At 39.6% G+C, this 144179-nt stretch overlaps 2 protein-coding genes and 1 long non-coding RNA gene across 11 annotated transcripts; 2 read left to right on the forward strand and 1 right to left on the reverse strand.

Annotated features, from left to right (window-relative positions):
• The first annotated feature begins 723 nt into the window (after positions 1 to 723).
• snx14 (sorting nexin 14) lies at positions 724 to 36945 on the forward strand. Of its 6 annotated transcripts, none has more exons than XM_069196565.1 (30): positions 724 to 950; positions 1769 to 1913; positions 4375 to 4495; positions 4596 to 4669; positions 7278 to 7356; positions 7449 to 7492; positions 8529 to 8616; positions 10249 to 10333; positions 10734 to 10890; positions 11400 to 11475; positions 13064 to 13108; positions 14004 to 14084; positions 14190 to 14304; positions 15129 to 15284; positions 17078 to 17202; positions 18542 to 18600; positions 19409 to 19435; positions 24158 to 24290; positions 24752 to 24938; positions 26706 to 26789; positions 27057 to 27157; positions 28008 to 28119; positions 28240 to 28280; positions 30198 to 30317; positions 30942 to 31056; positions 31773 to 31937; positions 32198 to 32293; positions 34984 to 35075; positions 35618 to 35674; positions 36711 to 36945. In XM_069196565.1, exons 2-30 carry the CDS (start codon positions 1777 to 1779, stop codon positions 36750 to 36752), a joined length of 2814 nt encoding a protein of 937 aa, XP_069052666.1. In that variant the 5' UTR covers positions 724 to 950; positions 1769 to 1776; the 3' UTR covers positions 36753 to 36945. The 6 variants fall into 6 exon arrangements, with proteins under 6 accessions (XP_069052666.1, XP_069052669.1, XP_069052662.1 ...); XM_069196568.1 differs by having other exon boundaries at positions 36714 to 36945; XM_069196561.1 differs by lacking the exon at positions 19409 to 19435 and adding an exon at positions 20860 to 21015.
• Positions 36946 to 41025: 4080 nt separating this feature from the next.
• LOC138242003 (uncharacterized) lies at positions 41026 to 57663 on the forward strand. 4 transcript variants are annotated; one of them, XR_011191281.1, is made up of 5 exons: positions 41032 to 41321; positions 41412 to 41522; positions 41789 to 41876; positions 42182 to 42317; positions 57025 to 57663. It is a non-coding gene; the product is annotated as an uncharacterized lncRNA (long non-coding RNA). The 4 variants fall into 4 exon arrangements; XR_011191280.1 differs by having other exon boundaries at positions 41026 to 41321; positions 41412 to 41876; XR_011191283.1 differs by lacking the exon at positions 57025 to 57663 and adding an exon at positions 53833 to 54637 and having other exon boundaries at positions 41026 to 41321; positions 41412 to 41876.
• nt5e (5'-nucleotidase, ecto (CD73)) lies at positions 44553 to 77506 on the reverse strand. The gene is made up of 9 exons (XM_069196576.1): positions 76849 to 77506; positions 74754 to 74976; positions 73875 to 74063; positions 58492 to 58689; positions 56318 to 56472; positions 54904 to 55012; positions 54632 to 54781; positions 53279 to 53479; positions 44553 to 46048 (listed from the first exon to the last, which is right to left on the reverse strand). Exons 1-9 carry the CDS (start codon positions 77197 to 77199, stop codon positions 45885 to 45887), a joined length of 1740 nt encoding a protein of 579 aa, XP_069052677.1. The 5' UTR covers positions 77200 to 77506; the 3' UTR covers positions 44553 to 45884.
• Positions 77507 to 144179: the final 66673 nt, after the last annotated feature.

Genomic DNA, 144179 nt, shown 5'->3' on the forward strand with positions numbered 1-144179 from the left:
CTTAGTTGAAGCTACAGCTCGATGTCCTGGTCCCCCCAGAACTGGTGTGAAGCAGAATGTGGGAATATCCCCGGAATCATTTAGAAAGTCGCTTGATATCGGTTTTAACACTCGGCAACCGACATGCAGCTAATTATAACGTGATGTCTTTCTTGGGATTTTGCTGAAAAATAATTAAAACTGTAGAAAGCCTGTTCTCTATATGAGTGCAAGCATACAGTTAAGTATTGGCATTTAACAATAGAATTATAATGCTCGAGGACCCATTAAAATGAGAAATATCACCACTAGCCTTTTTAATGCTAGCATGTTTCAAGTTTTTTTTTTTAAGGCAAATGGATTTAAATGACATACGGGTATTAAATCCAGCAATGTTTCCGTTTTACACTGTATGAACACCATTGAGAAATCCCGTAATGTTGTGCAATGCAGATGTAGATATTATATTGCTGAAGGTGTTGAATACCGCTGTAGATAACGATTCAGAGCACACCATTAAACTAACTAGAACTAGGTGATAACGGGAAACCAATATTACCACTCCACACACCCCAATACAGCAGGCAGGCACGTGAGATCATTGGAGTTTATGACTGAACTTCATGAGAGTGAAGTTTTACTTTCTGGTAGAGGCATTAATACTGTACCTCCATTCCTGTAAAAACACTGGAGTCCAGAAGCCCGTGATGACTTTTGAAAGGACTACTTCCGGTGTGTGCGGAAATGACGTTAACGCTAGGATGACAGGCGAGGCGAAAGCGACTCTTCAAAACAGGAAAAGCAGTCCTTGTCCGAGGCAAAGTCAGAAATACTTCGGAGGTTTTTCCAAATAGATACATGTGTGTTATGTTGATATAAGCCCAATAGACGTAAGCGGTGGAGTTTCGCAAAAATGGCACGCCTAAAGTGACTGCAAAACGCTCTCTGTTTGAAGGATCCTGTCAGCTGAGGTAGGGTAGTCAGCGTTACCTTTCTTCAGGTGGTGACGGTGTAGCTCAACGAATTTCACTTGATTGTGTACTTTCTTTTTAACAAGAAGATACTGAGTGAACTGTTTTCCTAGCCTATTCAGACTGGCGAAAAGATGCACATTCTTATGTATCCGTAATAATCTATAGAATCGCATAGTCTTTCCGAACATTGTAAGCAGTAGTTCAGTATCTGCTGAAATATTTGTTCAAAATACGGCAGATTACAAATCATAATCAGAATGACAAATTATTAAATGTAATTCTTATTTGTAAACATTTTCATAGCTTTTAACAAGTCAGTCTTAAGGAAGTTTTGTTAGATTAACCCATTAATGTTGAATGGATACATAAATCAGATCATGTGGTAAACGTTAGAAATGTACCCATCGTTTAAAATATGTATAAACAGCACGTATCGTCAGGTTTGTTTTAGTGTACATTAAAAGGGTAGCATAAGTGAAAAAATGAAACTTTTAATGAAAACATCGTAGATTAGATCGTGCTGTAGTTAAGATATCGAGAACCATTTAATCAAAACGTTACATTGAAAATCCATTTTAAAGCGCCTTTGTGAATAGAAACTCAAGTTTACAAACTACGTGCAGAGTGTATTCGTACAGTATGCATTCTCAATTTAAGTCTTACTGAAGTATCTAATGAAGTACGCTACCAATTAACGAATATTGTCAGAAAACCAACACGATTATATTTAAATTATCAAATGTTTTAAGTTGGGGAGTGCTTACATTGACAAAAGTCTATGACAGAATATCTTCAAAACATTTTGTTTCAAACAGTATCCAGGATGTCCTATTTGAGAGCAAAGCTGGAAAACCTGAAACAGAAGTTGAAGGTTGATCTTTTCAGAGAAGTTGGTCGCCAGTATCCAGTCTTCTGTTTTATTTTGGTGTTCTTACTCATATCTACAGTTATTTTGAACAGGTAATTTCTACTAACTCGATGCACATCATTGGGATAGTTAATATGCAGTTTTTTAGCAGTCTTTTCATTTTTTTCAATTAAACATTTTTTCTTGATGCTGAACCAGCGTGTATGTAATACAAAGTATCATTTAACATTTGGATATAAACAGAAATAGTGTCAAATCTAATCCTGTCATGTATCCGTTTACAGAAAATGGAAAATGGATTATGCCTACATAATGTAAAGAAAAAATGAACACCTACAACGTGTTCACTTTTGAGTTGATGTGAACTGCCAGTTAACTATGGCTACAAATATGAACTGTGGGATTTGGAGATTCTTATTTGCCCGTGCAGTAGGTATTTTGTGTTAAACTCATGTCAGAAAATTGTAAATCAAAATTAAGCACTAAGCCACATACTGCATATTCATAAAGCTAGCATCGCAGGAGACTAATCGTAGTTCGAGTAGGGAGCTGCATCAGCATGCGGAGGCTGCAAAGGAGCAAGTAAAGGTTTATTCCCTGCTGAGAAGACAAGAATGTTTAGGCTGAGGAGCGACACCTGAAGAAGGCTACACAGCCGAAACATTGTTTCCTTTCTTCTCTTTTCAGCATGGAATAAACCTTTACTTGTTCCATGTCAGACTAATCTCTGAGTAGTACCATCCTGAAGGACAGCAGTATTGTAAATATGTGGGCACCAAGATTGATGAGATGTGGAAATTGTTTCTTTGGTAGCTTGGTTTGTTCTGTATGTGAACACCAATGCCTGTAGCTGAAAGTGCTGGAACATTGTGAATAGGTAATCTATTTTTTGTTACTTTAATAAAGCTCCATATGCTATTAATTTATCTATTAAAAAGGAATATCTGCATACATGTTCTAAATTGCAGCGATTTTTTTAGATGTTAGCTGTTGGTCATCTTCATACAATGGCCCCTTTAATGTAATTGTATCAGTATTTTAGTCTGATACGCAATATGATCTGGGATCAATAGTATCTCAGCAAGAAATATTTGTGAGTGGAAGACATCTTTGATCAATCTTTTGCAGATCACTGCACAATACTGTGTGGAATAAGTGGACATCTGTGTATACTGAAACACTTTAGTCATTTGGTAATTTCATTCGTGACCATTACCTTTTGACTATGCAGTAAAAAAACAAACAATGAAGAATCATGCATCTAGTTAATCAATACCATAGCTCTGTGGAAGAGAGCTGTTGCTAGCAGAAACATTGTTGCATGAATTTATTAGGTTCAAATACCTTCCATACCTGATTCTGAACCTCAGCAGGCTGCTAGCTGGCAAAAAGCACCCATTATCTGCCCGTATACAATGAACCCTGTATAATAACCCAATGATAACAGCTAGTCTGTTTTGCAAAGGAACATCTAGCCTGGTCATTTTCTACATTTCAACTAAATCAAGAGAGCAGCACAGGCTGCCACAATTCAAAGTGCTGACATTAATTAGGGCAATCGCTGGTTCTTCTGTCTCTCTGCAGCAAGGAGAAGTGAGCTTGTTAAATCTAAATTGTCATTGTTAAAATTCCCTGGGAGTGTGGCTCTCTTGCTCATGCAGCCTCAGGGTTTTCTTTTGTGTGCAGATTAAAGCATTTCTCTTTTATACGTTTGGAATTGGAATTCTGCTAGAAACTGAAGAAAGCTGGGTCCAATTCCAGTAATGAGCTAGCTTGAGCTGGAAGCTTTTTTTTGTTTGTTTTGTTCTGCAAAATGAGAGACTGTACAGTAATGCAAGTGTTATCAGGAGTACAGTTCAAGTTCCTACAGGGTTATTCCCAGTACTTAAGGCATCTGACCTTCTGCAGCATTTGCTTTGTAATGTACACTTTCTCCAATTCTGGTGATTCTTGTTTAGGCACTTCTGACCATAATAATCAATAAACTTTGATGCAAATAGGTGTCTTCCATGTTATCTCCTCAATGAAGCACTGTGAGTGGAGGATTGTATGACATGGGAAGCTTTATTTTAAAGCATTATGCTCACTCTGCCCTTTTTGGGTCATTGTGTCCCATTTATGTGTAGTTAGATGATACTGAAAAAAATGTACCAACAAATCCTTATATTACCAGACGTCAAGGCAAATATAACAGTTATTTTCAGTATTTGTCAAGTACTGTCTCTGTTAACAAATAGCAGGTCAACCCATACTTGTTATCCTGAATTCTTAGTAAATTAGCCTATGGCTTTTGTTAGGGACTGATTTTATATAAACGTGTTGCTCATAAGATCTGAAAATGTCTGCACTTTTGAAAAATAAATCAACTGAATAGTTCCTGTAATTTACTTTGTAAAAAATGGTTTTGAACATTTAAAACTATTTTATCTGCAAAAAAAAAGATCACATGGAGTTATACTTGCCTCAGTTCTGTAAGTTATGTCTACTGATTTAGATCCTGATTTTTTAAATGCTATTCCACCGAGTGCCTTTTTAATGAAACTGTCTTTGAAGGTACCTTCACATTTTGATGGTTTTCTGGTCGTTCCTGGCTGGAATTGTCACATTTTACTGTTCCCTGGGACCTGAGTCTCTTTTGCCCAACATCATTTTCAAACTAAAGCCAAAAAACAAGGTACTGAAGTAATCTCTGAAACCTTTGTTTTAGAAATTATTTTTAGCAAGTCGATGGTTACTAAGTAAGCCTTTCTGGGTGTGTTTCTTTATGTCAACAGCAGGAACAGCAGGAGCTGTTTCCTTTGGGACACAGCTGTGCCGTCTGTGGAAAAATCAAGTGCAAAAGACACAGGTATGTGAGATTTATTGATTGTAAAGTTTCAGACACAAGTAATGCTCATAAGCATGTTTTATCCTCATGTCCATAGAATTCAGTGTAACATTTGAGATCTTTCTCATTGTCTGCCAGTGAAGCTATTCCCTCAATGTTTTTTGTCATTAGTTAAATATAACGTTAAATATTTAGTTAGTTAAATATCTGTTATGCAATCATTTATAGCAAGTACTGTATACTCAAGACATTGCATTAGAATATATTCCTTTTAAGGAATGTAAACATTATTCTGTGTTAATGCCTTTCTGTCCTTAAATGTGTCAGACCCAAAAACAACATCCATCCTTAACGCTATTATGGTCTTCAGTGGTCAAGAATACATTTTCAGTGTAAAATTGCATTTGAAATGTATTCATGTTAGATGTCTTTGTTTACAAAATCAGCAGGCTCTCACTCTTACTTGGGAATATTACAATGATTTGACATAAAGCAAAAGGTTTGTTTTCTATAATGCTTTAAGGCATTTGAAAAGCTTGCTTTGTAACTGAGCCAGTGAGTAGATGAAGACGCACGGGGAAGCTTGGAGATGGGGCTCTTCACAGCTGCTGCAAGTGATTTGGGTTCGGATGTACCTGTTGGGCTGCCTCCTGTTTAGAAGTTCTGAAGAAATGATGATTGCTGATAACAGGACTGATCTTGTTAAATTCTATCCCAGTGAAAACGGATCAGTTCCCTTCAGGAGCAGGTTGAAAAATACTACTAATAACAATAACCTATACTATTAATAAACCGATTACTTGTTCCTTTGCAGCCTACTAATAACAAGCCTAGTATAGATTTGGGGAATATTCACTAAAGGCTGATGATTTTACTTGTGAACCAAGAAAGGCCTTTTTAACTAATGTCAGGTCAGAATTATAATAAATTTGGTTAAAATACAGCTTTGCATTGTGAAGCCCAAATGACAGAGCTCTTATTATTATTAAAAATGCTAAATTGTATGTGTATTGCTGTACATTATTTCTAAGGTATTTTGTATATTTAAAAAACTGGAGGTCATATCTCTTAAAGGATAATAGGGTTGAAGGGAAACAGTGTGTTCCAGTATGTTGTCTTTTATACTGTGGTTTTATGCACAGTTGTTGTGTACTATACAGTGATACAGTGTGCAGCATAGCAGACAAGAAGAACTCACATCCGTAACATGGAATCATCTTATAAATGTGGCTTTATGACCCTTTTTGTTGGTCCAGCTTTATTTTCTAGGTTGCTTGAATTTTGCTAAAACATTTATTTTCCCTGAGAAATGGGTAACATTATATTTTGTTTGTCATTTTGTCTTTGCGTCTTACTGCTCTGTCTGTGTTTTTATTCCCCCACCATTCACAGGAGGCTTTAATTCATTTCGGCTCTTTGCTGATCTGGGTGAAGGCTCACATGGCTTTATCAGTGGTCTTTGGACTATTGTAATAATTGGCTACAACATCCTTCTGGCATGTCTGTCATAGACATGTGAAAATAGTTCAGCATAGCTGAGGAAGAGGAGTTAATAGCATTGAGAATTACATATCAGTAGTCGCTTTTTTATATATTACGCATGATCTCAAGCCATCTCAAACCAAACTAAACAATTAATTTAATCCTGTAAATTAAACTGCCAGTTTATAGAAGTGTTTTTTAAGACTTGAGAAGATTTGAAAGTGCTGCCTGGTTTGCGAGATCTAATATGGGCTGTGTGATAGTTCCACAACTTAAGAGCAAAGGAACAGAAAGCACAGCTTCCCGTGGCAAACGAGATAGTTAAGACTTTCCATTTAAACCTACGTGTTATCTCTTTTCCCCCCTGACATTTCCAGTTAATATTTCTGTGTATTACCGAATCAGCAGTTTTTATCCTAATGTTGGCTGTATTTTGCTAGCGCAAGCAGAATTTCAGTCTAGAACTGCAGCAGCTCTGTAAGATGTAGTTTCAGTGTATATATACTTTAAAGTTTAGAAGCAATACAGTTCTCTTACAAATTAGTCATTTTTTTCCCCCTGTTCTCAATTTTGACCATAATTGTGATGAAAGCTTATCCATTGTGCTTAACTGTTTATGGTGCTGACCCAAAACTAAGTCAAATGTCATAAATAAATGTCAGCTTTTTTTTCCTTACCATATCACTTGCACCCTTGTTTGTGAACAATAGTTTTGATAGTTAGAAAAAATATAAGAACCGTTACAATTCAGATGAGATCGTTCTGCCTATCTAGTTCATTTGGTGATTAGTTGTTAATTTAATTAATTAAATGATCTTATTATGCTGTGTCTTGAAACAAGCCAGGGTATCAGCTTCAGCAGCTGGCTGGGTAGCTTGTTCCAAACTCCCACCACCCTTTGGGTAAAGAAGTGTCTCTTGTTTTTGGATCTAAATGCACTTCCACAGTTTCCATTTGTGCTCTCTGGTTCATGTTTCGCTGCTTTTTCTGAAGCAATATGCTAGGTTGTCAGTGTCTTTGGTGAATTTTAATGGCTGACTTTTTAAAATTATTATAGGTTATGGAAAGCAATTAATAGGTACATTTGATCTTTTGCACATATAATATGAAGCTTTAAGTATAACAATGTCTTTATTTTTTCCAACAGACCAACACTATTGCTTGAAAATTATCAGCCATGGTTAGACTTAAAGGTATACTCAAAAGTGGATGCATCTGTTTCAGAGGTATGATCTCTTGTTGCTTTTTGAACATGTACCTTAGAAATGCACTTCTCAGCACTTCACAGACTTTAAAAGCCTGTTTCATTTGTTCCTAGGTGCTGGAGTTAGTTCTGGAGAACTTTGTTTACCCTTGGTATAGGTATGTTATTCCCTGTTTGAAATACAGATGTACAGATATGAAGTCATGCTTATTGGCACCCTCCATCAACTCCATCAAGCCAGTGTTGTAACCCTATCTGTGGATGGTACTGTATTTGAACTTCAGTCTAAATTGAAAAACTTGTGGGTGATATTTGATTCAGGCTTGACTCATATGTGCAACATATTGTCAAAACATCTTTCTTTCACCTCAGAAATATCGCTAGACTACATCCGATGTTATAATGTCCTGTGTTAACTATTGCTGAAAAGCTTATCCACACAATAGTCTTCTCCCGAATCGATTACTGTAGCGCTCTACTCACTGGAGTTTCCATATTGAACAGACTCCAGTATGTCCAAAATTCAGCAGCCAGGATACTGACCAGGTCTAGTGCAAGTGATCATATTACTCCTATCCTGGAGACCCCGCACTGGCCTCCTGTCAGATTTCGTGTTGACTTAAAAATCTTCATGCTCACCTTAAAGGCTCTACATGGCTTGGCACCTCAGTACCTGCCTGACCTACTATCGTCCTTCTCCCCACCTTGCACCCTTCACTCTTTTGGTCTCCTATCTGTCCCCCAAGCCTGTCTACACTCTATGGGTGATAGGGCCTTCTCCTGTTATGCTCCAAAGCTTTGGAACTCTCTCGCCAAGGATATCAAAGAGTCCCCTTCCCTTAACTCCTTCAATCCAGACTCAAAACCTTCTGGAAAAGGGCCTTTATTTAACTGGTTCAGTTCTTTACCCCTCTGCTCCTATTATCTTCACTACCCCCATCTACTGTCTCCTCTCATTGTGCATATCTTGTGTAGTTTTTATTGTTGTCGTTCTGTAAAGTGCTTTGAGAAGCCACCTTTAAAGGTGTTATATAAATAAAGTTTATAATAATAATAATAATAATTATTATTATTATTATTATTATTATCATCATCATCATCATAGGCTGGAATGCCGTGGGAGAATGAAAGTACTATGGCGACATACAAATGTTGTGGGGAGAAGAACTCAGGTTTCATATATTCCCTTAACAGGGATGTTACAGATGATGAAGCGTTTGTGGATGAGTTGAGAGTCACGCTGCGCTTCTTTGCTGCAGTCTTGGTTCGCAGGGTGCAGAAGGTAAGAAAAGAACTTGTTTATACGTGATCGCGCCAGTGCGCCCACCACACACACCAGCTGTCGAGTGGGGAGGAGAACAGAGTGATGTTGCTGATTCATGGGTGGGGATTATTAGGAGGCCGTGATTTGTAAAGGCCACGGGGAAAATGTGGCCAGGACACCGGGGTGACACCCTTACTCTTTTTGAGAAATGCCCTGGGATTTTTAATGACCACAGAGAGTCAGGACCTCGGTGATTGATCGCATTTGAAGGACAGTGCCTTTTTTACAAAGTAGTGTCCCTATCAATATACTGGGGAATTAGGACTGACACAGACTGCCTGGTGAGCGCCCCCTACTGGCCCCACTAACACTTTTTCCAGCAGTAACCTTAGTTTTCCCCAGGAGGTCTCTCATCCAGGTACTGACCAGTCTCACACCTGCTGAGCTTCAGTGGGCTGACAGTGGTGAGCTGCAGGGTGATATAATGGCTGGTGTTCTAAAGACATAACTCAGTGAGATTTTTCGTAAATTTTGCATTGGTGCTGACTTCACAAGTAATTTGTGTATACAGCGGAAGTAATAAAAAACCCTTTACCTGTCTTCAGAGTATTCAAGAGTGTTATTTATTTGAATACTTTTTTTTTCACACTTTTATTTGTTGGGATCTACATTAACATGTTTGCAGTCTGTGGGTTGTTGGTGGTTTAATCTTATGTGACTTGGAAGAATTGTACTAACAGTTTATCTCTTTTTCTTTAAAGACAGTTGGTAAGATACCGTTGTGCCCTGGAGTTTTTTGTCTAGTTTTTTTATTACCCGTATAATTCCAAGTTAGAATTATCTAATATAAATAATGTTTTTTCTTGAACTTGATGCATGTTGTCAGTTTCTGTGTTAGCCAGAAATTGACAGTTGACAATCAAATGACGTTTGATACTCATAAAAGTTCATTCTTAATCTTTGTTTTTATACAATTTCTTACTTAAGTGCCCAAAGCAGGACCGTTTTACCTTAAAATGTCAGGTTTACCTTCAGATAATAATGACGTGCTCCTATGGCCAAGTTTTTTGAACTGTAGGGTTTCTGTAGAGTGGAATGGCGAGGCAGCAATGCTAAGCACAGCTTTCAGGTCTCGGGTGTGATTCTGGACAGAGGTATTTGGGATTCGGTGTGGGATTTGGCTGCTCTGTCATTTCCCTTGGGCTTTCACCTGGATCTCTAGTTTCCTTCCTCTTCTAAAGGCATGCGCTCTAGGGAGATCAGTGTCTCCAAATTCTCTCTGTGTGTGTGCGCCATTCAGTTGGCTGGTGTCCATTTGAGGGTATAGTCCCTCCTTGCACCTTATGCTTCCAGCAATAAGCAGCTGGTATTGTAATGATGAACCGATACATTCTGTTGTAGTTTCTGATTAAGACGGATAATTTTCAGACTTAATGTTAATAACTAAGACTAATGAAGAATTTTCATTCACTTGAAACCAAACACACCCTTGTAACACTTGAGGTGATTTACATCTTCAAATATTAGATAAGGACATTGCAAGTATTTTACAGCTAGAACATTACAAAAAAATCTACATTGTGCTCTTAAAGATATTTATATATTCAATCCATGGCACCATTTCTATCGTGCTTTTGTCATTGTTTCCAGGTTGACGTTCCATCTCTTATAACACGCAAATTGCTGAAAGTTGCAATGAAGCATATTGAAATAATTGCTAAAGCAAGGCAAAAAGGTATTTATAACTTCAGCTTTTTATAACATATAAGCAATGGGTGTGACATGCACAACATGGTATATCTATATATAATGTAACGAGACCAGGCCTGGGCTGTGGTCTGCATTTTATTTTTTAAGGGCAGCGATGACCGAATTTGATTCCGATGACAACTTGCTAGCTTGTTTTGAAAGCGCTTATTCAAATTTCGTATTCCTTATCATTTTTAAGTCTGTTTATTTCATTTTGTAAGTAACCAAAAGAGCAAAAATGTTTTTTTTAATGTGAAGGCTTGTTTTCTTGAATGTTTATGCAATCGCGAGTTCCGTTTTTTAAAAGCTCAGAATTCAGCGATTCACTCTTTTGTGCCTGTTAACTTGGGTGGGAATAAAATCCTTTTTTCTCCGTGCCATCCTAGTGAAGAATCCAGAACATGTGCAGCAGGCTGCACTAGAGGAGTATGGGCCAGACCTGCATGTAGCTCTGCGAACTCGAAGAGATGAGCTGGTGTACTTGAGGAAGTTAACAGAGATGCTCTTCCCCTACATTCTGCCTCCCAAAGCAACAGACTGCAGGTATGTTTAACAGCAAGATTAGTCTGTGTACAAAACTGGATTCCTAGCATTTGCCATATGAAAGTAATTTTGTCTGCAAAAGCCAATTGGCCCCTTTGAATAAGAACATTGACCGAGTGATCGTGATAATCGTGCATGTTTTATTTGCATGTGGGCCTTTACTAGTAGAGTCTTCAGAACATCCCGTTGGCCACAGATTAGAGGAGGACCAGTCCGCCCAGCTTGTTTTATTTCTCTGTAGTCCAAAAGCTGATACTGACTCTATTGGGACTACCTACCTTCCTCAGAAAGGGATAATTCTCCTAACCATTGTTTTCAGAGATGTGCTATGGCTACCATCTCAGGTTTTTTTTTCTTTCATTTCAAGCAGCATTGCTAAACCTTTTAAGCTACTGTATAGGAAATATCAAAGAGTACAGTTTTCTTTTAATGGCCTGTGCTCGCTTTAGGGTCAGGAAAAGGCTCTCGTTCACAAGGTAAAAAAATAAGTGTCATTTCTTTATTTTCAGGTCTCTCACTCTCCTGATCCGCGAAGTACTAGCCGGGTCTGTTTTTCTTCCTGCCATGGACTTCTTGGCTGATCCTGTAAGTAGAGCATTTTGTTTCAGCTGCAACAAGCCTGCCGATTTAGTGCGGAGCTGCGTGCCAAGTTGAGTCCTAGCTAGTCCAGTGCCGTCTCAGGATCGTTCCCAGCTGCACGCTCAGTTGCCATGAGAAACCCTGCAGAACAAATATGGAGACTTCCTGCTCTCATATCTCATATTCCGGTACTCAGCATTAAGCTGCTCTACCAAGTAGATATTGAAGATGGCTCTGATTCAGAATATTCAAATTATTTTTACCACAAAGTTAATCTGTCTAGAAGTTGTATTTCCTACTTTTTCATGTATGCACTGTATCTGAATGCTTGTGATGATTTAATGTTAATTTTCATAAATAAAAATAGAATAATGTATGTAAAAATACTCCCAACGAGGGCATGTCACTAGATATGCGACATTCTACCAATTTCAATCCACCACCAAAAGAATACAGTGGCTCTGCTTACGAATTTGATTGGAAATTCACAGTATCATAGTAATTTTAATTTTCATTGATAAATGTTAGAGATGTACTGAGACACTCCACTTAAGTGAACACATTGGTAATTAGTTTTTGTGATAGGCTTTGGCTTTATTAATGTGCACAGAATACTTTAAAAGGTAAACCTCATGCACAGCTGTGTACTACATTTGTTATACTTCATCTGAGAGTGTTTTCTCTTAACCATTTGTAGCAGTTGGGTCTGTACAGTTTTGATAACGACCCTGATTTTCAGAAGATTAAGCTACTGGAGTCTTAACTGCAATACAGGGGATCTTTTATACAGTATACTCTTGCATTTACTTACATAAAATAATGCATTGTACCCACCGTTCCCCTGTTTCTCAATATCCCTGCTGCCACCAGAGTCCACTCACCATAAATAACAGAACAAATACCTAAGCAACAGTCAGATGTGACTGACATACTGCAAGAGTCAGGTTCTGTTTGCTTATACGTGTTTGTCTAGATTTCATTTTTTTTCATTCCTCAGAATATTTATCTCCATATACATCTCAGAACTCACTATTTCACACCACAGGCTCTATGTGTATTAGTAGGTGTGATATTGATAAGACCTTGCTTCATGATTAGAACATGAGACATAGGTCTGTTGTATTGTGGTTGGAATGCAATTGTAGGTGACTATTACAATACATTTCACGGCAGTGGACACTTAAAAATATAACTTATTAATGATATTTCAGTAGTTCACTGCTACTACATTCAGAGCTTTCTCATGCGATCCAGTGTTCCTCTTACTTGTGTACTTAATTGCATAGTCTATAGGAAGAATTGTATTAACTTAGTCTTGTGCTTTAGTGTCCTCTAGAGGGCAGTAACTGTTGCTTTTGGCTTATTGCAAGTGAGAACATTTTTAGTGTGGAGCTGATAATTACATTCCAGCAACCAAATTTGTTGCAACAAATGTTAACCTACAATACTAATTTAGTTTAGAAGGGAGCTCCATACTAACCATGGGATCATCCTCAGTATTCTGCTTTCAGTTTGTTGCAATTGATTGATTTTGTAGGTTAGCAGCGTGGCATGCCAACTGTAAGTATTTGCTGGTGTTTTTGTTTTTTTGCAGGATACTGTGAACCATTTAATCCTTATATTCATTGACGACTCTCTTGTAAGTACATTGTACCCGCCTAAAGAAACATCAGTTAGGAAAGTCTGATTTGAAAAGCATTCTTTTTATAGTATTGTTATGGCTATGTTTATTCACTAATGGTTCTACACTAACGAATTGTTATAAATATTTTACTGTTAATATTGGAAGGTTTTTGAAATTTCACTAAACGTAGTATATTCTGAATGTTAAATGTGAATGTTTAAGTTTGTAAGATCATGTGAAAGAATGGGGGTTGTTAAATCTTTTTATCTACCATTAACTGCATTTGAACGGATTATGTACGATAATGTGTTGGTGTAGTTTCGTTAAGAAACTATTTATCATGGTCAAATTCAAGTGTTTCTTTATTTAGTTTGATGAAGTCTTTATAGTAGTGATGCAATAAAAATTGTTCAGTCCAATTGTTAACAAGTTGAATATGTTTTTTTAAACAGTCATTTGTGCAGTCAACATTTGTGTGTTCCTCTGTTTTATGTATTGATATTTGCATAACTTAATTTACATTCTATCCAACAGGTTGTATATGAATAATAATATATTTACAATCTAGCTTAAGATTTTTCTACTCTTATTGCTGTAAATAGATTGTCAGGATGGAAATGATGTAATGGATTATAACACTAAAGATGGGCAGACTGAGAAAGAAATGAGGAATTAATTCATATAAGTCCAAATAATGTTTCAAAGTTTTAGCTGTGGTCTCAAATGCAGAAAACCCCCTCTCACACTTTAAAGAATGGTACAATTTATCATCAACAGCTCATTTGCTAAAGCTCTACCTTGTTTGGGTGGAGTTCAGAGATCCATTTCTATGTTTGAGGTATCTGCATAGGTCAAGTTAATACTCTACAATAATTTGCATGAACAAAAAAATGATTCCTCTGTTTTTCAGCCTGAACCTGCAACTGAACCTACTTCAGCCCTGGTCCCTTTCCTGCAGAAGTATGCTGAATCACGGAACAAAAAGCCATCTGTAAGAGAAGGGCATTTATGTGCTTTTTTTCTGTTCTGTGTCTATCTGGTGTCGTTGAGGAGTTGCTTGGGTTTCCTGACCTGATTGCTCCGTGTTGTTGCCAAGGTGCTGAAACTGGAGCTGAGGGAGATCCGAGATCAGCAGGACCTGCTGTTCCGGTTCATGAACTTTCTGAAGCAGGAGGGTGCCGTCCACGTGTTGCAGTTTTGCCTCACTGTGGGTAAGGGTGCTCACTTCAGCAGGGTTTCCTGTTGCCTAGGCGCTGGATTTGGTCAGTTGCCATAGTAAAACTACCGGATTGGTGTTTGTTTCAGCTTTTTTTCCTCCGCCCTTATTGTCAGCACACATGTAGCAAGTATAAAAATGCCCTTTATCACGTAGGTCCAGAGGATCCGTCCCATGTTAAGTCTTGAATGTAACTAGAAGTTTTGTGATCACTTGTGTGTGACCTAGTCAGAATTCTAGCAGCTGCTAAACATGGTAATTTCTCAAATATACATTTAGAATGACTTGCAAGAAGGGTGTTATGATGATGGAATCGTAGAACCATGTTTTCCACTACAGATTGCATAGGATGTGCCCGGCAATGTTTATGAGAAGGAAAAAATGTTTTCATGATGTTATACACACAAGTCAGGCTACCGACTACCAGGACTGAAGATCACCCCTAGATTATTTGTTTGGGATCAATTCTGCGTTGCCCCCCTCTTGAGGAATTCTGCACAGTCCTCTTCCTTCTAGGCCGCTCTTGCCTTGGGCCAGCTCAAAAACATACTCATCACACTCGCCACGTTTTCACACCAACTCTTCACTCTCGGTCTTCATTAATCACCAGGCACCAAGTTTCAGAATGCATGGTACATTGGTTAAAGCAGTTTCAGAGCAGGAAACATTGCTCAATTACGCCTAAAGGTGTGCAAGAATCACTGCACCAGATCACATCATATTTAGCATATTTTAGGTTAGGAAGGAGTCGCACTGTAAAAAAAAAAGTTAAATAAATGGCAGAATTATTTTTCATAATCTGGCATTTTTTTCTGTCAGAGGAATTCAACGACAAGATTTTACGCCCAGAATTGACAGACTCGGAGATGCTCTCCCTTCATGAAGAAGTGAAAAAGATCCACAGTACTTACTGCTTGGATGAGAGCGTCGACAAAATCCAGTTTGACCCTTTCATTGTCGAGGAAATAAAAAACAGTAAGTTTCATTTTTCTTGCAATATTCCTAGAAGAACAAAGTGGTTATTGTTGGATCCAGCGTATTGCAAAAGTGTCAAGATCCTTCCTTTGGTGTTCTATTTTATGAAATGGCAAAATGCTGCTCACACATTGTTTGTAAACTTCATATTTAATTCAAATCCTGATTGCTCCTACTGAAGACTTGTAAGGGTAGATAAGGTACAGTAGATGTGATCACAAACTCGAGAAAAGGCTGAAATATGCTGATTGCATAAATATTCAGACCCAGAACTCAAATTTTGGTGGGAGTAGTACCTTTTCCAGCACTTACAGCTACAACTCATCTTGGGTAAGTCTCCACCAACTTTGCACACTGGCGTAATCCAGTTTTTGCCCATTCATAGCAGATTAACTATTAGCTCTGTCAAGAAGTTTGGGGATTGCAGCTGTCAAGTTTTTCCTTACATTCTTAGTAGATTTCAAATCAAGACTTTGAGACACTCCAGAACATTCACTTTCTTGTTCCTAAGCTTCTCCAGTGTACCCCCGGCCTTGTGTTTTAGATTATTTCCTTGCTTCACACACACATTTCAGCAGCTTTTCTTTTCAGCCTTTTTTTTTCTACGATTTTGCCAGTACTTTGCACCATCTCTGTTCCCCTCAGTCTTGAGAAGCTTCCTAGTCCCTGCTGGGAAGCAGAACTATAACATCATGCTGCCACCACCAGCAGCAAGTGGGATGGTGATGAGTCACTGAAGCACCATGTTGGATTGGCATCAGAATAAATGTTTTGCATTTAAATTCTAATCTTGTCTTGTTTGACCACAAAAACCTTTTGCCACATGTTTGCAGTATCACTTAGGTGTTTGGTTGCAAACTCCATGTGGGATTTGAGATGTGTTTTCAGTTCCATACAAGCTCTCTGTGCATTGCCAGGGATGTTGTTAATCCGTGAATGGAGTTTTCCATCTCAGGCTTTGAAGTCTATGACTCTGTTGCTGTTGATCTCAAGGTGGCATCCCTAACCACTTTTCTCCTCGCCTGATTGAATTGTTTGTAGGGACAGGGAGAGGTGTATTCTGAAATTATGAATCACAGTTATTTTAGACAAACAATTACCTTGTTCAGGTAATTTTGTCCACCTTGATTTAAATTTGCCACAGCAAAGGGCTTTAATATTAAATATCACTTTTTTTCTATTTTCGTGTTTTACTTTTTTATGTTAAATGTTGTGTGTGTATAACACATTTTAATTGCTGCTTCAAAGTGTCTTGACTACAAACTCTACAGCGATAACATTTGAAAACTCTGTAAGAGTTTGAATACTTTTGCAAGGCACTGAATGTCCTTTAGGTTTTCTTCTGGCATGGTGTTTCTTGATTTTCTTCACTGTGCTTTAACATTTCTTCTTTTTTGTCTAGCGGTTAAAACAACCGCTAAGGATAACTAGATAACAGCATAAGAAGTCAAGTGGTAGAGCTGGTCAGTGCGAATTCTGTTGCGTCAATCAGTTCAGTTCAAACATGTGAAGAGATGATTCCCATCGGCTGCAGGAGTTCCTTGGGTAGAGACCAGGTCTTCTTAACCTGTCATGAAGCAGGGAGTTCCAGTGGCAGCGAGACAGAGGCCTCTTCTCCATTCTTCTCATTCTTCCACAAGATTCAGTAGATTCTACAGCGAGTGAAAAGATGAATGGCTCTGGCAGGTTGGGTGTGTTGGAGGAGAGTGTCATCAAGCCCAAAATGAGTTGGGCACATAGACTACTTTAGAAACACGAGGTAATGTGAAGAATCCTTTCACTGTTTCTCACAGTTGCGGAAGGGTCCTACGTTGATGTCGTGAAGCTGCAGACCATGCGCTGTCTTTTCGAGGCCTATGAGCATGTTTTATCTCTGTTAGAAAATGTCTTCACACCCATGTTTTGCCACAGTGATGAGGTAAGTCTCCCTGTTCCGGTGTTGTGCTTTACGAGCTGCAGCATTACAGCATTTCCTTGTTTGTTGATGTTTTCAAATCCAGGCACTAAAGCACAATTAGACTTTTTTTATTGTGACCATATCCTAAACAAAAGCAAGTATTTTCTTAATAGGGCCATGTTAAGTCGCTGATGTTTTAGTAAAAATACCCTGGACCACTAAAATAATCTGGGGAAATCAACAGATGAATCAAATAAGTCATTTGTTCAGTTGCCATCTGTAACCAAAGGAACCTACATGTCTGCCGATGAATGCTTCAGTAAAATGTCCAACTATATCTCAGGGAAACTACCTTGCTTAGGGGTGTAACAGCTTTGTCCCACCCAGGATTTAAACCTAGAAAAAGCTGGACATATCCATGAGGTTTTAACAAAGGTGTAGTCTGTTTTTCTGCTTATAATATTTCATTGTAGAAGTAATCAAAAATTAAAATAAAAACATGGTACATTTGAATTTGATATGTCAATGGCTATTATTACAAATGTATTATAAATGTATTAAATATTTTTATTATACTTGATAATTGTATTCTTAAGGTCAGTTTATACTTAGAACCTTCTCTAGAGTCTTTAGAAACAGAAAATGTGCTAAAAGCATAAATGTGTATTTTTTGTAGCGGAGTTAAGATAGCACTCAGATAGGCAAGGCTGCGATTGTGAGATATAACATGTTAACACTGTTACACTAAATCTTTCAAATTGGGAATTATCATCAATTGTTGTATTAAGATGATTTGAAAAGCAGATTGTGTTTATCTTTGACGTTTAATGTGTGCCTGATCCTGGCTTTAATTAGGCCTAATAGTAACATTACACTGATTCCAAAACAAGTCAGGCTGTGCATTGTGAATGCTTGACTTGCCAGGCACACACAAACCTCTTCAATGTGTGCAGTCACAAATATATCTTCTCCTGCAGGCTTATTCAGCTTGTTGTTCATAACATTTAATCTTTTACAAAGCAGCAGGGTTGTATCTTTTCATGTGTCTGATCAAGTCTGCCAGTAGAGGGAGAGAAACTAAAATACAGTGGTGTTTTCACAAACACTTTATGTACAGTGGACTGCTTTTCCGAACAGCAGGTGAGGTAAAGAATTAGTGATATTATGGGGAGTGAAGGCAATTGATAAGGCATGCCCACAATCGATATGTTTCTAGGTATGAAATTACCTTGTGCACTGCATGATCCTCTGGTCAGTAACTAGGTAATTTATTATACAGCTGATTGATGAAAAAGAGTAACAGATAAGGTTTAAATTACATTGAAATTTAAGACATCAATAAAGTGTAATTTTGTTTCAGTATTTTAGGCATCTGTTAAGGGGAGCAGAGTCCCCAGCGCGGAATTCAAAACTAAGCAGGTACGTGTTTGACTGTCCTGTTTTACCGTTTGTTGTCCAATATTTAGAATAGAAGGCGACATGGTTGCATAGTGGGTTAGCATCTCTGCCTCACAGCACTGGGGCCCTGGGTTCGATTCCTGGGGTGCTATCTGCGGGGAGTTTGTATGTTCTTCCCCAGTTTGCGTGGGTTTCTTCCAGGTGCTCTGGTTTCCTCCTGCTCTCCAAAGACATATTTACAGGTGAATTGGATTCAGAGAAAATTGGCCCAGACGTGAGTGTGTGTCTGCTGTGTGATGGACTGGTGCCCTGTCCAGGGTGTGCCCTGTCTCGCGCCTGTTGCTTGCTGGGATGGGCTTCGGCTCCCCCGCAGCCCAGAATTGGAAGAAAGGTTTCGAAAATAGATGGATAAGAGTGGCTTGTTGCACGTCAAGCGATAAAGCATGGATTCTATGGACAAAATCACATGGTCTTCATTTTTTAAAATGGGACTGATCAACACAAACCCATCCCCGAACTTGTAAAAATACAGTATTGGGGTGTATCGTCCTGATACATTTCATTTCCTTTTCTCTGACAGCCTTTTTCAAAAGCGCTGTCGTCTGATCATTTAAAAGTTTGCAGATGATAGTGTTGTTATGATTTCAAGGTCTTAGCCTTACTTAAATACAGGTGCACAAGGCAGTAAGGCAGTTTTCAGAATGACAGAGCTCTGTACTCCTTTTCTCATTGAAATCGACGTGTTTGTCTTATGTGACTGTGTTTGTTTCTTGTCGTGGGGTTAGTATGTGTCCTGGCCTGTTGTAATGCCTTGTGCCTATTATTCCAGAAATAGCCTGAGTTTGGATGACATCCGGTAAGTATGTCACCAGCATGATGCGCGTTAATGTCACTCAGCTGCCTTTTTAACACTGCTCCCAAGATATGTAACTATACTTGCTGGAATGCAGTTTAAACAAACAAGTCTGCCTTTGTAACAAATATTAATGAGTTAAATGGGATTCTTATTTAAACGGATGATGGGAGGGTCGCGCTTGATCCCAAATCACTGTAGTGTGACATGCAATGAGTGTGGCGGGGTCGCTGAGGGGAGGGTGGGGATAGACTCTCTCGGCTCCTGGCAGCATCAGGAAGCTCGGAGGATTGAGGTGCTGTCCGCAAGGGGACACGCCTCCCCTCTAGCCACCTGTACGGTGCCTGTGACCTGCTCAGAAATGAGCAGCTCAAAGGCGGCGGGTCGGAGGAGTCTCCTCACACTTCCTCATTCTCCCCGTTTCTCAGAGTCCTGCGGAGAGACATGATCTGTGCATTTGGCTGTTCCCAATTAGACGAGCTGACCCAAAGATGTGTACAAAAATTATTTGTTAAAAAAAAAAGATCACACATGATTTGTAAGATAGGCCTAACTTTAACCGTGTGAGACAAGCACAGATTTTATTTTTCGACTGGCTCACACATACACTTTGATTTGTGTATGTGATGCAGTCTCTCCCCGGTTTTGAAGTCTTTTTGTCAGTTTTTGAACATTTTACTTGAAATTGAATCATTTTACACACAGCCATTTTTAAGTACAAATATTTAAACATTACATGAATTAATGTGTGTAATTGTTTGGTTGGGATTTCACACAGATTTACATGCATTCCTACAAGAAATCGAGAGCTATCCTTATGTATTTTTTGTTAGTAATAAAACCCTGTTAGACCTCAAAGTTTGCAGTATCTTGACGCTCGAAAAAGAAAACATCAAAAGTAATGAGTTTTTTTTCTTCAAATTTGATGTCTGTGTGTTTTCATGGATTTTGAGTTTTTAATTTAATTTTGTATTAAATTTTGAGACCACACATCTGTTGAGAGAGACTAGCATCTGTATAGTATAACCCAGGTGTTTTTGAGCATTGCACTCATTGACAAATGTATATTATGCTAAATTATCTGTATAAAATATATCGATGGAAAATTACAGCACAGCTGGATTCTATTTTGAAAGGGGAAGCTAAGTCTTAAGACACATTCTGTTTTGTATGATGGGGAACAAGATTGTAGTGAAGAGCACTACAATCAGAACGGGGAAATTGTGCTCTTTTTGTTGCAAAGGTAGTACTTAGGGCAGCATGAGCTTGGAAGCTGGTGAAAAAGGAGTCGAATGCAAGACTTTGAGTGGCTGTGTGGCATCATCCCTGTCTTTGAATGCAGGCCTTTGAGCTAATATATGTCTGTCTTTCTCTCACAAATGATTGCTGCCACTTGGACATATTTGTTTTATACAAAATGGCACTAGCTGTGAACAGGATTACATGCAGGGCTCCGCGCCTTCATCCATAGCACAAGCTGCGGCTGTGAGCCAAGGGCCTTCACCTGCATCCGTTTTCCCTCATGTCCAGTCAGCTCTCACACTCCCATCTGGCATTTTCCCTTCTCTCCCTGCTGCTTTAAAGTAAGTCAGGGTCCATTACAAACCACGTGCCCCCCCCTTCACAGCGCATGGGTCTTTGTAATACGTGCCATTTACAGACTTGTGTTTGTGTGTTTGCTCAAGCATGATTCCCTGCACTAACGAAGGGTGTCTTTTGGACATCTTACTGAATATGTACATTTCCTTACCCTTTGCAATTTTTTAAAATTTTCACCTTCCACGTGATTTGATTTGACAAAAAGGGTAACACATATACCATTTTTGTCATTTTTTATACTTTGTCATTGCTCCTATTTATATTTGAGAGATTATAGTGAATGGGGTTAGGTTTTACATTTCCCAGTGAAGGAATAACAGTGCACTAGATCTATGAATAGTGTACTAAAATTGTAAATCTTGTTCATTAACCACTGAAAAATATTGATCCCCTGTCCATTTAGTAAGTTGTATGTTTGTCTTTGTGTTATTTTGTCATTGGTGTCCTCTCCATTTTTGTACATATAAAGCTCAGATTCTTAGCATAAGTGAACTGTAAGATGTAAGTGGGTTGTATTATCTGTGAAGTAATATATGTCTGATATGAGAACAGATGACAGAGTCCAAGAGATGTATAGATAACTGTCTCAATCTGAATACTAGCTTTTGTTCTTAACCTGCCTTTTGTTGAGTTCTCACGTGTTGCACAAATTCTCACTTTGCAGCATAGTGACCTCTGCTGGGAGTGTTTCTAACAAACATAAAGTTAGATTAGTTACAGTACGTATGTGTGTTTTTTAATCATATAGTAAATGAATAGTAAATCCTGTGTATTTTCATGAAGACGAGATCTGTTGTGGAAACAATAGATGAAAAATCACTTCCCCATGCTGTTTTTCCTTGACGTCAATGGCTGACCTCAATTACACGAAGTTAGTGAGCGCTGGATTAAACAACTACAGTAAGCAAAGTCAGTATTCATGGAGTTTGAAACCAATTACCACGAGGGCCCTGTCAAATACTGTATGGATATAGGATACTATAGCAGTTACCTAACAGAAAACAGAATTGATCCTGTAGTACATAGCACAGACTTAAGTGTTATGGGAGTTCAAACCATCAATACGTCTGAGTGCTAAAAATCTCTGTGAGCTACCCACTAATGTTTATGCTCCAGAATAGTTTTCTAATATAAAAACCATTAAAACCATTATTTCCTAAACTGAGATGTTCAGGTGATGACAATTGCATCAGATTAACATTCTTATTTTTCCCATGAATAGAAATTTTGTACTTATGGTTGATGTTAATTATGTATTATTATTTCTAAATTATCCTTACAATTATAATTATATTATTTTCTTTGAAACATATGAAATTGTTTCCTTTGAACTTTTTAATAGCTCTAAATAGAACAAAAGAACAGTTTCAATTGAGAGGAGGCAAGTCTAGCCTTGCTTGTTTGGTAGTTAGTATAGTTGATTAAGGTATTGCCTTTAACAACATACCTGGGCAGCATGTCTGTACTTCCACAGCTCATTGAGCAGTTTATTGTCAAGAACAGAAGCATTGAGAACAGAATCATTCTAAAATATAAAATCTTTCGTAACTGTTACATATTATAGAAAAGTGTTTTAATTCAAATCAAGCATGAATAAAATATATTTTTCAAAGTATTTTTAATAAAAGTTCAATTTTATTTCAAATAGCTAGTCGTTACCGTTAACATAAGTTATGGTAATTTTCACGTCTATTGGAGAGTGGTTTTCTTATACAGTAGATATTTGTGAATTTGTGACCATTTGCAAATTTGGCTTATTCACAATTTGGTCTGGCCGACGGTTGAAGAAGAGTGGGAAAATATGAAGCCGAACTGAAAGTTGATTATCGTAACTTTCAATTTAGCAGTGCAACAGACTAGGATCCGTGACAAATCTAGCCAGTGAGTGAGCTTCTCCCAGCTACTTGCCCAAGTACACACTACCCAGCATTCGCATCTCAAAGTCGGCTTGTTTTTGTATTGCATCTAACACTCCAGGTTCAGTTACAGCAGAGTGGAGAATGACAGGCTGGAGACGACGCTACAGGCTCACTGACCGTTTCACTGCCCATTTCATTACAGTGGGGCATGCTAATCACGGAGGCAGAGAGCAGAGAGAGAGTGGGCAGGCATCCGCTAGACACAGAGGAGGGATTCATGTTTATTTTAGCTGATTATTAAACTTTTTGTAGTTACTGTTATTTTTTGTAGTTTATCAGTGTTAGTTTAAAGCAAATGCATTAGTTCTGTACTTATAATATCAAGTAAGTGGTACTTGTGTCATTTAACCACACGTGCCATATACTGTAGTTCATTATGCAACGGTATATGTGTGAACTTTGTTATATGTGAATTTGTCTATTTGCGATAGTTCTCTCCATCTAACTCTTGATCAAACTGTTCAGACTCAGCTGCACTTTAATATGTTGGTGGCATTTTATTTATTTCTTTATTGTTGTTGTTATTATTATTTGTTTGTCATTCATTACTGGAACTTGAAGTGTCTTAGCCCTTACTTTTGCTCTGCAGTTAAAGTTGTTCATTTAAGTTATTCAGATGGCTGAGTTGCAGCTTAAGTAACATGTATTGTAGAATGCTTTTTGTATTATATTTTTAATGTTTAGAGTATGTGTCTGGAGATCGTGTATTAAATACACCTTGTATAAAAAGTTTGGGCCAAGTTCTTTGGTTTTGAGCAGCGATAATCATTGCATTAAATTGATTGAATGATGATTAGATGCTATTTTAAGAATCAACATGTTCTCTCAGATTTAATTATTTGGATGTTCTGAAGGTACATCACTCAATATAAACGTTAGATCCTCTTTGAAGTATCGTTTCAATGCTAAGGTTCTTAGCATTCAAATGTTAGTTGTAAAAATGTTGTAAATCTTTTAGTAGTGTGATGGGTATATATTGCTTATAGTGTGCACTAAGAGTCTGCAACTGTCTTCAGAAGGTGGACGTCGAATTATATACTGTATAAAACAAGACCTTTAGGTTCCTGCCTGCTGCTTACAGATCGTCGCCTTCCTGTTGGCTGTGCTTTGCTCCCATTATGCATGTGTGATGTATTTGGCGTTTCTTGCTGAATGTGTCAAGTCTCGCCGACATGCTGACAGTGGTTGTGTTGTATTTAATGTTTAGAAATACCTCTAAACGTGGGGAGACCTTTGGAATCAGCCGCATTGGCAGTAAAATAAAGGGCGTCTTTAAAAGCACAACTATGGAAGGTGCTATGCTTCCATCCTCTGGGTTAGCAGAAGGGGAAGATGACATGGTAAGTTGGAGTCTTACTATGATCTTGCTGTTGTGATACCCCTAAATAATACACAAAAGGACTGTAACATTGTGCTGAATTTTGCATGAACACAAATCAGATACCTGTATTAAATTACAGGTAATTTGGAATTACACCAATGTTTTTTTTTTTTGTATTTTTGTATTTTTCTGACATTCTAATACTTTTGTCAGGTAACAATAATTTGTAGTTTTTATTACGTCCTGGTGTGTGCCTAAAACTCAGGTATAATTCAGGACAAACGATAGAGTTGATCTGAACGTTGGCTGGGGACCCATAGGCCTTAGTGTTGCCTGTGAATAACAAATCTTTGCAAAGACCTTTGTCATTCCACAGTGTCGCGGCTCACTGCAGTCCGAGGCGAGTTCGTATATTGGGAAGACAATAACCCTAACCCTCATGTGCAGACGTATTGTTTCATGGCTGCGATTTGCCTGCAGGTTGAAGAAGCCACCATGGTGATGGAGGATGACTCCCCGGTGGAGGCGATCAGCACTCCCAGCACGCCCCGCAATCTGTCTGCCTGGAAGATCACCATCCCCTATGTGGACCTGTTTGATGACGAACTCAAGAAAGAGAGATTTCCAGTGTTCTGTATCGATGTGGAGCGCAATGACAGGAAAGCAGGTAAGGGGAGAGACCCCAATGCATTTCAGTCTGAGAACGTGGAGTTTCTTGTGTTTACCAGAGATCTATGTGTTTCACGTTATTCTATGAATAATCATAGCGGGTTAATAGAAATAACAGCAAGTTAATCCTTCTTCAAATTGCATCCATTTTCTACCCACTTCTTCCAATTCAGGGTCATGGGGGAACTGCAGCCTGTCCCTGCACACATACATTGAACCCAGGACCCCAGTGCTGCAAGACAGCAATGACAACCACATTTGAATAAAACTGCATGATATTGAAATCGCATTGTAAAACACTGTGCCCTGTTCATGGACTCCTCATGTACAGACTCCACGTATTTGAGGTCCAGATATGTGTTTTATAAAATTTACAGTTCTTGTTACATATTTTGTGAATACCCTCTTGTATGCTGTTACATGTATAGCTTATAACTGCTGTGTATAAATGTGTAACCTTCATGTATCCAATCTGTCAGGTTATACTGAGTGCTGTCAATAGAGTGAAGTATAACAGGAGAGACACTTAGGCGTAGTAAACTGACACACTGGAAAGGAAACATGATGAGAGTGGGATTTATTTTAAAGTGAGTGGTGGTTCCCAGTCCTGGTTGTGGTGACCCACACACCTGTTGGTTTTTGTTCCAGTCAGTCCCTCAGCTGCACAATCAGAACATCATTAATTTAATAATAAGATTAACCTGCGCTGTTTGTTCCCAGTTCATTAACGTGTTGGAGCTGTAACCGTTGTGTTTTCTAGGTGAAATAAAATCCAATCCCTCTAGTCCAGAAACTCCAAATTTCACAAGCTTTTTTTTTTTTAAATCACCTCTTTCAGTGCAGATATTTTCATATTTTGTGCCTGGCATTTTTTTCCATCCTAACCATTTTGGGAGTAATTTTCGACAAATCAGTGCAAATGATCATCAGTGGTGTTGTGATAATTACCTCATCTTAAGTGCCTTTGTGATGGAAATTTAGGGAAAACATTATTAAATGTTCCAGATTAGCATAGAACATTGATAGTCAAGGAATATGTTTGTTAAGTAGTCCTTTGGCATTTTATTTATGAGAAATGATTGTAGGATTTATCAATATTTTTGCATTGAAAACAACTATTTCAACTATATGTTTTTTGCAGCCATTTGTGTGAAATGTATTTTATTTATACACTTATTATAAAGAATAATAAGTGTTTATGATGTGTTTTGCAACCCCTAAAATTGAGTGCTTTTAAATTTATAACAACAACAAATAATCAGATTAACTACTAAACACACTTTTGGTATTAAACTGCAAAATTAGTTTACAAAAACTGATTTTACACAGTCAACTGTGCAACAAGTAAACTTTAAGGATACAAGTAATAGGTTTATTCCAAGCTGAAAAGAGAAGAAAGAAAACACAACGTTTCGGCTGTGGAGCCTTCTTCAGGTGTGAGGCCTTTTTTATAACTTTAAAGTTATACCTGAAGTGTCTGTTATCCCCTAAAGGATATACAGCACTTTCTAACACTTTGTACCATGTTGCACGGAAAGACTGAATTGCATGTTAATTCTTTTTGCGTGCTGTTATTTCTATTAAAATTCCGTATTTGTTAATATCACCATTTTTTCCATGTCAAGTTTGTTAAAAAAACATGATACCTGAACAAAAGTGTTCTCTGAAGATGATAATCTCCAACAGTTGTCTGATTTAACAATATCTGAATTTTAGGAAATTTTGCTGTTATTAATGGTGTTCATTTTTCCCTCCTGCATTCTAGTTGGTCATGAAACTGAGCATTGGTCTGTGTACAGAAGATACCTTCAATTCTATGTTCTGGAATCAAAGCTGACAGAATTCCATGGTAAACACATTTTTTATTGTTTATGATTGCAGAGATTTCAGAAAACGTTAACAAATGTGGCTTCCCAGATGCTTAAATACATAATACAATTACTATATTACTTATATATCTATTGGTAACATACAAGTATTATACTGTAGGTGGGTTCAGTTGAGATGAAATGACTGAATTAGCAAAGGCAATGCTATATCCATTGTATATATCATTGTAACCTATTACAAAGCTATTATATTTTCAACTAGCTGTTCTTTATCTCCGACTATCAAGGTTCATTTCCAGATGCCCAGCTTCCCTCCAAAAGAATTATTGGCCCAAAGAACTATGAATTCTTAATGTCCAAGCGAGAAGAATTCCAGGAATACCTGCAGGTATTATTGCTCCGTGACCAGCAGTCCAGTCAGAGTAAACGAGGATGACCGCTGAACACCAGTAGAGCAAGTTATTGTCCGTTTTCAGAGGAGTCAAAGTACAGCCGAGTATTTTGTTGCATCAGTGCATTGCTTTTCATGAATAAAGTAATTTAATTTAGCTGGCGTTGCCCTAGGCGTGTTGTTCAGAGTGATTAGTGGATGAATTCCAACAGCTGGTGCTGCAGACTCACTTGCAGGAGGACACCGGTTCACCACTCATTTGGCAGATGGACCAGAAGGGGGTTAAGTGACCTGTTCAGAATAGTACATGCAGGTCTGGAGCTAATCTTTAGGGAAACCAGTGGGACACGTCATCACAGCTGCACAGATTTGTGGGGTGCATAACCGATATATGTTATCGATATAGCTCTTTTTCAAACCTATTTGTTTCACTACAAAGTTTTATAGCAGGCAGTGGGAAGGAGGGTATTAATTTCCCTTTATAAGTGTTTAGGTAATGATGCATTCGGAGTAATTAGAGTGCTTTGAGGCTTTAATGTACTTCAATACAAAGATATGCTTAGCTTCAATGCATTAAAATCTACATTAGGTTAAAATCCTGCATATGATTTTAGTAAGAATGAAAAATTGTTACAGAGGATACCAAAAGCTAATAGAGACATTTTAGCACATCATAGACCATAGATTGCGGCACAACAAAATTATTCTACTGCTTGATCTTTCTGAAGTTTATATTCTTTTTAAAGGGACAAGCAAAATTACAAGCAATTGAATGAAAATGCGTTATAGTTTAAACTTGGGGCATACTTATTCGAAATTTCTGAACCCTGTTTGTTTTACTCTTTAGAAACTTTTGCAGCATCCGGAGCTTAGCAACAGTCAGCTGTTGGCAGATTTCTTATCACCCCACAGCATGGAATCACAGTTTCATGATAAGATGCTGCCAGATGTTAATCTTGGTAAGTTAAGTTATTTCTATCCAAGCATTCAATAATGGTAAAGAAGTACAGAAAATGTTTTAGTTCATTGGTTACTTAGACTTCATAAATTGTGAAACAGTTTTCTTTTTTTTCTTGCAGGGAAGATTATTAAATCTGTTCCTGGAAAACTGATAAAAGAAGTAAGTCCTGTTTATCTGATATATTTATACCAAAATAAGCATATAAATATTTTGAGGTAACTGTAGGATGGTTTGATATCCATTTCTCGAACACGGACCAGATGATACTATTGCTAGTGAAACCTAGAAAGGAGGAAGATGGTTAAAATGGAGTGATGTCAGCTGAGGAGCTGCAGGACAGCAGTGACCATGTGGGCTGAGGAGCTGCAGGACAGTGGTGACCATGTCAGCTGAGGAGCTGCAGGACAGTGGTGACCATGTGGGCTGAGGAGCTGAAGCAGGACAGCGGTGACCATGTGGGCTGAGGAGCTGCAGGACAGCGGTGACCATGTGGGCTGAGGAGCTGAAGCAGGACAGCGGTGACTATGTGGGCTGAGGAGCTGCAGGACAGTGGTGACCATGTGGGCTGAGGAGCTGAAGCAGGACAGTGGTGACCATGTGGGCTGAGGAGCTGCAGGACAGTGGTGACCATGTGGGCTGAGGAGCTGCAGGACAGTGGTGACCATGTCAGCTGAGGAGCTGAAGCAGGACAGTGGTGACTATGTGGGCTGAGGAGCTGCAGGACAGCGGTGACCATGTCAGCTGAGGAGCTGAAGCAGGACAGCGGTGACCATGTGGGCTGAGGAGCTGCAGGACAGCGGTGACCATGTGGGCTGAGGAGCTGCAGGACAGTGGTGACCATGTCAGCTGAGGAGCTGAAGCAGGACAGTGGTGACCATTTCAGCTGAGGAGCTGCAGGACAGCGGTGACCATGTGGTCTGAGAAGCTGAAGCAGGACAGCGGTGACCATGTGGGCTGAGGAGCTGCAGGACAGCGGTGACCATGTGGGCTGTATAGGGCAAGCAGAAGCAGAAGGACCACTCAAGTTATCGGGAGAGTAGGGGTGGATAACCCTATTCAAGGGACAGTATGAATCATTTTCACAAACCACCTGAACCCAGGATTCCAGTTTTCCCCACCTTTCTCCCATCCTTTTGCCCGATATCTTGTTTACCGTCATCTCTTTGCCCTGCTTAGGCTGGAAATGTGCTGTCTTATTTCTTAATTTGGATCGAGTCGCCTTGTGTTTTTCAACTCTTTTAATGATGAGCTTTATCATGTTAGTTGCATAAATATCTTTGCTTCCTTGGCCTTGTTGATTCATTCTTCATACAGATAAATCCACAATGCAGAATGTGGTAGCAAGGTCTATGTGCCCTAGAGGACAGTCTAGCATGGGCCTAGTGTGCCAACTAGAGGCACTGTGCTCATGGCTTTTTCATCCTGCATCCTTAGCCATTGTGGTGATTGTATTCAAGTTTCTTTGTGGTTGAAAGTTCTAGGACCCAATTAAAAAAAAATCATTCTTTTTAAATCACTATTTCATGTTCCACCTTATTCCACAATTTATTTGAAGTCCTTGAGTGTCTTTACTTTACCGTCAAATAAAATCTGAGAACAGTTTGAGACGGTCAAGGCAGTAATGAATGGTTAAGTTTTTATTGGAATATTAAATAAGGTTTCTGTTTATATTTAGGTACATTACAGCTAAAATGCCCTCCAAAAGGTTTTAGTACAACAAAATCACCTGCTTTACAATTGGGCACGTTGGGTGTGTGTTCTCATGAAGCGATACTATGTACATTACCATATACAAAGATACAATACTAAAGACTGTACATTTCAGTTTTGTCTAATTCTGTCTACATTTGCATCCTATAGCAAAAGCACACTTTGTGTACCACCCAGAATTCCTGCCGCTGTTGCCATCTTTAGCCATTTAAGACAAAAATAAGAAGTTTAACTTTGCTGTCCCAATACTTGTGGAGGCCACTGTAAGTTAGTAGAGTGTAGTTAGTGCAGTGTGCAGCGTAATAAACCTTTTAGGATAAAGCCGCACGGAGCGCGAATGTATCTGAGGAAATCTTGGTTTTCCAGAAAGGCCAGCACCTGGAGCCTTTTATTCTGTCCTTCTTCAATTCGTGCGAATCTCCAAAACCCAAGCCGAGCCGCCCGGAGCTGACCATCCTGAGCCCCACTTCTGAAAACAACAAGAAGGTGGGCTAGTGCTGCTTGCACCGGACTCGTTTTGAGTGAAGCACTTACTTATAATTGAATTGGAAGTCAGGCAGGTATCTTCTTACGTGTTCTTTCTTTTTCGGAGTAAGTCATTAAGAAATTTTCCTGTACTTTGGTAACACCTCCAAATGTATGATTAGTGCTCTGTAATTATATTTTTTCGTGTAGTTTAAAATGAAAGCTTCAATTTAGACTTAGACAGGTGGTTTTAAAGGAAACTGCCTTTCCAAGCAAGGTATGTTTTTCCATAATATCAGGTTCCAGTTTCTTATTGGAAGAACAAGCTAACATCTTTTTTATAAGCGTCTTCTGAAAGATTATGGCTGAAGGTGTATACCAAAATCACAGGGAGTACTAATGTCAAAATTTAGATTGCTTTTGCAAGGATCCTTTAAAAAAATGATGATCTCTTTTGGTCACGTTTTTTTTCCATTTATGTGGTTACTGGTGGCAGATGGGGGGAAAAAACATTTTTCACAATTGTTGTAAGTTCTCGGTACCTTAGGGACTACAAGCATCCTCATTCTTATATAAATATTAGTTTTCATATAGTATACTGTGGTTACATTTAAAATGTGATATTTTTTTCTTCTACCTTTGCAGCTTTTCAATGATCTGTTCAAAAATAATGCCGGTCGCTCTGAGAAGAAATACAATCAGAACTGTTTCATGGAGAAGATCACAGTAGAGGGCGTGTATGACTACCTGATGTATATCGGTACGTCACAGTGTGTGTTGTCCTTAGGCCAGCGGGTCCACACAGAGCAGGATGTGTACTGTGATTGCTTTTAGCTCTATATCAAATTCTTAGTTCCTGGATTGCCCTCATTCAGGTGTGTTGCCTGAAATGTCACCAAGAGGACCACTGCAGAAGCAAAAAACGTATTGTGGGATTGTATGAAACAATCTCATTTCTACCTGTCTGTGCATCATCAATTGATCACCTACAGTAGTAAGATCTATTTAGTCAGGAATAGCAGCAAGCAAAGAGAAGTTTTGTGTGCTGAAGGAAATAGAAATAGTACTCTTGAAGTAGGGTATTTCTGACAATCGGGACCACCTGAAGAAACAATTAAACAAAGGTCTGAGCAAGCAAGATGATCAATTAAGTCATTGGTGAGCACTAGAGCGTTAGAGCCCAGCTGGAGCGAGAGCTAACAGATGCAGTGACACTCCAGTGCAAGGCCTGGGAACCACTGCCTTAGATCAACGAACTTCATGGTTTCATAGCTGATGGGAATAATTGTTCTGCATTTTCTTTCATTAATATACATGTCAGTGTATAGTTACGTTAGTAATAAACGTTGGTTATAACCTTTAGGTTTCTGTTAACCCATAAATGGTGTTTTTTATTTTCACGTCTAGATGGCGCTGTTGTGACATAAACTGGAGGTGTTTTGGCTGCTGGTTTTATGACTGTGTTTTGAACTGCAGGCCGAGTGGTGTTTCACATCCCCGACTGGCTGCACCATTTGCTGACTGGTGGCCGGATCCTGTTTAAGAACACACTTGAAGCCTACACTGACTACTACCTACAGTACAAGTTAGACCAAGTCCTTCAGGAGCACAGGGTTGTCTCTCTGATAACATTGCTAAGAGGTGGGTTATGTGAGATCTGTGGTAAAATGTGAAGATTTGTTTTTTCACCTTGATCAATAGTCCTAAGCTTGTGTTCTGTCCATGAACCACCACTACTTGCATACGTAAGATTTCGTTCTTTCTAAGCAAACTCTCTCCAGCCCTCTATTTCTTACACATTTCTGAAATGGTAGTTTTGAATGTCAAAGGCAGTTGATTGCCTGCTCATGCAGTGTCTTCTGTGTTACCTTTTACACTGACTCTTGTTATTCCCTTCCTAGACGCCGTATTTTGTGAAAACAGTGAGCCTCGCAGTTTTGAAGACAAACAAAAGAGAGCCAAGAAGACCTTTGAAGAAATGATGAACTACATTCCTGGTTAGTACCACTGTTATTGATACCCTGGCTGCTTTCAGGAAACGGTTGGATGAGCTCAATTAACTACTATCTACCACACAAGCTAGATGGGCTGAATGATCTCTCGTTTATAATTTTCGTTCTCGTGTTGTGGTCAGCCTTATGTCCAGTTTTAATAGTATGGCACAGTAATGTATGAACACCAAAACTCGCAGAGAATCTTTTGTAATTGGTTGCTTACCGCGTCTCATGTGCAGGTGCATGGCGCGTATGGAAATTTTTACGAGCCATCCCATTTTGGAGTCTGAAAAGCTTCAATGAACATGCTATATTAGTAAAGAAAATCTTTAAAATAACTTTTGTAACAGAAAGACAATAAGTTGATTACTGTTTTGATGATGCTAGTTTTAATTTACCAGCTTTAATACGTGACGCATAAATTCTCAATATTTTTCCACAGCACCTCAAAACAATACCTATTACTGTTTTCTTAATTAATCCTTTTTCTGTTCATTTTCTAAATAGGTTTACTTAAGACTTTCATTTGACATGACCTGTGCTATTGTTACGAAATGTCACCTGTCAACATATTTAACATCCCCTTTCCTACATAGTAACTGCTATTCATTTTGTTCCTTGTCCTTCAGCACACAAATAGTTTATAGACACTAAAGAGCCAACGGGGAAGACATGCTTGGATGTAAATGTACATTTCTGTTCTTGAAGCCTGGTATAGGATTTTTAAGAGGAAGGATATTCATTTTTGCGAGGGGACAAATAAAACTCAAGAAGTCTGAATTCAGTTGAAGTCCGAGGTCTATTGCCAAGCTGGCAATATTGTAAGTGTTAGCTGATGAATCCACATCTCTTTAGTCTATTAAGATGCTACTAGCTAACCTTTGGGACTTCACAAGTATACAGTATATGGCATCCATCGATTTTATAAGCAATTTGTTTAAATGATTGTACATTTACAAGGTTCAGCATTCTAAAAGCAATATGTGATGAAAGAGGTCTGTTTTACAATATGACCTACTGCATTGATTAAAGCCAAACACATTCACCAGAGTTCATCAATGCATAGGAGCCATTTAGAGAACAAATACTTTCTTCAGCATTGTTTTCATTTTTATAAGTCTTTTATAAGTATCATTGTTTTCAAATAAGCAGATAATGGTGTTATACAGTACATGAAGAAGGCTCTACAGTTGAAATGTTGCATTTTTCCTCTGTTTTTCAGCATGGAGTTAACCTTGACTTGCTCCTTTGCGGTCTAGGCTTGCTGACCCAGCTGCCCACTTGAACATTTTTTTCTTTAAATGCCAACAGCTTTGTCCTCCATTGCTGATCAGGGGCTGAGAGATTTTGTTCAGAAGCCCCTCTCTTGCATTTCACACGTATTCTGATGGTTCTAGCATATGCTCAGAATTTTATTACCTCAAGGGACATACTTTGTTCTTTCTGTGTTTTTTCAGTCTTCTAAAACTGAAGTTTTAGAAGAGCAGAAGTACTCTTGTTACGTAAGAAAAGCAGGTGGTTGCAAAGTCTCAGGGATCCTGGAGCATTGCTCCCACTGGGATCTTTTATTGTTTTTTTCCCACAATATCAACAGCTTATGGTACAGTTTGTGTCACCTCATTCTGGAAACCTCCGTGCTTTTTATTTAAAAAAAACAATACTGCCATTCTAATGTGTATGGCATGATTACGTCTGTTAAGGTACTCACATGATGAAAATACTCCATTAATCTGCAACATTGTTATGTTTTCAGGTAAAGCAAAATTGAGGAAAGTACCTCTCTAAACAGAATACTCTAATACTAATAATAATAATTGCTTACACTTATTTAGCGCTTTTTTGGACACTCCACTCAAAGCGCTTTACAGGTAATGGGGTCTCCACCACCACCAATGTGCAGCCCCACCTGGATGATGTGACAGCAGCCATAGTGCACCAGTACACTCACTACACATCAGCTCTCAGTGGGGAGGAGAACAGAGTAATGTAGCCAATTCATAGAGGAGGATTATTTGGAGGCCATGATTGGTAAGGGCCAATGGGAAATTTGGTCGGGACGCCGGGGTTACACCCCTACTCTTTTCGAGAAAAACGCCCTGGGATTTTTAATGACCACAGAGTCAGGACCTTGGTTTTACGTCTCATCCGAAGGACGGCGCCTGTTTAGAGTACAGTGTCCCTGTCACTATACTGGGGCATTAGGACCCACATGGGCCACAGGGTGAGCGTCCCCTGCTGGCCCCACTAACACCTCTGTTAGCATATTTATCTTTTGTTCTCATACCAGGTGAAATGTGAGTTGACTTTAAGGTTCCCTGCATGGAATAGTCTAGTTCCAAATTTGTTATAATTTGATGAGATTTATAACAAGTATTGTCCAACTCTATTGTCGAACTGTGAACCAGGCGTCACAAAATGGACAACAGAGCATTCACCTGTACAGCGGAACTTGTTGTCTGTAGGACTTATTGCCCAAATCCATAAGAGACTCTAAAGTCACTTGTTGTCACTTTTTAAAAACGGACATTTTTAAAACGTGTTTTTCATTGAATCTTAAAATGTATAATTGAGCTGGACTTTTACATCCACTAGACCTGTTTTCTGTACTTTTCTTTTTTTCTTCAGTCATATGTGATGTGTTTTGAATTTCTTGAAATACTTCTTAATGATTTTTTTTTTCTTATCCCACTCAGACTTCCTGGGGAAGTGCATCGGAGAAGAGGCCAAGTATGAGGGAATCAGGCTGCTCTTCGATGGGCTACAGCAGCCCATTCTCAATAAGCAGGTAAGAACGTGGTAGTGGGTGTAAATGTAGGTATGTCCCACTCCTTTTTTGGACCTTAAAATAGACTACTGATTCTGTTGTGTGAAGAGTGTTTGTATGGTAATCTGTGTTGCTTCTTGGAATTATGGAACATATCAGAGAGTGTTCAATTTAATATATTGTTTTTTTTTCTGGAAATAGTCATGGATGGAATTATCTGTGTTGATAGACTTCCTGGAAGGTGAACTGAAACCCATTAGTGTTCATGTCTAACTGATATAGTCATTGCCTAAAAAACACCAAATGCCTGTCTGTTTAGGGAGCGAATACGTCATTTAGACAGGGTTGAATTGGACACCGTTTTTCCTTGTATCCATGACTCATTTTGTGTAGCAGTAAAATATGGGGGAAAAGCATGTCAAAGCAGTATGAATCGGGTAAAAAAATCAAGTTGTAACTCGTGCAAAATCTGGAAATGGGCAACACTGTGCTCACTCTTTCCTCCTTTTGTCTTGTAAAAAAAAACAATTTTTAAGATGGTGTTCTTTGCTTTGTTTTTACAGCTGACCTATGTACTGCTGGATATTGCTGTACAAGAGCTTTTCCCTGAGCTAAATAAGGTACCCAATGCTTTTAAATCTTGCCAAAGTGTGTGAAAAAAAGACGCTCTTTGACACTCATGTATTAAGAGATTAATTGAATGAATGTAAATTTTATAATCATATGGTTTTCAAAGATATATGATTATATAAATTTGGCCAGGACGTCGGGGTTACACCCCTACTCTTTCAGAGAAACGCCCTGGGATTTATAATCACCACAGAGAGTCAGGACCTCGGTTTTACATCTCATCTGAAGGATGGCGCCTGTTTACAATATAGTGTCCCCCCCGTCACTATACTGGGGCATTAGGACCCACATGGACCAAAGGGTGAGCACCCCATGCTCTGCTGGCCCATCTAACACATCTTCCATCACCAACCTTAGTTTTTCCCTGGAGGTCTCCCAATCAGGTACTGACCAGGCTCACACCTGCTGAGCTTCAGTGGGCTGCCAGTTGTGAGTTGCAGGGTGACATGGCTGCTGGCTACTAAAACGGGGATTGATTAAGCCCGTTAAATGCAATGTTTCGTCAGCAAAATCTATATTTCCTTTTTTTCACACCGCAAACTACAAAGCAACATAGTGTGTCGCAGTAGAGCAGTGGCCAGCATTGCTGCCTCGTTGCGCCGGGGCCCTGGGCTCTGTTCCTGGGGTGCAGTCGGCGTGGAGTCTTCTCCCCGTGTCCCCGAGGTGCTCCCGTTTCCTCCCTCATCCCAAAGACACGCCTCTGGGAGACTGGCCCTGGTGTGAGTGTGCGCCCTGCGACGGATCGGCGCGCTGTGCGGGGGTCTCCCCTGCTCTGCGCCTGCTGCTCCCCTCCCTTGCGGCCCTGTGTTGGATGAAGTGGTAAAGAGACGTCTGTATGGATGGATACGAAGGTGCATGTTAGTGCCTGGCAACATGGACACCGTTCATTTCTTTGTAAAAAAAAAAATGAAAGGTCTCCCCTTTCCTGCATCCAAACTGTACTGTGACGACCCATTTATTGGACGTTTGCCTCGGAAGGTTTAAAAGTTTCAAGGTTGTTCTAATGAAAACACTTGCTGTCTCCAGCAGGTACAAAAGGAGGTCTCCACTATGGCACCTTGGATGTAGAAGGCGAGTAGCCGCAGCTTGATCCAAAGGATGTGCACTATACAGTGTTGTAAATAGTGCAAACACATCTTGAAGACCTGGACCTCCTGCACAGAGCTTTTAAATTTCAATGTGACGAGAGGAAAAAGACCTGTTGACTACATTAACAACCATCTATTATATTGCACTAATAAAGCATATTTATTGATTTGAAGAGGTGTCTTGAGTTCTTTGTATATATAAATTGGGTGGAAATTCATTTGATAAAACAGAACAAAGTGTATGACCAGCAGCATTTATGCCACAAACCAAACTGTTCCAGCTGTGGTTCGGTATTACACTGTATCCATACAGAGGCCCAAGCCTAATGAGAGCTTGGCTGAATGTGTTCTTATTTGCAGATGAAGATGGAAAGTTTTCCAGGGCAGAGCTGGAGGGAATCCAGTTGTTAAAATTGTTTTTTCATACCACAGATCGCTCACATTATTGTGTGCCGAGCCTTTAAGCAGATTCCTGTTCCTCTCTGAATTGTTAAATAAACAAAAGAAAATTTAAGTTCATTTCTAACAATCAGATATCTTGTAAAGAGTAATTTGTAGTTCCGCTCCACTGGATGTAACATTTTATTTCAGAAGCTGCTTAAATCTGAATATTTTTTAGAAGAAAATAAACCGTGAAGGAAACTTAATAGAATGTCATCATTTTATCAAGGAGGTAATCTTACTTTTTTAAAAGAGGGAAATGAGCACAAAAAAAACATTCTGAGGGGGGAAGGGTGGGGTGGCTTTCTGGTAAGATCTACAATTCATCTGACCCAGACTGCTATTTTAGACTCGTATGGCATGTTCTTACCATATAATTACAGTCCAAACCAGCACTGAACTAGGCACAGCGTTTGTTAGAAATACCAGAAAAGGGCAAGTGAGTGAAAAAGCAGACCAAATGATTTTGTAACTTTCCACTTTGAAACACACTTTCCACCTCTGTGAGGGTGGTCTGTAAGGTTCTGAGCGGAAAGTTGAAGGAAGAAGAGACCGCTGCTGTATAGTAATAAATCATTTTATACAGTTCATTTAAAAGCAATCATCTCACAACACCACACAGAAAAAGCACGCACTGGAAGTAAAAGAAACCTACACAACGCTGAACACAAAGCTTTCAAACAAGATTAAAGAGTCGGTTAACAAAACATGCTAAAAGCTTTCATGTTTTTTGGCTGAATTTTGAAAGCAACCGATGTGGCTCAGTGCTGTTTTCTTTGGCGATGTTGTTCCAGAGTTTGGAACACGGAGACAAAAGACTTTTAAGACGGGTTGTAGACAAACAGGGAAACGTGCAGTAAACCAGAATCAGCTGAGCGAAGCCTATGTACAGAAGACTAAAGGGACAACATAGCGCCTAGATACAGAGGAGCCGTAATGTGTAACTCCATGAGCATAAGTTAAAAAAAAATCTACCTACAGGTATCGCCGGACAGGATGCCAGTCTAGAGCATTCCTAAGACCCTTTCACAATGTGATAACATGAGCAGGACTTTGTGATGATTCCAGCTGCCTTCCTAAAATCCGCTCACACTGCCAGGTCACAAGATTCAAGCCTTCGTTTTAGTCTGATGTTTAAAAAGACGTTTTGTAATTGTTCTCTGTTCCTTAAAATGCTGTGAGGGCTGCATGCCCTATTCTAACACTGTTTTGTTATCACCTTCATGATTTTGCAAAACACACATTAAAAGCAATGAAGTGCTGATTGCACTGTATTTGAGCTTGAGGAGGGATGTTCTGCTAAAATTGTATAATGCACTGATAAGGCCTCCCTGAGAATATTGTGTACTTTTTGGTCATACCATTCTAAAATATTGCATCAGTTCAGAGAAGAGCAACCAGATATCATTCCAGGCCTAAAAGTATGTATTATACTGAATAAATTAAGGCATATTTGACTAGATGTGTGTGGTTTGACTGTGCCAATGAGCCCTACTCTTCTCTTTCTCCTTTTGCACTTGTTTTGTATTTTTCAATGTAATCGTTGAAGCTCCGTGAAGTTGGCCCCCCTACAGACAGCACAAAAGATGAAACCGACCTCATTCGTTAGTGCTACGTTTGTGCCGTTGGATGTAGCGTTTGTGCTGCTTTCGTTTCCGAGATATAGCGCCTTGGGTTTCCGGTGATCACGTGACCATGCACGGTGCCCTTTGACCAAGTTCAAGCGCTCTGTTACCAGCTGTTGTGTGAACAGGAAAATTAAATTTGTCTCCAATATCATACCCGAATCAGAAGAGTCACGAGTGTAGCCTTTAAAAGCGAACAGTAGCAAACAATTGTATGTTCTTACGAAGAGGCTTTAACGAACACGTCTTAATACCTCGTAGCGGTGTCCTTTTTTAAATATCTGAAGAAGAAATCAGTTCTGCATTGCCTCTTTCTTAAATAAACATAGGCATCGAGGGACAGATGAAGATTCTACCTGTCTGTCGAGCCACGTATTTAAAATGACTTGAATTTGCAACTTTCTGAACCATTGTTGCTCTTTTTTATGCAAAGCACATTCGCCAACGTGAAAAGGACTTCAGGGTGTTTTTTTAAAGGGGCACTATGTACAATGTTTACACAGTTCATAACACATCCGAGAAACAAGAGACCATCTCACACACGCAGACCGCGGGAATATTGGAAAACATGTATATTTTCACAGAACAGAAGTGAACATATATCTAGGTTCTTTGAAAAACTGGCATTTTCCACGTGTTTGGATTTACAGGGTGTCTTATGCGCAAACATGAAACAATTAGCTCACAGTCCTTTTATCTTTTTGTTTCTGGTCAGTCCTTGGTGTAGAATACAGCGTGGGGGCACACCTTGACCTCTGAAGACACAGATATGACTGCCTTTGTCAGATCGTCAAATCTGTGATACTGTGATACAGTGTGATACTGGTGCACTCTGGCTACAGTCTGGTGGAGGAGAGTCCCCATTACCTGTGAAGTGCTTTGAGTGTAATGTCCAGCAAAAGCGCAATATAAGTGTAAGGAATTATTATTATTAATTTTAAACAATTTGATGCTAAATTATTTTGAATCATATGACTCATAATCGTATGATTATGAGTCATATAGAAATGCTCAGTGGGGTTTTTGCCTATATGTATAACATCATAATGACTGTTGAAAGATCTTTTTTATTCTGTAGTATGTTGTTTTGAGGATGCAATAACGTTTTATTCTCTTCAGTATTTCTTTAGTACATGTACTTATAAAGTGTAGTTTTTGCAATTTAAAGAAGAGTATGCAACAGGTTGCAGGTGTTGTTACCAAACTCCATTCATTGAAAGATTTAAAATTCAGTAATGATTTGTTACTGATTCTAGAAAAAAAGCAGTTCTACATGCATTTCTGTTAGGTTGATGCACATACATTGCCAACAAGAGCATCCTTGCGTGTTAAAATGTTCAAAAATTTAAATTACAGTTGTGTTTTCTGGAAATATAGTAGCCTGGAAATATTTGTTTAGTCTTTTAGTGGTGTGATAGCTGTCTTTTTCCTCGCTAGGGAGCATGTTTTATTGCCAGCTGATCTCAACACAGGATGCATTTATTTCCAAATAATTTCACTACCAGTACAGACTTTGTTAGCTGTAGACATCTGTAATTGTGAGGAAATATGTGCACAGATAATGAGATACCCTCCAATGCTCAGTGAAGAAAGGCTGTTTTGTGCATCACTAATGTCGTTAGGACAGTATGGTCCTTTTTGTTTAAAAGTTCAGGAACAGAAAAAAAGTGTGGTCAGTTTAAGCTGCATGAATTGAGGTCATCATAAATTATAAATATAAACGGGAAATGCTGATCTGGATGTGGCTACTCCTGAAAAGGACTTGTGTGTTTACATTGACGCATCATTTCTGACTTCCAGACAATGAAGGGAAGCCATAAAAAGGCAAGCAAAATGTGAAGATAGCGAAATGTTTAGAATTTAAAATAAGTGATGATATGGTAATGTTGTACAAGGCCTCATTTATGATATTGTGAACAATATTGCTCAACACATGACAAAAAGATATTTCTGCTGTAGCGGCAAGGCTTATTAAAAATACAGGAATTAAGTTTGCTGCTCCCTTGCCAGTCTCTCTCCCTCATCTCAGTGGTGCTGGATACAAAGAGGCCATTCCATTTGGTTCACATTTAAGGTGTTTTTCTAGCTGATAGAGCTTCCTGATAAGGAACAACTCCCAATGCCTCATCAGACCACATCAGCCTTCCTAATAAGTGGTCATCTCTGGTGCCTTACTGTCTGGGAGATTCCAAGGGAGAGTTTCATCCTAAGTTGTTTACAACTCTAAGGTCAGAGTGCATTGTTACTCATCATCAGCCAATCAGGAACTAATAGGGCAGGGTAACCCCACGTGGGTCTCGGATGCCCACGGAACGACCATAGTTCCTCCAGGTAAAACAGGCAGCACAGGACTCCTCCTGGACATCCTCAGACTCAGCCCGGACAATCACGTAACGGCCAGTGTGTCCGAGTGCCAGGACTTTCCTTTGTTCTAAGAGTTGAGAACGGAGGTCGCCAGCGCGTAACCAAAGGATCCGCCCGAGGTTAGCCCAGCAGCAAGCCTCGTGAACCGCCGCGAACGCTCACTTGATCGCAGCAAGAATCTCTTCATCCTTCTCTCCACTTCTCTCCAGCCACAACACCACTGCCTGGCACCGAGCCAGAGAGTGCCGATTGGACACAGCAACAGCCTGCCAATGTTCCTTTGTGCCCGCGGGAGATCTGAATCCCCACCGATTGGATGAGTATTCAACCTTTTGCATTACAGCTCGAGAATTCAATTGTTACCTCAACACCAGTTGATATCAATTTAATTGCTATGAGTGATGTACTTGCTTTTGAGTATCTAGTGTAGAAGTTGTAATCCAAGTTCATTTACGAAACGGTCTAAATGAATGATATACTGAATGTATGTCCCTCTTGGTTTGTAACTCTTCATGATTGAATATATATCATTTGTATTCTGCTAACCCTCACGATAAGATCTGTTATGTTTATATGCACATTCCAGGTGGGGCTGCACATTGGTGGTGGTGGAGGGGATCCCCATTACCTGTAAAGCGCTTTGAGTGGAGTGTCCAGAAAAGCGCTATATAAGTGTAAGCAATTATTATTATTATTATTTTATGTATTAATCAATGTATTCTTGTGTATTAGTATCCGCGTGTGTGTGTGCTGAGTTATCCCGCAAGGTTGGTCTTTTAATAGCCATTAAAGAATCATTTTGTGACTTACTGCTACAATTAATAATTGTCCCAGTAAATGCACAATACCCCTACATTTACTGGTGCCTCGTGAGAGGATGCCTACACTGCTATGGAATCAATCCAGAGAATAGCAGCTATTTCTAGGGCTCAAGGGAGTGTCCCACACTGGCAGACTGAAATAACTCTTCCTTTTTCAGCTTGAACGGGACAGAATATGAGGGGACCTGATACAAGTACTCCCAACCCTCAAATACAACGACAAAAGCAGCCCTGAGGATTTCTGCAGGGAGGAAAGTGAAACAAAAGTGAATCAGAGGGCAGATGTATTTCCAGGTACTGCACTTTATCTGACATTTAGATATCTTCAGTCTGGTTTTGAATAAAATTAAATTTAAAAAAATGTAGGCATTATTTTGTAATTTCACAAAATGGGACATGATAGGCAGTATCTGAATACTTTTGCCAAATGCTCTACAGTTAAATGTAAATGTGAATTGTTAAATGTGCAGAACTGAAATCAAGAGATGTCACGTGACAACTGCGTGATGACCTGGGACTAGAATATTGATGTGCTTTTTCTTCAACAATGGCTTTGGCCCCGACAGTTTTTGAGGATGTTCTGTTCCACACAGATGTGCAGCTGTGCCACATTTTCTCCATTTTTATAACACAACATAACATCACTTTATTAGCAATATACAATTTCTTGCATTAAGAATTTGTCTTTTTCCATACCCCAGCTTGCTCTCCATGAGACACACAGGACACACAGACAGGGAGAGAGAACCCTGGGGTCAGAGCGCAGGGTTAGCTATTGTACACCGCACCTGGAGCGGTTGGGGTTAAGGGCCTTGCTTAGGGGCCCAATGGAGTAGGGTTCCTCTGTTCACTTTTGATTTTAGCTGCAATGAGAAATGAAACTTACTAAATGTGGTTAAAAAAGAATGTATACAGAACATGGCTTCTCTTTGATTAAGGTGATTATGACATATTGTAATTTAACAGCAGATCGTAAACTTTATTAATCACTGGTTTGTACATGCTGTATACAACCTTTGTGCTGGGTGTTTTTCTCTTCTCATGGAGAATGTTTCTATTGAAGTCTTTCAATAGGGTGTTTGTTGTATTTAGTACAATCCTGGTTTCCAATTGAATCTGACATTTCACTGCCATATAGGACAGTGGGTCGGATTACAGTTTCAAATGTTTGAGAATCATACACTTTCCTCAGTGGTGCTTCTTTATCTGAGATGTGGCTTTCTTCTGCAAAACCATGACTCTGATCAGTTGAACTGTCAGTGGCCCTGCAGCCCCTGGTCTGTGGGTGGCAGCAGGACCAGCCCAGGGCCGGAGCTTGATCTCTGTGTTGTGTAGTGTGAGGACAGAGGCTGCAGACTGTGCCAACACCTCTGCTAGCTCATTGATATAGAAATTAATAAACAATATTGGGTTAGGAGCTCAGGCTGTTCCCAGACTTCAGTTAGTAACAGTTATATCACCCTGCGACTCACAACTAGCCACTGAAGCTCAGCAGGTGTGAGCCCGGCCAGTACCTGGATGGGAGACCTCCTGGGAGAAACTAAGGTTACTGCTGGAAGAGGTGTTAGTGGGGTCTGTAGGGGGCGCTCACCCTGTGGGGTGGGTCTTAATGCCCCAGTATAATGACGGGGACACTATACTGTAAAGTTGTGCTGTCCTTTGGATGAGACGTAAAGTTTAGTTCCTGGCCTTCCAGATTCGTTGAAAATTTCAGGGCGATTCTCAAAAAGAGTAGGGGTGTTGTCTTGGTGTCCTGGCGAAATTTCCCCCTCACCTTTCCAGTCATGGCCTCCTAATAATCCCCATCTGTGAAGTGGCTTCATCATTCTTCACGAGACTGTTGTCAGTTGTGAGTTGCAGGGTGATAGGGCCGCTGGCTGGAAACATAGATGGAAACTGGAGCTCTGAGTTGGAAGGACGAGGATCTGCAACAAGAAAAGAAATAACTTTCCCATAGCATTTCCCAACCGGTCTGCTTCTTCAGTCTTCGCTGTGTGTCCTGTTTGTGGGATCTCCAGCTCTTTTCAATCTAACAATATACTGAGGTCCCAGCACACACCGTGATTGCCTTGCGTTCTTCACTTACTCCCACCTGGCTGATGCTAAAAAACACTGAATACGGACACACTCAATTTTCACTTGCATTCATGCTGAATAAATTGGTTTAAGTGGAATGCCATTTCCTGCTTGTTTCTCCAGCTCTTCTGAAGTGAGCAATGTACTGAGATAGCCGGTACAATGTATTAAATTTGTCACACATCTTCTAAGCCATGATGGCATAATGTACTGCAAGACTGATCAATGGTTATTTGACCATGTGAAAACTAATTTGGGTAACTAACGTGTGCACTGTTTTCGGGTATTTTTAAAGAGATGGTTTGGATATTTGAATGTTTATTTTCTACTTGAATAGTCATAGTCAAAAAGATTCACAATGGTGTTAGGGGATTCTACATCCCTGTAGAATTGTCAAGAACAATAAAGAACATCATCACGCCGAGGATAACAAACACTCAGGAAACACACATCTGTTATGAAGTAGATTTGATTTATTTTTAACCAAAAAAGCATACAAACAGTAAATACTGGTGATTTAAGTATAATAAAATACAATAAAATGTATATCAACAAAAGAAAAAAATAATTTCCTGTTTTTTCTGGCTTGTAGGCTCTTTGAATATTTAGAAAACTGTTAGAAAAATCTCAAACTTCTTCAAGTGTTCTGTAAACAAATACTGAAGCACCACATTTATAACACCACACAGAGACCTACTTTTGTAAGTTGATGCAACTGAAGCGTATAAAGACGTTTAAAGTTTAAAGACGTTTTGAGCTTCTAAAAATTGGCTAACAATCTGACTATTTAAACAGCTGTAGTTTAAAGTTTAGGTAGGTAAAATGCTATCAGATCTTTATTTTGTTCCTGGACTTAATGTTTGGACTTCATGAAACAGTATTTACAGAAGGCCACATTGTGTGAGCAAAAGCAGCTTGTAACCTGTCTCACTCCTCTTTGTGTGGAAAGACTCCTCTCTGTGATGCAGGACAAGCCAAAAAGAGTTGAACTGTAGTGACTAGCATCCTTGACATAAAAAAGCACTTAATTTACTTTGGCGAGCATGTGTATTGTGTCTTATCACTAATTCTAGTACAGGAATAAATACTCAAAACCAAGAACTTCTCTTATAGATACTACTTCTGGCTCTTGAAAACATATGACTGAGGTACAATTTGTAAACACAGAATATTTACGTTGACCAGATACTGTATTTTGAAGCCAGACCTGCATTTCTCTAAGTGGGACGGGAATAGAATCTGTATTTCTTTTTTGTATGCGATTTTTGAAAATCACTATTTGCAGCAAAATCATTGAGAAAGTATCCTAGAAGAAAAAGCATTCAAAGAGTTTGCTCCAAACATTAAAAACATAAAAACACAATCAATATAAATACCAAAATTAATTACTCTAAAACAATGTTTTGATGTAAAATCCATTGATCACTGATTACTGGGAGCAGACATCATTTTGTATTAAAAGTATATTTCCCAGATAAGTTGAAGATATCACTGATACACTCATGTCCACTTTTTTAAACACTGGTCTTTAGATGGGACTTTAGAAGTTATCCTATAAGTAGGTTAAGCTGAAGTTGTCATAATAAAGTAGTTTATCTTCTCTTACATAACAGTTCAGATTCACTTCAATTAAATGAATAAAGCAATTCAAAATGAAAGTAAATCCTGGACAAAATCCTGGCAAATTATGAAGTGGGAACTGTTGAAAACTGTATGAATACGGTTGTCTTCCTGATGAGTGCACTGAAGTGTGAACTGAGGAAGAGGGCTTCTGCCCTGGGAGTCTTAGAGAAAATAAACCAAGGCACAAGCCAGAGCAAGAAACAGCATGTTCAAACTCCCTTTGTTAGCATTTCCCAAGTTTACAATCTTAATACGTCCTTCCACTGTTGGATAGATCCTCTTCAGTTCAGCAATGTATCTCGAAACTACAGCTATGTCAAGATCACCTGAAAGACAATAAATGGAACACCCTTATTTTCTCCCTGAACCATTAGCAGTTACAGGAAAATGCATTTCACTCACACTCACATCTGTTTCCCTAGGGAAGCCTGTTGTGCCAGGGAGTAAAAAAAAACTTGCTATGGTATCTCACAATAGTGACATTGTATCTCAGATTTACAAATTTATTTCTCGCAATTGCGACTTAAAATCTCAGAATTACAACTTTATATCTCGCAGTTGTGACTTAAAATCTCAGAATTATGACAAGGTCCTTTAGTTCAACAGATTTTAACAGTGGTCAAAGATGACTTGTTTTCTGGAAATTGAAACACAAATCTCCCGGGCTTGATTCTGAACTGATGCATCATGCATGTGGAATTGGTTCTGGCTTCCTCCAATTTCTCCAAGAGGCACTGACCTGGTAAATTGCAGGACTAAAATGTGAGTTAAACTATGGGGTTAGTGGACAGCATCGCCTGTAAACTCTATAAAACTCACATTAAGCAGCTGTGATGGGAAAAGAAAAAATGTTTATGTTTTTGACTGGGAAACAGAATCTGTAAAGGGATTTTGCGAGTCAAAAATTAAAACACCAAAGTGCAGAAAACTAAAGGGCCAAGCAAATGTATGAATCCCTTTTCAATGATATCCCATTCAGTTCACAACCAATATACTGTACACATTTTTCTAAGTAAATATTTTTAGTCAAAACTCTAATGCAAAAACCTAAACATTTTGTACGTGAAAAAAATTAAATAGCAGCAAAAAACTACATAAAAACATCCCATTTATCCTTCAATACTTTGATTCCATAAGAATTCACCCTTCTCATTACTTGTTGGAAGCACTTTTTGGCATCAAAAATCAACCGTCATTTGGAAAGCATTGTGCTAAATAACGGATACAATTACAGATTATCTAGAAATATGACTTATTTACAAATATCAGGTACAACAAAATTGAAATAACAAGAGACATTCAGATATTTTAGAATTATACGTCCATTTACTTTAAATTGAAGAGATCACCTTCTTATTTCTACAATTTAGAAAAACCTGTGAGAAGGTCACACAGATATATATATATATCCAAAAGCTTCTTCACTGCTCTTTTTTTCTCTGCTCAGGTCCTGCTCAGCACTTTCACTTAGATATGTGACAGGAAATGCTTACTACCTTAAGCAAATAACCTAAAGGTTTCTAAAGTAATATCCTACTTCTCCATAACTGGTATTGAGAAGGAAGGTCATAATGAAAAGCCCCTGATAAGCGAACATGTTATGATGATAAAAGGCAATCCCTTACCTGGAAGTTGAAAAGCTGAATGTGCAGATAACAGGCAGATAAAACATTTGAATCACTTATTTTTAGAGTGGCCTTCTTTTGTTTTTTTAATGGGTACAATAATTTTATCCATTCTAGGTAATCATTCAAAGTTAACTATCAACACATAAGAAAAACAGACTGCCAGATTGTCCTTAAAAACAGTGAAGGAAGACCCGTCTTCACACACATAATGAAAAACTGAAACCAAATGGGAAAATGTGATGTACGAAGAAGATGCTACAGAGTAAAGCAGACGTACGAGACAGCTGTGTAGATGCTCAAGAACATACAGGTGGTAGTGCTTCTTTAATAGAAATGTGCAGATATGATTATATAACTATTTTTATATTATATTATTATTATAACAGATTGATCAAAAGCCAAAGAACATTCATTGAATCAAAGCTTAACATATTTGTGCTTCTGCATGGACTAAATAGTAACAAACGCGAGAAAAAGGCTGAAAAAACATTTTTGTTTGAATTTGGAAGGAAATACAGGGATATATTACGTTAGATATTGTTGTGTTCGGATAGGGTACCAAGAGTTCAACTACACCTCTCAGTATTTCTTATCTTTACAGCAAGAACATGAGCTTCATTGGAGTGTTGGAGGCAGGGCTGTTGCTTATCTTATCTTGAGGCAGTCACACTGACCAGAGGCCCATCCACTGTTGCCGGCTTAAAAAAACAACCAGAACCACAAACCAGAAAGTCAACCAGAAGAGTAAAAAGGCAGACCCTCAATACAGTGTAATTAAGAGCACAGGCACTCTTTCAAAGAAATGTGAAAGAAAGAGCTCTCTCCAATCTTCCACCCACAGAAACGGCACTGTGGGGGGACTTCCTAATTTGCAGGACAAAGTACAGAAAACTCGCAGTAATGTGAGCACCGAAGAGACGAATTTTAGATATAGGAAAGGCTATATTGTCTTATAGCTGTGGGAATATTTATTTGTCTTTTTTTAGGGTCCATCATGCACCATAAATCTCTTTTTGTATTTTGATTATGGTATAGGTAGAAAGGTTTGGTTTCCATCTATTTACAGAGTAACGTCATACTGAACAGGCTCTTTACTTAAATAAGAAAAGAGTTCCTGTAAAAAGGTATGCGTTACTCATTTGCAGAGTTGAGATCCATTTCTTTGTTCTGTAAAAGGCTGGACACAAATACCCACAGTCATTGTAAATAATACATGGGTTTCTGTTAATACTTGTAAATATTTGGTTTTCTTTTAAAAATTTGAACTATTTTTAAAAAAAAATCAAATTACTCTGCTATCTTGCTGGGAACAAAAACAGCTGAATTACTGGTTGGCATTTCCTTAGAATAGGCAGTGTGTAATTATACACCATTACCATTTACTTGGAAGGCCTGCTGGTATCCGGACCTGATTTTCTCATTCCATTCAATGTTTTGCTCCAAATTGGACTCACTGACCCTGATAGTAAAACCTGGTGTCAGATTGAGAGGCCCCAGCCTGTAACAATTAGATATGTGTTTCTTTTGACATTTAATGTAGAAATTGTGGTGCTGCGATGGTTAGCACTACCGTCTCGTAGCTCTTCAGCCCTGGCTTCGATTCTGAAAAGGGATGCTGGAATGCTGGAGTGGAGTTTGCCCATTTCCCTTGCATTCGTGTGGAGTTTACCTGGGTGTTTCCTTCCACCCCCACAAGGAGACACTGGTCAGGCTTGATTGGCTGTTCAAAGTTTCCCCTCTCGGTGGCTCTGTGGTGGACTGGTGTCTCATTCGGCGTGTGAGCAGTCATGTGCTCTTAGTCCTGCTTTGTGCTGAATGCTTCTGGGACAAATGGCTTTCTGATAATGGGCGGATGAGTCTGAAAGTGGAGATGAACAGTGCTGGCTGCCACATGCCTCTTGGCAAATCCACAACACAGATGTCTGCCCAGTGAACATTGCTGATGTGTAGTAAGCTGGGGAAATTTCAAACTCCACTAAACCCTGTGGTGCCTGGCCAGCCTTGTACCACCTTTAAAGAAAATCCTAAGCCTGGGATCAGTAACCTTTCAAAAGGGGAGTCCCACAAGACTTCGCTCCTGCACTTGGTGGATGCATCTGCCATGAATACTTTTTAATGCCAATAATATCTGTCCGTCCATTTTGATTAGTAAACCTTAATACTAAAATATAATAATCTCGGAAGTTCATAAATGAATATGCCCATCATATCATTTAGTGTGCTCCTTGGCCATGCTTTCCCCTGCTGAGATCTCCAGTCTCAGGCTCATAGTATTATGGGAGCCGGTCCTGACTCCCATGTAGGGCGTAGTTTAGGACCCTCTGCAGAGGATATAATCCGGAAGTGACTGGAAAAGGGCTACAGGGAATACACAGTTAGGAAAGGAAGGGATGGCGAACAGGGGGTGGTGCCGACGGTGACCGGGTGCAAGAGGGGAGTGCAGGCAAACAAGTCCAGAACAGTCCAAGGGGGAAATCGGGGCGCAGTCCAAAATTCAAAGTCGGGACAAGGTTAAAATCCGGAAAGGGATCCGGAATGGGATCTGGAACAGGAACAAGGAGCAAAAACAGAATGACGAGGCTAGGAGCTCCGAGGCGCTGCTGGTCATTCACTATTTTCACTACTGCTGTCAACACAGTTAAACTCTGAATTCAAAATCCTGGCACAAAGGTTCCCCTGATGAATAGCAAAATACAAACTTACTCTGGGGTGGCCAATGTGATCCACAATGAATGAATGAAGAATCTGCTTTATGAATTCCTTCTGCTTTCCCAAACACAGCAGGGTTGCCGTCAGTCGTCACAGAAATATTTTCTTGATGTCCATTCCTTTTCTCAAAATGATTAATACAAGTAGCTGTGTCTTCCCTTGTAGTTGTGCCAAGCATGGGTTTTAGGACACACACTTTGCATTCTATCTCAAATTCCGAGTCACAGTGTCTTGCAAGAATTGCTTATCGTGGTACAATATTTATTCCCATGCACTCAGAGCACAAACAGCATGGTCTTTATGTTGAACAAACTGGTATTCATCTCTCTAAAAGGGCTAAAATAAGTGAAGATCTACAGTAACTTTGCTTTCTTAGCAACTGCCATTTTGTCCAAAATGTTTGACTCTACATCAGTGGCATGGATTGCAAGCTTTCCTGTGAAAACAATAGGCCAGCTTCACTAAAAATAACATAGATTAGATTACTTAATTGGCCATATACAATTTCTTGTATTAGGAATTTGTCTTTTCGCATACCCCAACTTGCTCTCCATGAGACACACAGACAGGGAGAGAAGCTGGGGGTCAGAGTGCAGGGTCAGCCATTTATACGGCGCCCCTGGATCAGCTGGGGTTAAGGGCCTTGCTCAGGGGCCCAACAGAGTAGGATTCCTCTGCCAGCCGTGGGATACAAACCGGAAACCTTCCAGCAACAGGCGGAGATCCTTAGCCACAGAGCTAAAAGTGATTTGTTTTTTTTCTACACCAAAGAACTTTCATTGGATAGCAAATTGTAGAAAATTATAGAACAGTCAAGCATAGTTTTAATTGTTTTTTCAGCTTCATTTCTTTGTAGCTTTTTAGACTTTTCTTACATGTACCACTTTCATTGTCATTGGCCATTAAAAATCCCTTCGTGTGTGAGCGATGGCACACCTGCTGTAGGCTGCTGACCCCTGTCCTAATCCACCACATGCAGTATGTAGCTTCAGAGCAGCAATATGAGCATTGTAGAATCCACCCTGTGCTCTGCTGAGAGTTTTCACTTTTAAAAAATCTTCGTTGAAACACAATTTCCATAACATTATGACGCTTTTAACTGGGAAGTCAGTGTAATCTAATTAGTAAGGTGATTTTACAGCTGCAGTTTTCATCTGATGAGGACAATGCAGCTCACCAGGGATTAGTCCATATGAATTTACTGAAATACAGTTGAACTCTGAATCAGACAAGGGATGTGTATTTTGAAAAACTCAGTGTAAGATGAAATAGTGAAACTCAAGACAGAAAATCTATTGAAAATAGGGGAAGAGGGCCCTGCAACTAAGATTTGATCATCAATAAGCTTTTGATATTAAATAAGGTGGTCTTGTCACCAATGACCCTCTCAAACTCACAGCAGTTCTCATTTTACATAACTCTACTGTATGTAACTCTGAGCAGCTGCTCAGAAAAATTCTAATACCGATGAAACAAGCTTACGAATATAAAGGGACAGTGTACTCACTACATTCAATCTCCCAGCTTAGAAAATGACAGCACTGTCAGAAAAGAGCTGTGGGCATCAAGAAACCAATTCTACACAGAGGAGAGGAAGGGAGACACAAGAATTTGACATCTGTTGACCCCATTTTTTTTTTTGCTCAATCTTTTAATTCATTTCAATTGTTTTGGCAAGCGCTCAACACAGCCACCGTTTCCTTCTCATAACCTACTGAGGATTTTTATGGTGTGGGCCAGAGTAAAAGATGTACAAAACAACACCACCGCCTCTCTATATCATTTTCACAGGTCTTCGGTGGGATAAAATAACCTTATACGCCAGAACATTTGCAAAGCAATGAGAGGTGATGCTAAAGGTAGGGAGTCTGACATCTCACTGGGCAGCAAGTCAGCAACCACTCTCCACACACCATGTAGATGTGATGTAGGGGAGCGTGTCACTGAAATATTGGTCACATTATTTAAAGCTGTTTCAATGTTGGGAGGTCCACATGTTTTGGTTTTGGAAGAAAATGTCTTCCACTTTGTCCGGAGAAAGAAGTCCCCTGTTCACCATCGTCATTTTTATTGGATGATGAGTGGAGAAAAGAGAGCACTGCGCTGGCTGGCCTCTGCTGTCAATGGGCTTTTCTGGTTGTGGCCACTTCCCATAACCCAAATCCATGGTGCCGAGATACAGAAAATTAAGTCATGGCTGCAGTTGTGATAGTTTAATCAATGATTTCGTTTTTATTTTTTTCCATCTTTATCATTGCTGCAGCCGGCGGCTTATTGATTCAGTTGACTTTTTTTTTGTTGTGGTATGGCTTTGTGCGTGGGGACATGAGGGAGGGTGTGTTTTCTTCAGCATTTTGATTGCTTGATTGTTTACAGAAATAAACATATAAAAAAGCTCTTATATCTAAAACAGCATGTTTTGAACCTATAAACTGTATCTGGGGGCCTAGTTATCTTGCTATTTTATCTTACCTTTAGCTTACAAATGACAGAATATCAACTAAAAAGACAATGATCCATCCATTATTATCACTGGAGCCGTGGTAGTTCAAACAGCAAGGGCGTCTAGCTCCTGATCTGAAGGGCCTGGGTTAAATCCCAGGTAGGGGCAAGTGATTTAGCTTGCTCTAATTCCTTCCAGATGTCTCCCAGGTCCACTCAGCCTGCTTTCCAAGTGAGTACTGGAGGTTAAGCCTTCTGGAGGTAAGAGGCTGGCCAGAGCGTGATACTGTCCACATCACCTCCACCTCCAGTGTCGGATGGTTAAGAAAAATTGTGGCACTTTAAGGCCTGAAAAGGGACCTACCTACCTGTTTAATTATCATTTTATCCCTAGAGGGTCTCAGTGAGAAGGAGCCTAACCTGACACGCACAGAACTCAAAGAGGGCAACAGAGTGCACGGACGTACAGATTCTCTGGCAATTCAGAGACACCAGTTAACCTGGCCAGCATGTCTTTCGACTGTGGGAGGAAACTGAACTACGCAGGCAAGACCTATGCAAACACAGGGAGAGCATGCAGACTCCACACACACAGTCAGATCTGAGACCGGCGCTCTGCAGCCGGGAAACCACGGCGATGACCAAAAGACATTTAAATGAAAAAGCCTTAATCCTATTTACCAAAACATGTCATTGATATATGTTTCAAGTTTCAACAGCAATAAAAAAAGAAATAAAACACTTCTATGGGAAAAAGAAAGACATTGACAAACTTACCACTGTCGTGCTTAAGCTTTTCATCCCTTATCATTGTAAAACCATCTCCCCCTTCAACTAAGTAGGACGGGATAACAAGCTTGTAAGACTTGTCTGAATCAAGCGGCTCGTATTTTGGCACCCGGCAACTCGTGCAAAGAATCTGTATATCAGTCACACGATCCAAGGATTGTCTTGAAAGATCAAATTCAATGTGTATCCCTGGAACATAATAACATATAAAGATTAAATGTTATTTTGTAGGTAAAATGACAAAACCTTGAGCCTTCAGCCATAAGATATGAGCCTATGCACACTACCTAAAACCTGCTGTAAGTAGTTGGATGTTGTTTGTTTCTATGCATATTGGACCCTTTAAGCGCTACATAATGACTCGCTTTTTTTTAGTTTACTACAGTCAATAAAGTACGGTAAAAGCATTATAAATTTAAAGTGGACTTTAAGATTTCCGTTCTCATGAATAATGCACTGGAAGGGCCAGGTTATTTAAAAGTTACTTATAGTTGGACACTCAGCATCTGAGACCTGCTCATTCAGGCCTTCTATCTCAACAGATTACAAGGCTCCAATGAAGAAGCTTCACCCATGTGAAACTCATTACTCAAATCCACTGGAAACTGCAGAGATGCTTGAATCATACTTGTGCAAAGACAGATTTTTTTTTTAATTTAATACTTAGTGTTCATGGTTGTTGTCCTTCTGTGATTTACATGGGTGGTATTGTACAGTGTTTTTAGTTTTTACACAGCACATACAAATACAATTGTATTACTATCATTGTAATCATATAACAATTCAAGAGCAAAACACTGCAAGTTCCAACAATGGAACTGCCACGGGTTATTCTGTAAGCTGCATATAAGCCGTGCATTATCATGCCCTATAAAGCAAAGGCTGTGTACAGTCCTATGCTTAGCAATAGCGTACTGTATGTTCTTAGCAGCTGCCATTTTAATGTGTGTGTGACAGAGGTGAGCTGGGAACATGCTGACAATTAGGAAGTGCATGACATGACATGGTGCTGAAAGAACTTTGCAAACGGTTGTGACTCTGCTAAGCCATCCTAATGGGGAACATGAATGTGATTATGAGGCGTAAATGAATAGCTCTTCTTATGTTAACATCACAGTCTAGTGCACTGTCATGTATAGCAGAGAAACCCTCATCACCAGCAGGAAATGATCATGATTTCAGTACGGCAAAATGCAATGAATCAGGGCTGCAGACACTTTTGGTGTCACCCAGGTTGTGGTTTTTCTGTTTTAGGTGGCATTCAGTACTTAACACATTGACACAGGACTTTTTCAACATGACTCCACCTAAACTGAAATGTTATCAAAGTAAACCTCTTACCAGATACTTGCAGAAATTCTCCGGTGTTTCCTCCATATCTCCTGACTGCATGTTCAAATGCTTTTCTCAGTGTCGATCCTTTCAGTTCCACCAAGTCGAAAGTACTTCCAAATGGCAGGACAGATATAAGATCCTCCATGGTGATGGAACCTAGAATTGTCATTTTTCACAAAGATGACCATCTTCATGTCTTTCAAGGAAGTTTAAATTAAAAATGAAAATGAAAATGAAATATCTATCGGTTTCTTTTACTTTTTGGAAACTGTACGTACCATTTCTGGTGCGCTCATCGATAGGCGACCGTATTCCGCCTCCATTCAGAATGCAGGCACTGACATGGTTCCATTGTAGCTCGCTCGGATATCTGATATTATGATTAACCTACAAAAATGATAACACACAACAAAACAACGAAAGGATAGGTTTTAACTTATGTTACTTAACTTTAAGTTTACTGTAACTTGAGTTTTAACCAATGGCATACACAAAACAAATTTCCACTAAATCTCTCTGAAGAAGAGTGTCAAAGGTTTTGTACAATGTGGGTAAGATGTTAATATAAAATGTAATAGTTACAGTCAGGGAATGGTGAGAAAATATACTTTATTTTTGTCAACAGCCATTCATGTGGGACAGTGGACAAAAGTTAGTCTAAAGTTTCTTAGGTTGAACAGTTGAAAAAACAATGTATTTCCCTGATCTTAGATTCCAACAAAATTAATAAAAATGGGAGGATAATGAAAAGCAATGACAACAGTTGACAATCATAAAACAATGGAGCGGTGTTTCAGTTCTGAAGTTAAGATTTTCAATCTCTGAGAGGTATTTTAATTCACCGTTCTATATGGAAAGAAGACGTAAACATTAGACCACAATGTTAAAAACATTAAATGAGAGTTCAGCCCTCTTTGTTCCCATTATTTAAAACTGAACTTAGATTTCTGCAAAACAGAGCTGAAAAAAAGCATTAGCTGAACTTCTTAGCTTTTCAAAGCACAAGAAAGTTGTGAGGCTTTGAGTCCTTTAAAAATACTTTGGGTTTATTAAAAGTCAGTAGCGTGTTAAGCTCCAGGAATAGACAATTAAATCTAAGTCAAATATATTTAAGTTTTTATTCTACTATTTTAAATGTGTCCTTAAAAACAAACAAAAACCCATCTAAAGCTCAGGTCCAAGACTCTAGAAAGCATGTGAAATTCCTTTGTAATCTAGAATGCAAAAACCTGAATGCGTGCTCTGGAGAAGAGCTACTCCCATTTTATTTCAGGAATAAATTCAAATGACCCAACAGGTGACTGATGACACAATACTTTTCATGTGACTGTGCCTTTACAGGGGGAAAGCAAATTCAGTCAATTTGAGATGTGGATGGTAGAAATGTACAGAAATATACACAACAAGGTTTTAAGAGAAACAACAATCAAGGATAACTGTGTTACTACTATTCGAAGAATTCATGCTTGTATCATATAATTTACCCAGTAGCACCAGTAGTTTTCCTGTTGTTTCCACCGACCTTTAAGATTTAACTTTGTCAAAGCATTGAGAAGAAATACACAAACAAGTTCAGAAAAACATGTGGCTCTACCCTGCATATATGTAAGTCACAACTGTGGTAAATACCAAAGATTCTATGAGAATTGTTTTAGGTCGAAGCCTTGAACTGAAAACCAGGAACGTCCTCACCATTGCATCGCAAATGAAATTTCCGAGGTTACATTCCCGAAAGCGGCACTCTTCAAAGGTACCATTAAGATAAACCAGGGTCTCTCCGATAATTTGGGAGGAGTAATTAGCGAGTGCCTTTTTCCATCTATCAACCTCTGCGCGCACATTAGTATCTGAAACAAAAAAAACAATACACAATCGTAATATTAATAAAATATTGAGACTGCACTGAAATGTAATGGTAGAATTACAAGTTACAATTAAACAACTGTCAGACCTAGTGAAGGCTGTAAGGTAAAAAGCAACGCCCAGCCCTTAAAATCTGAAACACAAAAATACAGCTCTGTTGTCCTGAAAGATGTTTTTCCAGGTCAACCACACAGAATAACGAAGAACTCCAAGTATGGCGAAATTAACCATTTTCGGTTATAGGAAAAAAGCTGATACAAAATATAAGATTATCAAGTAAGGCAGTACATATAAAATCATTTTAATAACTGCATTCAGAATAAATTGTTTTTTTTTTCTTACATTTAAGCTACAGAACAGGCCAGGTACAATGCAGGCAATCTGAAATATTGGTTCTCTGATATCTACATATTAGGATTTTTTTGCCACTTTGCTATAATTATTAATCATTATCATTACATCACAGTTTTAAATTATTATTCATGTACATTTCACTATTATTACATTATTATTAATCTTTGTCCCTTCCCCTCCAGCGCCAGTAGCTACTGAGCCATGAGCAGAGGGAGAATTACACAACAGCTTTCGCCTCCCAACAGGCAGAGACTTTGACTGTTAAAAACAAATGACTGTTATAGCAACAGAGCACAACAGGAATGCAGCTCTGTCTGACAGACTGGAGTTTCTTCTTTATTTTTTTTCTTGTTTATTTTTTACAGCACACCAAGTCACCTGAAAATAATGCAGGGAAAGCGCAATTAATATAAAAGTTGCCCTACTTTTTTCTTAAAGCCTGCTCTTCAGCCTATGAGCATTGACTCAGTAAACTGTTACATATGTATTTTACAGCACAAAATTGAAGAAACTAAGTAAGATATTTTCTTTTTTTGCTTGTTTGATGTGCTTGTTTTATAATAAAAATAGTTTTAATCCTTGGATTTCATTACTTCTGTAGATGACAAAACCAGGAAGTATAAAATCAGTCAAAAATGTACCTATAAAGTATAACGTGAATCTACAGTATATAATATGACTTGAGTATTATTTGGTTGTTTTCAGTAACCAACTCTTTTCACAATATTTAATTTTGCAATGTGTCAGAATGGACATTAAAAATTAACAGTCACATGCTACTGTGTGTATCAAAAAGACTGGACATTCTCTAATAAATCGTATCCTATACAACTTGGTAGCAAGACTTGATTCCATCACTAAAACAAAAAACATTAAAGCACAACTACAGCCACATAAAAACAGTATGTTATAGAATTAAATACTCAAATAAATGATAGTCTGTCACCTGCTGTAGTCTTTAAAACCTCAAGGGTCTTCTACCTGAAGGTTATTTTCTTTAACGAAATATTTTAAATCATTGCTTTCAAGTGTACGTTTTGCATTTAGAATGTATATATAAGGGGTGGTGCAAATGTTAGCAGTGCTGCCTTGCAGAGCTGGGGCCCTGTGTTCAATTCCTGGGGTGCTGTCTGTGTGGAGTTCGAATGTTCTCCCTGTGTTTGCGTGGGTTTCCTCCAGGTGCTCCAGTTCCCTCCCGTGGTCCAAAGACATGCTGGTGGGTTAGTGGGCTTTTGGGAAAGCTGGCCCTGGTGTGAGTGTGTTTGTGTCTACTGTATGTGTGCCCTTTGATGGACAAGTGTCCCATCTACGGTGAGTTCTGCCTTGTGCCCGTTGTTTGCCCAGATAGGCTCCAGCGCCAACCCTGTGCTGCTGCACCCTAAACAGGATGCCAGTCCAGCACAGGGTACAGGGCAGGGCTACCCCCAGGAGCAGGGTGCAGTCCACTGCGGGGCAGACAAAAGCACACTGGCATAATACAGAGGCACCATTTTATGAAGCCTGTGTGAGAGGAGAGTGGAAACACGTCCCAGTCCCAGACTGATCCAGGACACAGGTGATGTAAGCAGTAGAGCTAACCCACCACCCCGTTGTGCCTTCCTTTCCCACTATTTTATCATTTCATAATATGCAAACATAAAAAAAAATACCTTCTGGTATGCTGCTGTTCAGCAGTATGGGGTTCCCATACGACTTCAAGACATTCCCCTTATCGTCAAAGGATACCTTCAGGTATCCCAGATATTTCCCAAAGGCGTAGGCCTGGACCACAGGCACTTTACGACCATCATCGGAATCTACCATGAAGGGGTACGAGCCAGCTGGGACTTCCTTTGATGGGGGTTGACCTTTAAAAACAAAAAAAGGGAAAACAATAAAAGTCATTTTATCCTTTTTTTATTATTAATCCTTACATAACATTACATAGGTTTCAGTGTAAAATGAATACAACCATTATCTAACCACACTTAGATATTGATTGACGTTTACGTCTTTTTATACTATTACGCAATTGTTAATGGCAGGTTTTAATTTTTAAAAGAAAAATTTTGAAACAGTAATCAAGGCTAGTAATCAGTTATGTAATCTTCAAAATGAAGGAGGACCGCATACCCGCCCACGACAAGCCCACTTCATGGATTTCCACCATCGGCAATGTCTTCCAATGTCCCTGAAAATGGGTTTCGCCGGGAGTTCCACAGCTTGTACAAGTCACTTTCCAGCCTACACTATGACTTCGTATATTTACAATTCCTTCCACTTATATAGCGCTTTTCTGGACACTCCACTCAAAGCGCTTTACAGGTAGTGGGGACTCCCCTCCACCACCACCAGTGTGCAGCCCCACCTGGATGATGTGACAGCAGCCATAGTGCACCAGTACACTCACCACACACCAGCTATCAGTGGGGAGGAGAACAGAGTCATGAAGCCAATTCACAGATGGGGATTATGATCAGTGGATGCTGCACATTGCACATCCAGGTGGAGCTGCACACTGGTGGTGGTGGAGGAGAGTCCCCATTACCTGTAAAGCGCTTTGAGTGGAGTGTCCAGAAAAGCGCTATATAAGTGAAAGCAATTATTCTTATCGGTAAGGGCCAATGGGAATTTTGGTCAGGATTACACCCCTACTCTCTTCAAGAAACACCCTGGGATGTTTAATGACCACAGAGAGTCAGGACCTCGGTTTTACATCTCATCCAAAGGACAGCGTCTTTTTACACTCATGTGTCTGCATTAGGACCCACACAGACCGTAGGGTGAGCGTCCCCTACTGGCCTGACTAACACCTCTTCCAGCAGCAGCCTTAGTTTTTCCTAGGAGGTCTCCCATCCAGGTACTGGCCAGGCTCACACCTGCTTAGCTTCATTGGGCTGACAGTAATGAGCTGCGGTGTGATATGGCTGCTGGCTAAATTAGTACAATCAAATACATTAGCTACAGTATAGAGGGATACAAATTATTATTTGAATTAGATCAGAATGCTTGGTGTCTTTGAAGAGATCCTGACTCAGCTCCAGAGAGGCTGCCAGGGGTATTGTGAGCTGGGATGTTCTGTTGTGTTTTACAGTGGATGTCTTAATCTCTTGGCTTTATATCCATTTATCATTTTATGGCATACATCAAGTACATATGCCACCTACAACCTATGATTTATCATGGAGAACCCTCTATTATACCAACTCCTCTCTGTATGAAACAGACACGGACAGACTTAATCTTTCTTACATTATTAATCTTATTTTATTCTAAGATGTTTATGTTTTAAAACACTTCACTTTCTAAAAAACATCTTCCTGTACCCTTCCTGTTCTCCTTTCTCTCGGTTTGAAATATGTTGAAAAAAAAATACAGCAACATTATCTCCTAGATTCTGAATATTAAAAATTAAAAAGCATGTACTATGGGTACAGTTTCGCTGAACTTTATTGTAAAATGTTATGCCAATATTTTTATGTATATTATGCTATGCCAATATTTTTGTCGGCTGGGTAGAAGAACGCTTCTTCGCTTCCTACACTGGCTATGTCCCTGACCTCTACAAATGATATATTGATGACTGCGTCGGTGCCGCCACATGCTCCAACGATCAGCTTGAGTTCTTCCTGCACCATTTCACCAACTTCCACCCTTCCCTCAAATATACGGTTACCATATCTTCCACTACTCTTCCATTTCTAGACATCAACTTCTCTATCAACTACCCCCGACTGTCCACTTCAGTTTATTACAAACCCATGGATTCACACAGCTACCTCCTCTACAGCTCATTTCACCCCTACCACACTAAAAACTCTCTTCCTTTTTCACAGTTCCTTAGGCTACGACGATTATGCAGCGATGACATTGACTTCGAGAACCAAGCCCTCGAAATGTACTCCTTTTTCATCAACAGAGGATACCCCAGCAGTGTGATTGACAGGGCTCTTGCCCGAGCCAAAAACACCCCCCGGACCATCAACCCGATCAGGAACTTGCGCAGTAACAACCGCATTTCTTTGGTGCTTCCTTACCACCCTAACACACTTCCTATCCCCAGGATAGGACCATTAACCACAACTTTTCCATCCTACAGGATGATCCCTCCATTGGGGCCCTCTTTTCTGATCGCCCTATCATCTCATATCGCCGACCACCTAATCTGCGTAACCTCCTTGTTCACAGCTCCCTTGACCACCCTCAACAACCATCCACACCAGGCACTTTCCCTTGCAACAGAGCTCGCTGTATCACCTGCAAGTACACATCCACACCACACTCATTCAAGGCCCCTCAGGACAATTCCGGATCACCCAGACAGCATCTTGTACCTCCAGCAACCTTATTAACTGTATCTCTTGCAGTAAATGGCCAGCCATCTACATTGGAGAAACAGGAAGGAGACTCGGAGAAAAACTATGTATCACAAGTAGGCCACTGCGTCAGCGTGTGCAGGCTGCAAAGGAACAAGTCAAGGTTTATTCCAGCTGAAAAGAGAAAAAAGGAAACACAACATTTCGGATATGGAGCCTTCTTTCTTTTCTGTAGAAGATGGTTAAGTTATTTATCCTTCTTTGCAATGAGGAACTCGTAACGTTTGGAGTTGAGGGATCTGATGAGGTTGGAAGAAGGCTCCACAGTCGAAACATTATTTTCTTTTATTTTCAGCATAGAATAAACCTTTACTTGTTCCTTTGCAACAAATTATCACTACCAGCTCGTCTAAACTGGACCAGATAAAAACAGACCACAGATGAGAGATTCACTGCTGTAATGCTGTTGAAATATGTGATAAGAATATTTGCTGTGAGGAAACTGACCAAATCTTTTTGCAGCAAGTGCATTGCCATTTGAGCTAGGAAATGCATCATTCGGATTACCATTTGTCATCAACAGGTCTGATCACAGGGCTAGTAGCATGTGTCGGCCCTGATGCGTAACGGTGCAAGCTGTACATCTGCAATTCATGCTCCGCACCAGGCTGCAGATGCTCTCCTGTGGGATTCTGTTTCATTCCTCTTGTGCAGCCTGAACAAAGATGTGCCTCTTCACTGGCCTCACCACATGTTGTCCCAGTTCATCCTCAAGATACCCAAAATGGCTCATGTCTGATGTGTAGACTATGCACATAAGCGTCACATTCTCGCCTCTCATGAAAGCTGATATTACACAAGCAGCAACAGGATACGCCTGCAGGAAATGCGGCCACCAGGACTTGATAAATGTGACACCACAGAGTCAGGCTGGCATCACTAAAGGTATAGTTCTGTAGTACCTCCACACTTCATAAGCTTCACTTTGATTGGTCTGTTCCACATAACAATTACTGTACTGTTGTGCAAGTCCAAACTACACTTGTTGACATCCATCAGGGTGGTCCGCACAAAACCTTGATTCATAACCAAATTCAACAGAAGTGATTCAGTCCAGCCTCCACCACAAAGGCACTATAGACAACCACATGCTGGTTCCATTCTGTGTTTGTTTCTTCATTTTTACCAGGTTTGGCATTGAATGGGCTAAACCACCCTCTCAAATCAATGTTCTTTCTACTGTTTGAACAATTGATCAAAACAAACAATATGTTCAGCTGTCTGTTATGTTATAGATTGAGGCTCTCTGGTGGTCTAGATCTAGTCTTTCCATTTTTTTGCTAGCTTAAAATATTGTTCTAAAGCATCCAGGATTGACTTGACATAATTTGTCTGGTCTTCAGTGAGGTTCAGGCTATGTTGTTAACATGGCAGCATTCACTGCCCATCAATTGCCTTAGAGGGTCTGTCTGCACTTCTTCCAGTCCGTCTTCAAACCTTGTCCCTAGAATGATATCTTCAAACTCAACTGGGGTCCCAGTGTACACTAAGGTTACCACTCTTGGGGTGGATGCTGATTTCAGCTGTGTCGCCGGTGACTGACATTGACTGTAGGGTGAGGGTTAGACCACTTCTGAAATAATGACAGACAATGTACTGTGTTTACTGAAACGGTGTTGAATACAACAACGAACATGACAACATCCAGGCGAAAGATACCAACCTGAGCCGGAAGAGAGCAGACAGTGTACTAGTAACCCTCACCACAGTGCCTTTGAAATTGTTGAAACCATCCATGGGTGGCCTTGAACACCAGCTGTTTTTCTGCCTCCTCTGACACCTTTTCCTTCTTATCCCTATAAAAGCTAATGGCCTGTACCTGCTTGACAGCACAGCTTACTGGTGTATGTTTTTGGAGAAGATCCTCAAGCTACACAGCCAAATACCTCTGCATGTTTCACATAATTTCACATTTGCTTCTCGTTATCTTGCATAAAAGCATGTTGAGCAGTTTTTATTATGCTGTCTTTTTTCTTGAAAATAGTCCTTCAAGGTTGAAGGTAGACACAATTTGTTTACGACATCAGGGGCACGTTCACCTTTTAAAATTTTCTTTAAAGGGACCTATTTTACTTCTAGCATAATGCTACTGCATTTTTTAAGTAAGCTGAGAGCTTGCGCTATTACTAGTGCTGCTTTTTCCCGTCATTGTTGAAAGGACGAGAGGAATATTTAAAGATTCTGACTGTTTTACAAAGCCAATTTGTAAGATGTTTAGCGAGAAATGCCCATTTGTCTTTTTAACTCTTACGCAAGACAGATTTTCCAGCAACTTGCATCCAGTTGACCTAATTAAGGGGAGAGTCAGTTTATGTTGATGATCATGAAAACTGTCAGATGTAAGTGTAGGGAGACATAAGGTGGGTGGATGTATAATGGAAACCCCCTGTATATATTGAAAAAAGTACCAATTCAGTTTTCAGGATTACATATTAGATGCTTGGACCTACTACCAATGACTGATACCCACAAGATGTTAGCAATCTAATTAACAGTCATCCGCATACCATTTGTCAGCAGGCCACAACAAAGACAAAAAATAAAATTTTTGAGATGACGTCAACCGCATCCAACCACTGCATCTGGAAATAAGACCGTCATTATGACAGAAATAACGGACATTCTAGCTTAAGTGAGAAAGATGTAGCAGTACAACAAGAGTCACCTTTTAAACATTTGACTCACAATATTTTGAGTCATCTGGAAAGGCTGACTGTTTTTTTAGATTAGCCACAGACCGGTATATGCAACCACTCGGCTAGCTGAAATAATGATAAGACATAAACCTCAATATCTTTCTCGTGTTTTGCTTCCTCCAAGCCAATGATGACCTTTTCATATTTGGAGAATACAATTATGCTGTCTACTGTACATAGATTTTGCATTTAACCACTTTAAAAGTCATTTGCCAAGTGTTCAGACTTGAACACTTAAAAGTTCTGTATCAGCGGTATGAGCAATACAAGAGGACTTTAGACAGCACTACCTGCTGCACCTTCGGAACACCTTGACAGGTTGACTAACCGTGCTGTACTTCCTCCCCTGTGTGCGACTGCAGGGTTTATATTGTAGCTGCAAGCTGCCATATAAAAAAAAACTCCACCGGCTCTTTCAGAATAGGTGGGTATAACAAACAGGACCAACAATTCCTAATTTAAAAGTATCCAACATATATTGTTTAAAATTTTGCATTTACTTGCTTAAAGACATTCATGACGTTAGATGAGATCGCCTTTAAATTTGGGCTGACTTTTTCTTAGAATGCACTTTTAATTTTGCATTGTTTTTCCCAAAAGGAAGCTGTAAAGGAAGACATGCTGTCTTGTGATTGTGTTGCTCAATATTGTCTGCTTTTTAACTACAGTAAGTCCAGACATATTTGAGACCAAAAGTGTTTTATCACGCAACAAGATTCGCTCCAGGAATACTGACATATGCTGTATTAGTATGGTAGATTGTGATGGTATTGTTTCAGTGCATGTGCTATCTTTATACTGGGGCGTTGTATAGGGTTTTAGAGGGATTCAAGTAAATTGAAGAAGCAGAGTACACAAAATACTATGTACAAAATAGAATATTTACTTAATTATACTGACACTAATACAAATGCAATTTATAGAACTGAAATGATTGTTGATTTGATCAAAATTGTTACATTCAACAAACAAGCTACAGTACAAACGAGTAGAAGGAAACATGGACATTTTCAGAATGACTGAACTCAGAAAATTCTCAAACTGAAAGCAGGAAACCAAGGTAACCTATGCAGATGAACTGAGATCTGGTGAACTGGTGGAAAACAGAGTAGCAGCAAGGGAAGAGGGCTGAAAAAGTGCAATGTATTACATACACACACTAAATCCAAAATGATACGCTCTTGAGACAGCAAGAACTTCTAATATCTCCTGTGTTGTTCTTCTAATATCTGCTGTGTTGTAAGTTCAAGTTCACGTTTATTTGTCAGTCCAGCCATATACAAGTATACAGTGGAACGAAATATCGTTCCTTCTGACCCACGGTGCAGATACAGACAGGACACTGACATAGACATTGTAGACAGGATACACACAGTGAAAAGTGCAGATAGTGCAAATTACAAGGTACAGTAAATACATAATACAATCTACACACCACACTGGGGGGATTTAAACCCTGTTTCTGGAACTGGAGTGGGTGCAAGTAGATTCCAGGGTGTTGAGGAGCCTGACAGCCTGAAGGTAGAAGCTGTTCCAGAGTCTGGTGGAGCTGGCCCACACCCTGCGGTATCTGTTCCCAGAGGGTAGGTGGGCAAAAAGTTTATGGGAGGGGGGGGAGGGGTCATCTACTATACTGGAGGCCCTGTGTATGCAGCGATCGTGATAGATGACAAAAATGGAAGGGACGGAGGCTCCAATGATCTTTTCAGCTGTTTCCACAGTTTGTTGCAGGGTCTTGTGGTCTGAAGCGCTGCAATTCCCCAACCAGACAGTGACACAGCTGGTCAAGGAGCTCTCAGCGGTAAAATTATTTCTGTTGTGTGGTGCTCTGAAATATCACAGATAAGATATATCACACCCTCTCATGATAACAGGGCTTCTAGGAAATATCCTACAGTAAACATTACCTATCAAAAACACAAGAACAGCCACATCTTATTTTCTGCAGCGCATTTTCATGGGCGACAGCTTGTCTGGTGGTCATGTCATCAGTGCTTAGAGTGTTAGTGCTGTAGATTGGAAGGGAACATGGTAACGTAATCTTTTTGTTTACCAAACATGTTTTTTCAGTGGTTTTAAAATACTGGATACAGCACACGTTTAATGATTTGCAATATTCTCAGAGAACAGAGAATGTTGCAAGCTTTGTTGCTTCACTAGGTTGTCTGTTTCTCCAGATTAGGGAGTTTCCCCCTTTGTTGTTTTAACCTAAAGTACTTAAACTAAAGTAATGACGAGAGCATGATGGAAACAGTTTTGTGGTTGAAGAAATAACCACAGACAGGAACAGGGTCAATTCTATATAGTTATGGGAATGATGTAAGACAGGGAAGAATGATCCCCACGCATGTTTTCATGGAAACGTGCATGGTGCAGCTTTTAAACAATTTCAGTCAAACCACGTCTGGTCATATGTCTTGCTGTATCAGGTGACACGTGGTTTATTGTGCTGGGCAGGGTAATTCGATTTTCTTGTCTTTACAGCAAAAACAACACAAGAACTGTATGCAAAGCTAATTGTTTCTTTAAGTCTGCTTGACATCAAAAACACGCAAGAAACAACACTCCTCCCTAACAGATGTGTCTCAAGTCAAGTTAAAACACTTGGAAGCCTTTCACATGTTGCAGGTAATCCTGCTTATTACGTTTCTCCTGGTCTTCTAGCATTTTGTTAGCGATCAATATCAACTGTTAAGCAAAACCTAAAAAAATACAGCACACTACACCAGGTATTAACTTCAATCTCCCCTTTCCCTTAGTATTACTAACATCCTCTGACATTTTTGCTTTACCACACTCTGAAGGTAGAACATAATAACCTGATAAGAATGGTCTTTATTCTCTACTCTTCAGATACACAAAGCATTTTTCATTCCTCACATAAACACCCACTATGCTATAGACAGTGTTAAAGAACTGTGTGATTTGCCTGCCTAGTTGAAAAATGCTATACTAGTAACAGCCAGTAACAGTTTTGACATAAGAACACACTTATGAACTAATATAGTTATAAATAAACTATTCATAAACTACTAAACACATTAAAAACTAGTAACAGTTTTAATATAAGAACACAAGAACAGTTATTAACAGGAGGAAGCCATTCAGTCTATGCGGCTCGTGCACTGGTTAGTATTTATTTGAGTCGAGGATCTTGTTCAGATGTCTCTCGAATGAAGCTGGGGTATCGGCTTCAATAACATGGATTGGTAGCTAGCTTCATACTCTCACAAATCTCTGGGTAAGGAAGAGCCTCCTTTTTCAATTTTATATGCAGTTCCACATAGGGGTGGGCGGTATAACCAGTATAGATAGTAAACTGTGCCACGATATGAATCAGATTTTGATGTTTACAGATTGCGCCGCCAGCATCGTCGCAAAACGGGGTTGGGAAATCTTTACTATTGACCCGTCACAGTTTCAAATTCTGCCCTTTTTTTAACTCCAATTATATAATTCTGAAAATGTTCATCTTGCTGATATTTGGAAATCTGATAGGTTCAGAATCATTGATCTTCGGTGGTTCAGACGTCCGGGTTATCTGAGGTCATTGCGGCCAATAAAAACAGGCGGGCGTCCTCTTCCATTTTGCGTGAAAACAAACGCACGTGTTCGGTACGGCCGTCTGCAAACACACATACGCGGAGAAATGGAGAGAGGCACCGTTAGCGAGACGGGAACAAGCGACTAAACTGTTGAAAAGGAGGGTGCTTCATCGGTTGTTGGGAAATGGTTTGAAATTAAAAAGTCGTACCACGAGGAGAAAACGGTTATCTGCTAACGAGGTCGGGCGACGATTTTAGCCAGAGGCATTAATACAAGCAACCTCTTCTAAGATCACTTTGTTGGCCATGTACAATTTCTTGCATTAGGAATTTAGTCTTTTTCACATACCCCAAGACACACAGACAGGAAGAGAAGCTTGGGGTCAGAGAGCAGGGTCAGCCATTTATATGGTGCTCCTGGAGCAGCTGGGGTTAAGGGCCTTGCTCAGGAGCCCAACAGACAATGATGAGAGGGCCTACAGGGAGGAGGTCAATCTCCTTACAACGTGGTGTGATGACAACAACCTCACCCTCAACGCCAGCAAAACCAAGGAGCTGATCGTTGATTTCAGGAAACTGCAAACCGGACATGCATCTCCTTACAATGTGGTGTGATGACAACAACCTCACCCTCAACGCCAGCAAAACCAAGGAGCTGATCGTTGATTTCAGGAAACTGCAAACCGGACATTCCTGGTTTCAATGTGTGTTTGGGTTTTTGGTAAGAAAGAAGGCACTGTGAGGTTCAGATCGTAGGTTAGACGTGAGGTGAGAGTGAGAGAGGCTGTGAGTTTAATAGTTTGATAGTGCGGGGGTAAAAACTGTCTCTGAGTCTGGTAGTCGGAGGTAAAAACATGCATACCATACATGTCAAAAGCTCACTCTCCATAATTTCTATCCCTTCATTTCATTCTGTTGATGCATGTTTTTGCACATAACCTGTTACCTTTTTGCTGTTTTGCACATTGCCTGTTGTTGTTTTTGCACATTGCCTGTTGTCTCTGTCTTTCTTTTGTTATACAATTGTGTTGTTGTTGTTGTTGTTGTTTTTTCTTTGTACTACTTATGTCTGAGAGCTAGCTAAATAGCATTTTGTTATACCATATACCTGTATATGAGTATAATAACAATAAACTTGAGCTTGGTTCCTCTGCCGGCTGTGGGATACAAACTGGCAACCTTCCTGGTGGAAGCACGGATCATTAGCCAGAGAGCCACCGCACCTAAGGGCTTAGAGATGAAACATGTACGCGAGAATGAGGAAAGTATGAGAATACGCCCCGAATCAAGATCTAGTGTTGGTGTGAAAAGAAAAGCCACAATGCAGACATTGCTGCCTGAGTCATTACCTAGTCGTTGTCCTTATGACAAGAAAAGCCAGTGGTGGAGGGACATTACACACGCCATAACGGTGTACCTGTTGTGATGGAAAGTTACTGAGAAAAAGTGCTTTATCCTAAAAATGTTGTTTACGGGCAGAGCTGTGTTGCAGAAGCAGCTGGATTCTCAGAACAAAGTGCGATAGCACCCAGCTCATCAAGGGCATGGGACGTTTTAATAATGTTTATCTCTGCTGCTTGAAAAAGGGAGTATGAGAAACTATTTGTATAACTGCTCTTCTTTGCGTAAAGCAAAAACCTATAAGGAATGGAAAATGACTGCTTCGCCTGTCCTTGAAGTGTTGCATCAGCTTAAAAAACATATAAAATAAGGGCTCTCCCTGCTTGGTTTGGAATCAACCTTCACTTCTCTGCACAGACAGGTGATTGCAATATGAATAAAGACCTTACTGAGTGAATGAGATCACCTCTCCTAGCTCTTCTTTGATATAATTCCACGACACTGTGTAAGGACATGGTGCCCATCCCAAACCACTGAGAGAGATGGCTGTAAGCCAAATCGCAAATTTTTCCATTAAGCAGCTGTTTGAATAGTTGAGGAGGTATTACTTTAATACTTGAATATTTTTAAAACTTATTTTATTTTGTTTTAAGAAGCATTACATATTTAAGTTTAAAATAATTTTATTTGAAGTATTACATATTTACTTAGTTAATTCATGTTCATAAGTTAATTGCATTGTTTCAGTTCTGCAAAAAAAATGTTATTTAAATGTTTGACTTCTACTTTAGTTCAATGTGAAATATCAAAAATACTAAAGGAACAACACGGTAGCTAACCAACAGTTAATAATAACCTACTAGTTAACTCTACCCAATACAAACTTACTATCCAAGTCTTGTACTCCTTTTAAAGCATGTTCTATTGAAATTATGAGAAAAAATCTATATCGTGATATATATCGTTACCGTTCAAAATTAAAATTATACCGTGATAAAAATTTTAAGCCATATCGCCCAGTCCTAGTTCCACATAGTTTTCACTTGCTCTCTTTGGTTCATTTTTCACTGCTCATTCTGAATCCACTACGTTAACTTTGCCTCTCGAGGATTTTGATACAGTATTTATTATTATTATTATTATTATTATTATTGGCAGACATTCTGTCCTGTTGTAAATGTCTCTAGCTCGCATTCCTGACGAACCAAACAGCTGGCTGGCAGATTCCCCGCTTGGTAGGTTGCAAACCTACTCTGCCCTCTATCAGTTTTTATTTATTTCTCTTCTCCTTTCTTCTGCTGTTGCAAACACTGATTGGGAGAACTCTTACTGTCATAAGAACAGAAGAGTTCAACAAAGATAACTCTACCCTGGTTAGTAGTTTGTAGTTCACTTACCCCAGGATCACATCCAGCTCTTTCTTAAACAAAGCCAGGATATCGGCTTCAAAAACTTGGTTGGGAGCTTGTTCAAGTCTCCTCCAGCCCTTTGGATAAATACGCATCTACTGCTATAGGTTTTAAATGCACTTCTACTGTAACTCATAAGAATCAATTCAAAGAAATGCTAGACAAAGGGTTCAAGGTGCAAGTCAGTATATTTGCAATAAAAAATGGCAAAGTTTGCGTCAGAGACTAATATTGAACCAAATGGTTGTAACATCAGAGAAAATTTCTTCTGTAAAATGTGCCTCTTGGCAAATGAAATATCTGGGTATACCATCATAGTGCGACAGAAAAACACTTTTCTAAAAAAAAAACACAATAGTCCTGAAACATACTGTAACGCTACAGGGTTCAGGCAGGCACCCTTGGCGTTGCCGCTTACAGTCGGCCCCACACCGTCAGGGACGCGAACCTGAGCCGCTGGTGTCACTCAACAGGGACTCAGCTTGTTGAGCTAAAGGGAGATCTCCCCCCAGCCCAGCGGCTGTGGTCCTGCTGTCACAGGGAAGGGCGGTGACGTCACCTGCTCTGGTAAGCCGGCTCTTACACAGTGCCTGTCCCCCGTAAGCGTTACGCTCTCCCCCGCTTAACTCGCCGTCCCTGCCGAAGGGCTATCCCATCCCGCTTCTGACACCAATGTAACGCCACGGGGTTCAGGTGGGCACCCTCACCTGCTGCCACATCAGGTCGGCCCTCCAGCGCCGGGGATCTCTCTTTAGCTCACCAAGCTGGGTCCCTGTTGAATGACGCCGGAGGCCCGGGTTCGCGTCCCCCACGGTGCGGGGCCGACCTGTGTAGGCAGCAGGCAAGGACGCCCACCTGAACCCCGTTGCGTTACAATACTAAATAAAATAAAACTGAACAGTTAGAGAAAATTAGTAGTGCCAATTGTTGTTAGAAGTTAACAGATGTTTGCTTTTGAAAAAAAAATGGTACTGCAAAAACTAAATCTCTAAATTTCCAGTGGTGACTATCTTACAACAGCTTTAAGATTATAAAATTAAACACAGCATTTAGAAGGCACGTCTTCAACCACAAAATCCTCAACATTTCCAGTGAACCATATGCCTGTGTTAGCCCATTTACGCCAGCCTATTTAATGCTGCTTCACACTCTCCGCTGTGCTCAGTATTAGGGTTTTTCCTGGCTAGAGCTACTCCGATTCTCGTTAATACTAACTACTTGGTTTTTGGTTTCCTTCTCCGTCTACGTCTCCTGGTTTCGGTTTTGCTACTTTAGTTCTTGTTCTGGTTTCGACTCTCGGCTTCCTCACAGCTTATGGCTGCGCCTTTGGTTTTTGTACTTTTGCGCCGGCTAGTTTATCTTCGGCTTTCGGACCTCCGATTGTTCTTTCAATTACGCCTTTGGAGATCGCCCTGGTTTTCTGCACAGGGTCCTCACCACTATTTCCTAACAGCCTGTCAGTTTCAAAATTAGTGTCTTCTCAAAACGCATAATTGAAAAAATTGTCCCATTTTAAGATGACATTCTTTAAGAACAAAAGATATTGGTGGTAATGCAAACATTGAAACAATCTTAGATCAACTCTCAGTCATCCCAGTACACTCTTATCCCAGCTGTTTAACTTGCCATTCATATGCTATTTTTCAAGACATTTTACAATAGTTCTCCTCTATAAATACGTGATTAGCTATAGTTCTGTACAAGCTTTATATATAAAGGCAATTCCAAGTCTTTACTTCAAAGCTAATACTGTCACACATTCAGACTGATATACAATCCGATATGCTGCACACAATGGGATGTGTTTAAGGACACATCGAAGGATACTGCAGTGTCGCAGTATATTTCTTGGTGAGTGGACTCAATAATTCCTACCAAAAGTGGTATTGGTAACTGGGATATTTCCCAATAAACTTGGAGTAACCAGGAGCCTCAATCGAGTACTCCTAGAAAAAGAAACTTGTTTCTTTCTCAAGGGGACACAGAGCTCAGGACAGTAGAACAGAAAAAGATGAAAGGGGAGATCAGTACAAGAATAAAATAGAGAATACCAGTGCTATGGGTGATACCAGGAAGGCAGGGCAGTGCATTAAATCATCGGTCAGTTTATCTCAGAAATGTAATGGCAATACCAAACCTGTGTTTAATGGCATGGATGAGCAACACCTGGGAAATGATATACATATATTTATTATCCATTTTGAATTGAAACCCACAATACTGTTTTCACAGTATCCAAAGAGTGTATTAAAACTACATTCCAGTTCTAATGTAGTTAACACACACCACTCCTGAAGTGCAAAGTGAAGTGAAGTGCACCTGGGTGAGGTACAGATGCCATGATGTGCCATCAGCCACACTGCTGTCAAGCCCCACACTCTCCCTCGCCAACGCCGTTACATTCCCAAACCCACTGTTTCACCATCTCATTCCCAACATCACATTCCCACAGGCACCAGATTCCACAGATTCTCACTCCTGGACCAATTGTCCAACCACGTCCCTCTCCCTTCGGTATTTAAAGTTCCCTCACGCACCAGCCCATGCTCACTATTGAGAAGCCTCCCGTAGTATTCTCTTGTGTGCGTTTCAACCCTTTTGACTGATCTCCTGGTTCCTAATCTTTGCTCCTGCCTTTTTCGACCACTCTCTTTTTCGGATTGTCTTTCTCGGATCTCCCTGGTTACCGGACTCATTGCTTCTCCGATCGACCAAGCCCCTGGATTATGTGTTTCAGATTATTGTCCCTGTGCTGCTCCACATTCTGCAGGATTCATGGTTACGCATAAGGATCCTTCTATTCTACCTATCGGTTCCCTGACAACTACATTTCACATCAGGTAGAGAAGAGAGAAATTACTTCGCCAGTTGAATTAAAGGGAAAAATGTAGATAGGACAGATTGTGCTAGCTCAGACTGGAGTTTACCCAGGGCTCCGAGCTTAAGACACTGGTACAAACATAGCCACTGAACATACTCAGGGTCACAACTTAAATGTCTCATCTGAAGAATGGCATCTTTGAAGAATGGCACATCTTTGAAGAAGTGGCACCTAATGCTACTATACATTGTTTGTAGAAATCCTGGACCAGAGGGAAGACTGGGACACATTAGTCCAACTACATTTGTTACATCAGCAGATTGAAAAACTCCCTTCCCTGTATTGACCACATGATTCTGGGATCCGACATGTTCGGGTGAGATCTTGCATTGAATGCTGTCAATGTGAGCATATGTATTTTCTATTCTATCCTTGGGAATGCTCTCTTTCATCAGTAATTATCAGTCAGTAATTAGTCTCAGTAGTCAGTAATTACATCAGAAATTATAAAAGGTAATCTTAAATCTGTCATTCTCATGACATTTGCAGAATTAGCTGTAGCTGCTTAACCACGGTGACAGAGTAGTTTAACTTGGATTTCAACCTAGAATGTGTGTGCATCAGGTCTGTTGCCCTGGTTAAAGGCCTTACCTAGATGAGTCATTACACAGTACTGTTAAACTCAGTGAGCCTGTCTGCATGTAAGAACTGGTCTCTAATTCATCACTTACTGTGTTACTGGTCTTTGTTTTTGCATCAGGAGAAATATCGACATTTATGTGAACCTGAACCTTTTGGTTTCTGTAAAAGAACTAGAAAATGCCAACCAAGAAAACCGAAACGAAAAGTGGAATGCGGACCATACCTGTGTACAGGAATGTGTTTGTGTGTCCCCCAACAACCACGTCGATCCCCTTCACTTTCTTGGCGATCATTTTGTCCGTCTCAAATCCAGAATGCCCCAGAGCGATGATTTTATTAATTCCCAGTGTTGTTAACTTGTCCACCTGTACTTGCAGGGCTTGAATTTCATCTTCAAAAACTAAATGGGGACCTTCGGGAACAGACACAAATATAAAACTTCACTTTTCCTGAACAGTTAGCTTTGTCATCTCTGAAGAAGCAGATAGCAATTAAAATAATATCTTTTTTTCATATCTTTTTGTAAAAAGAGATTCCTCTCACTGTTCTACTTAATGTTCGACATTGGTTTTTGTAACAAAGCCACCAAGGGCCAACTTTAGAAGTTTCTCAATTTAACATTAACAAATAACTTCAATACATACCTTAAAACTCCCACATGCAACACTTTTTTTATATGCAGGACTTTTCAGACTTAATGCAAACTTTAAGTATTTCTTTTTCTGAAGTTTGCCTTTTCCCTAACGACTCAATACCAAATGGGGTTACAAAATTTAGTGTAACGTATGCTACAGTACGTCACATATCTCATGGCTAATGTATTAGTCCTATGTTTGCTGTACCCCTTCACTACATGGCAGACTGATACCCTGTTCACTCCCCATTCTTCATTTTTAGAAAATAAAATGCACTAATTGCAGTAACAGCAACATCACATGTAGTAAGCACTGTACTGGAAGGCACAATGGCAATGATCTGTTCTGCTGGTGTAAACAAAACTGGATGGAACAACCCACAAAGGACTGTGTTTAGGTAAACATTCTGTCATTCTGTCTAATGGGCTCACAACAACTACAAAAGAAATGAATGAATTCATGTTTACCTGGTTGCGACAATGCTGGTGTTTCCTTTGAGGTATATCCCACAATTGCCACTTTTTCAGACTCAACATTAAGTATCACATAGGGCAAGTAATATCCACTTATTTTTGAAGCTAACGTTGCATCTGGCTGAATATTAGCACTCAATACTTTGCAGGTCACATTCTTCAGAAAAGGGTCGATTAATCCTTCTGGTCCATTGTCAAATTCATGGTTTCCCAAAGCCTAACAGTTAATTGGAAGAGCAAGAACAACAACAATAAAAACTTCATAACAATAATCTCATACCTCGGCTTTCTTAATATAGGATCTACAGGTTGAAAATAACAGATTATTTGAAATGTGCAATTTTAAACAAAGTTAATGAATTCTTAAATCAATGCATCAAACTTCACCCTCATTTGCACTTAATTCATATAGATTACAGGTGCTTAAATGCCCAATCCCCAGTTGTACAGTTTTGGAAATGGATTATACTCCAGGCCACGGCATTTTTATCACAGGACATTAAAAAGAAAGCACAGAAATTTGCTCCCAAAACTGCTGCCAAAAGTTAATTTACCAATATAAGAGAAAACTGGTAAACTGAAAAAAATCTTGGAGCAGGTTCTGGGAAAGTCAGCTCTCCAGTTAAAACTCAAACAGCACTGCCCTTTCCATGATTTCCCAGAGGGTCTTTCTCATTGCTCCCATCTGTAAACGCATTTGTATAAATCTACCCACGCTCTTTATACTGTATACACTGGAATAGAGTAGTAATCTCCTCCAGCACATGACCTGACTCATGTTTCCCACCTATGGGAGCCAGACCTCTCACCCCAAAAGCAGCACAGGCACCAGTGGAAACTCACACTGGAGAAGGCTCAGATGTAAACACAGAGCGGTCGACTTGCAGATGTAACCATTTCTAACCAGTTCCGATCCCGCAAATCCCCGAGTTCTGATCGGCTCAGAAATTCACAGGCGTCCCAGCATCTCGTGTAAGGGCACGTGCTCACCGTCCACAGTGTGGGACGGAGCGCGAGCCGGACCCCTGCAGCTCCCGCACAGTCAGTGTCTGTGTCTCACAGAGACCACAGCGCGACTCTCATTATGGGTTTTTTCTATGCACAAATTAGATATTACAATACAGGGTATATTCACACTTACTTATGGAAGCCTGTAAAGCAACAAGGGAATAAACATAAACAAAAATAACTGCCTAAAAGATAGTTATTTTACTGCAATACCTTTTGACCTTTTACATGTAACAATATTTTTCATTCGGCAACCACAGTTCTATTTCACTTGAGCAGCGCGTCACTCAGAATCATCTTCAGCACCGGTACAGGAGTCCTCATAAAATGTCCTGTCGTGATTATCTACAGCAGTTCAAAGCTCAGCTGTTTTTTTTTAATGATAATCTTCTGCTGTTGTCTAGACATCTTCTTTTGTTGTGTTTAGAGGTAGATTTCGCAAAACCATACATTTTGCATAATTAGCTTTCGGCAGCGTAGCTGTGTTCTAACATCTTGTTATTTTTTCAGTTTTAAGACTGATTTAAGAGCAGAAAACAGACCGAAGCGTCTCGTCGCTAAAGGTATATTGACTTTATAAGAGTTTGTGTTTAGATGTTTCTCTCTTTCTCGGGCTCTTTCTTTAGCTGCAATCCGCTAACTTAGTTTTGTACAAGTCCACATTTGTGTCCTTTAAATACATCAAAATAAAACAGTATATTAATTTTGATCAGCTTCTGTTCTTAGTATTCAGGTCTGTAAAATCGTTCACAGCAGAAAAAGCACATACAGCACATTAAAATGCCCTAAAACCCAGTAAGACGCATGGAAAAGTCTGATTTAAAATGCAGTACAATTAAATTTTATTCATTCCACTATCAGTCTCAGAGAGACTAGTATTCACTACACTGCCTTCCTGGTTGTCATTTTTACTTTCTATGATTCAACTAATTTGACTACTGATACTATAAATGCTGAAAACTGGTGATGATGCAAACAGCTTTGTGGTATCCTTACGCATTAAAATAGTCATAATATACTCAGTATTTTATTTTTCTCACAAAAAAAGCGTTATGAAATGTGGAAGGCTTAACTTTCTCACCATCGCATCGTATTTCAGCAAGTTCATAAAATGAGCCGCTTCTGCTCCTTTGTAGAAGTTGAACCACACGGTGCCCTGATACTGGTCGCCTGCATCCAGCAGCAGCACGTTCTGCCCCGTGTTCCTGATCTCGGCGATTTTGGTAAAGCGTCGGGCCACCCCAGCATAGCACTTTCGCCGGTCGCCGGTACAAGCCCCCGAGTCCACGCTCGTCTCCTCCACCCTGGCGTGCACGTCGTTGGTGTGAAGCAGGGTGAGCTCGAACCCAGCCACGGCGCGCAGGCAGCCGGCTGCGGCCAGGAAAACGCAAACTAAAGGGGCAAACCGCCGCTGTCCTGCCGACTTTCCCATCCCAGTGCTAGTAATCGGGCATTTCGCGCAGAATGGACGCACTATGAGTCGTCGACTTTAAAAACCAAACCGGCTGCGCAAAAAGTAGGCGTCGGCAGAGAAAAAGGGGCCGCGGGACGCGCGGGTTTACCGGGTGCTCTCTCTTAAGCGCTGTGAATGACAAGTCGAAATAGCTGCGTCGAGCCTGTAAAAGCAGTACGAAGGTCGTTGCTTTTAAATACCACAGGGACATAGAAATGTGGTCAAGTGTTAAAACACTCGTGTGCATCACTCGGAACACGCGCGCGCGTGACACTATAAATGCAGGCGTCTGCACAGCGCACGCGACTTCCTAGTGTTTTTAAAGTTAATGCGTCATGTGTCAGGACTCCCCTGTCGGACCGTGTAACTCCCCAAAATTACATCTGGGGCAAACATTATAAATCATTGTAATTGCTTAGGTATATGTAAACAACGCCAGTAGAGAATTCCTTCTCCCACACATAGTTCTAAAGTAATAATAATAATTAATAATAATTGCTTACACTTATATAGCGCTTTTCTGGACACTCCACTCAAAGCGCTTTACAGGTAATGGGGACTCCCCTCCACCACCACCAATGTGCAGCATCCACCTGGATGATGCGACGGCAGCCATAGTGCGCCAGAACGCTCACCACACATCAGCTATCAGTGGGGAGGAGAGCAGAGTAATGTAGCCAATTCATAGAGGGGGATTATTAGGAGGCCATGATGGGGTAAAGGCCAGGGGGGAAATTTGGCCAGGACACCGGGGTTACACCCCTACTCTTTTCGAGAAGCGCCCTGGGATTTTTACGTCTCATCCGAAGGACGGCGCCTGTTTACAGTATAGTGTCCCCGTCACTATACTGGGGCATTAGGACCCACATGGACCGCAGGGTGAGCGCCCCCTGCTGGCCCCACTAACACCTCTTCCAGCAGCAACCTTAGTTTTTCCCAGGAGGTCTCCCATCCAGGTACTGACCAGGCTCACACCTGCTTAGCTTCAGTGGGTTGCCAGTTGTGAGTTGCAAGGTGATATGGCTGCTGGCTAGTAGCCATAGTAGTGTTCCAGAGGGTTTGACGGACGTGAGTTAATATTCAGTATATCATAGCGTCCTCGAAATATGTTTAGATAATAAGGCTTTTAATTATTTAGGACTTGTAGAACTTTGATAACGAGTAGGACCAAAAAAGATGCGTAATCTTTGATTTTTCTCATTTCAATTTTATCCTGAGAAAGTACTTTATGAAATTTACGACAGAATATTTTTTTCCTCACAGTTTTCTACCAAAAATCACTCAAGAAAGAGGTTGTAACCATTGACTGGAAAATTGCTAAAGTAGCACCCATCCAAAAACAGGAAGACAGAACTGAATGTAGCAATTATAGACCAAGTCTTACTTCTGTCACATCTAAAGTTACAGAAGCAAGAAGAAGTAAGATGAATTCGAAAAGATTTAGAAGAAATTCAGGAATGGGCAGATTCTTTTTAACGTTGACAAGTGCAGCCTTTTCATGCAAATATGAGAAACATAGTGTCACAGTGAGGTGACCCCTCAAACAAGAATTATTACCTGCCTCCTATACCACTACGCCACCTAGCAGTAATAATAACAACATCACTTTATTAACCCTTTACAATTTTTCACATTAGGAATTATCTTTTCACATACCCCAGCTTGCTCTCCATGAGACAAACAGGGAGAGAAGCTGGGGGTCAGACATTGTACAGCACCCCTGGAGCAGCTGGGGTGAAGGGCCTTGCTCAGGAGCCCAACAGACTAGGACTCCTCTGCCAGCTGCAGGATTTGAACCAGTAACCTACAGCCACAGGGGTAGATCCTTAGCCACAGAGCCACCGCTCCACACACACAGCCCAGCAACAATACAAACAGGGTGCTAGGCCCCCCTCTACTTAACCATAGCTTCTGTTCATCCCAGAATCCCAAATGCGCACACAGACCAGCAACAAGCAAGTATCATACAAGTGCCCTGTTTATTTTCTAAGTACATCAACATTTGCTATCACCCCACAACATAAAGAAAACAGCATTTGCAGCAATGAAAGGGGCTTCCAAGGGTTATATTAAATTCCTGAGGGTCATCTGTCCTTTTAGGTGATGAGGAGAGGGCGTTAGAAAGTCTTGGTGTTACAGAGAAGGACAACTACGCACAGAAAGAGTCCAATTTCCCCAGTCTCCATTTGGGCTATATCAGGAGTCCTCCTTGAAGCTGCACTATGTTCCCCTTGATTCAGATTAACTCACCTGGCCAGTTGCTTTGCTCCTTTCCTCCAAGTATCAAACATCTCTGCGCAGTGCCTCCATTCCTCTGCCAATGACTCCCTTAGTCTGCAGGTCCTGGGCCAGTCTCCCCTCGCAGTCCCGCCTGTCTCCTGTCGTGGGGCTCAGGAGGAGAGAGCGCTCCCTCTGTTCGGGCTCAGATCTTTTGATCCCTTCTGGAAGCCACCCCCCCGAGGGGCTTTCCCATTGTCTCTGTCAGTGGTGAGTGTGCCCAGGACGTTACCAGGAGGGAGCTTGGTCTGATCACATTTACACCCTACACACACCGATAGACAAACACGTCCACCAAAAACACAAAGGAAAAATTTTTGCCTGCTTTGTCGATTTCAAAAAAGCATTTGACTCGATTTGGCATGAGAGATTGTTTTATAAACTACTCCAAAGTGGCATAGGGGGCAAAGTGTACGACATAATTAAATCAATGTATTCAGAGAGCAAATGTGCAGTGAAAATTGGAAACAAAAGGACTAAATTCTTCACCCAAGGCCGCGGGGTGAGACAGGGCTGCAGCCTGAGCCCAACACTGTTCAATATCTATATCAATGAATTAGCAGGAATGTTGGAGCAGTCTGCAGCTCCTGGTCTTACACTACACGACACAGAAATCAAGTTCCTGCTCTACGCAGATGACCTGGTCCTGCTGTCGCCCACAGAACAGGGGCTGCAGCAGAACCTGGCACTGCTGGAGCAGTACTGTCAGACCTGGGCACTGACAGTCAATCTGGACAAGACCAGAGTCATGGTTTTCCAGAAGAAAGCCAGACCTCAGGGAAACAGGTACAAATTCACACTGAACAACAACACATTGGAGCACACATCCAGCTACACATATCTCGGTCTCACCATCAGCTCTTCCGGGAGTTTTGACCTGGCAGTGAAGGCACTGAGGGAGAAGGCACTCAGGGCTTTCTACGCAATAAGAAGGAGGCTCTTCAACATCAACCCACCAACAAGAATCTGGCTCCAAATATTTGAAAGTGTAATCCAACCCATTGCCCTATACGGCAGTGAAGTTTGGGGTCCACTCACAGACCAGGATTACACCCAATGGGACAAACACCCCACAGAAACTCTGCACATGGAGATCTGTAGAATCATCCTCCGTGTGCAGAGAAAAACTCCTAACAACGGGTGCAGGGCCGAATTAGGCCAGTACCCACTATTGATAAACATACAGAAAAGAATATTAAAGTATTGGCTACACCTAAAAAACAGTGACCAAAATTCCTACCACCACAAAGCCCTGCTGAGCCAAGAGCTGAGCCCAAAACAGAGCCCCCTGAGCCAGCTGGTCCTGAGGCTCACCGACCTGAGCCACACCAACACTAACCAGCCTCAGGACAGCACTGCTAGAGCACCACAACCCAGACTCAACCACATCACAGCACAGATCAAACAGCAATATCTCACACACTGGGACACACACACACAAACACAACATAAACTGGAATGCTACAGAACCTTAAACAGACAATACACACTAGCTGAATATTTGACCAAAATAAAAAATAACAAACAGAAACAGACCCTGACGAAGTACAGGCTCAGTGACCACAACCTGGCCATAGAAACTGGGTGACACAGGCAGACCTGGCTGCCCAGAGAGGACAGGCTGTGCTCCCACTGCCAGCAGGGAGAAATAGAGACAGAGGTGCACTTCCTACTGCACTGTGACAGATACTCTGGGATTAGAGAAACATTCTTCCCGAAATTCAGAAATCTAATCCCAGAGTTCCCACACCTGCCAAAACCACAACAGGTCCCAATCCTACTGGGAGAGGGAGGAGGGAACTCAGTTGATCTGGCAGCCCAGTATGTGATCTCCTGTCACAGCCTGAGGAACAGTGAGTCCGTCTCCCAATAATGCTCCAGCCGCCTACAGTATATGTCGATATTATATAATATGTCTTTGTTGTAAATGTCTGTAACATGTCTGTAGATTTTATTTTACTTCTATTTTTTGTTTTGTTCTATGTTAATTTTATTATTTTTATTTGCTTTGGCAACACTGATTGTACCCATCGGTCATGCTAATAAAGCACCTTGAATTGAATTGAATTGCTTGGGCTGTCTGAGAACTGGGAGTCCTTAGGTGTGATGGGCACTTATCTTCCCTTGCTTTACTGTTCCCACCTTCCGCCCCTGGTCTGCTTCAAACTGGCTCAGCAACCCCTCACATCTCCGTGATTACGAATTACTAATGAACTAAATACGCACCTAATTACTTCCTGTCTGGCAACCTGGGTGTAAAAAAATGTTACTAATTGTTCCCCGACCCACTGTCTGCGTTAGAAAACCATTGATACCATCCTGGCCATCGACACAACTGAATTAATCACAGCCTGTTACTGCTTCAACGGCCCACATCCTGCGACAGTAGCACAGACAATAAACACACAGAAGAGTGGGAATGGAAGAGAATGGAGTCTTTTATTAAATACAACAGTGTAAATTCATTATTCAAGGCTTTTTTCCAAAATAATGTTTATTTCACAAAAAAAACATCTCACAATCAGTACACACTCTAATAAAACATTAAACTAACCAGCCAGCAGCTGTATCACCCTGCAGCTCACAACTGGAAATCCACTGAAGCTCAGCAAGTGTGAGCCTGGTCAGTACCTGGATGTGAGACCTCCTGGGAAAAACTAAGGTTGCTGCTGGAAGAGGTGTTAGTGGGGCCAACAGGGGGCACTCACCCTGTGGTCTGTGTGGGTCCTAATGCCCCAGTATAGTGATGGGGACACTATACTGTAAAAAACACACCATCCTTTGGATGAGACGTAAAACCGAGGTCCTGACTCTCTGTGGTCATTAAAAATCCCAGGGCGTCTCTCGAAAAGAGTAGGGGTGTAACCCCGGCATCCTGGCCGGATTTCCCATTGGCCCTTACCAATCATGGCCTCCTAATAATCCCCATCTTGAATTGGCTTCATGACTCTGTTCTCCTCCCCACTGAGAGCTGGTGTGTGGTGAGCGTACTGGTGCACTATGGCTGCTGTCACATCATCCAGGTGGGGCTGCACACTGGTGGTGGTGGAGCGGAGTCCCCATTACCTGTAAAGCGCTTTGAGTGGAGTGTCCAGAAAATCACTATATAAGTGTAAGGAATAATAATAAATAATAACCAATGAAAAACCTTCTCAGTCAGGTGATTGTCCTTTAATTATCAGAGCAAGTGGAGGCTTGGGCTGGATTTGCACAAGAAACATTTTGTTTTTTCTATCAAAATAAACTATTTCACAGAAAACATCTCACAATAAGTATATGTTCTAGTAATATATTACACTCTAAGCAATTAAAAAGTCTTAAATTGGGTGATTGTTCTCTGTCAATCAATCAGAGCAAGTGGATGATCAGCCCAAACTTGCACAATGAAAGAGTCCCTCCAAGCCCTACCCCTTGCTTTTGGCCATGCCATTTCCCTGTCCTGGCTCTGAAACTGCAGAGAAGGAGCTCAGTGAACAGGGATTTGCACTTTAGTCCTTGTACAGGGCCTGTAGTCTATTCCAGCACCCCCTCACAGTCCCTTTTTATTCAAGTTGCTCTCACCTGCCAGCAGCAAAAATGGGTGACAGAAGCCACGCAGGTCAGGGTGGGAACCTGAGTTCACAGACCTGGATGGGGAAACATGGGACAGTCCCAAGTGTACACTCACATACCATGTACACAAACCAGTGTCCTTTCCCTCCCCGAGTTCTTTGAGTTAGAAATTTCCCTGCTAGTTCCCCACTATCCCAGACAAGTTCCCATCCATCCCAGCTTGCTTTCCTGGAGCTGACATCACCAGCCCCACGACTTGTCTGCTTGGTGCCCCATCACTGCCTTGGTGAGGGTGCTACACTGCCTTCCCCAACAGTCAGGCGTCCCGGTGACTCTGAACAGCCCCTCGAGGATATAGTTGCAGTCCAAGAGCGTCTGAGGGGGTCAACAAGTGCGCTTGCTCCTCCTGAGGATGGGCAGTACCATGTTCTTCTCTCCCCTGCCTGGCTGCCCTGGCTTGCCACCGTCTTCGCAGACCACGGGTGGAGCCAGCTCTCTCCTGGGATGATAGGGATCATGTCTGTCCCTGTGGAGCATCACCACACGACCCCCTGGGTCTCCAACCAGACCTGGTAGCACACTTCACCCACTGAGTCCAACACCTCACAGGGGCCCTCCCACTGTTGGAGACAGTTTTGGGGTGAGCCCTTTCCACCGCCGGGGGCTGTACACCCAAAAAAGGTCCCCAGGACTGTACATGGGTCCCTGGCAGTGGGTGTCATAATGGCACTTCTGATGTGCGTCAGCCCGGATGAAAGTGTGCACACAGTCCATGCATTGCTGGAGCTGCCTGATGTACTCCGGGCCAGCTGGGGAGGAAAGGCTGTCTCCTGGTGGTGTCCCGAATGCCAGGTCCACTGGGGGGGGTGAATTTCTCTCTACAGCATCAAGGAGGTTGGTGCACACCTCGTGGACCTGTGGGTAGCTGTCCTGTGGGCCCATGGTACCGTGGCAGTCGTTGGTCCCAGTTCCGCTGGTTCTGAGACGCAAGAATAGCCAGCGGGGCAAAGAGAGTGCAGGGAGAAGAGTTTCAGCAGGTTTGTGGAGTTAATGCATGTTTTCTGAACTGGTGAATGTGTAGAAATCAAGAATACAGCCAATTGATATGCAAAAAAAAACCCCAACAGGTTTGACTTCTTATTCACTTCATCAGCTAAATGAAGTCATTAAAAGGTGTGGAAAGGAATAAAACCTAGAAGATAATGCACCTCTTGAAAATGGCCTACCTATGTTCTAGGCAATGTGAGGAAGCAGTAAACAACTTAAACAGCATGTTTTATCTGGTACAAGAGATGCTGGCTAGGTCACTTGGCCTCTTGTGAGTACTCTCTGTCAAAGACTGGCATATAATCTAGGCTACAGTCCAGGCTTTCTGGGACAGGCTCCAGGGTGCCATGACCCCTGCCTGGAATGTGGCTTTTGGATAATGGAAGGATGGAGGCCTGGATTGAGGATGCCTGGATATCACGCTGCCTCCGTATTGGAAATGAAAATACACCATTTTGGTTGCCGAGCCTTCTTTCCTTGCTCACTCTCTCGCCTCAATGTGCCCAATCCCACCTCCTCTGATCTCGATCCTGCTACACCATATCTTCTCTCCGGCTTGCACCGTCTCTCACACCTGAATAAGGCTCAGCAGCTGAATCGCCGAGCTCCTCCTTTCTATTTCTCAGTGTGGAATTCACCTCCACTTGTTCCTTCCCGGCCAGCACCCACCGAACATCTTGTTTTAATTTCCCATAAATAGTCTCAGCTGTCCGGATCCCAGTGTTAATAAAACCAGAAGGCTCTGAATAATGCACTACCCCTCCCATTTTAACAGAGATGATAAAGTAATAGTTCCAACTTGATGGGGCAGAAGCCAAATGTTGCAATGCTTAACGATGTCATGGAAGAAAGGTGTTAGCAATTATGAATGCTGAAAATAAGGACCCCGTGCAGGGCTCAGGGAGGCGTATTCCCCGAGTAGTAATAGGAAATCCAAATAGAAAAGGCTCCCCCCCCCCCAAAAAAAAAGATACACAAGTCCTCATATCCAAAATCCAAAGGGCAGGCGATAGTCAAGACCAGGTAGAGACAATACAGAAACGTGGTCAGAATCGAGCGAGAGTCAGGAAGTAAGGAAGAGGACAAGCTTGAGAAGGAGGATACGCGCACTAGGGAGTTCCAGAGAGAATCCGAAAGAGTGAACGATGGTGAGGGAAAAGAGGAGGGTCGGAGTAGTGACGGGAGTGACAGGCGATAGGAAGGTCAGTGGCGGCGTGAGCGTCTGTTGAAGTGGGTGCGCGTGGGAATGTGACGCGTCTGCGAGAGCGTGCGGAATGCGTGACAAAAGGAGCCTCAGCGGGGAATGTTATTCATGTAATAACTCTATTCATATAATTCTTTATGTTCATATCGGAATAAACATGAAGTGAAAGCAAAAGAGGGAAGCAATTGAATCCAATTTGACACTTGTCAAATTTAAAGATTTCAGATTTGGTTTGATTTAAAAATTCAGTTATGTCAGAGCCTATAATCAATACTGTATGTAACTTAAAGCTAATGACAGATACAAGTATAAGTTCTTAATAGGTTTTGTTTTTTTTTTACTATACTATATCCTTAAAATTAAATATTGACATAATCTTCTTCATTTTCGTATCAATTCTCCATTTTATTGCTTCATGATCTTCTGGAACACAGTTTTTAATAATTAAGGAAAAGAAAAGTGTTGGATGCCCGGAGAAGGTATTCATTAGGTTCTCAAAGTAAGAGGAAGAAGTTAATCTCCAATTAGATCAAGCATAGAGCTAGTCACATGTTGCAATGCACAGAAGGCATAAAGCCACAGTTTCATTTGAAACTGGCAGGCTTCAAAATTAACATTACATGAATGCATTTGGATGGTACAGATGTAAAGTTGACATGGTGCTTTAAGTAGACATAATAATTCATCATTTGTTTATTGTAACATGAATGCTAATTCTGTGAAATATGCAGTGCAATACAAGCACACGTTTGTTAGTTATGCAAGGCTATCAGAAAAGATGAAGCGCTGCCAACCTCAACTGATCAAGGCGCTCTGCTGAGAGCTGTGGAGTTAGGCCACATTTTGCAAATGCAAAAGCTTTTATGTTGTAACAGGATGTTTTTCACATTTTCCCAGTTAGCTAGTTTAAAGAAAAACTGGGGGTAAGGAGTAACTGTCATCGTGAAAGAAAACTGCATGATCCATGCCCATATACAGTACCCCACAGATGTGACTAGAAAAATGTGCAATTTAATGTAGAATTGTTAGACTTTATTGAATAAATCTCTCCCTCTCTCTCAATTTCTCTCTTGTTTTATCTGTGTCTGATCATTTTCCTCGAGGGGAAGTACAAGACGGGAGCTGATCTTGCACTAACAGGAAAAGAGATTTTTTCAGAACTGAAATTCAAAACTGACAAAAGTTCCCAAAAAACACTAGTGAAGCTCTTCACATTTCTGTTTGCCTTCTTCCCCTTTATGAAGTTTTCTGCAGTACTAAATTTGGCAAACCAAATCACCCACTAGTCTAGACTAGAGTCACCCACTATTACCATGTAAGGTCATTTTTCTAACTTAAGTCAATTCTTTTCCTTTGAGCAATCTACTGACTTTATCATTTGCTACTGGATAATTGCTATCATTGCTTTGGAGTAACGCCTTTGGAGAATCACAAAGCTGCAAGAGGTGTTTCTAAAGGACATGATAAAGTTATGGTAACAGCACTTAACAAGAGTCCAATGTCCTTCTAATGTAGGTAGTGTGAATCTTACAAAGCTATGCTTCATGCCTCAGCTGTTCTATGAAACAGTCTCTGCTGAATACTGTTGTTCGGAAGTAGTTAATAACAGTGGCTAACAACCAAAGGTGTTGCTTCACTGATCTTGCCTGTGAGAGAGGGAAGTTGATATGACCAATATGAGTCTACATCTGTCATACTCTTGAAAAAAAATACAACTGTTGTGTCTAATATGTCCTATTTAGATAATTTTGGTCCACCTGAATATTGTAACCTTTTTTTACCTGAATTTCTGTTTGTGTAAAACAGAAGAGGTGTTCATATTTTGGAGGACTACTTTCTTTGATAGAAATATAACTTAAAATCTGGAAAACTGGAGATTTATTGGAGAATAAATTTTAGAGGTACTGCAGTGGGACGTAGGAATCCCAACAGGTCACTCTATAACTATGTGAAATCTATCCAATTTGAACTACTGCAATATTTTCAAAATCTGTCATTTATATCAGAATGAGAAGCAAGCAGAGACCAAGGAATTAGCAAGAAACAAGACTCGCATTTGATTAATAATTCAGTTCTGATGTTATATAGTTGTCAAATTGCTGATACAGTATATAGAAGTTGTGTTGATTTATTAGATTCATACCGTACAATTATCATTTTCATACATTTTTCAGGAATGCAGAGTGAGATGCATTCATAGTATCATGTGGTAAAACTAAAAAATACGTTATTTTTCCCATTCATGCCAAGGAAAACCTTGCTCCTTGAATGTACACCAAGTATAATATTTTTAGTGGCACACAATTCACATTGTGCTCTTCGGGAGACCAGCGTCCACCTCGATTCTGGTGTTCATCTTCTGACTTGTCCCTCCAGGCAAGTAGCCCAGATACCACGACTGTTTCTGCAGTCTTGACAGCTCACAAAGGGATACATGTACAGCACTGCTGTGGATTCTATTAGATCCACACTTCAAATTCTGCATAATTCTTCATGAGTTGCTGGTTTGGACTACTGCCTTGACACCGCTTGAGGAGCAGGCCCTCCATTCAAGTAATACATGAGAAACCGAATCTGTCTTTCCTTTGCTGCACAGAAGAATCCACTTTTGTAACACAGTAGAAATCTGTTCAATAAACCTGGCATGAGCCAATCAACTGATTGGGGAGTATAGAATAATTACAGTGTACTCACAGCCTGGGTCTACAAGCTTAGATTTTGAAACCTTGCTGAACTGTACTGGTATATTATGTACAAGGTAAGTATAATACATACTTAGCCCCGGTGGTCACAGCTCAGAAATGTAGGAGACTGAGGAAGAGGAAGACATTTGGGTTTTATATATTAGAAACATAAATTTTAGTAAGTCTGGTTGACTACTTCATTTTTGCCTGGACAACTCATTGCACTAAATGCAAGGTAGTGACATGTCAAAAAATAAATAAACAATATGTACATATGTATGCACATGTACATATGGCAATACATTACTCTACTCTACTGCATACAGTATGAGCTCAAAAAGAAGTTATGATTCACAGTTTTATGCTTAGTAATGGATATTTGTCCTTTAATTTGTGGCAAAAGTAGATCTGCTTTTTCGTGCTCTAAGTCCTGGCATTTGATGTGCAGGAGACATTGATCTGCTTTGTCCTATTTATGCTATGTTTATGGGTGTTTGTCCTGTCTTTTGCTATGTAGCCTAAGTTGCTGGAGCTGCTTAAGCAACTCAGCTGTACTGTATCTTAGCATAACCTTTGGTGAAGGCTAAATTAACAGATCCCAGCAATACTGTCCACAATGTGGTTAAGTACTGTTGTAATATTGCAATGCTGGATACGTGGGTGGAGTGGTGGCTCTGTGCCTGTGGTCGGAAGGTTGCCGGTTCAAAGCCTGTGGCCAGCAGAGGAATCCTACTCTGTTGGGCCCCTGCACAAGGCCCTTAACCCAAACTACTCCAGGGGTGCCAGATAAATGGCTGACCCTAAACTTCTATTTCTTTGCCTGTGTCCCATGGAGGGCAAGATGGAGTATGTAAAAAAGACAAATTCCTAATGCAAGAAATTGTATATGGCTAATAAAAAGTGATCTTACCTTAATGTGCAATTTTTACATGACATGACCCACTTCAGCACACACACAGACACACACACTCACTCCAGAGCCAATTAACACCAGAGCCAAGTGTAGCGGCAATGCTTGTTAATAAGACAGAATTAAGTGTTGCTGTGCTTTCCCAAATGAGGCCCCATCTCTCTCTTCATCTCTGTGGTGCAGCCATAGAGAAACTATTCATGCAGGCTGATTAAAGAATGTTTTCTTTTGATAAGGGACAGCTCCCAAATGGGGATGCACTTAGCTAAGCCTGGCTATCATGATTAATGGTCATCCATTGGCGCCTATCTGTCTAGGGAGTGCCAGATGGACATCTGGACTGCATTCCTAGGTGTCAGGAGTAGGTGACTCATATCTCACCTTGATCAACCAATCAGGGACTGGTAGGGCTGAGTAACCCACGTGGGACTCTGATGCCCATAAAACTTTCAGCCAATGAACGAGCTGAAGTTCCTCCAGGTAAAAACAGGCAACACAGAGGGCCTGAGAGACTATTCTAAAGACTATTCTAAGGAGAATTCCACGGATGCGAGACAATTCCAGGGCAGGACGGCCCAGGAGCAGAAAGGCTCCCAAGGGCAGGACATTCTTGCAGCGCGCCTCCTGACCATCCTGAGACTCAGCCCGGACAACCACGGAACGGCCAGTGTGTCCAAGTGCCAGAACTTTCCTTTGTTCTAAGAGTCGAGAGCGGAAGTTGCCAGAGAGTAACCAGAGGATCCACCCGAGGTTAGCACCAGCAGCAGGCCTCGTGAACAGGTCGGAACTGTGGACAGCTGAATCACTATTCAGAACTAGCTCTTCATCAGGAACGAACCGGTCCTCTTCCTGACCTGCTGGGACCCACAGTCATCTTTTCTCCTGAACACAAACTGTGCTAGTTAAAGCCAACACTAACTAGCCGGTCAGTGAGCATCAGCAGCGCACCGTCGCAAGCCGCACAGCACAGCCTGGCACGGAGCCAGAGAGCCCACAGGAGATCTGAATCCCCAGAGATTGGATGAGTATTCAACTTCACTGCATTACAGCTCGAGAATTCAATTGTTATCCCAACCAGTTGATATCAATTTAATTCTTAAGAGTTATGTACTTGTTTTGAGTATCTAATGTAGAAGTTATAACCAAGTTCATTTACGAAACGGTCTAAATGAATGATATACTGAACGTATGTCCTCTTGATATATGTAACTCTTCGTAACTGAATGAATATATATCTTTTGTATTCTGATAACCCTCACGATAAGATCTGTTAGGTTTACATGCATATTCTATGTATTAATAAATGTATCCCCGTGTATTAGTACCTGTGTGTGTGCGTTGTTTGAGTTATATCACATGGTTGGATTCTAAGGCCATTAAAAGAATCAATTTCGTGATTTACGGCTACAATTAATAATTGTCCCCGTAAATGCCCAAACCCTACAGAACTGGTGCCTTCAGAGAGCACACTACACAAGCATACAAACTCCATGCAGACAGCACCTCAGGAATTGAGCCCAGAGTCCCAGTGCTGCGAGGCAGCAATGTGAGCCTCTATACCACCATGCTTCCCTTCCTCATGAATATACCAGGGTGATAATATAAATAATTGTATATTTTATCTGGATTTGCTTGGATTAAAATATCTACCAGGAGCTGTCCAGCTTCCGTCAATCATTATTGCTCCATATTTCATTTTTTAATTATTTTCTGTTTTACATTTAGTGGTACAGTATGGTATCAATAGTGGTACTAAAGTAGTGGTGTAGTATGAAATTCAGTACAAACAGATATGAAATGTTTACACTTTTAGCAATAATACTCTACTATCATTCTTTTGGAAGTGCCTCTAATTGCAAAATATTTTTATCATTTTATATTTCACACCATTTTATAGAGATATGCCTTTTCTCCAATGAAATCTCTGTCGGCTCTTTTTTGTAGCTGTTCATCAATGTCAGAGAAGCTTTTAGAAGCATAAATCTATGTCAGTCTGTAAAAAGTCTTGGTCTGTTGCAGTGTTATTTCCCCTTCATTTCTAACACATAACTGACTTGTTACTCCTTATAACTAACTAGTATAGCATGATACTGACTTCAGCTCAACAGGTTAATAAATGACATCTACATTTTCCATTGAATTCAAAAAGAATTAACAGTATATGTATTCCGTACAAATCTCAGATAAAAACTCTACAGTCCATCATTAATTCTAATTACACAGTTAAATATGGAGTTTTGATTGAATGAGATTTAAACATCAAAAAACCTTTAGTAGGATTTCACTGTGACTGGCATTGTTAGCTTCACGTGACCTTAGACATTGTGTCAGTAGAATGCATTGCACAGCCCTCCTACATCCAGAAAAATTGTGTAAGAAATAAATGTTCTGTAAGAAGTAAATGTGTGTTAAAACTTGTTGTTGCCTTGTTACCAAAGGAAGTTAAAAGTCCTTCTTTGAACACAGAAGTGGTAAAAATAAGGAAGTTGCAGATGAAGTGGCAAAAGTGAAAAAAGTTCACGTTTAACATCAAGAAGAGAAATGTAGGGGGTTTAGCTGCTTGATCTTCAGAGCTGGAGTCCTCAGACACTGACCTTCTGCACAAGGGAGCTGTTAAGGAGAGTGGATGAATGGAAGAATAATGTGTATATTGTATCTTTAATCCTTTAACATTCATACATGGAAACAGAATTTCTATAAAAAATGGCATATTTATTCAGATGATATATCACTGAGCTAAATCTGAGTAAAGAATTCACAATTGTCCCATACAGATCAGTAACACCTCACAATAAACATGTTTGCCCAACTAAGCTGATTGACAGGATGAGGTTTTGTTGGTGGAAAAATATTTTTTTTACATACAGTAATGTTCCCTTTGGCCTTGCATGTGTTGCCAGTTTATCGTAAGGACCAGTCATTTGTTGTTTCTCCTTATTTCAGTGAAATAGTAACCAGCCTTTCATACTGTACATATATACATTGCCTTGCAAAAGTATTCACTGACTTCCAATAATGTCCCAGTTAGTAGAATTCCAAATGAATGACACATATTTAACTGAATTTTTTTAATCATATCGTAGCGCCCTCGCCCGGTGGTGAGGAGCAAGTGCACTGAGGGTACCGCAAAGCAATCTTTATTTCTTGAGGTGCCTCAAGCGATGGGGGATGCCAATACACATGTTGGTGAACTTCTACCGCTGCACTATCGAGAGCGTCCTCACCAACGGGATCACCGTGTGGTATGGCAACACCTCTTCGCGAGAAAGAAAGGCACTGCAGAGAATGGTCAATATGGCCCAGAAGATCATCGGCTGCGGTCTCACCGAGATTAAACAGCTCTATGAGGACCGCTGCCGTGGTAGAATTCTGGCCATCACAGAGGACAGTCACCACCCCGGGCATGAGCTCTTCACCCCACTGCCCTCAGGCAAGAGATATAAGAGCATATGGACACTTACCACTAGATTCTTCAATAGCTTCTATCCATAAGCAGTGAGACTGGCGAACACATTTAGCCATCCCCCTCAGACCACACCTACACCATCACCATCTACCTCATTGTAATTTATTTATTGTATGTCTCCAGTCATTGTTTACACGTCTGTATTGTTTACATTCAAAATGTCTGCATGTTTACTTGCACATTGTCTATTGTTTGTTTGTACATTGTCTTGATGCACTGTTTGCACTTTGTTTTGTTTTTTACACTTGTTTTACAATCGAGAGACTTTCTGTAAGTAAGAATTCCATTGTACCAGTACCGGTTACATATGGCAATAAAGTTCAAGTTCAAGTTCAGTTCAATCTGGGAGTTGTAGCCGGGGGGAGTCCGAGGGTCCGTAAGATGACCAGCAGCTGACCCTGCTCATGTAAATAGACTTATGTTAGTTTAAGTGTTCTGTGAAGCTTAGTAAGTGCGTAGTCTCTTAATGAGTTACCACCCTAAACCTGTGTACGGGTTCCGTTGGTCCCCAAATGTGTGCGTAAACCCTGTGGTTGTTGTAAAGGAAAATAAAAGCTGGTGCTGGTTTCCCTACTTTTTTTCTGCTTGTCCTTTGTCTTGCATGAACCTGTAAACGCTACAACATGAATGCTCAATTTGAAAGCTTCCATTAGCAGAAAACTGCCAAAATAAAAATTAAAATTACGTAAATCAGTACTCACCTGAGTCTCTACTCAAAGGAATAGCTGTCAGAAAGTACAGCTGCAAGTCACATTGTTAAAGTTTCTACCAGCTTTGTGGACAGGGGTGGTACAATTGTTAACTATTCTTCCCGCAGTCTTGCTCAAGCTCTGTCATGTTGGTTGGGTAGTTGTCACGGGAGCCGGTCCTGACTCCCGTAAAGTGCATTGTTTAGGACCCTCTGCGGACGGTATAATCTGGAAGTGACTGGAGAAGGAAAACAGGGAAAACACAGCTGGAACGGGACGGGATGACAGACGGGGGCGGTGACGGCAGTGATCTGGGTGCTCGGGGGGCGTGGCGAAGGCGTACTTGTCCAAAACAGTCCAAAGGGGGAAATCAGGGCGCAGTCCAAAATCCAATAGCTGGGAGGTCCATCCGAGACAAAGACGAGGAACAGGGAACTTGAAACACAGAAGTTAAAATCATAGCAGACCCAGGCGCTCCAAGCCCTGGACTCAGACGGTCAGGATGCCGGGGTGAAGCCTACGCCATCGGGTCTCTCCTGGACTTGCTGGCAGGTGGGCTTCCAGACGTCCGTCTCCCAATGCTGAGCTCAGAGCTTCGAAAAAGGAAACAGACAGGAAAAAGGCCCGGGCTCATAGTGCAAAGAGTTCAGGAATGCCGTATAGAAACCTATGCCCTCAGGGAGCGGACATGGGGCGCCCTGGTGCTAGGCGGGTCTCAGGACATCCGAACGTCAATGCTGAGCAAGGACAGAGTGCAAGACCCGGAAATATATAGCCCAAGGGAAAGAGAGGGACAGGAAGGACAGCAGACCGGAAACTAGGGACAGGACAGAGAAGGAGTGCCCTCTGGCTGCAGAGGGCGTGACAACACGGGGAACAAGGGAAGGGGAACGTAATAATGAAACTAAAATGCAAAAGGGTCGGAGCGCTCTCTAGAGGAGGTGTGACGATCGTGACATTATGGCCATAGATTTTCTACCGGATCCAGGTCAGAACCTTGACTGGGCCACACAAGGACATTCACTTTCTCCTCTCCAGTGGTAGCTATGGCCTAGTGCTTTGTGTCTATGTTGATGTACTGTATATAAAATATAGATGGAAACTGACAGGCATTAAAAATGAAACAATGGAGTATCGTATCTAATAGCGTTTGTTGTATTTTAAAAGTATTTGAACTCTTTCCCTAATCTGTTGGTCCTCTTCACTCAGTCAACAAGACAAAAACCACCTTGAAGATGTTGTAAACCCCAGCACTAATATCACTGGTGAGCCTTTAAGACCCCTGGCACAGCTTTACAGTTTGTCCAGCTGATCCTGAGGAAGACTGGTGCTGTCATTAAAGACCCAGCTCATATCCTTCATCACTCTCTTGAACTTTGGCCTTCAGGAAGATGTTTTTGCTGTGTACTGTGCAAGACAGAACTAAAGAGGCCACCAGGCTTGAATACTTGAATACCTTCTTAAATACTATGCACTGCTACTTTCAATGACTTGTACGGTCAGTTTGCTGTTTTTATTTTTGTACTGTATATATCATTTTTCTTAGCAATCTTGTTTTTTTATTGTTACGTGTTGAGTGTTGCACCACTTGCTACTTTGAATTGAATTGAATTTTTATCAGTATATATTCTTGCATTAGGCTGCAGTCACTCAAAAGATACACAAGGTGGCAGACAGTTCTTGCCAACAGAACAATTCAATAAGCATTTATAGATACAATGTTCATCTTTATTAAAAAAACAAGATGCGATTAGATACCTATTGATATGACAGTAGGTTTCTGATTTCTCTTAAGGGCCCCTTGGTTCCACACTTGTAGGGGGATGCCACTGACACAGGGTGGTGGGGATGTTTTTGTATTTTATAGTTTTTTTTGCGAATGCGATGTTGTGGTTCTTATTTTCACACCATCATGACAAAACATTTAACCATTTATCAGGGAGCTTCAAGAGGGAAAAAAAGACAAACAAATGACATCTGTTAATGTCCCATGCAGGCACTGCAGTTACTGGTGTGTCTCATGCAAGACTCTAATGAAAATTAAGAATCAGTAATTGTTTAGTAAAATTATAATCTTTCACACTGCTGCAATGGCACAGAAATCTTGCGCCCTGCTGCAAAAGAAAAGAAAAGACACATAACATTTCGGCTGTGGAGACTCCTTCAGGAGTGTCAAACCTGACAAAAGGCTCTACAACCAAAACATTTTGTCTTTTCGTTTCCTTTCAGCGTATAATAAACCTTTACGTGTTCCTTTGCAACCTTTGCTTGCCTTCTGCAGCTACCCACTTGAACTTCTTCAGTCTTTCACAGTGGATTCCTAACCATGTTGTCACGAAGCGTTTTTTAGGACCTGTGCAGGCGGTAGAATCCGCAAGGGAGTGGAAAAAAACAAGGGGAAAGCAGACTAGGATCGGGGCTGGGAAAAGAGCAGGGGGCTGTGTCGACGGTGTGCTGGTGTTCGGGGGGGAGTGGCCAAGGCATACAAGTCCGAAGGGAGTCCGTAGGAAAATCCATGGGTGATCAAAAGTCCAGAGCCAGGTAATGCATCCACGACAGACAAGACAGGAGTTAAAAGCCGGAGCGGGATCCGGCGAAGGGCCGGGGGAATAAAAAGAGGTAACGAGGCCAGGCGCTCCCAGCCCCGGATGCAGATGGTCAGGATGCTGTTGTGAAGCCTATGCCCTTCCAGCCTCTCCTGGACTCGCTAGTAGGCGGGCTTCCAGGCGTCCATCTTCCAAAGCTGAGCCTGGAATGGTGGTATTGTCTGGCTTTTGTAGGGAGGGGCTGAACCTGCAGGCTGGTGCAAAAAATTGAGACAAACAAGAAAGAGCTGGAGCACCCTTAAGAGGAGGGGCTTACGATCGTGGCACATGTCCTCTGTTTTGTGTGCATCTTATCTAGTTTGTAAAAACCTGTGTGTTTTGTGCCCTTCTTCCCAGCAGCTGCGTGTCATCATCTATAGAGCGAGGACAGGGAGCCACAATCCACGTGTGTCTAATGTTGTTGTCTGGTACCATGTCTTGAGGGCAATCTTAGAACAGGATATAAGTCAAATTTGTAATTGGCAGTTTTTAAGGAATTTCTTGGTTTGATATACTGCATGTATATTATTTTTCTGTTCCTAGCTTCTAAAATGTACAGTCAAATTGTACAAAGAATTGTGCTTGCCTGAACTTAGTCCAGGCCGGTGGTTAGAGAAGACTCTACTGTATATCAGTTCAGGCTGCCCTAAGTTAGGGCAGATGCATAGTTTAGGACTTTGCTGGATAGAATGTTATAATATGAGCAATCTTGGCAGTTTCAGGCCTTTACCTATTTGGTTTTTTTAGGTGTCTCCAGGAGGTTTTCCTTTGGAGAAGCTACTCAGTGATTTACAGTTCTTGTTTTGGTGTCTTGTGATCTAAGACACATACACTGTAGGTATTTAAGCTTTTATGTAAAATAGCTATGGCATTCTTTTTCCTGGACTGCACTTTTTTACATCAGCCCTAACCACTGGGTTACCTTTTTTTTCACAGTGAACATCTCACCTTAATACAGGAAAGAAAAACTCCAGCTCCCCATCCACAAGCTCTCTCACCATCACTAGGGTGGCTGCAGAGGCTTTGTGATTTCTGTCCCAGACTCGCAGGAGTGAACAGGCCAGTGTCCAGTCCCACGCTTCTGGGGTTGCGGAAATCTCCAGATACTAAACATCCATGAAAGAAAGGGCCAATTGACATCAGGGTAGGCAGCCAAGAGATTGCCTGCACACAGCTATCCTCTTTCTGGATGCTGCAATTCAACTTCTTTTCTGTAAAAACAGGGGATGTCTCTCAAGTACCGTAGATAAATATTTCTCAAAATAAGTGAACGTCTAGACATTTTCACTCATATTTTAGGTTTTTGAAAATTCAAAACTAATAAGGACCCGCCAAATTCCTTTGCTCGGATCCCTTTTTTTTGGGATTTCAGAGCAACACCTTTAAACCCTATAAATTATTTAATAAACCGCTGGACGACTTCAACCCCAATTAACCCTGCTACAGTATGTGTTGCTGGATTCTGGACTTTTTGATGTGTTGCCAATAAACTGTCAAAGTGAATAACAGGACATCTTGTCCTCTGACGTTTAGTACAGCTGTCCTCTCTGTGCAGCGTTTCTCCCTTTTACAAACACCTTCAAAAACTGTATTGGATTGACTCAGTTAAGATTTTTAAATATGCAGATGATACTACTATTATTGGCCTCATCTCTGATAATGATGAGGCTCCTTACCGACAGGTGATTAACTGGGGAACAGCCTGGTGTTCTGATAATGACCTTCAACTCAATGCATGAAGAATTAGGGAAATCATTATTGATTTTAGACATGTCCAGAACATAAAATTCACCATCATCACTAATAATCATCCTGCACTGACCACAAATTCCTTCAACGTTTTTGGAACATATTGTACATAAGTAACAATTTTAAATGGAGCCCCAACACAGATCAAACAAATCATAGTGAAGGCGGCGCAGCAGAGGATGTACTTTCTCAGGCAACTTATGAAGCAGCAAATATTTCGGCAAATTCACAGCCATAATTCAAAATGTTTTGACAGCTTCCATCACTGTTTGGTATGGGAATTTGGACTGCTACACAAAAGGAAAATTGGAAAGGATATGAAGACAAAAGCCTGTGAACGACCTTCCATTGCATTCCTTTACACAAGCCATAATACAAAATATTATTTCAGACCCTCTCATCCAGCTCTTCTCTTTTGGAAAACGTTTCCTTTCAAGAACCACCTACTTCAACCTCAGCTTCTTTCTCACTGCCATATAAACTTTGAACCCTTCGCCCTTCAGCTGTTTAGCCTCCTGTGAGCAGTCCTTTTACAATTCTGTTTGGTACGTGTAAGGTTAATATTTACGTCCAGTACGCACAGTATGTGATTGCATTTTACTTGCCTCTTTTCAATTTGTATTCTTTTTTTTAATATAGTATGTGATGTATGCCTGCTTCATCAGTTTGTAGAATAAAGAATAAAGAATAAAGAATAAAGAATAAAGAATAAAGAATAAAGAATAAAGAATAAAGAATAAAGAAGTTCCCTAGAACCTGAAATAATGAGTTGTTATGAGACTGCGGGAATGCAAATATCTTTTACTATTATTTTGTCTATATTTGAAAGTCTTCATCTTTCCATCAGACTGGACACTAGTCTCTGTATACAAGGCATACAGGAGAGATGCACAAGGACTGCTCCTTACAAAGCTGGGAGTAATAAGGTAAGGCAACTCGTCCTGTTGACCTCTAAGAGCGCAACTTTTCCAAGAAAGCAAAACTCCTCTTTGCGCGGCTTAGAGAGCAATTAGCAACCAGGATATGAACCCCAAATTGTCCTTCTGCCTCCCCTTAATAGGCAGGGCAAGAATCCATTTCAAGAGTCAGAGTCTGAAACCCCAAACAGGACAAGACAATGACACAGAAAACAGACTAAATGACAAAAACAACACAAAAGAAACACAGGTTAGTATAAACACGAACAGTATGTCTGAAAAGGAGTGAGTACTGCATGTAAGTGTACAGTGTGTGTGTGTTGGTGAGTGTGTTATGGATAATTCTATTGAAAATAAGGTTTAACAGAGCTGTATTAAATCTAAAATATGATCTAAACATCTAGAATTGTAAGGTGTGTCTTAGAAACTCTAAGTGGTTAGTACCTTTGAGGGTGACAGAGTTTTAATGTGCATCCATCCCTGTGTTATATTAGCAATGCTGTGGAATACTAAAATAAGAAACAACATGCATAGATTTAAGCAATAAGGCACGAGAGGTCATACTATATCGTGGATATAGTCACAGTTAAAAGGTGTTGTTAGGCCCCCATATGAGGGTGGCCATTAAGGATCCACAGAGGTTATGTTGAAAAGATGCAGCATATACAAAATCCATCTCTGAATGCTGTATTCAGTTCTTCTCATCCCTAAAAGGACAAGTACAGCATGTTTGATGAATGATTTAAAGAGAGCTAGCTGGACAGATTCTTGGGATGAAAGGCACGGTTTATGGCCCAAAGGAGTTCACTGTCATTAAAAATGAGCTGAAGATTGACTTCACATCCCCAAAATCTAGAAAGAAGTGAACAAAGATGATTCAGGCTTTCGATATGATTTTTTCTTTATCTTTCAGGAAGTGGGGACACAGACATTGACATGGATCCAGTTTAAGAAAGGAAGTTTCAGAATTAACACAAAAATCTCTAAAAAGATGGGTTTACAAAATAGAAATGGTTACAATTTATCTCTAAACAAACTTTTTTTTGGTTGTAAAGGAAATAAGACACTCACCAATGTGAGTTTTATTTCTTGAAGAAATGCACCTCAAGGAGTAGAAGCCTAACAACTGTGTTTCCATTTACTGGAACATAGACATTTTATGTGAGTTTCAATATAAATGAAAGAACTTTAGGGTGATATTTAATCCAGGCTTGATGTTTGACCCACATGTGCAAAATATTATAAAAAATAATTCTTCCACCTCAGAAATATCACCAGACTAGGTCCTATATTGTTGCAAACTGTTGCTGAAAAGATGGTCAATTCTTCACTACTCATCTTCTCTCAAATTGATTATTGTAACGTCCTGCTTGCTGGGGTATGTCCAAAATTTGGCAACCAGAATGCTGTCCAGGTTTTGTGCAAGTGATCACATTACTCCTATCCTGGAGTCCTTGCATTGGCTTCCTGTCAGGTTTTGCGTTTGACTTCAAAACTCTTATGTTCACCTATAATGCTCTACATGGCTCGGCAACACAGTACCTCTCTTTTTATTGTCCTACTCACCACCTTGCACCTTGGGCGGAGCGGCGGCTCTGTGGCTAAGGCTCTGCACCTGTGGCTGGCAGAGGAATCCTACTCTGTTGGGCCCCTAAGCAAGGCCCTTAACCCCAACTGCTCCATGGGCGTTTTATAAATGGCTGACCCTGCGTTCTGACCCCAAGTTTCTCTCCCTGTCTGTGTGTCTCATGGAGAGCAAGTTGGGGCATGTGAAACTCCTAATGCAAGAAACTGTATATGGCTAATAAAGTGATCTTATCTTATCTTGCAACCTTCGCTCATCTAATTCTGGTCTCCTGTTAAGCTCCTAAGCTTTGGAATTTTATCCCTAAGGATATCAGAGAGTCACCTTGCCTGAGCACTTTCAAATCAGGAATCAAAACCTTCTTATTTTGAAGATCTACTTAACTGGTTCTGGGTCTACTCCTTTGTTTTCCTACTATATTCCAAACCCCCTGCTCACTGTGTGCTTTTCTTCCTTACTGTAAAGGGCTTTGAGAAGCCGCTTTTAAAAGTGCTATATAAATTCATTTTTTTACCATGAGACATTCTTATTTTACTATGTGCACAATGAAGATGTACTGTATACAGTCTGTTTTTGTATGCAAGTTTTAAACTATACTGTCTATTATAATGAACTTTTATGAAAAACAAATCAACATTTATCAGCAAACTGCTATTATTAATTTACATTTACTAATTTGTATGCCTTGCGTTAGTTTTCTTCACAGTCAAAATGCTGCTTGTATTTTTTGATTTTACAATATTGTTCCAAATGTCCTGAAGAGCGTTTAAGTTCATTACTCTTCCTGACACACTGTTCTTCTCTGAGTCCTGGTAATCACTTAGATTTAGATCCAAACTCTGGAGATTAAAGCAATAATTACAAATCCACTGAAGGTTCTTTTCAATTAAATAACTTTACTATTATGTCGGTATACTTCGAATTATTGTGATGCTGCAAAGCAAAGCTTATTCATATCCATTATCAATTCATATCTTTACACTTACACTGCACACCTGGCACTGTTCAAGAGTTTAGAAACACCACAGAATTTGCAGGAACTAAATAAATAGAGCTCAGATCTGTACCGCAAATAACTAATGAATCTTGGTGGAAAAACAAACAGGATTAAAGAATGTCCACCAATAATTTGGTTGTTTTTTTTCGCTTCTAGTTCTGAAGCATTCATTGAATTTGCTCAGCCACTGTATTGGCAGAATATTAATTACAGTCTAAACAGTGACTTGTTATGGCTGTCATCTCTTCCTTGTAACAGAAAATTTGCATAACAGGGAGCTAGATATTGGTATTATTGTGACATTTTTACCAATTATTATTATCTCTAGCACCAGATATAAAGTAATAAAAATGAATTAGCATTGTTTTTCTAATTTTAAAGCACATTTACATATTGTGCTCCTTATCTTTCAATCAAATTTAACTTTCTGGATAATGATTTTCTATGTATTCTTGAAAAATTAAGAATTGTTGAGTGCTAACATACTGTACATACATCTTGAAGAGTAGTTTTGTGGTTTCTAAACCATATGCATATTTCTTTTTTTCTTCTTATCCCTCAGCTGAAAGAGAGTATCAACTATTCTAGAAAAAAAAATCCCTTTGAGAAGCTTTGATAAGAAAAAAAAAACTCCTGAAATGAATTAAACAGATAAGTGTGATTTTAAGAGAAGTTCCTGGATATATTGTAAGTGATATATCATGTTTTCATGTATTTATTTTAAATCAGAAATTGAAGTTGAACACTGAAGGTTAAAGTATTACAATCACCAAAAGTTCCTACTTGACAAACACCGTTGGGCCCTGGACTGCTCAGAAAATCAATAAATACAAATAAGGTAGGTATTTTAAAGAACAAACATGAAACAAACCCCGTGAAAGAACTCAAGGGCAATCAATATTAGGGAGAGAACCATAAAGGTAATGGGGGAAAAGACAGGGGTAAGCGGTCCGGTACAGATAGGAATACAAATGCAGTTTCATTGCTGCCTGATTCTCGAAATTGGACAGAAATTAAAGAATTAATGAAGGTTATGGTGCAGGATGCCAGAAATGTATGATCGATGCACATGATGATGCCATTATGCAATTTACAAATAAAAGAATGTTAGCAATCTAAATATGTCGTGTGAGGTGACGTGCTGTAGAAAGGCACGCACAACATCAAGATGCTCCAGAATGGATTGCCGTAGCTAGCATCAGGCTTTTTTAGACCTTTGCTTGATCGGGTACTGTAGGTGAGTTGAGAACAAATTCTTATTCAAGATGATGACCTTGAAATTGGCACTTATATAGCAGGTCCTTTAGGAGCAAGTGGAGTGAAATACCTTCATCAGGGTGCAATAGCTGTTTTCTACCAGGGATTTAAGCCCAGGGGCTTCTGGTCCAAAGCTCTAACCACTAGTTCTGTGCAAGCACTGCCACCCTGTTTATCGAAACACCAGAGGGGAGTAAGCAGACATTAATGCCAAGGCTTTGAAACATATATCAGTCGTACCTAACACCACTTACTAATATATACCAAGGAGACTACAATGGTTAGTTATGTCCATATTTTTAAATGGCTGTTTGTGATTAAATAACCACATAGTACTTCCTAACAGAGTAACCCTAGCATGATACAGGACTCAAATCATCCAATCAAACTAGGCTGTGTTGTTTCATGTTTATTTTTAATCCCACAAATTCCAACAGAACTCAAGGTTGCAAAGAACCTCTAACATTTCTTCAGGATGACAAATGCTTTATTGTATGCTGGAGTTTTAGAAATGTTTGCTATATCACTGGCACAATAAATCTAAAAAAATACATTTTAGGTATGACAGCAAAAACACCTATGCATAGAACAGAAATAGTATTTATTCATTACTTTGGGATTCACAAGCAATGCATTGCTAGTGACTGGTTTTGCGATTAAGTGGCTCATAAACTAAAGTGCAGAGGTAATTGATCAAATATGGCAGCAATCAAAAGAACAACAACCTTTATGACCTTGACTTTTCCATGATTATTCAGCAACCGACTGCTCTAATTGTGACTCAAGGTCACGGTTTTAATACCCATTATATTTTAATTGGGTATATCTTATTTAGAACCAGAAAAACTCATTCCACGACAGGATTCAAAATAAATCTTTAACCACAAAATGAAGAGCCCCCTCCCATCCATCCAGAACATTTATGAGAGACGGTGCTTGAGGAATGTCATCATCAAAGACCCCAAACACCCCAGCGGCAAACTGTATGACCCTCTACCACCTGGAAAACGGTACCGGAGCATTCGGGCCCGGACTAACAGACTCAGAGACAGCTTTTACCCCAGCACTATCAAACTCCCAGCCTCTCTCACCCTCGATCTGAACCCTTACAGTACCTTCTCTCTCAAAACTCAAACACACATCTACCTGTACCTCACATGTCAAGAAATTCACCCCCCATCATTTTATATCCTTTACTTCATTCTGTTGATGTATGATTTTGCACAACTGATGTTGTTTTGCACATTACTTGTTACCTGTTGTTGTTTTGCACATTGCCTGCTGTTGTTTTGCCTGTTGTCTCTGTCTTTCTTTTCTTATACAATTGTATTGTTGTTGTTTTTTTGTACTACTTACCATCTGAGAGCCATATACCTGTGTATGAGTATGATGACAATACACTTGAACTTGAACTTGAAGATAACCACAAAGGTTAAACATTCAGTTATCACTCTCTATATAATGCTATTCTCTAGAATTATCTTGATGGACCAGGACGGCCAGGGAAAGTCATGGCTTTATCAACATGGGCTACTCCTGTGTCAATATATGAGGTACCCATGACAATGGTGGAAGGAGTGAAGAGAAAGATCATCAAGCACCTCTGAAAGTGCCTGGGAATCACATCAGTGAGGCTTTATATAAGGTGGAAAAATGCAAGGTGGAGAAGTCCTTCAGAAACACCAGAGACAGACTGATCGGACTCATTACCTGATCAGGAAGGAAGTGGACTGCTGTGGACTCTGTGAACCAAGCAGATAGTGCATTAAAGCTTCAGGACATCATTGGGAACCCATGTATGGACAGGCAAGGTCTGGGAACCACACACTTCCAAGAGTGGGGAAAAAGGCCAGCTTAAAAGAGAGGAGAGTTATGGTACAGGAAGAAGTGAGGAATTGGGAGGAGGAGAGCCGAAGATCCAGAGCAGTGGAGTTGGGAGTGCAGGCAGCATGGACAAAGTGGAAATCTTCCTGCACGAAGATGAACTTGTGGAGGTTTGAGCCCCTTCACATCTCTTTCCTGCTGCAGACAGTCTATGACACCCTCCCATCCCCAACACATCTGTACATGTGGGGTAAGAGGGAATATCCACTGTGCAGGTTCTATGGAGAGAGGGGTACCACAGCTCATATCCTCTCTGAGTGCAGAGGAGCACTTTCCCAAGGGAGGTGCCATGACTACTGTAGGTCTTGATGACACTGGCTGACATCATGGAGAAAGAGAGAAGGAAGGAACAGCAAACTCACGGAGGATCTACAAACACAGTTGTATCTATCAGGTAGGGTGAGAAGTGGACAATGTCAAGGAAAATCAAGGATTCTATCCTGCATTAAACTCCATGGTGGGACATGAGACTGGACCTTGGAGGAAAGTTTACTTGAAGTTGTACAGACATCCCTAAGGCCAGATGTGGTGACGCAGTCCCCCAGACAATCAGGATGAAAAGCTTAGGATATGTGGAGCTCAAATGGTAAACACAATACTGAGCGTGGAAGAACAGGTAAGTGGTATTTAAATACATTGGGAAGAGAGGGTGTGTCGGAAAAAAGAGCAAAGCGTTAGGGTGGGTGATTATCGAAGCCTCTGCCTACGTCTTGATTGGGACACCTTGGTCGTAACAGGGGAGTTATGTTCTGGACACGACTAAAGTCAGGAATGATGTCCGAAGTTTTTCACACTGGTTGTTCCCCACTCAATCTCCTTTTGGCACGACGGCTCATCATTATCAATGATTAGGCCGACATATTAGTATTATCTGCATATTTAAAAATCCCAACTCATTCAACTAATATGTGAAGCTGTTTCCAAAAAGGGAGAAAAGCCACAAAGATAGAACGCAGCCTATATTAAGACTCAGAGGGCAAGATGGCCTGTTATTCACTTCGCCAGTTTGTTGGGTTAAGGTTGACAGTTTGTTTTGTTAGGTTAAAATGTGTGTTTGTTCCTTAAAGGTTGAACTGTTGTTGCTGGCAGGGTGTCAGAGGTTAGGGCACTGTGGTGGGGTTTGAGAGTAACGTTATACTCTGCTGTACGTGGCCGTAAATTAACCCGTATAAACTGATAATGCAATGCTATCATCCCTGCTTTACTTTATCTTCATGGGATAGAGTATGCAGTCGAAAGACAAAATGAAGGAGGATTCTGTTAAAGAAAATTTTGCATTTTGAGACTGAATATTTGATGTTCAAACGAAACAGAATGATCAGAAAAACAGCACAGGAACTGCATATACCTAAATCAACATGAGACATGAGGATTACAGAGGCACTGCAAATATGCCAGATTCGAATTTGATTGGAAGTACAAGGATGAACAAGGTTTTATGGGTAGGTTAACGTATGGAGAAAGAAAGGAACTGTAGAAGCTCTCCATGAGTGCCTTGCTCATTTTTATTGACACATTTCACATTTAAATCCAATGAAGTCTGCTTTTTATATAAAGGAGCAACATAACCTATCAAAATGTGCCAATAACATGAAAGAACTCAAAGTGGCTACAGTAAAGTCTTGATAAAGCATCTCAAACGAGGTGGTGAGCTGAATGGGTCACAAACATCATTAAGTATTTGCAAAATAACATCCCAGAAAATAGTGTCAAAATGTTGAAGACACACTGCTATTGCTGTAAATTTACAATAAAAACCAAAAACAAAAATATTTCAATGTATAACGATGTGTCATTGGAAAGCCTTTTTTAACACATTTATGCTTTTTTAGAAAAAAACAAACCACTTTGGAGAAGTCCTGGATAATAAAAATCTTTCCAAACAGGGCTGGGTGAAACTAATGGATGTGTTGTGAAAAACTGACTCATCTGCAGTTGAATTCTATGACATTTGTCTAGCCCTGACTAAGATGAAAAAATCTTAAATCCTGTACATGCAGTGAATTAAAGGGAATTCTTTTTATGAATAAGTTGTGATAATCATAACTTCCAACAAACAAGTGAACACCTGCAAAATCAATGGTTTAATTAACTAAATAGGAGATGTGTTTTTCAGAACTATGGAACAAAAGCCAATATAAGTCAGAGCTCACTTGGAAAAAGGACAAAGGATATTGCTTTAAAGTGGCATTCAGCTACATATTGTGTGTGGTGAACATTTCGTAATAAATCAAGCTCCATTTTTCATAATCTTGCAGGTGACTGATTCTCTCCCTTTAGGGAACATATCTAACTTTCACAAGTTTAATAATTGAATCTTTTAGGAGTTTTAAGGACATTCCACAGGATTTCTGTTTGGACTGCATTTTTGATCTCACACTTATTTACAGTGCACAGTCACGAACAGTGCTATATTTCTTGCGGGGTTACTGAAATTATGCCATCCAATGTTAGAGCTGTGCATGCTGCCATGCAAGAGGGGTTGAATTCAGGTCTATGAGAGATGCAGGTTCACTGTGTGTTTTGGAAGGTGCCCTTGTCTGGTGGAGTACTTTATGCACCTCCTTAAGCTGGCACAATAAAAGACATGTGAATAAGAATTAATGGAAGGTGACTGAACATGAAGTGAAATCCGATGGCTCTCAAGGTGACCGAGGTGCTCTGTCTCGGTTGAAGGTGGAGGCAGGGAGCTGGAGAATATATGGTAGAGTTCTAGACAATAAGTGCCTGTATGCAAAGTCAAAGAACACTCCCTCATTTCTTAATGGTTTTATTTTTTCATAATATTAAGCACGGTTGTTCAGTTAAGGACAGGGTGGGAACAGGATGTACACAACACAAAGTCTAATTGGTCAAATAGAGGCACCAGACCAGTGATGGTCAACCTGGAGATACCCCTCAAGAACCTAGAAACAGATAGGATTTCATTGCTGGGGTACTCTGAATTTAGAAAAAGCCTGGTCCGAAATATATAAGAGACAGGAGTGAAATATAGTCGTCAGGTTGGGTTAAAATTAAAAAGCAGGCTGTTTGCGCTGGGCGTTACATGAAACCAGAAACAGAAGGATTCTTATACTAATTGGCACAGTTGAACAAAGAAAAGTGATGGGATGACTATAGAACAGTTTAGAAGAACATAAACATGCAGACTGGCAAATTTACAATCTCATCTGAGAATGGTTCCTAGTGACACATTTGTATTGCTTAGATTTGGTGCTAGTATTATCCTTCTTTTTCTTGTCTGAACTCATGCAGCATTATACTATTATTGTTCCTGTCTGGTCTATTTCTAAACAGCAAACAATATTGTATTATGCAGCACAATCCTGCTTCTACAACACCTGTTGTTAAAATACAGCAAAAAAAAATCATAAAAAACAAGGCGATTAAATTTTTCACCACAGATAAAAATGTCCTAGGAATGGCAAAACAGTGTGTTTTTGAGGAATGGGATTAAACAAAAAAATGAAATTACGGACGGAGCTTTTCTAAAACATTATGAATATGAAACAACATCATGCATTTCATACACCTCAATCATTTAATTTTGTTCCTTGGTTCCTGTGACAGTCAATGACACCACACTGGCACCACTGACACAACAGCAGCTGGTTGGATATATTGCTTCCAGCTGATAGGTGGCTCATCCATTCATTGTGTCCTGCACTTGCCCAGCCCAGGGGTGTCTAGTTCTGCAACAGTTTAAGTGACTGAGCAGACATTTTGGCTCAAGGCCAAATCTTGGCCTGATGTTGGAGCCAAGATGGTGGCTTTTCAGGGGAGCCTCCTCTCACTCCATCACAGTCCCTGTGACATCACATGAGGGTACAAATATGAGCCTCTAAATAATTTGCTTACAGCTGCTTTCTGAAGCTGCTGTGTCTTGTGACATCGTCACCACATGTGGACATCATGAATGTTAATGTGATGATTGGCTCTGTGATGTGTAAGACATGTTCAACAACTTGTTGGATACATTGAAGGATATCTAATGTCTGTAGCACATAGAATTTGCAAATCACAAAAAATAGCTGGATGTTAAGTTTAGAAATATTTTTTATTGATTTTTTTTGGACAGGCCTGACTAGGAAAAGACTACATGGCAGCTAGTCTGTCAATAGAGGCTGCTCAACCGGCCTCTAACTCTGTATAATTTGCAAGGGTACATTTCCTAATTATATTTTTAAATGAATGTTCAGCGTGCATTTTCACATAGGTTGTTTTCACATAATTTGCTAATCTGATGTACATAAGGGAGTGTCACTGAGTACTAGAAAGGTTATTTTGAGTCAGGTGTGAGATAGCTTTGTTGTGGGGTTAAGCTTTATGTTATTATTTTTATTTTTAAGCAAACTTCCATTTTGTTGAAAGGTGCTTACTTGTGTATTAAGAAGTTTATTTATCATTAACTAAAGTGCAAGAAGCCTCTTGGAATTTGAAAGTATAAAACTGTTTTATGTTCCCAGATGCCTAGATTAATATCGCCACCTGGCAGGGATATTTCACATCATGCACAGCTTCTTCTTGTTAGGGTGGTTCACGGCTCAGGAAACAAGGAATGGACCCTATGTGGGTTCCTAGGTTGCAATGAACCAAAACAGTAAATGAGGGTAAGACCAGGGTCAAAAGGCAAGCAAGGAGTCAATTGCCAGAAGGTAAAACCAAGAATCGTCCTTCGGATGAGATGTAAAACTGAGGTCCTGACTCTCTGTGGTCATTAAAAATCCCAGGGCGTTTCTCGAAAAGAGTAGGGGTGTAACCCCGGCGTCCTGGGCAAATTTCCCATTGGCCCTTACCAGTCATGGCCTCCTAATAATCCTCATCTGTGAACTGGTTTCATTACTCTGTTCTCCTCCCCACCGATAGCTGATGTGTGGTGAGTGTTCTGGTGCACTATGGCTGCCGTCGCATCATCCAGGTGGGGCTGCACACTGGTGGTGGTGGAGGGGATCCTCATTACCTGTAAAGCGCTTTGAGTGGAGTGTCCAGAAAAGCGCTATATAAGTGTAAGCAATTATTATTATAATTATAATGATTGGCTACAGATGACAGGGCTGGCGACAGAGGTTGGGGTGCCCTCTGGTGGCCAGATGGTGGAACCGTAACAGTTCTGGGGGGTATATACAGTATGACATTTTTATGATTTAAAAAAAACACTTATATTTCTTACATAATGTTGAACTATAAGGAGCATCTGCCTCGCTGTCAAACTAAAAGTCTCAGATACAGAAAAATGAAATCATTTTTGAATTAGGGTGTTTGAATTTGTATATGCGCAAGGGAGGTATGTAAATCTAAAATTGGGATTTAGCTGTGAAGTAATTGAAGGGAGTTGACAGAACAGTTTAGCCCTAAGAAGAGACCAATGTGTTCTTATGGTTTTTATTCATTCTAATAACTCGATTAAGTTATAATCCCTAGTACTGGTTTTATATTCCACTAGATTTTGAAACAGGAAATTTACTGAAAAACCAAAAATAAAGGAAAACATCATGATATTTAAAATACACAAACATATGTGCCACTCGTCTATAGCTGTGTACAGGATGTACAATTGCAGACCGAAGCATTTTAGCAGTGAAAAAAAAAATCCTTTGTTCAGACCACTGGTGTCTTGAGGTCCCAGAGGGTCAATTTATCAGATTTTCATTCCAACTTAACTTTTAATAACCGAAATCAGCTCATTGTGGGTTTAATTGGAAAAATTTAACATCTTCTCCTGGGTGTACAGGAGCTGGTGCTTTAAGGACATCTAAATAATCTAACAATCTGAGATTGTTAAATTGAATGACTTTGTTGCTTTTTTGTATCAGAAATTTCCTATTTATTTTTTTAATTGGATTCTGAAAGAAAGGCTCCAGAAAGCCACTAAATAAATTTGTCATGACAGTTGTTAACAATTAGTAAGGATTATATTACAGCTTTAATTATGTTTTTGTTGCATAAAGATTGTAGATGAAAAAAGTATCCTTGCTGATTATATATTGATCAGCATTCATTTGCTGTTGCTGATAAACCACACCAAAATAGAATACAACATACAATCGGTTCTTGGAGAAGACATGTCCCCAGAGAAACATATGCATAGGATTTTTCATTCTCAAAAAGGAGCATAGTTAATGTTTGTGCAACACTTGAAAGTTCTTGCATCACATAAAGACCTTTTATAAAGGTCTTTAGGACCATCTTCTTCAGTACGTTCTAGAATAATTTGCTCACATGGCTGTCTGTGATTAACCCGCAGAAAAGCAGAAAAGAGTCTAATGCATTCATTCTTTCAGTTTTAATCCACTTTTTTCTGGATAGTTTTGAACCCTCTTCTTCAAAATTATTTTAGATATTTGAAAATATATCTATTTTAATATACTTTTGTTTTTTTTTAGTTGATGTTACAGTGGTGTCGTTTTTTTACACTTCAAAAATGGAACATAACATGGGTTTATTAACTGTATAAAATGATTGTACTGTACAGTATGCCTTACTTGTTCTTGGTTCTGAAATTAAGATGGACTATAATGAGCTGGGTGTCATCACTATCTCCTAAACCTGAGTAAGACAGTGCTCTCTGACATCAGTGGATTTTGCACCTGTGCTCTGCATAAAGTGGTAATTTACAAAAAGCTGCCTAGTCAGAAATAAGTAAACCAACTGTTAATATCGAGTTGAGAAATGTATGTATCCTGAATTTGCTAGAAGCAATATGCCTGAAATACGACACTTCTGAAACTCTCATTCAGAAATGGGTAAAAAAACTGAACAAACAAGCTAATCAATTAAAGACATTTATTAGCACCAATTATTAAGACCTCTGTTGGAAAAAAAAAAAAACAGCAGACAATTCCAAAAGTCGGTTTAGATGACTGGATGAAACGTCCATCAGAGTATCATAATCGTCATGTTTTGAAATACAATTTTAAATTTCAGATCCTTTCCCCTGAATGATAAATTTTCTTAGAGTGTATTTTATATGAGAGTGACTGTGCTTTTACATTTTAACAAACACCAATAGTATAGATCACACAACATTTTAATTGATTTACTGAAGAATTGTACAATTTTGCATTATTAATTAATTTAGACCAACTGCACTTAAATCAAAATAAGTGAATTTGTTATATGGTAGCCATGATACTTTCCTAACACTAAAACCCTCCCTGCTATGTTTGACTGGAAGTGGTACAATACAGCAATAGTACAAGAAGAAAATATAGAGAGCATATCAGCAGCAAATGAACATCAAACCAGAGCTATGCATAGACAAATTAACATTTAACATATAATATATTAACATAATCTATATTATGAAGATTTAAAAGTAAGAGACTGTGGTGGTGCAACATTAAAAATAACACAACTTATAAATAATATACCAATACCTAATTTATAATTCAAATTGGGCCGATTTTGACCTCAGCTGTGAATAAAAAAGAAAACCTATTTGCAGTGTGGTTAATCACAAATCACTCTGCTGGTCAATGTCTAATCAACTTGTGCGCTGAAGGCAGGAAGGGCACACAGGAAATTAACATGGGAGAATTACTAGTAAAGGGCTGTGCCAATAAAGAGAGAGCAAGCACAGACATCAATAATCTGTAGAAATTCGAAAGAGTGACAGAAAGAGAGATATCCTGAGCACTGGGCTGCCTAGACACCAAGGCACTCATTTCTCCAAGAGAACAACAGAACTGCTTAGGTTTCACTGGAACAAATTAAAGTTAAAATAGAGGTTCTATACAAGCCAGGTCTTGATGATAGTTTTTTTGAAGGATAGAGACGTCTTTATAGTGAAATTTATGGAAAAAAGGGAAAAAGGAAACAATAGGAGCTTTGCAGTGCCTATAGAAAATCTACATCTCCCTGAACTTTCCTCACATTTTGTTGTGTCAGTTTCTCAGAGTTTCATGCATTTAAATGAAGATTTTCACTCTTATCTACACCCCATACTCCAGACCTTTAAGGTGAAAATATTTGTATTGGGAAAAAGTACATATTAAAAAATCCCAAACCCCCCAAATCATAATTGGATCAATTTTCATCTCCCTGACTTAGTACTTGGTGGAAGCACCGTTAGCAGCAGTGAAAACGTTGAGTCTGTTGGGATGGGTCTCTCCTTCATTTAAACACTTGCATTCCACAATATTTGACCTTTCTTTTTCACAAACCTATTCATGCTTTGTCATGTTCCACTATTTGTCAGGTGCACTGATGGACAGTAATCTTTAAGCAATCGCAATATGCTGTTATCAGTAAAAATGCTCCGTATAAACAATGATAGTAATTAATTACATTTAAATCAAACTTTTCATCAAAAAGGATTCTAAAGCATTTACACATATAAGAACCTCTTCATCCAGTGCTGCACCCACCTTTGCACAGTAGGTACATAATCCTCATTCCACAGCAACCATGATGCACCATTACAGCAGTCTCACAATAAAAGTATTTGGGATATGAACTAAAGTCATATTTGCCTGGTGGTGCTCAGCTTGGGACTGAAGGTCCAGCAGTGCATTTGATCCTGCTGCATGTCCAATAGCAGTCTGTCTTCCCACACAAGTCCTGTGTTACCAGTGCCTATAACCTAGACCCCTGTTGTTGATTCCTTACTATTTCAATGTGACCTACAGCACTTACAAATTCATTTAACACAGAGCTGCCACAACTCCCCTCAGCACCTTCATAGAGCCTTCATAGAGCCTGTACACCCACACACAGTACATGATCAGTAATAATAATGGCTACAGCCATCTGCAAGCACTATGATTCATACAGTCCAGTCCCTTTTTATGTGTTCAGAGCTTCTATTCCATTCCATTATTAAGATTATTTTAAAAATAATTATCCCCTGATGGATATTCGTTTTATGACATAGTCCTAAAAGCACAAACTTCACCAACATTGAGTAAAAGAAATTAGAGCTTTACTTTACATTGTGTGAGAGTGAGAGTGCAGAGCAGTTGAAAGATTTCTTAGATACCTGCAACATAGTCGTGAAGTTTAAACAAGGACAATGACGATCTTACTGCAGGAGTACCACTGACATCTAATTGACCAGACATGACTGATGTCTATTCACGTCTAACAATTTTGGTAAGATAACCGCCCTCGGATAGAGGGATTGTGGTTTCGATCTGTCCGACAGTGAACTGGTGGATAGAGGGATTGTGGTTTCGATCTGTCCGACAGTGAACTGGTGGAGCACCAAAGCCTTCGATATGTTTCTTTAACCCTTTCCAGACTAATGAACATAAATAACTTTATTCTGAGGTTCTTAGTTATTTTCTTTTTACTGTGGCATGACTTTTTCCACCGTATGGTGAAGACCAAAATCACAATATTTCTGATCTTCTATAGAAGGTGGAACCTTCCAAACTCTGCCCCCAAGATCTACCTAATTATTTACAGTATTTAAACACCTGATTCTAATTGTTCCCTTAATGGAACTAATGAAACTACAGGTTCACTTGCCTTTTCATTTTCCCTTGTACTGTACCTTTATTCATACATCATTTTATTTCAAGAGTCAGGGAAAAGGTTGTTATAAACACTGTTTGACAACTACATAATTATTGCTTTTTTCGCAAAGGCTATCATAATACAATTCTGAAATGTTCATATTTATCTTAGGCAAGCAAAACTTGTTTCTGCACTTTCCAATCTCATCCCACAGTTGGTCCAAGGGGCTCAGTTCTGGTGAGCAGGGCATATGGCATAACTGTGTGATTTCCCTTCTCACAAGAAAGATGTTTTTGCACAAACAACATGAGACACACTGTATGTTGTCTGGTAGGGGTATGGTCAGCACAGGATGAGCCCACAGGGAAGTTAAAACTGAGGTCATGGTCAATGTGGCGCTGTGTTGTCAGTTTGCCATCAGTCATGGAGTCCTGTTGTGATTTGACACTGGACTCCCAAAACCATTGGCTGTGTACCTCCATATCAATCAGTATGTTTTTGCACAGCAATAAGTGTATCATTCTGCTCATCTGCACCACACTCACGGATGCCCAGTACTGTGTCTCTATAAAATCTTGATTCATCACAAGACATTACTTCACTAGTGGTATGTCCACCTGAAGTGTTTCTTACACCAATTCTTTCTGTTGTGTTGATTGACGCTAGTGGTACTGGCCCCAAATGAATTGTCTAGCCTGCACAAGTGATATCTGTTTAACTGTTGCTCAGATAGTTGCACTGATGATATTTGCGTTGCTGTGACTTGGCATTTCTGATGCAGTGGAGCAGGCAGTGTGAAAATGATCACAATAATGGAGACAGAATTGTTGATCTGGGCGAAAGTTATATCTTGACTTATAGCCTTCCATATTGTGGGGTATCATTGACTGACTGTTTGGCTGTAAGAGTTTGTCAAACAGTCAATGATTGCTGTATGCCAAATGTGTGAATGTGAGTAACTGGACATTGATTTAGTCCAGCTTCCAACACACTGATGGCATGAAGCTGTTCTCACGAGAAGTTGCAAATGTTTGTTCCTTTCTCTATCGTTCTTCCTTGATTTTCTCTCTCACTGATGAGTGCAATAATCAAAGTCACTTGAGTAAACCATGGTCAGTCACAAATGATCCATTAATGATGGCAAAAACATATAACCAATATGCAAAATGCAGGTACTGTATTTTTCTAAACCATATGTTAATGAAGTGAGAGAACAGCCCAGTATGTGATCTCCTGTCAGCCCTAGGAACACTGAGCCTGTCTCTCAATAATGCTCATTATGTTTGAATGTAAATGTATTATGATGTGTCTATACTGTAAACGTCTGTAGGTTTTATGTTAATTGTATTTGTATTGCTTTGGCAACACTGATTTATTCATTGGTCACACCAGTAAAGCATCTTGAATTGAACTGAATTGAAAATTATTTTGCTGCTCTTTCTATATAGTTCTTTGTGCTTCCTTATTCTTGATGCTGTGCTGTGCATTTACACAAGTAACACGGCAATGAGAGCAGTTTTGCAGACAAGTCTAAAGTCCTTATAAATTCACAAGGTAATGCATTCCCTCCCTAGGGGGTGACTGCAATGGAAGTGATTTCCCTACTGTCCTTAATGAAAAGGTCTGCAGATAAACACTTGGCATTTGTTTGACACAGAAACGATAAACAGTGAATGCAAAGCTCAGACAACCTTAAAAATTTCTGTCTAAATGATCCTGTGTCAAGAGTTAGAGTCTTAATGATACACAAATGTTATGTTATCAAATGGACGTTATGAAGTGAACAGGGGTAACTGACCTGGGGCACTTTGACTGGAATGTTTTACCTGTTAAAACTGAGATCTCTCAGAGCATGAGATCTGTAACCAGGATTAGGTTTCCAGGTGTTCAGTTTTTCATTATACAATCTTTCAGCATTTATTTATATGAGATTATTTATACACTGATTTCAATGCATGGCTTGTATCTTAAGGCTTTGCACTTAACAGCAATGCATCTTAATGCGTCTTAAACTCAATACATTGTCACATTTGACTAGAAGGATAAGCATTCATTTCAAATTCTGTGTTTAAAGGGGAAATCTGTGGCTGCATTGACAATATTATAGTTCAGAGCCTTTCGAAATGGAAATAAAAAATGTTGTTGCTGCTGCCACATGTATGGTTTATCCACAGATAGGATTTTATCAAATGACATTTTTTCAGGCATTTCCCAGTTCCCCTAACTGTTATGGAATCTTAAAGTTCAGTTAAGATTAAATAATTCAAGAACCAGTAAGAAACAAGAAATAATAAAATGACCTTTTTAATTGCAATAGTTTTAAGAGCAAGTAATGCTTCCTCTTGTTTTACTTCCTCAATTTTTCTAAATACAACATAGAATTGATGTATCACAATTTATGAAGACAGACATTCAAGAAGAGCTCACAACTCTATTTTCCTACGTATAAGTACTTGCCAAAGGACCAGAACTGTGCACCCGTCTTTCCTAGTACTCCTCCTTACACTCCAACTTCACACTTGTAGCTGCCTCCTTGGTTCATTCCTGATAAATGCAATTATGACAGCTCTGACCTTCGACCAGGACTAGCACTTCATCTGGCAAGGAACTTAACACCAAAGTACACTATCCCTTTACATGTCTTTGGTGGTAGTTACAATTTGACTGAACTACTGAAATAATATAGCAAAATACACCTCTAATAAATGAAATACCAACGTTGACATAAAAAAGGCCATTCTATTTTACCAAGATTATACAGAGGAATGGTAAAATCCGTCCTTTTCAATGTATGCATCTGTCAGCTGAAAAAGACAGTTGCATACACTGCCAAAAACAATTAAAGGAGCAAATATTTACATTAGAATTTTACAAATCTCTTTTGTAAAACTTCCAAGAGACCATACCACCCACTGTCTCAATGTCCTCTATTTTTTGCCTTGTCTTTATTTTTTTCTTATTTTTTAATGGTTTTCTTTCCAGGAAATCATTTGAACTGCTGGAAATCCTTTTGACGAAGCAATGTTTGATTTTTATTTATTTGATTTTTTTTTAGGCTATGAAGTCATAAGAGTTAGACAGATGTATCTGGCTGCCATCAAACACATGCTGAGTTCACATAAACATACAGGGCAGGTACTGCTCATCTCCAACAGACCATGCCGAACCCAAGAGGCCAAGGCAAGCTACAGGTGCTTGTTTTAATAAGTCAAGAGGAACATCTTAACTACAATAGAATCAAAGAGAAAAACTGTACTTTGATAGATCTAGCCTAACCTGTATTATTAAATACCAGAGGAAGGAAGGAGTTACACTTGAATGTGGTGTACACACATATGCAATGTGTTTTTGAATGCACTATATGCTTAGATTTCCTTTCCTTTTTCCTGGCTTCCTTCAAGAAACATCTGGATTAGATCCTTGGATCAAAATACTAACTACCCCAGTTGTATAAAACCAGCATGATGGGATTCGTTTACTTTATTTTGTAATTGTTTCTGTTAAAATGTTTGTTGAGTCTTTCTATAAGCTAACCTTCTCCTTATTTTATTTAGAGGATCTTGTATCAAAATTTCACTAGGACTCATCTGTTTTCTAGTACTCACTAAGATGACTACTTTAATTAGCAATATTTCTTAAACTCCATGAATAATTGATCGCCATTGTGTTTTAAATAGCGGGGTGTTTAATAGTTCAGGAAAAACCACAAAGGTGAAAATGTAATTCTGCTCTTGAAATGAATACTTTGTTGCTTGCAGTTGTTTTGCGTATTCCTGGCATTCTACTGAAAGTATTTTCTCCTATTCTTCAAAGCTCTGAGTCATCATTACGTGACTTTGACTTCCTTTTTACAACAGCAGCCTTCAGGTTAATCCATGACCTTCAAGTTTGTGTACTGAGAAGGCCAATCCATAATTGTAATCTCGCTGTTTTGAAGAGATTCCTATGGAGACCCATGTATACTACTGGAGTACTTGAACACTAGCATCTGTCCAAGAAGCCCTGTAGCACTGGCTAACACAAGAGAGTACACTGTTTCTTGATGTTTCGCAGCATTCATTAATCCCTCTACATTACAAGGCTCACAGTCTGAGGAATACATCAAACCTTAATTGCACAGAACCTCAGCTGTATTTAGCATTGAAATGCTAAAGAGAGTTTCTTTTACTTTTACTTGTCTCTCCTCCAAGTACACTGTTGCCTTTTTGGTTTAATTTTAGATTTTTCTTTTTGCCTGAAGAAATTATTAAAGTGTTCAATAAAAACCTTCTTACTTTCTTCTGTGTATCATTTTTAACAAACTTTTGCCTCTTGGATTTCATCCAAACACACTCACCTTCTTTGGGTTTATTTCCAACGTCTTACTTATAATATAGTTTATGATAAATTCTTGAGTCGAATCCTTTGAAACAGTCTTAGAATTTGATGCAGCTGTTCAACTTAATTTTCTCCACATTGCAGAGATTTCCACACTTAGAGCTAGTTCCAGTTACTCCTGCGCTGTTAACAATAATTTCAATAAACACCAAAATTATGTCTGACCCCACTCACCCCAGTCATAACTTGTTTGTTCCTCTACCATCTTGTAGAAGGTTCCGGATGCTCCAGTCGCACACAACTAGACTCCAAAATAGCTTCTTCCCCAGAGCCGTCAAGCTAGTGACGGCCACCAATCATACTATGATCTCTCCTCACTACTTCCTGTACCCACAATGACTGTACTCCAACACCACTATATACACGACAACAATGTAAGCCACAATTGTGCTTAAAACTGTACTAATTGTACTATTTATTAATCGCCGTATTATTTGTGCACTGTTCGCCAAATTACTTTTGCACTGTTTTTGTCCTGTATGTATACTTTTCTCTGTTTGCATATTTGCATAGTTTTTGACAATTTTGCACCGGCACCATACCGTTGTTTACACTGTTATTGTTATTGTATTTCTGTCTATTGTCTTGTCTGCTCTTCTATTTATATACTGCACCTGAGAGACTAATGAGAAACACTTTTCACTATACCATGCACCCATGTATGTATAATGACAAATAAAGTTGAATTGAATCGTAACCTTAGCATGATGCCAGTTTTTGCCACTTTCACTTTTATAGTTGTTTCACTTCCAATTCAAAATCAATTCATCGTATTCTCAGTCACAATTTATTTTACAGCGTTTAATGATTTATTTACAGTCGATTTCGAGTGATTTTTCAGGTATCAATAATTGTCAGTAACTAGAAATGGGTGAGCTTCCTATGAAATTCAAGATCACCCCACACTGATTTAACAATACAAGTTATTTTGATTGTCTACAGTATATGATATGTAACAATTTGTTCTTTTGTTATAAAGCTTTTGTTATTTATTTATGTCTTTCAATGGAACATTTAGAAATAACTTTCTTAGTAATTTAGAATTTCTAGTAACTTGGTTGTATTCTGCATTTTATCAACCCCAATACTTTTGTATATTGCTGTATTGACTGTATTTATTTTTTTCAGTAGTCATGCTTATTTAGAAGTCACTTACACACTCTGTCCTTTCCGAAAGCACCATGAGAATTGCATTCTTTATCAGAGCATATCCAGTAAATGTCATTATTGATCTTCCACGATCACAAACTTTCCTGGCAGCATAAATCTTTGAGTTACTGGCAACTTGAGTTTGGTGTTTTTGTTAAAAAGTAAATGGGTGTCCTTGGAAGGCAAGAGATTAAGGGGGTTAATCCAATTACGAATCTCACATGTTTCTTGCTGTTTGACAAACTGTTGGAATGACTTGGTTGAGAAGCTTGGTTTCCTCGTGAGAACTCAAGTTTCTTCCCTCCTTCTGTTTTTTTTAACTTCTGGTAAACAAGCAAAGCTTGTGGAGTTCTGCGGATTTACACAAGGTGGGAGAAATATAATGTAATGCTTTGGGTTTTGGACTTTTTTTAGTTTTTTTAAGTTTGTGGATTCAAGTCCGTACTGCAGTTCTTTTGAGTAAGTTATTTTACTACAGTTGATTAAATATACCCAGCTATGCAAATAGTTACCAGTTTTGCTGAGGATAACCAAATATCCCATTGTGGAGTAGGTAGGGATGACATAAACTCTGTTCACTTATTGCTATAGATATCAGAATAAGGTCTAGCTTTGATGGCAAGCCAAATTATAATATAGAGATGCCTCTAAATAATTTTAAGATACTGTATCTTTACAAAAGGCTTCAAGAACCTCTACACCTGGATATGGACTTGAAGAATGTTAATACAGTATATTATCAATTAAGCACATAAAGACCATAACGTATTCCATTTATTTACTTTTTCCAAATCACCTAGGTGTTAAATGGACAGGCTGTAATTGGATGATGTTTAATTGTAACACAAAAACTGAATTGTCTAAAGTTCCAAGTGTAGATATTTTTCCTGTTTAGTAGTGCTTCTGATATTGAAAACTATATTGAAAACTATCAATGAATATGTGTAAGGCTATGAGTTAAATTAGCAAGTAAAAACACCACTTCTGTCCTGTAATGGGCTTGCAGATCAATTTACATGTCCGCTGACAAGGTACATTCATAGTCATATCTGAGATGTCACATTGTATTATATTAACAGAAATTTGGTATAAATGAGTGTTATAAAACATAGAAACCATCTCCTAGGGACCCTGCAGTACTTGTCAATGTCATGTGCCCAGTTACATTCATTAATGCATTACCTCCTAACGCTCATTCCTTTTTCTCAAAGACAGGTACAGTGTACGTTGTAATTGCAACACATAAATAATAAGATGTGTCCTTTTTGCGTTAGCCAGCAGATGGATTTAACAAGGAAAGAAAAGTCAGAAACAGATTCTGAAAGTTGAGAAAACTAGGAGTCAGGATTTACAGCACACACCATTATCTTCAGTGTCAAAACAAAAAAGACATATTTACTCCTTTAGCGCTCTCTAAGTAAGAACTCTCTAAATAACAACTTTAATTTATAGTAATTGCATCAATTCGGACACCATATCATATAGCCAATTTAAGTTTCACCTGTTCAAACAGAGGGGGTCAGACACAGAACAAAGACAGGTCTTTCTTTCTCTGTCTTCAGCTCAATCAACTCATCCTACAAACCACTAGATCTCTGTCATGGCCGAAGAATAAAATGAAGGCTAGATCTGGCATGAAACTGCATTCCCTGCCTGTCCTGTCTTCTTTGCCACGGGTTGACTTCAGGGTTAAGTTAATCAGGTTAAGTTAATCAAGATCTGGTACACTGCCTTGCAAACATATGCACCTCCTTTTTAAAAATCATATGGTTACACTTTAAAATAAGACTCAATAATAAACTGTTGATGAATCCTTCATTAGTAATACTTGATATGTTAGCTAGAAGGATGCTAGCTATATGGTTATCAAGTGCTAATCATGTTACTTTTATACGATGTCAGTTGTATAACTGTATAAATGTATCACTGTAAATATTTCTTGAGGAAGGTGAAGGCTATGATTTTGATAATCTTTCTGTTGCCTTGAATGGAAAATGTCCTGGCAGTTTAGCTGGTGTGAGGCATTGTTTAGGTCTGAAATACTGTAAGCAGAAAGTGTTTGGATTTTGAAACAAACCAGGACATCATAAATTCTGAGAATGTTTACACCCCCCACAGAAGAACTATCCATGCAGACGCCTCTTTTTTCCAGTGACAGGGCTAGGATAACTCACCAGGGAACCTGTTGGGTGGGGAAGACACCTGATGACATCATGACCAATCGCTATTCGTAACAAAAGTTACTGCACCGAAATTGAGAATTGCTCTGTTTTGCTCTCTTTTAGATGCTGATAACCTTCCTGCTATCAGGACTAAAGCTCTAGAGGTCTTGCAAGAGTTCACCAGTTTTAATTTCACCTGATCAACAGCTTTAAACTATAGCACTGAATATCATGTAACATTCAGAACATTTTCAAAGGTGCTCCCCAATTAAATTTTGACTTGTGACCATTTCCAAGGTTTAAGATTTAATGTATATTCCACTGGATGTTGACTCAGGACAATGCAAGACAGAACTGAGCGAGCAGAGAAGTACTGGATGCTTTGACAATTTCAAAGCATTCCTCATAAACTCTTCATAATGATTTGGCCAAGTCTTCCACTTTTAATGAGTATACATTCAAGGTTTACATCATAACAATTAAGCTGTATTTACAAACATGAGTTTGATCAAGTTTAATCTGTAAGAAGGAGGTTCTTGTCAGAAACCACATTAACAAAGAAAGGTGATGGATGTAAGCTGTACTGTCTAGTATTAGGGTACAGTATGTGTGTTCAGGTGTGTGAACAACCAAGTCTTCATACCTCCCACACTTGGAGCGTACTGTATCTTTGGATAAAGGTGGATCTGTTCTCCCTGTGTGACTCTTCAAGGTGATAAGGACTATGAACCTTCCTCTCTTGGAAAAATAAGATTTGCACAGACACATTCTGAAAGTCCCTACGATATGTACGAAAGTGAGTTAAGCATTGTAATTCTCAAGCCAGGAAGAAGAGACCCCCCTTTCCAGCGACAGGAGCATCATATTAGAGTAATAAAATTGGCAAGGCATACAGGAAAGTGTTCCTTCAATAAGGATTAGGTTCTTTTGGAAAGGCTCAGTTCTGGGAGACTGGACAAACATACTTTAAAATCATCCATATAACCTAACCTAAATCTAATCTTTCTCCTTTCAAGCCATTTCCTCATTTCTTTCTATTTGTTTTTTGATTGGATGATTTCCATTTATAATAAATTAATCTATTTTAAATAAAACAAAGAAGTCCTGACTCTCACCACCAACCTCACCACTATCCTAAATTCGGGTTGTTCACCACTGTGTTACTTATCATCATTAACCTGATTGTCACTAGATCACAAGACCTGTTTTATACATGCTCTTGATGTTTCAATAACATCTAGGACACATGGAATGGGTCTTGCATTCAAAAGTGTTTACAACAGTGTTTAAAGGCTTAGTCATATGTGTTGTTCTCCTAGAATACGTACATGAATGACTGGAAGTTTATTTTAGAAAAGAGACTCACAGAAACTTCATTGTAAAACTAGTAAACAACTTAGCTGCTCAAATGTGATTAAGAAAGAGACAAAATAAGTTACCTGAAGCTCAAAATGGAAGAAAGGTTTTGTTTTGTTTTTTGTTTTGTTGCCTATTTTAAGATGCCATTATGACACCCTAAATATGCCACAAATTCATGAATGTAACTGAATATTTACTTCTTAACTGAATTAACAAATGTTGTGATTAATTTAAATTACAAGGTTGGCTACAAGTGTTGTTTTTCAATGTGTTTTAAACTTGAGATTCTCAGTATCTTTTCAAACCCTGCGTTAGTGACCACCCATTGTAGCAGTTTGATTCACATATATTTTTATTCTTATTTTGTGTGTGTTATTGTTAATAAATTAATCTGTATTTTATCCTTTGAACCTTTGTATACTTGTATACTGTATGTCACCATTAGTGTAATTGATTCCTAGTAACCATAAAGTACTCTCACAACTAACTATTCAAATTTCTAATTTTTAGACAGAAGGCATCAAAACCTTAGTTTTATTGACAGTATCATCTTGTCTCTGATTGTAATGGAGTAAACACATTCAAAGGGCTAACTTGTTTGCCCAATTACTTTTGCTGGTAATACCATCATTGATATGTACTGTATCTGTAACCACCTAATAAATAATATGCAGTCCTACTGTATGTATTCTATTAAGGGTTCATAAATAATTAATAAAGAACTGATTTTTTAACCTTATTTAGTGTTACCAAAATACTTTATACATCAGAGTATTTAAAATTATTCAAACAACAACATCTCATTAAAACAAAGCATGCGATCTCTACTCTTGAGAGCTTAGAACAAGAAAGGTGTTCTCCAATTACTATTGGAAAGACTATTTAACTTAACTTTTACAAAGACTAGATTCAGGAAGGACCTCAAGGTTTATTTTTGTTTGAACTTTCCCAGCAAAAACCCTCTGTTGCTGTCTTTAAACTTGCCTCATAAATTCTGAGAGCAAAATAAAAAATTCAAGGTATTAGGAGCCACACTCATCAAAAAAATGTGTCAATGAATATACCATGAGCTCAATCCTTCTGTGGCACTTTGCTTTCCAATACATCCACACAGACATAAAGATCTTGGGCAAAGAATGCAGTAAACAGCTTTTACTGTGTTGACAGATTGGGACTAGTCTGAAAAACACAGTGACAGTGAGTCATTTTTGACTTATTTGCTTTTCTGTGCCATTAATGACATTAAATCAGATGAATACAACAATGAAACCGACTGAAAGTGATTAGTTTTTTTTACACCTTTTATTAACATAACCCAAATCTATTTTGAAAAGATGATTTTTACTGATATCCTAAAAACATAAAGTTTAAAATGAATTATTTGGGAAAGTGATAATCAACCAAATAAACTGCAACAGCAGGGCAAAGAACGATTTAGATGGTTGTGAAAAAAGCTAAATTGCTTGTCACATAGGGACCAATAAGAACTGGAGATGTCTGCTGAAATTTAGTACACAATGAGACAGCTCATTTCATGATTGTGATTCCCAATATTAAAAACACAATATATCATAAATATAGGCAGACTTACAGTATTATATATCACTTTAAATAATGTCAACCCTTATTTTGTTAGCTGCTCTTAGAGTGAAATATGAAGTACATTTTATGCTGTAATTAACTTTACTTTTGAAGTCTTGGATTATAGGTGATAATATGGGCAAGGGGTGCTTATTGACTCCCCAGTTTTCCAGCAGAGTAAGACAGCTCTAATAGAGCTGACGCAATGTTACAATGCTTCAAGGGAAACACACCCTGTATAAGGAATGTGGGAGATGCAGGTGAACAGGATCTAATTTTGCAGGACATTGGCTAACACAAGAAGGTTTTCATTGCCTCTGAAACGACAGTAACAGGCTGCAATGAATACATATATAGTTATCTGAAGAACCTGTCTCTCGAGAAAAGAACAATGCTTTTCTACTTCTCACACCACCTCACTCAACACACATTCACTTTAATTGTTCATAAATCACGTCTCAATGAAGTGCTTATATGCTCTGTAATGGAATGAGTAATACTGTAGGTTTAATCCATGCTGAAAAGAGAAGAAAGAAAACACAACGTTTTGGCTGTGGAGTCTTTTTCGGATGTGAGAAAGACATGGCAGTAAGCAAAGATAACATAGCCTGGGAAAACACGAGCCATGAGGAGGAGCAGGGGAGAGGCAGAGCAGCCAATCAAGTGGTGCGAGGTCGAGAGAGGTGAGGAGAGGTGTGAAACCATCCTCTCTGTGAGCCAGGAAATAAAACTAACATACAGTGCCTTGCGAAAGTATTCGGCCCCCTTGAACTTTACAACCTTTTGCCACATTTCAGGCTTCAAACATAAAGATATAAATTTTTTATTTTATGTGAAGAATCACCAACAAGTGGGACACAATTGTGAAGTGGAACGAAATCTATTGGATTTTTGAAACTTTTTTAACTAATAAAAAAATGAAAAGTGGGGCGTGCAAAATTATTCGGCCCCTTTACTTTCAGTGCAGCAAACTCACTCCAGAAGTTCAGCGAGGATCTCTGAATGATCCAATGTTGTCCTAAATGACTGATGGTGATAAATAGAATCCACCTGTGTGTAATCAAGTCTCTGTATAAATGCACCTGCTCTGTGATAGTCTCAAGGTTCTGTTGAAAGCGCAGAGAGCATCATGAAGACCAAGGAACACACCAGGCAGGTCCGTAAAATACTGTTGTGGAGAAGTTTAAAGCCGGATTTGGATACAAAAAGATTTCCCAAGCTTCAAACATCCCAAGGAGCACTCTGCAAGCGATCATCTTGAAATGGAAGGAGTATCAGACCACTGCAAATCTACCAAGACCTGGCCGTCCCTCTAAACTTTCAGCTCAGACAAGGAGAAGACTGATCAGAGATGCAGCCAAGAGGCCCATGATCACTCTGAATGAACTGCAGAGAACTACAGCTGAGGTGGGAGAGTCTGTCCATAGGACAACAATCAGTCTTACACTGCACAAATCTGGCCTTTATGGAAGAGTGGCAAGAAGAAAGCCATTTCTCAAAGATATCCATAAAAAGTCTCGTCTAAAGTTTGCCACAAGCCACCTGGGAGACACCCCAAACATGTGGAAGAAGGTGCTCTGGTCAGATGAAACCAAAATCGAACTTTTTGGCCACAATGCAAAACGATATGTTTGGCGTAAAAGCAACACAGCTCATCACCCTCAACACACCATCCCCACTGTCAAACATGGTGGTGGCAGCATCATGGTTTGGGCCTGCTTTTCTTCAGCAGGGACAGGGAAGATGGTTAAAATTGAGGGGAAGATGGATGCAGCCAAATACAGGACCATTCTGGATGAAAACCTGTTGGAGTCTGCAAAAGACCTGAAACTGGGACGGAGATTTATCTTCCAACAAGACAATGATCCCAAACATACAGCAAAATCTACAAAGGAATGGTTCACAAATAAACGTATCCAGGTGTTTGAATGGCCAAGTCAAAGTCCAGACCTGAATCCAATCGAGAATCTGTGGAAAGAGCTGAAAACTGCTGTTCACAAACGCTCTCCATCCAACCTCACTGAGCTCGAGCTGTTTTGCAAGGAAGAATGGGTAAGAATTTCAGTCTCTCGATGTGCAAAACTGATAGAGACATACCCCAAGCGACTTGCAGCTGTAATCGCAGCAAAAGGTGGCTCTACAAAGTATTAACGCAAGGGGGCCGAATAATTTTGCACGCCCCACTTTTCATTTTTTTATTAGTTAAAAAAGTTTCAAAAATCCAATAGATTTCGTTCCACTTCACAATTGTGTCCCACTTGTTGGTGATTCTTCACATAAAATAAAAAATTTATATCTTTATGTTTGAAGCCTGAAATGTGGCAAAAGGTTGTAAAGTTCAAGGGGGCCGAATACTTTCGCAAGGCACTGTAAGACTCTAAAACAACCCCAAACTCTTTTTTAACTTTATAAAAGATGAAGGGAATTTGTTGCAGCCATTGCTTTATCAAGTTGTGGCCATACCACATGTTCCAAATATTTTCTGTGCTGAAGAGCAATGTGACACTGTCCTGGGTCTTTTCAGCAAACCTGAGTCCCTAGTACTGTCCAGGAAAGAAAATCTAACAACTTTCAGTGCCGTGTGCTTGTCTCTCAGTTTGCACTGTTGATGGTTACATCCTCAAGTGAAACCAAAGCTAAAGAGGGAAGTGGTCGTCGCTGGAGCCTAGCAAGTGCTCTGTATGAACCTAAAGGAAATAATGCATAATGATAGAATCCCGTGGAGGTAAACAACACTGTTTTCTCATTTGACGTCCTTGTTTAAAGGAATTTGTTCATTCCTCTTAGTCAAGCCTAAAGTGGTTAAATCTTTGGCTTCTCCTAGCCTCACGATAAACTAATCTACTCAGGACATGGGTTATGCATCAAAATTCTGAAACTTCATTCAATTTCCTGAAGTCATTTCAAAAGTGCCGAGGCTTGTTCAACACTATGTGACTAGACCGGGGCTCTTCTTTATATCTCCAGGCTCTTTCATTTGTTCCACTTCTGTACCTGTTTATTTACTTCTTTCTTCAAACGTCGACTCTGCGACCTGCTAGGGAGGCACACGCACCACCGCCCCTGGTGTGCACTGATGTCGTGCTCCAATCAGTGAGCCCACCCAGGCAGGAGATACACAGGAGTATGACACAGGCAGGTCTTAGCTGCTTTATGTCCTCCAGTGATGTCTAGACAGAATCTTGATCCACTGATAGATCAATATTCTGAAGAGAGGAAAAATTAAAATAAATACATTAAATCAAAATAAATAAATTACACAGTCTAATCAGAGTGAGCTGCACAATCACGGTGAAAAAACAACAACAAATGACCATTTGTCCTTACGCCCCACATCCCCTGCCAATAAGACAATGTCCTCCTCCAGTCCTGCATTACTATTCCAACAGCATGAAGTTTACAAATATTTTGTAAGACAGCATTTTCTAAATGATCAGATTTTTATTTTAGATTCAAAACAAAAATCAACAGCACAGTCAAAGGAGACAAAAGCTGTCTTAGCACTTCACTTCTGGAAAAGGCTGTAACAAACGTCTTATCCATATCCAGTGTCTTTTTGACCACGTCATCACTTGTTTTTATTAAGTACAATTTGAGACGGTCCCTTCTTGGCAGTTCATATACAGTACGTATTGTTTTACAATCAGAATGACAAACGTTCTAAACGCATAGCTTTTTGTGAGCAGTTTTTCCCACAATGGCTTGAATTCATCAGAACTACAGATGCACTTTTCACAAAGGAGAAAAATGTATGGAGAGAAGAATGTAGGTGTTTGATGGAGAGTTCAAAACAGAAACAGTGGCATTTCGACTAGCAGCTGTTAAGACTGATGGAAAAAAATTGATTCAGTTTAACTTTGTAAAAGTTCAGTTTTCTCATAACTTTGGTTTTTGTTCCTCAGGTACCTGGTACAATTATTTAGATATTTGTTATTCTTTGTCTGGGGCTCAATCTTTTGAAAGGTCAGTAAGCTGGGTTTTTTATTTTCTTCAGAGGCTCATCATTCACAGTTTGTCCAACGGAATTATTCAATGTTCCTTACTGTACTGAAATCAATAAGATTCACATAATAGAATTTAAATTGTGTAAGAGGCTAAAAAGAAATATTAGGAGGCTGGTCATATAGTCAGAATTGGTCTTTGTTATCTGAAATGTAGATTAATATCCTTACGATAAAGCCACCAGCTATCAGAAGGCCCTTAATTTTTTAGGTTCTTCAGAAGGAAATTTTATTATATTCGTGAAAATATTGATTCACTACTAACCAAAATTGAGAACAAACATTTTTATTTAATCTATAAATAAAATTTAAACTGCAAACCTAAACAGTTCAGGGTTTCAGCATCTTTACATGTGAGAATTTGCCAGAATTGTGATCTGAATAAGAAGGATGTGTATTTTATCTTGATATTTCAAGACACAGTATTTTTATTACTATTTTATTTTGAAAAAATGAAAGGTATAGTAAATTCAGGTGTAGGTTATCTTACACTCCAGTTATCATCTTGACAGCCAGTTGAGAAACAGTTGACATTTTTATAGAGCAGCATAAAACTCTTTGCTGCCAAAAGCCTCTTTACTAATGTTCAGACAACAACAAAAACTTTGGTACCAGAAGAAAACGGACAACGAGACTATAAATTAATTAAGAGCTGACAAAAGGCAAAAAAGACAGAAGATCTTAATTAATCAAGATCAAGAATAGCACTGCCTTGAGCAGTTTATGTCTGTGAAAACATCTCAATTAACAATAAGATCTACTCAAAGCTGTTTAATGGGAATGTAAGAGATAAGAATAATAAAGGCTTCATCAAAAGATCAAAGATTCTTCAGTTTCTTAGATAAGGTATTATAGCTTCCATATTTATGCTGATGACACCCAAATTAATGTTCGGACAGAACCTGACATTAATCAAGTGCTACTGTACATCTTCTCACCATGCAGGCGATGTTAAAAAACGGATGCAACAAAACGTTTTACTTGTCAACTGTGAGAAGACTGAAGTGATGTTGATCAGTTCTTCTTATGAAGCAAAGGTTTGACAAATAATGGTTCTGCGATCTGAAGTCCAAGCACTCACTTAAGGAATCTGGTGGATATTTTTGACCTGAGCCTTGTATTTGAAGCTCATTATATCAATGGCGTGAAGGTATAGTTTTTCATCTTTATGACATTACATTTATCCCTGTATGTCATTCCCAGCCTAACTGACTAACTGATGCATTTGAAAGTATTTCAGTATGGTTACTCTAATAATTAAGTGCTAGCTAGCTCATTGAAACACACAAGCTGCACTCTTTTCAGAACTTAGCTGCTCAGATTTTCAACAAAACTAAAATATACGAAGATATATAAAATTCAGTTTAGCTTCCTTGCACTGGCTCCCTGTGGATTTCAGAACAAGACTTAAAATACTAATGCTGAGCTTGAAGGATTTGAGCAGATTGGCTCCTTACTATATCAATGAACTGTTTATCCCCTTGCATACCAACAAGTTGTGCTTTCTCGGCTCTAATTCTCTTCCAGTATCCAATATGAGATTTCTGTATACTGGGAGACGGTAATATCCGTTCTGTTGCTCAATGGCAGTAGAAGGACCTCCCACCCATATCAGATGTTGTAGGTCAGTTGGCACTTTCAACTATCTTTAACTAAATACAAACTTTGGTGTACACCTGTTTATACATAGTCTTTTCTGATTGTTTTACTTGAATAGTCCTTTATATCATGAATAAAATAAATTATTCAAACGGCTTTTATAAGTAAAAGAAAACTTACTGCTCACAATGAAAGTATAGAACTAAAAGAATCCGCACAAAACAGAAGGGACAATTTCTTGCAATTGCAAAACAGGGTCAAGACTGAGTCATCTGAAATCACACCAAGTTGAGCATGATTAAAGGAGTAGCTCACTTTGTCAAGACATTCCAGTACCTAATCATAGACTACTGTGGCACCTGTGTCCTGAGCATAAGCATATTAAATGACACGGTGTAAAAAGGAAAAGGAAAGAGAACTTGCAGAAGTGAATTGTAATGAGAGAAGTTTAAATCAATCAAAGTATTACAATTTATTGCTTATTTTTAGAGCTGCTGACAGGGAACATTTAGATTGTGTTTTACAGCCTGGTTTCTCCTGAAGTGAATTTGTGAAATTGGTTGTCCATTCCAGCTTCTACAAATGATCCCAATTAGGCAACAAAAAGACAACTGACTGGATTCAGTGTTACATATTTCTATATATATTATTTTAATTAACATTATCGTGTTTCTCTTGATTAACATTTGTATTCCATGACCAGATAATCAAGATTTTTTTTTTAACAGCAAGAAACACAAATTAATCTCATGATTTTAATCACCACTATATTCACTGGATAATTTCATTCTCATTCATTCATGCTTTCTCTCCTTGCATCAATCATGTCTGATTTATGCGGCATGAACAAATCACTTCTGGACAATCTAGAGATTGATTTTTTTAGCCATTATTCTTCATCTTGTGCAGCAGCATTGCATTCTTTTCAACCTGATTTGACAGGACCACAGAAAGAAATGTAACATGCTAATATCCAGGGGGCTCTGTCAGCACATCGAGTGTCGACCTTGATAGAATTTTGAAGGAACAATAGCAAACACTTGTCATTGATTAAGTCAAAGCACCTGAGCATTGCATTTGCACATTTCTATTATGCTTTGTGTCTGTTCGCTGCTAAAAGGGCAAATAATGGATAGAAAAAACGGCCAGCTGTTGTGACACATTAGACCAATATCTAGCTTGATTCTAAGTGAGGGGAAAAAGTCGAAAAAGTCATATACTGTATACTGTAGTACATTAAGCTTACTGTACAATATATACTGTACAACATATCCAGTCAAAGTGCTAGTAGAAGTTAATTCCATGTGTGAGGGGATAGTAAATTATGGAATATTACAATATGGAAGCTCTGGTCTAACTACATTTTGCAGGAAGCTGTGGGGAATGAGCTGCTGCCCTCAGTCACTTGACAAGATGAGAGAAGACAGTTGTTCAGTTGACTTTTAAAACCAGGAAGCAGGGGCTGGACATGTGAGTTTTTAAGAAGAATCTTACTCAGAGACTTTAGAGAAGGGTCTGGGAGAGGGTTAGGGTTAGGATTAGGGTCATCAGGTGAGGGACATCACTGTAAACTAGTAAGCAGCTTAACTGTGGTGGTTATTATTGAAAACTGACTTTGAAGAGGTCTATTTAGTGCTCTGAAAAGAATGCTAGGCTTTGATTTTGAGTCTTTTACCTGCAATGGAAATAAAGAACATTGCTTCAGTTCTGCTTGACAGTTGTGCTTGAGTGTGTTTTGCCTAGTCCTGCTTATTAAATGATCTAGGGTACATCTCCTCCGGCGTGTGTCAAACATGCTAAAAAGTAAAGTAAAACTAAAACTTTCTTTTCAGTGTGGATTTGACTTCTTCTAATTACTTTACAGCTCTCACAATGATGTCATTCACCACTCTAACTTCTTATATACTGTTCTAATTATCAGGCAGCTTCTGCTTCTTCCATGCTTAATTTTTTGAAGGCAAATAATCTGTGATTTGCTCAGAGAAACACAGAAGTTCTAAATATATTGAATGACCAGTGGGCCCTCCTCCACTGTGTTCTGTGGAGACCCCGGTGTCTAAGTCCTCTCCTGGGTGCTGTGATAAAAACTGTGTTCCTCCAGTTTCTGCTGTCTCTGTGTGCTCGTGAGTCCTCATCACTGCGGTTTTTGAAGATCCCCTAACCAGGGCTCAGAACTCATTCTGAGCAGAGCAGGGAGGGTGGAAGTGTCTCTTTTGTCACGATCGTGATCCCTCCTCTAGAGGGCGCCCCGACCCTTTTGTGTTAAGTTCATGATCACATACTCCTGGCCCTGGACTCACCGTATTTAAACCCAGTGATCCGGTAGCTCTGGGCACTGCATTGGAAGACGGACACCCGGAGGCCCGCCTAGCATCAAGTCGCCTGACGTCCGCGGCTTGAAGGCATAGGCTTCCGATTGGCGTCCTGACCAAGCTGAGTCCAGGGCTTGGAACGCCTGGCCCCGTCAGTCCATTTTTAAATTCCTTGTGCCATGTCCCTGTTCCTGTTTTTAATCGTTCTGTCTTGGATGAATTCCCTGGTTTTGAACTTCCTGCATTGGACTGTTTTGGACTTGATTGCCTGCGCTCTCCCCTTACGCCTGGTCATCCTCGGCAACGCCCCCTGTTCGCCATCCCTTCCTTTACTAACTGTGTCTTCCCTTTTCCAGTCACTTCTGGATTATACCGTCTGCAGAGGGTCCTAAAGTACGCAGTGTTACATCTCTGATGTCTTGGGTGAGGGCAGAGCTAACTGCTCGGGGCTCATTGATCAACTGGCTAGATGCAGATGGCCAGGTGTCGTGATGCACTGTGTATTCGCACCCTGTTCCAGAGTCCCCCTCTCCGTCTTTGATCAACAGGGAGCCCTACAACAAGAAAGAAGAATGCACCACCCTTACAGAGACAAATGTAAGGTCAGCATAGTCTCTGACACCTGTTGTCTCACGCCCAAGTTTTGGCACTCTGACATAAACATACCAGAAAGTAGATTATTTACATCTGTGGGGAGCGCACTAATACAGATCCCATGGTTTAACGGCCTAATAGGGGGGAAGGGGTGTCAGTAATTGCTAAATGTCAGTTTGATCACAAACTACATTTTTCAGCCAATAAACACACTCTATTATATGAGAAAAATATATACAGTGCATATATAATATATATATGATTTTTGGATCTTTTTAACTAAGTCAGTGAAAAATTGTTCCTGTGCAATTTTATCCTAAATATCACATACAGTATGTGGTCAAACTGATCAGAGAATCAAAGATGGGGGGTATTGTGAGACCCAGAAAAAAACAAGCATTCATGAGTGTCAAAACACGGGCCAAAGAAAGTCGAAGGTCAGGGAAGCTGAAAACTGACCAAATATGAGTCTCTTTCCCTAACCTACCTTTATAAATACAATACCTAAATACCTATGTATACCTTTATAAATATTAAAACAGATTCAGTTGGAATTCTGGCAAACAATACAGGTAAATGAGCTGTAAAAATGTGTATTCTTCAGCTATTGTCCTACAGTAGCTCCAATGCATTGTAACTCTAAACTTTCAGGTTTAGAGGTAGTTTTCTGGGTAGTGATCAGCCAAGTGAAGCTTGGCAGTGAAAGAAAATTAAACTGTCTCTAGAACATCCGCAGCAAATAAAGCAGAAGGTTTTCCTAAGACTTATCTTCCCCTCTAAAATTATGTTTCCATTATTGTGTTTGATATACCATATTATTTTTCTATGCAATACTCAAAAATATATTTATTTTAGACTTAATTGTAATATACATTTCTATTTCTTTTTTGACCTTTTTAGTATCCTGTTTTACCTGCCTGTGCAGTTTATTCTACACTTTTTTAATTGGAGTTAATTTTTTCTTTTTGCATTATTTTATGAAGTGCTTTATTTCTCCTTATATTTTCCCAATTGATATATTAAAACGATTTCAGACACTGTTCTCTAGAGTTTGATTTATTTTTTTGTATGGAGGGACAAATTGTTCCTTCCACTAGAACATATTGCTGACCACCACAAATAACAGTTAAAGTATAGACATCATTGAAAAATAAGTATATTTGGTATTTGTTTTGCACGTACTACAACTCATTTAAATTTGAACCTTTAATTATTATAATTCCTTACACCTATATAGCTCTTTCCTGGACTCTCCACTAAAAGCAATTTACAGGTAATGGGGACTCCCCTCATCACCACCAATGTGCAGCCCCACCTGGATGATGTGACAGTCTCCCATCCAGGTACTGACCAGGCCAACATCTGCTGAGCCTCAGTGGGGCTGCCAGTTGTGATTTACAGGGTGTTACAACCCCAAGTGTCTAGGGTTAAAGGGGTGTAACATTTAGGATAGTTTTCGGATGCAGGTGGGTTCTGGTGAGGGACTTAGGAAGCGTGACAACAAGTGTTGGTGCAAAAGCGATTATTTTAAGGTGAATAAGTGACTGGTACATAATAGGACACAATAACACACAGGTGGGGAACTAGAGCGGTGCCAAGGAAAAGAAAACAACAAACAAAATGGAACTGGCTAAGAAAGAGAGGGAAGCTGACCTAACTACAAAAGAAAACCCAAAACACATGGTTTTCGGAGTCTTCAAACACCCTAGCTCACCTTCACTGACTACCCAAAACCATACACAAACAGCACTCACCCGTCCTAAACTAGTGTTACTAATACAGAGATCAACTACATGTGCAGAATGTACCCAACCACCTAAATAGCCCTATACACAAAAGTTCCCACAAATACACAAGTGAACTACAGATACCAATAAGGGAAAATGAGAGTAGACACAAGTAACAGGGTACAAAAGACCACAGAGGTTGATACATGCGCCTGGGCAAGGTAATGGCTAAATAAAGGACAACACAAACAAACGAAAGTACAAGGAGACGCACACAAACCAACAAAGCCGAGGCTATACGAAAACACACACACGAAGCGAAATGAAGCCGAAGCAAAACCAAAAGCGATAAGGCCCTTCGTTCTGACAACCTCCAAGTTATATACTGAATAAGCTGAGTTCTGATTGGTCGAGAGTTAATTGAAGATGACGTAATACGGAATCAATGGTGCAATGATGGACCAATGGGGGAGGAAGAACAATCAAGGTCAGGAAGTGTGTAACATAGCAACAAAACACGGGGTGATATGGCTGCTGGTTGGGAATCAGTATTGCTAAGGGGTGATAACTGAGATGAGCATCCCGTGTAGGGGAGCAGTCTTGTGTTCAGTCTCTACAATATACATTACCTGTATTACCTGTACCTGTATTGTAGACCTGATCACATGAATTCCTAAACAGCAAAAATTACTTAAATTTATGTAGCTGCCTTAATCTGTCCATGAAATTCTATTTTCCTATCTTTGCTTTTTAAAGAAAATTAATGCAGTTATTTTCAAATTCAGGCTCCGTATTTCCGTAGGCAATGTGCTATCAGTGGAAGAATTATACTGTTGCAGTTCATACACAAACTGTAATTAAGCGCTGTTCTTTTATCTTTCTTGCATCATGTTTTCAAATATAGACCTAATCCTCGTTCCATCAGTCCCTTTACCATTTGATATGCTATTTTCATTCCCTTAAATCCCAGCAGCACTTCATTGCCTAAATCTTTCAGGCATTAGCTTTGGTGGCTGGATATACAGTACTGTAACTAACCCCAGAATTGAAACTAAACTAACACAGCCCCAAACACTAAATCTACATTTGAACTTTAACATATTTTTTGTAATAGTAACACTGTTCCAAACATAGACTAACCCTATAGTATATACTTGCCAACCCACCACCAAACCATTTTCTCTAACCTGTTTTTTTAAGTAGCTCCTCAATTAAAAAAATGTTTTAACTAGTGAAGCTGCCTTCATTTACAAAACCCCATCAAAGGAAACCAAGTGTAATCAACACTTGTCATGTACACTGCAATCCTCAAGACTTTTTCAGACTTCTCAAGAATAATATTTAAGTTGCATTCATAGATGTTTCTATTTATTTTAATGTCATTCTTATATAGTATTTTGTGTTAAGTCAGATTACCAAATTTTGCAAAACAAATTGTGTTAATAAAAATGATTGGATAACATCAGAAAAGGACATTATTATATGAAGAAACAAAATATTTAGTTTGTGCTGCATTGCAGTTGAAAGACTGACATGCTTCCTCTTTAACGAATGTGTGCTGCAGTCTTTGATATGCAAATAAAGAGGAGACAGGATGATTTTCTTTTGTGTTATTGCTAAGGATATTAGTCATTACGGAAGAGTGTCTGACAGAAGTGCGAATTGTAACTGCTGTACTTATGTGGAGTTTCAAGATAAATGGTGATGTGTACATGAAGGTGCCAGCTTTCTAATTTGCAAGAGTTGATGACACATAATCTTTATGATAAGACACACCTACATTTGAATGCCACAATACAGCATCATATATTTCAGGGAACAGTCTTATTAATAAAACTATCACCGTTGTATAATACAAGCACTGTGTGATTCATAAACGGGCTTGAATGTGATTAAAATTCATCATCTTGTTAGCTCTTTCAATGCATATGTCAGACAGGTGGAGCAAACACAGAGGTACAGTATCTACTGTTTAGTTTCTGTCATGGCCCCGGTTTGGTCAGGACTTCTTTTGTGAGTCCTCTGAAACATTTAGGCAGCATATAGTTCTCCTGGTTTCATGCACAAAAAAAGATTACACTTATGGCCAATTCTAGATGTGGCATTTATGCTGTGTGAATTTTCCTTGGAAGCTGCAAACCGTAAAGTTCAGTAGCTTGGTCAGACTCTGAAAGTTTGGAATGGCACACGGGAAGATTATTTGATGTAACCGGCCTGGCAGAGGGAACAAATATCCAACAATCAGGGCAAAGCTGACAAGACCCCCTCTCACTTCTCAATTAATGAGCCAGGGACCCTGCAAGGTCAATAATAAGAATAAAAATAATAATAATAATAATAATTCCTTACCCCCTGGATGATGCGACAGGAGCCACAGTGCACCAGCATGCTCACCACACACCAGCTATCTGTGGGGAGGAGAACAGAGTGATGAAGTCAGTTCATAAAGGGGATTATTAGGAGACCATGATTGGCAAAGGCCAGGGGGAAATTTGGCCAGGACGCCGGGGATACACCCCTACCGAGAGTCAGGACCTCAGTTTTACGTCTCATCCGAAGGACGGTGCCTTTTTGCAGTATAGTGTCCCCGTCACTAAACTGGGGCATTAGGACCCACATAGACTGCAGAGTGAGCACCCCTTACTGTCCCCACTCACACTTCCTCCAGCAACCTTATTTTTCACCAGGAGGTTTCCCATCCAGGTACTGATCATCCTCTTACTGCTTATCTTCAGTGGGTTCCCAGTTGTAAGTTCCAGGGTGATATGGCTGCTGGTAAATGAACAGATTCATTGTGGAGGGTGGAGGGAGGGTGTGATAGAAGATGTGAGATATATATATATACAGTATATACGCTTAGGGGAGCAGAAGTGAGAGAGATTAGGGTTTGACCTCCTCTCGATCTTTTGTTAAATTTTTGTTAAAGCTCCTCCAGAAGTTTTTTTCTGATTCTACACCTATGCAATTTTTTGACAGAGAGAGTCAGATGATAATGATCCAGAACAGTATAATTAGTGAATGTTAAATAGTATTATTTTTAGCACGTCCAATTTTGTAGTAACTTCTTATTTCTTTAGTATTCGTCTTCAGATAACAACTACTCCACACTTCTGCCTGTGTGACAGGGATTCTTCAAATAATACTTGTTTGCACAGGTGCACAGGTGTGCAGTTGATTAAAGTATATCATATATCATAGTACAGATCCCCGCAGTGCTCTGTGTTCTATTATTCAACTCTCATTCCAAACACAGGCATTTTCCTGAAAGCACCTGAAATTGAAGAATTAATCTTCTATGACTTACTTTATCAAAAACCTGCTGAACATCTAAATACACTTTATCACATGCTCCGTGTGTGTCCATTACTGTTGCTGCTGATTCAAAGGACTCAAAGAAGTTGGTGAGGCAAATCATATTTTTTTAAATCCACGCTGACTGTTTTTGTGGAAGAGGGTTATAGTTCCATTTTAAAACAAGTAATGTGCCTTTTTTAGACTTTTATTATGAAGTTGCAGTGCACTAATACTAAAGGGGTATTTCTGAGGTAAATTAAACTATGTTACTACTGTAAGTACAATTTGCAGCAGATAATAACACGAACGAGAATAAACCAAGTGATACATTTTCTTAGAGATTACTAAGCCAAATAATGAAAGTTTTGGACCAGCTCAAGTTGATTTTAGAGTTCTCTATCTGGAAGACCCAGTTAGTGTAGTACAACACTCAGACACTGAGAGCACCTTGAAACACGTGACCGCCTTACTTCCCAGCGTACATACAGTAATGTCAAGAAGTCTTTGCAAGATTCTTTCTAGGATCTTTGCATTTTGATCTGCATAAATAATGCTTCACATGCTGTCTACTATATTGTCCAAACAGCAGTGAATAAGATGGATGTGTAAACTTGCCATTTTACTGCAGAATTCAAGATTTCTGCTATTATTATGGTACTGTGACAGAGCACCTTTTGGTATATGTGAAACATATTTTCTGCTAGATCTTTTATCCATCCTTGGTGTGACATTCATGTATTTTGAGCTTTTGCATATTTATTTAATGAGGCAATAAATCACATTTGTCTACATATGATGTTACAAGCTAATGGTTCAAATGCTGAATTTAATGGACAGTGCTAATCTGATTTAAGATTATATAAATTATAATTTTGTAAGATCCGTTATCTGTGTCCTTTAGGGACAGATGCCATACCATAGCTCTTTCTGGGTTATTATTTTAAGACATAATTAGAGGCAATATCATAGAAAATGAAGGTTGTACTACTTATTCTTTATTTCAGATGTAAATTATGAAATGGCTTAAACTGTTTTTTTTATATTTAAATTTTGATTACATTTTGAATAATGAGTTAATTTTCTATGAAATTGTAGGTACTGAATTATAGTTTGCGGCTTCACAGCTTTTGATTTTTTCAGGTTCCCAAATTTCCAGAAGTGCTGTCTAATATTTTGCTTGGCTTCTCTTGTTCTAGGTTCCTTATACAAATATGGTACAACATAACTGTTCTTCACTTTTATTGGTACAACCAATGTGGGCTTTTAAGTTCATTCAAACATTTCAGAGCTGCTTGGATATTTGTTAGTTTACACAAGGTAAACTTTTCAGGTGTGTCACCTGGAGATTTTTTATTTGATCATCACATTTCACTCCTCCCATCCTACTCCTTCTTACACCTTCATCATCATCATCATCATCGTTATCATTGTCATTGTCATTGTCATTGTGACAGAGTGCTTGTTTTTTTTCTTATTTCTTTTAATGAATAGGAAATACTCCAATATTTCCCTCTACCCTTCTGGTATATTTGAGAGAGTGTATGTGATACGAATGAAGTGTGAATGATACTTACCGTTTTTTTGTTTCCCTAAAATCACTGCAGTGTTTCCCCCCGGTGGAGTATTGTATTGTGTTGATCAAGATGGCCACCAGTCACCTCTCCTGTTTGTAGTATCCCACAAGTGATCTTAAAGGGAAAGGTGACTGGTGAGCCATCTATAAATAACAGATGTAAGGTTATTTGTTTTGTTTAAGTGGATATGTAACTGTTGCATGACTCTGTTAAAATGTATAAGCTTTTATGGATGGTTAAATACTTTATTTTGATCAAATTGCCCATCTCTGTTAAAGGTCTGAGAAAAGACGTGGGCGAGTCCCTTTAAGAGAGGATGGTCCTTGGAGAGGAGGGGCTATAAAAGTGACTGGGAGAGCTCGGTGTGGAGAGGGTGTCTTGGAGGGAAGGTGTGCAGAGAGGACTCCTGTGAGGGTGTTTTTGTTATCCCTAGTTTGATGGCAATAAATCCAGTTTTGTTTGCATTTGAAGACTGCTGTCTGGGAGTTTCTTTTCTTATGAGCCAAACCTGGTCGCTTGGCAGGTGACAGTCATCATCATTTAAATCTCAGGACACTGACATGGGACCTTTGTCTAGTACTGAGGTCAGTCCCTGCCATTTTCTTCACTCAGAGATCAAGTTGTAGACACACACTACTGTGTCTTGGTTTGGTCAACAGAAATTTCCTTCCCTTCCATAGCAATCATCACAGTATAGTATGGTACAGACAATCTCTTCTTTCCAGAGCTCACAGTTTTCAATTGCTGCTGTTCCCAGAAATTAGTAGAAATATACTGTATAGAGCATAGAGATACATCGAAATACATCAATAAAATATGTCAAATGAAGAAACTAATTCTAAGTAATTCTTTACATTTGAGGTATTTTTAACTAAAACTCAGAGATCAAAAACATTGACTGTTACACAAACCAGAGGGGTGCCATGAAGGAATGAATGAGTGAATGAATGAATGAATGAATGAATTATTTGAGTGCCGTGGAAACCAATTGATTTCATTGTCCATTGAAAAATAAAGTGAAATCCAGGCAGCCATGACTCACAGAGGTTACTTCTGAAATATGTTTTTGTAGATAATTCACATTCCTGCAAGAATTCTCTGTAAGCTGCCTCAGGGTTATAGAGGGATTCAGTCTATTCAAGATATGAAGTTTTGATCTTCTTTTAGAGTCTTATAACTACGGTTGTGGTGTTTGTCAGTGACATTGTCGCTATGGCAAGACCTGTCCTAAAGGATACTGATAACATTTTGGGGAAATTGATTTTGCCCTTTCCATCTAGGTTTACAACCCCTCTAGGGCATTTCATCAATCAGTGTCACATCCTTTATTGACAGATATTCTATCTAGGGCTGTCTCATACAGATGTACATGTACACCGTTTATGACTTCTGCTTTCATGTCAGATTATTATTTTGAAAAGCATTGTAGTGATAAGAATTATATAAGGAAAGGGAAAACAGAGTATTTAATGCAAATTACACAAATGTGTAGATTGTATAAAAATGAAGGATGAAATGAAGTGAACACTATGAATCTTGGAAAGGAAATTTCACATGACAAGATAATAGGAAAGGCCAGTCTGATTGAGAGATTGAAGCTCAAATTCATGTTTCACCCAGTGCGAAGTCATGGACGGTGAGAAAAGCAGAAATCAAAAGCTAGAAGCAGAAACAATCCACTTATTCTATCTGAAAATAAATAGATGGCTAAGTGGACACATTCTAATGGAAATAACCCATGTGAAATATTTGATGATGACTGCTTTATTTAAATAAATATATATAAATGTCTTTAGGGGAAAATAAAGTTTCTATAATGAGCTTATATGAGATTAAAAAATGCCTGGTTACAACTTTTTATCCAATCCACACAGCTCTGGGATACAATTACCAAGTGGTCACCGAGCCATCCAGGCCCCAAAGAGTTTGTGAACTAAAACATTTCAGATAGGAGCAAAAAAACACTCATCGTAAACCTGACAGGGCCCCAAAATCCAGCACGAATCATAACAATTGTCTAAGTAGTGTGTGAATCCTAACCCTGACCCTACCTGGGGTGTCAACGGAGGATTTCAGCAATCTATATCTGATCTTCTCTGGGCATCGGATTTTGACATGTTTCCCAAACCAAAAAGTATGAGTGGGAAACAATCAAGACTATTGATCATTGCTCTTGGGAGTGAATGAGTTTCAATAATACTTGGTTTCAACTTTTGATCCGACTGACACAGTTTTGGGATACAATTACCGCACAAGCACTGCGCCATCCAGGCCTAAGACAAAAAAAACAAAATTTCAGATAGGAACAAAAAACTACTCGTCATAAACCTGACTTGGGCCCCAAAATCCATCACAGAGCTTTAAAATTGTGAAAGAAGTGTGTGAAGGCTAATCCTAACCCTACCTGGGGTTGCATCTGTGCATTTTCTAGAGCTATATCTGAACTGCTCTGGGCATCGGATTTTCACATGTTCCCCAATCCAACAAGTATGAGTGAGAAAAAATCCAGAGCACTGATCAAAGCTATTGCACTTGAATGTTTTGGTATACAATTACCACGCAGTGCACGGCGCCATCCAGGCCCCAAAGAGTTTTCGAAAAAAAAATGTTCTGATAGGATCAAGAAACCACTCGTCCTAAACCTGACTTGGGCCTCACACCCAAGTAGTGAGCTTAAAAAATGGTCTAAGGTGTGTTTGAATGCTAAACCTAACCTGTTATCGCGGAGCTGCACCATCCAGGCCCCTCCCTGAGAGATTCTGAAAAGAAAAATTCAGATAGGATAAAAAAGACACCCACCCTAAGCCTGACTTGTGCCACAAAATCCAGCTCTGAGCTTAGAAATGGTCTAAGTAGTGTATGAATGCTAAACCTAACCCTTGGGGTGTCAACAGATCTACTGTATAGTACTTTAGGTCATTGCTTTCATTGACACAGATAACAGAATATTTGGATTTAAAGTAAAACAACATATTACAAATGAAATTATATTAATCGCATCACTTTTGTTTTTAGTTACTGCTGTATATTGCATCTTGTTGATGCAGTCTTGTTCATGGTAAATTTTATAGTCATACCCACAGTATAAACATTCTACTCAGTTAAAAATTCAGCATTATTTGATTTCCTCTTTCACTCTGATTTATGTGTCAAAAAATTTGCCTTTTTGTTAAGGCGATACCTATAACTGTAGTTTATTTCCTCTCATTCGTCATGCCCTTCCTTTGTTTTGACTATAAAAATCCATGTTGTTTTAAAATTGGTTTCTATTTTGAATGTATCTGTGCATCTGGCTGAAAAGGTTTACCCCTCACAACAGCTGTTTTGGGGGATTAATCGCCAAGGGAGGCATAAAAAATGTGCTGAGCAAGCAGGACTGGGAACACTAACATGGGGACATGAGAAAGTTCACCAGAGAGGGTAAATTTTCACCTAAAAAAAACTTGAGAACATGGTCGCTATATATAAAGAAGGTGGTCATAAACATCTGTGAAGAAACAGACATTTAAATAATATATCCAAGGTTTCAAATGTCAGAAAATCACAGACATACCCGTGAAAGCAGGTGAATGGGCTCAGACACATTGCCCATACAGATGCCTTTCCAATCAATGAGCCTAATCAACAGATGTTGCAGAACCACTGAGCCCCTGGGGATCTGAGCTCACAAGGAGAAGTTTCAAGTAGACTGTGCTACAGCACATGCTCAAGATATATCTCTTGGGCTCAATATGGTAAATGAATCCCCTGACAGTTTTCATGTCCTTGACACAAGCATGTCGATTTTGTGTTTGTGGGTAACATGTCGAGATCAGTAACTTTATGTAGTAGATAAAATGGCCAATTTGCTCTAACTGTCAATGGACCAGTAGACATGGTTTATTAGAACTGAGAGATTGACACTGAGCTCATGCATTACTGCGGCAGGTGTGAACTGAATTGCTCAGCTATTCAGCAGCTTATCTCAAAATGGGAGTTGGTCTCGGATGAATAAATGAAACGGGAAAAGGTTCTGCATGTTCACGCAGTAAGGCAGCAGAGTCTGGAACATAAGATTAGTTAGAAGGAGTGGAGCAGATTGTCTCATTTGGATCCTTGAAATGGGAAACCCTGTTTGGTTTCCAGCTGTGGAACAGAACAGTGCAAAGGACGCACAGAATCTAAAGAGGCGGGGTTTAACCTACTCAACTTGCGAATCATTTGTTTGCTTTTCAGTCTTCCAAAGACCACGAAATACTAATCAACAGTTGTTGTTGAAAGCAAATGCAATGCAGCTCAATGCAGCTCGGTTCCCACTGTTAAAGGCCCTGTGTGGTGATTGTAGATCAGTGACAGCCCTACAAACACATAGTATACCTTATCAGGACAGAGAAAACAGACTGCTAACAAGTTCTTTTTTATCTTTTTTATCTGCAATTCTCAAAGATCTCCGTAATGGTAGAGAGCATCTGAAATCCTCGAAGAATGCAGCCTGAGCTTTTTAGTTTGTATTTTTTGTGACTTTAGCTAAAACGTTTTTTTTTTTCCCGCTGGAACTTGTAGGGGCCAAGCAGAATTTTTTACCCAGGTGTTTTTTTTTACTATATTTTTCTACTTCTTGTTTTTTCCTCTGAAAAAATCCAAACCCAATCATTATCAGATTTTTTATTTAAAATAACTGTTGCTAGGTGGTATGTAAACATAAATCTTTCATTTTTGTTTTCACATTTAAAAACTGATCTTTATATTGTAGCACAACTGATCTTTAAAGTCCTGGTTTTTAAATTACCCCGATAATCGCTGTCTCTTGGTAGTGTTCATGTAATAAGGGTAAAACATTTGCATAGGTAGGCTAACAATGTCATTATAAAACTATACAATAAAAATATTTTTTTAGCCACATTAAAATGTTTAAATTCACATTTTATCCCCTGTGTTGCTCTCCTTTTAATATTGGTAGTCCACACAATAAGCCAAACAATAAGCACTTAT

The sequence above is a fragment of the Lepisosteus oculatus genome, chromosome 2, assembly GCF_040954835.1.
Source record: "Lepisosteus oculatus isolate fLepOcu1 chromosome 2, fLepOcu1.hap2, whole genome shotgun sequence".
NCBI classification, from domain to species: Eukaryota; Metazoa; Chordata; class Actinopteri; order Semionotiformes; family Lepisosteidae; genus Lepisosteus; species Lepisosteus oculatus.

Bases quoted from the DNA above. Each gene is read 5' to 3' on its own strand.
- snx14 (XM_069196561.1), top strand. From the start codon at position 1,777: ATGTCCTATTTGAGAGCAAAGCTGGAAAACCTGAAACAGAAGTTGAAG. The intron at 7,357-7,448 runs GTATGATCTCTT...ATTTGTTCCTAG, and splicing joins TGGATGCATCTGTTTCAGAG to GTGCTGGAGTTAGTTCTGGA. The intron at 28,281-30,197 runs GTAAGTCCTGTT...TTGGTTTTCCAG, and splicing joins CTGGAAAACTGATAAAAGAA to AAAGGCCAGCACCTGGAGCC.
- nt5e (XM_069196576.1), bottom strand. From the start codon at position 77,199: ATGGGAAAGTCGGCAGGACAGCGGCGGTTTGCCCCTTTAGTTTGCGTT. The intron at 56,473-58,491 runs GTATTTTTTTTT...TTTTTGTTTCAG, and splicing joins GAACAGCAGCATACCAGAAG to ATACTAATGTGCGCGCAGAG. The intron at 46,049-53,278 runs GTAAGTTTGTCA...ATTGTCTTTCAG, and splicing joins AAAGCTTAAGCACGACAGTG to GTGATCTTGACATAGCTGTA.